The sequence below is a fragment of the Rhipicephalus sanguineus genome, chromosome 9 (genome assembly GCF_013339695.2).
Source record: "Rhipicephalus sanguineus isolate Rsan-2018 chromosome 9, BIME_Rsan_1.4, whole genome shotgun sequence".
Taxonomy (NCBI): Eukaryota; Metazoa; Arthropoda; class Arachnida; order Ixodida; family Ixodidae; genus Rhipicephalus; species Rhipicephalus sanguineus.
In genome coordinates this window covers 37,765,904-37,889,797 of record NC_051184.2, presented here as the reverse complement: position 1 = coordinate 37,889,797, position 123,894 = coordinate 37,765,904, and the positions used below count along the sequence as shown (strand labels likewise).

Genomic DNA, 123,894 nt, shown 5'->3' with positions numbered 1-123,894 from the left:
CTTTTTTCTTTTTTGCCGTGCGATTTTAGGGGGTAGACCTACATTCGAGTCGACTTACAATCGTGTAAATACGGTATACGTTGAGTTTGGGCTGCGTTTGCTCTTGGGGGCAAGGGCGGAGGGTGGGGGGAGCCGGATAAAATATGGGGTTGGGGGGAAGGCTGCCCCTTACTGGCGAAGCCCTTAGTTTATATGCTCCATGTTCATAATATTGTGGCACGGTTCGTCGTATTAGTGCGTAGTGCAGACAGAAAGCAGAGTCGGTAGCTTGCACACCGTCAAAGGCAGTTCAGATAGGGGTGTAAAGAGACCGACTGAAGTGTTACAAGTACTCGGTTTCTTAACAGCCGTGAACTTAAAAACTGGCGAGGTTCAGCGAGAATCGACGAGACGTAATGAGGCATATAACGAGACTTCGCAACACCTAGTGTATAGAGGTTCCCATATAAAGTTTCAAATTTAAAAGAAGTTAAAAAAAGCTAAAAAGCAGGCAGCGTTCATTTCCACACAGCGCGGTCTTTCAAAGGCTCGAGGGGTCAAGGTAATCCGAGTTCAAAGAGCCCGCCGCTGGCTCCGGACAAACAACTCCCGAAGGGCTTGTGACAGCATTACCCGTCAGGCTCGAATCGCGACGCTTCCAACGCTGGAGGCATAGCATGCCGGCGTCTCTCTCCATCCTGTTGACACATCCTCGACTTCCTGCTATTATTATTCTTTTTAGAAGGACGGCGCGTCAGCGATTGTTCTAAAGGGGACAAGACCGGCGTAAAGCCACTCCTTAAGTCGACGTCCAGCGCCGAGCAGTACGCTGCGCCGCTAAAAGCTTGCGCTCGAAAGTCGTCCTTTCCCCTTTTATGTCTACGCCGAGCCGATAGCTAAATCCGTGCAGTGTGCCAGAAGCCCTACAGCTGCGTGAAGTTTCACCACGCGATTACTGAAAATTTGTAGGCATTTGTCAATGACATCAGTACGCTCGCGCGAAAAAAACAAAAAGACTATGACAACAGAGAAAAAGACGCACCTAGCGAAAACTTTCAACTAAATTTATTGTGCCACTGGATATGTTCTTTTATTGAAGCAGTATAGACTGCGCATGCGTGTACATGGAATAAAAAGAAAAAGCAACAGTGACAAGTTAAAATATGCCACCGCCGTGTACACACATGCGTTGTCTAGTCACAAAAATAATAATCATAAAGAAAATAGAAAATGAAAAGTAAAGTCACTATTACAGAAAAGCCCCACAAGCACACCCGATATGCAAAAAAGTTCACGACATGGCTACGTAAAAATAGCATGAACTAGTGTTCTTACTATGCAACTACTAACGTGGTATGATTCAAATACGCATCAGAGTTCAAATATATATCAGATGTATATTTGCAATCAGAGTTCGCAACAGCCAGAACTACAAACAAGAATTACTGATAATTAGGTCTCCGCCTAATGAAACACTGTACGACCGTCTGTTTTGCAGTGCAGTCCCACGATTACGCAAATGCATTGCACCCAGCTGAGTAAGAGCACGTGTCGAAATGGCGCAACACCTATTGTAAGCAGACACTCATTGTCCAATATGCTCAGAATAGTAGCGTGGATTAGTACACCGCAGAATGCGTCGCTGGTGTGAGTTGCATGGGCATCTTGAGGTTGCCCTGTTTCTCAAACAGCTCAACAGCATGTTCAGGCCAACTTCAATGGCCTCCCGCTCAGCCTTAGCTGCAGAAAGCTCAAGTCCATGGATTATACCTAGGGCTCTGTGTTTTCAGAGTTTATTTTTCTTCAAATTAGGAGGGTGTCTCACGGATGGATGGATGGATGGATGGATGGATGAAAGAACTTTATTGAGGTCCAATAGGTCGTGCTAGTTTCCTAGCCCGAAGCGGGCCGCTCCCACGTTGGGACCGAAAGACCTGTCTCACGGAGTTTATTTTTTTAATGAAATTCGGCGTTTATCGGAGTTTATTTCTTGTAAATCTCGAATTCTCCGAAATTCGGTGTTTAATTTTGCATTATCTGTTGTTGCATTGTCTTCTCATTAATTATATTTCCAATGAAAATGCGCTGCATTGTTGCTGATGCACTGGATTGTTGCTGCATTTAGCCGTCTACGGTGTTATACTCACCGTAGACGGCTAAATAGGCAGCTTCGCGAAGACAGCGTCAGAGACAAATATGATGACGGCTACATTTATGGGGGAAGGAAAAGGAGAGGAGGAAGCATCACGTCACGCGATTGAAGCCTGCAGTGTCGGCCCTATACGTGTTCAAAACGTCGGAGCGCGCGGTAGGTTTTAGTACTACCAGTGGCGTTCTATTTTTGAACATCTTCCGTGAGCCGGCCAGTGTGCGCCGAACAAGCGATTCTCGATTAAAAGCTACTGGGCGCCACACCCCCAAGTCTCGGCAAATCTCATTTATTGCGTGATCTAGACGCAAAAGGTCACCTGTCGGGCTATAGTGAACTAGAAGAGATTCTTCTAGTTCACTATATGTTGGGCCGACACTGCTGGCTTCGAAGCGGGTTGGCTTGCCAAGTCAGGCTGCGTGACGTAATGCTCCCCCCTCTCTTTTTCTTTCCTCCATGGCTACATCGCTGCCCAAACAAGATGGCGGCTCAGCGGAATGCCCGGATCTCATCCGGTATGGTCATCTGCCCACAAGCAGAAGCTTTTTTTTAGCGCTTTATGTAGGCCATGGTTAGTTTTTCATAGATTCAAAAACGAAAAAAGTTAAAGAAGTAACAATTCTGATTTTTCTTAGCTTTCTCATGTCGACGCGAGGTGGCGTCATGTCGAAAATACGTTATTCAGACGCATTTCGTTATTCGGGCGACTGGGGCTCGATGCTGTATTCGAAACTGTCAGCGTAGACTGTCTACGATGCTGTCCGGAATTGAAACAGAGCTCATGTTAAAGCGTACGGTATCAGGACTGGTAGCTTACCATGCAGAGATGAACACCGAGTGCTGGCGTGTGAATGAAATTTCTATTTCAGCCGTAAATAATCATAATCAAACATTCAAATGCATAAGGGTAGTCAAGTATACAATCAACATTCACGTTTACTTGTGGCTTCTTCCTTTGTGGTTTCTTGCTACATACCGGGTGGTTGTCTATTTTCCCTTTCTTAACCCTTCCGCCACCTTGCGGGTTTCCGCAGAACTGATTTGCAATTCACGTTTACACTCTAAGGAAAAACAAGCGTTCTTTTACTCCTTTTTGTGAGTACTCAGTTGCCACGTATATGAATGACCCTCTTGAAAGAGTCACATGAACTCTCTTCAGAGGTCAATACACTTTCGTAAGAGGGTCGTGCGGCCCAAAGCAGAGTTAACGTTTCTCTTTAAAGAGAATCGCATACGTGGCAAGTAGGAACTCACTGAATAAAGTAACACGTACATTTTATTTTTTCAAGAGTGTACTCCAAAGAGAAACGCGCAGCTGCGTCTGAAAGCCCTGAACGATCGAATAGCTAGAAGAACCAGGTTCGATAACTTCCTGCGCAGCCTTATTGGCCTCCGATGTAGCACCGTGATCGTGGGTCATCCCGCTTAAAGATAGAGCAACAGCCGCCACTCTATCAACTGCCCGATTTGCAGTTACATACCAATTTGACTCGGAAACCAGCAAAACAGAATTCCACGACCGGAGGACGAAGCAGTTAAATGTCATCGGAGCCACATCTAACGGCGACCAGAAATCACTGAGGGAACAAAGTTGAAGCTGTCTTACACATTGTAAGCGAAAGCTCACTTGCGTCTTAGCAATTTCTCAACTAATAGATTCCTATTGATACTAATAGATTCCTATTGAACTAATAGATTCCTATAATGGCTTCGCGGAGACAAAACAAAAACGAAACAATCAGTATGGAGGTCAGTGAGTCTATACAGCTAGTAACGGAAACTAATGACACTCAGATCAGAAACTATTAGGCACACAAAAAATCTACGCAGTCTAGCCAACCTGCGTGCAAGGAATCTAAACTACCCCACCCGTCATGGAGAGAAGTGGGAGGTTGATAAAACACGGTTAAACTCCGGCAAACAGCGTTTATCTTACACTCTTCCAGCTCTTCTGAATTATTGTGACCTAAAAGGTTTTGACTTATTCAACTGCTCATACCACGACATCCATGAATTATTTGCAATATAATACTTGATCTTTAAATCAATAGTACATTCAGTTACAGATTTTTTCTCTCAGTCCCAAATCAAAAGTCTTAGATATATATTTGCTTTTTTCACTTGCATGTAGATACTTCTAGGGTTGTAATCTCTATAATGTATAATGTTGTAATCTATATAATGTCTTTTTATGCAGTGTATATGTCTTATATTTTTGTTTCTGGATGACAATCGCATTATCATGTTTATCTTTTCGACACAGTGTAATAATTTCGTTTTTCAATCTGTGGTTCGTACATGTATTAAAATCACAACTGCAATGTGTACGCCCTGTTGTGGGGCACTGCCCGTGAGGTGCCATATCGCCATGTTTACCACGGTGCTGCTACCGCTCCGACTTTTTACTTTATATTTATTTTCTGCTTTCTTTTTGTATGGGGCTGTGAACTAGTCAAGCTGTTTAACACAGCTTTTTTTCACAGTCCTTTCTTTCTGTACGACAGAATGGAAAATAAACTTTGACTTTGACTTTGACTTTGACTAACCAGCGTTATATATTTGTATTAGGAGGGTTCCTGGACTGGCCGATAATGCTGGCGCCCGATTTCAACAACGCGCAGCACCGTTTTAGCCGAAGGGTAATTGACTAACGCCCACCAAGCCGTCGTCGCCTCTTCGTAGCAAACGTGGCGGTGTCACAGAGCATTTTCCCGAAAGCCGACCGGTCAAGGGGGCAAGAGAGTTTGTTGAGGCGAGAGGGAATGGTGTGGGGAAGGGCTAATGCAACTTCGGTGTCCACTCCGGGTTGCGCCGGACTTCAAAGTGGACTCCGGGGGCGCAGTCAATCCTCATCAGGTTTGTCGAGCGAAAAACTTGAGCCGACGGCGGCCCAAAGGAAGTAGGCGGCGGCGCATCGGGAAACCAGGCTGCGCAAGGGGAAGTGCGCACGGAGCGGGTGTTCGGTTCGACAAGTTGTTTCGCCACCGTTGCCTAATTGTGCGAAGGTCCCAAGATCGGATAAACGGTGCACGACTCAACCATTATATTGAGAGTGACTGAGAGAGTGTTGCTGTTTTAACACCGGATATAGCTAACATTAGTCGACATTGAACCACACTGGTCAATATGAGCTGACATGAGCCAACATGACCCTACACAGTTAGCCAACAATAGCTGCAGTACTTGTAATACGCGAGAACACGCAGTAGTTGAACTCGGGCGAGAAGTTATCGGACGTCACGACACCCTGTAATAAAAGGTGTTGAGAAAGAGGTCGAGGAAGACGTCGCCATCAAACAAACGTCGCGAGAGGGTCAGCTTTCGCTGTCGACTTTAGAGACTGTAAACCTGACTCAAACGGTGTCAACTTGAGGTCGCAGTTTCGAGTCCGGCCTATGTGGCCCCATGTCGGAGATGGGGGAAATGACAAAAACGAACTGTACTTAGATTCAGGTGTACGTTAGAAAACGTGATAAGCTTGCAAAATAACCCATGCGTCTTTCGCGCGATGAAAGAGGGCCGGCGCGTTTCCTCTTTGCTTAAACAGCGATCGCCAGCAGCCCTCACGTATACTTTCACTCTTACAAACACACAAAAAAAACAAGTACAACGTGTGGGACCATGTTACTGACGTTGACTATATATGAAACATCACGGCGACGGCGAAAGTGCGTCTGGAGTCTCGGCATAATTATCGTCGCAATAAAAAAACGCCCTAAATCAAACGGTATAAGACATACCTGTCACAACCTCCCCAATATACAGTCTTCTGACCTTATACACTAACCTACCTTCCTTTTAAGTTATCAATGTGCGTAGAAATTGGCTATTTAAATCTACTGCTTCGAGTCTGAGGTTCAGGGAATGTATTTCACTGACGTGGAACGCAATATAGCGCGCGAGTACCGACGTTCTTGTGAACGGCGAAAAAAAAAAAATCTTATACCTCCGTGAAATATGGAACGCCGCTACGGAATTTCTCATATGACCCGGAAATGGCATATTGAGGTGCAAGACACTGTGAAAGATACTTAAATAGCACTGCGGCATTGCTTACAATTGTAACGGACCAGAGGGCACGAGATGTAGGCAGCATGCAACTTTCGAGCGGCGGCTCTCTCGAAGGTAGCTATATGCCCAACTATTTCGGACGCATCCAAGTTCTGACAGTGCGGAGTATGGTGGTATTTGTCAATTTACCAGCTGTGTTTTCAGGCTGCGTCCATTCCGGGGTCTGGATTGCACAAACTAGCGGTCAGTGTATAAAGTATCGTTTACTTTCGTTTTACTCCTCCGGTGCAGCACATAACTACCTGATAGAAGGATTGGTTTCCGGTTATCTTTGTTTCTCACTAACCAATAGGACACGTGAACATGAGCTAGCGTCGACAGCTTGTTTGAATGAAATGAGCTCCTGTCATTTGATCAGTCTGCAGTCTCCAGTGACAGCTAAAATAACGCCACGTGTCTTGTAACTGTAGTCCACAGGCTCACAAGGAAGTAACGCTTTGAAGATATCTGTGCCTCTTACTCCATCGACATTCCGGGTAGCCTTCTGTAACCAAAGTTACCGTTACGAAGTAGCATGCATGGCAACACTATTCGCTCGAAAAATGAGAGGAAATCGCCTCAGTCGTACGAAAACTTACAAAATCTACCGCCCGCAGGAATCCGTGCGTTAACGTTTCGCCTGCATCAATTTTTTCTTTGAGCGAATGGTTTCGAAAGGCTTTCTTTGAAGTTTCCGCGAGAGACTTTGTGTCGTGTAGGTCACAGGCATCTGCAAAGTTTTTTTTTTCTTTATTTTTCTAAAACTAATTTCTACGAAGCCGTTACTGTATTCCGCCACGTGTCTTCGCATCGACATAACAGAAGATGCGACAAAACAAACCTCGGCGGTGGCCACATATGTAAGCACCAAAAATTTAACGTGCAATAACGGCGACGCATGACATCAAAGGGAACGTGATATTATTCTTCTAGCCAAAAGGTACAGCGACATCTTGCAGCGCTAGAGAATAGGCCGAAGAATTTATCCACCAGCTCATCCCAGCCTAACAAGGGAAGAGGCAGTAACCCTCAGGAAATTCCAAACAAACACTTACGTTCAAGGTAAATTACTTCACCGTATCTCACCGACTGAGCGCACGTACATCTGTAAGTACAGTGATGTCCCGGAAACTCGATGCCATACGGCATGGGGATGCATACAACAACCTATCAACCATTACAATAACCGAAGAGCAGTGGTAGGCCAAGCTATCGGACCCAGACCTGAAGAATCAGCGAAGCCTGGTTCAACGGCCACGAGAGATGGCGAAGGCCCGCGGCTACCTGGAATAAGGAGGCCGCCCACCTTGGGCGTACTGGGCGCTTGCTCAGAATAAACGTTTATTCTCTCTCTCGCAGAACATAGAACACAATCATAGCTCATTTAGACGTCACTATTTCGCATTGAGTAGTTATCTCTATTTTTTTGGTCATACTACATTCTGTTGCCATAAATCGGTGAGTGTGTTCTAGTGGTCCGAAAACTTAAAAAAAAGAAGAATGCCGGCAGTTTGCTCTAAATCGCGCAAAGCTTGCCACAGCGAAGCACGGACCCGTCTCCGCTCGTACTCCCCGTCGACCGACACGTCTAGCTTCGATATGGGTGGCTTCCTCCTCGGGAGTACGCAGTCAGGCTATGCACTATAGAGCGGAGGTTGCGCGCGATGTCTCTGTCGGTGGGCGTGGCTTAGCTAATGCGCATGCGCGGCTCGACCATATGGTGCGGTATCTGGTCGCTAGACGACGCGATGCTTGCTTTCTCTTCCTTTCTATCTTTTATTCTCTATCTACTTCTTTCTCTCTCTTTCGTTGATATTCTCTCTGTCTCACTTTTTCTTTCTGCATTCCTTTCTCTCTTTCTCATTCTTTAGGTGCTACACTTCACTCTCTCCCATCCCCCTTTCCCTCTCCTCACTCTCACTTCCCTTTCCCACCCCCTCGCTACACTATACTATGCAAGGCTCTGCTATGCTCTGCTAGCGTGCCTGGATAGCCTAGTGGTTAGGACGCTCGCCTTCGAATCGAGGGTACGCAGGTTCGAATCCCACTTTCGGAAGGAACGATTTGCTAAACAGTTTCGCTGCTAACCCCCACCTTCCGATAGCTGCCTGCACCTAACGTGGTTTCGCACTGCCTCCAGGGTCGGATGCATTGCAAGCATTTATATAAATAATGAAAATGCAGCCACCGGGACAAGTGCTGTAAGCCCATATTTTCTTCCTTTTCCTTTAGATGCAAAAACGCTGGGCTAGGTCAGGTCCGGCCATCTTGAAATCATAAACTTGTACGTTATTCAGGTAAATGAAATAAAAGAGAAAAAAACTCCTAAAATATCAAAAAATGCTTTGCTAACACGAACACGAACGCTCAAGGAATGTCCCTACAGGCACCAGTACCGTAATTACAGTCAAGTTCTGAAACCTCGAATATGTTCTGAAGGGCAATCTTTGATTCCTTTACATCTAGCCGTCTACATCTAAGCTACAACTAGAATCGTCTGTTCTTTAGCGATTACTTTGTTCTTGTTCAGGTAAGGTTGCATGCGATCGTCTCCCTCCCTAACCCATGTTCGCTACATTTTACCCTGCTCATCACTTCTATGCCTGTACTATACGAGGGTCCCTTTTCCATGTTCACTTCCTATTTCTACGCTGTATTGATTATACTTCCTGCGAATAATAAGCACACTGCACCCGTGTGCACGTTAAAGAGCCCCAAGCTCGTCAAAATTAAACGAATCCATAATAAGGCGTGTCTCGTAACCACACCGTGGTTTTGGCACGTATTCATTTCAACAACCGTGCCCCTCCTGGTGTCGCCCCTGACATCCACCGAGGACTGATTCGTAAGAAACGCCAGGCTATCACGGCAGTCAAAAAAGGTCGCGGCCGAAGCGAAAGGCGTACCTTAAGAACGCAGAAGTAAGGACGCTTTTTTATTAACGAGACTGTGCCGCTGCTTGCTGCCACCCCCCCCCCTGTCCCCTCCCTTCGGTACTATACACTAAAACATTCTTCTTCCCGAGAGTCGCCAAAATCCTTCCATTCTGTAATGCCTGACAGCCTGGTCTCCCCGGCTCATCGTGTACGTGGGTCGAGGCGTGGGAAGGTAGGCCCGCTGCTGCTCGTTCGGGCGAGAAAAATACGTGGCGTGGTCGGGGGTCGGACTGAAGCAGCGCCTAGCCGGCCGCCCTTCCGCTGGGGTGAACTCGGTGATGAACTCCTCCTGCTCGAAGGAAGAAAAGGAAAAAAAAGACAGGCAGCATGTTATACTCCCGGTAACAAATCAACGCTAAAACCTGCTGCAGACTTAATAATGCAATGATTTATACAATTGGGGACCAGACTTCCTGCAGGACATTATGAGCCACATAATGAGAAACATATTACTCTGGCGTTACCAGTCGATTCCGCTGTTCCTCTCCCCTCGACTGAAGCTTTATGCATCTCTAAAAATAAAAAAATAAAAAAAAATTCACATGGCTCCTTATGCTATCGCCTAAGACGACACGAAGGCCAGAGCCACCTTCTTTTTCTTCAGTCGACGTATTGGTTCTATCCGAGCCTAACGTGGTTTTGCACTGACTCCAGGATATGAGGCGATGTGCACCTCACCTTGCTTTGCACGCCGCCCGTGGTGGGCCAACCGATCACGAAGGAAGTGCAAAACGACCATGTCATGTGATGACGTGATCATGTTACGCCCCGTTATGTACCGTCATGATGACGTCACAAATTTTGACGATCCGTGACGTCATGACGACGTCATATTATGACGTAATCAGGTGATAGTGATTTTTTTGCATCACTCGCGTTGACGCCGCCTCCGCGTGATGCCAACGCTCAATTTTCGAGTCTGATGAGCCATCTTAGGCGTTCGCCTTAATAATTGTTGGGGTTCGACGTCCTAAAGCCAAATGAGAGACGTCGCAGTGGAAGGCTCCTGGGGTTCCTACGTGGGACTAACCAGGTGGCGCGGGGTCTTCACTGCGTGTTCTCTGGACCAGAATAAAGTTAATTCAATAACTACAACAACAACCTGGGGTTCCCTAACGTTCACCTAATTCTAAGCCCACGGGCCTCCAGCGTTTCGCCTCCATCGATATGCGGCCGCCACGGCCGGGATTCGATCCAGCGACCTTCGGGTCAGCAGTTGACCACCATAACCACTACAGCAATGCGGCGAGTTATTTCTGCACCTCACCTGGTGTTGCGCTACCTCCGAGATCGGCCCGACATTCGCCGATCGACTACGTCAATAATGACGTCACATTGTGAGGTCATGCGGTGACGTCATGGTGTGCCGCCACGACGAAGTCACAGGTTCTGCCTATCTGTTACGTCATCATAACGTCGCGTGATGATATCATGATTCGACGTCATCACTCACTCGGAGAAGGTCACATGGGTTTTAGGACGGGGCACACGATAGTCTCGTAAGGACTCGCAAGGTCTCGAGCAGGTCTCGCGGACAGGAACGCCAGCATAGCCACTTGACGCTTTCACGTCCATGTGCAGCACGTACAATGAAGGGTTCCTGACAGCAAAGTAAGGACTCACTGCCTATTGACATTCGTGAAAGATTCTTTAACGTGGGGCCAAATGAGAAAAAAAATTTTAGCACTAATATTAACTAATGCGTTATAATTTTTAATGCGACCATTGCATAACAGGGACTCGACGACACTGTCGACGTTGTGAAAACGCACCGAGCGTGTCTCGACGAGCTGACTTGCACGATGTAAATTCTCAAGGAAACCATTAGCTAGTGTTAGCAAACTATTAGCACATGTCGCCTAGTGTTGTTATTAATAGTAAACGTTGCTTATACGCGGTTATAGCAGCCTCTCGATCTCTGAATCCAACAAATGAGTAGTGTACCCAATGTGTTTTTCGCTCGCGTCGTCCGATCAGTTTAACGCTAACCACGTGATTTTACCCGCCGCAGTGATCTAGTGGTTATGTGCTCTAGTGCTGACTCGAAGGACGCGGGATCGAATCCCTAGCGGAGCAGCCGAATTTGACGGAGGCAAATGCTACAGGCCCGTGTGCTTCGATATAGGTGCACGTTAACGTTCCTCAGGTGGTGGAAATTTCCGAAGCCATCCACTACGGCGTCTCTCATAATCATATCGTGATTTTGGGACATAAAACCCCAATAATTATTATATTAATGACAACTAACAGACAATAATGCCAAGGATAGTATAGGAGATGTTATTTCTAATAATTGGTATATGAGTGTGAAGAAAGTAAAGTGGGCGAAAAGATAACTTGCCGCCGGCAGGGACCGAACCTGCGACCTTAAAAACACGTCCGATGTTCTACCACTGAGGTACGGCGGCGGTCATACCCCCGTCCACTTTATAGGATATATATGTGCATTCAAACCTAGGTGTGTTAGTCAGCGCCGATCGCAGCCATGGCGGCGAGTGTGGAACACGCCGCCGTAGCTCAGTGGTAGAGCATCCGAAGGTCGCAGGTTCGGTCCCTGCCGGCGGCAAGCTACCTTTTCGTCCACTTTACTTTCTTCGCACTTATATACCAATTATTAGAAATAACATCTCCTATGCTATCCTTGGCATTATTGTCTGTTAGTTCTCATTAATATTGTGTCTAAAAAGAAAAGGAGCCCTTAAAAGCCATCTTCTTTCCTTCAACAATTATTATGTGACATATAAGCTGATCTCAAGCAGGAGCAATTAACTAGCGCAAACACTTGAATAGCGAACAAAAAAAAATTTTGCACAATTAGACGAGCGCGCTCTGGTACGCCGTTTCGAGAAAGCTCATAATCATATCGTAGTTTGGGACATTAAACCCCAACAGTTATTATATTATCGAATTGCCGGTTCAGTTTAACGCTAGCCACGCGCTTGTCACGTTTTGTGCTCGGCGTACGCGCTGCACCTCACGTTACTACACCGTAGAACTTTCGCGAACGGTCTCGCGGTGACGCAGTCACGTTCTTCCTGCCTTATCAGCCGCAACATTTAACGCGCCCGCGCAGTTTATTGACGCGGTGAGTCAACAACACGCGCGCGGCACCGGGCGCGGCGCCTCAACGCATGCGCAGAAGCTCAGAGATGAGTCAACGTGCGCGGAGCTTCTTCCCGCACGTGAAGCACGGCGAAGCTCTATCAAAAGACTTCCGTGCAAGCTAGCGCGTCGCCGTTGTGGAAAGTTACGTTCCGAAAGGAAAGGAAGTGAGTACTCGAGACAAGAGCGAAACCTTGATTACAGTCGGGAAGAAAACAAACGGCGCCGCTGCTCGCCAGGCAGCGAGCGATACGAAAGTCCCGCGCGAACTTCCACGTTACACAAGCCGCAGTTAAGAGGCGATGGAGTCACGGGAAATGTGGCCGAGTAGAGATTTGATATGCAAGCGTGTTGTGTTTCAAGAGAGATCATACAAGTGCCCCCCTTGCAAGTGCTGTAAGGGCCCGCTCACGCTAGCGGCACGGCAGCTCGCCGTCTGCCGTTTTCCGTTCTCAGGCTGCCGTGCGCAAGCGATTTCGTTCGCGCACGTTAGCCGTTCTTTGCCGTTGGAAGAATAGGTCCGAGACCCATTTTCGTGCCGTTCTGCGGCTGCCGGAGACCACCGTGGCCAATCAGCGACGGAGGAGCGGTTGCCATGACTACGGCGCGCCGCGTCGTCTGCTTTCGGCTTTCCGCGTCATGTGCGTCTGCCGCGGGACGCTTCGAGCTGCTTGCTTTCTGCTCCCCATTTTTCAAGCTAGAAGTGCGCATGTCGTTCGTATCATTGCCAGGCATGGTTCCAGCAGTCAATAGAGCCTTTTAGTCTGCCCGGCACTAAAAAAAGCGTCGCGTAAAACCAAATAAAGTGTCCCCAAGCTGGCGCCAGGTCAAGTGGCGCCAGCTATGGAGGATAAGAAACAACTAACAAACGCGTAATCCATGTCCTCCGAGCATTCGGACGCGCTCATCTCGACTCGCTAAGCCTACAGCATTGATTATTTGAGCACGGCTCTCAAAAACGGGGCTGAATCGGCACGAATACTTTGCTGTCGAAGCTTAAGGACATGAATCTAAAGCAAATGGAAGCATCAGTTCGGAGCTTACACGCAACAGAGCGCACGGCGGCCACTTGATAGATTCGAGGTGGACGACAACCGCTTTTAGCAGTGCGGCCATGTTTTTCGGAGGCTCGCCGGCGAAGCTTGCCGTGCAAGTAGGACAGCTTTCGCGCGTGCGGCGACGGCGGACGTTCTGCGGCACCGCGCCGTTGCGGCGGGCTTGCCGCTAGCGTGAGCGGGCCCTAAGGGCCCGCTCACGCTAGCGGCACGGCAGCTCGCCGTTTGCCGTTTGACGTTCTCAGGCTGCCGTGCGCAAGCGATTTCGTTCGCGCACGTCAGCCGTTCTTTGCCGTTGGAAGAATAGGTCCGAGACCCATTTCCTTGCCGTTCGCCGTCTGCCGCAGAGCGACGTGGCCAATCAGCGACGGAGGAGCGGTTGCCATGACTACGGCGCCCCGCGTCGTCTGCTTTCGGCTTTCCCCGTCGTCTGCGTCTGCCGCGGGACGCTTCGAGCTGCTTGCTTTTTTTTACTGCTCGTTTTTCACGCTCGAAGTGCGGATGTCGTCCGTGTCGTTGCCAGGCATGCTTCCGGCAGTCAACAGAGCCTTTTAGTCTGTCCAGCATTAAAAAAAGCGTCGCGTACAATCCCCAAGCTGGCGCCAGGTCAAGTGCCAAGTCAAGTGGCGCCAGCTATGGAGGATTAGAAACAACTAACAAACGTGGAATCTATGTCCTCCGAGCATTCAGAAGCGCCCATCTCGACTCGCTAAGCCTACAGCATCGATTATTTGAGTACGGCTCTCAAAAACGGGGCCGAATCGGCACGAATACTTTGCTGTCGAAGCTTAAGGACATGAATATAAAGCAAATGGAAGCATCAGTTCGGAGCTTACACGCTACGGAGCACACTGCGGCCGCTTGATAGATTCGAGGTGGACGACACCCGCTGCTGGCAGTGCGGCCATGTTTTTCGGAGGCTCGCCGCCGAAGTTTGCCGTGCAAGTAGGACAGCTCTCGCGCGTGCGGCGACGGCGGACGTTGTGCGGCACCGCGCCGTTGCGGCGGGCTTGCCGCTAGCGTGAGCGGGCCCTAAAGGGACGTACTATGGAAACAGTCATAGGCATACCCCCCCCCCTCCTAGTGACCTAAGAGGGGGAGAGGGGGTCGCAATGTCTGCCTCATACATTGACTTAGTAAGGGGGGGGGGCGCTGCGATGAACCTTCGCCTCCCCCCTGATAGGGAATCGTGCGCACGCCGATGGTAATAGGCGTGCACAGGGTCCTCCATTAGGGGGGAGGGGGGGCAAGTTTCACCGCAGCACTCCCCCCTCCCGCCTCCTTTGGTCGAGTCCGAAAGAAAACAATAGCTCAGCAACGGATGCGAAAATGAAAATGAAGCCATGGAGTTCTTCTCACACCACAAAGGCCTGCCAGTGGTCCCCAGCTCTCCCGGGGTTTTAAAGGTGGGGAGTAAAAAGTCCTGTGAATGCAACATCAGGGGGTCCTTTGTTCATGGCATCACTTACTGAGAGAATAGCGAGGGATTCCTAGCTGACTTTGAGAATTAATTTCAAATTCCAGGCCAAGTGCTGCGCAATAATGTTTAGCTCGCATGTTCTCGGGAGCCTCGACTAAAGGGCGGCAGCAGGGGCGTAGCCAGAAATTTTTTTCAGGGGGGGTTCAACCTTACTTTATGTATGTTCGTGCGTGCGTTTGTATGTGTGCGTGTATATATACGCAAGCAAAACTGAAAAATTTCGGGGGGGGGGGTTTCAACCCCCCAACCCCCCCCCCCCTTGGCTACGCCCCTGGGCGGCAGCCTTTTCTGACCACGCTCAAATGGCGTTGCAGGCCCCTTTGAAGCAACATCTTGCCCGCCTGCGCCTGACACCCTGGTTAAACAATGCCTCCGCCCCAACACGCCACAAGCACTTACGATAAGAGCCACGAAACTCGGAACAACCTTAACGCCAGCCCCGGCAAAACTGCGCCTTCCCTTAGGCAGACGTGGAGCTCGTCCTACGTTCCTGCCATGCTTCCGTCACATATCCACTTTATTGAAGCCTCCCTTGAATGCACTGGCGGGCAAAGCTGGCCTCGGCGGTTCACGTAGACCAGTTGGCTCCGGTCCACTCAGCGGAAGAGCACCTATACAGGTCTCCATCTTACTTTTAATCAAGTCTTTAGTCTTTGTCTTTTGCGACCACGTTGTAAACCCCAAGACTAAACAAACTAGCTGTACTATAGTGTGCTCTACGTAATAAGGCCTGGCACATATGGTTCAGTGGTCTGAGGAATAGATGGTAGAGGGCGACAGGAACACAATGATAAATAAACAAGGAGTTCGCTCGCTTGTCAACCGGAAGCCACTGAAGATATGCGCGCCGATGCACGCGTGCGCGGAACCTTGATTGAAACCTTGAAAGGAACCTCAACTGTGCCGGGTGAAAACAAGCGTCGCCACTCGCTAAAGCGTGATGGCAGGGTCCCACCAGCTCCCACGTTACGTGCTATAAGGAATAAGTTACACACGTTGGAGTCACCGGAAATACGCACCTATATATACAGGGTATGTCCCTGAAGTAATGATACTGGGTCTGGTAAAAAGAACTTATTGATACGTTCGGTACTATTTAAATTCTTCAAAATAGCTTCCTTGCGCGTCGATACATAAAGTGCAACGCGCTTACCACGCTGCAAAGGCTCCCTAAAGTCACCTGCCATGACCTCTCTCAGAGGCTCTGTGACAGTCCGTTGGTTGGCGGGAACACAATCGCAACGGTGTCGTTTCTGGCTTCTTTCGAGATATGGAAACAGGGACAAGTCTGCCGAGCTCATATGCTCGCTGCATCAGGACTGCATCAGCCCTGATATGAGCCCTGCAGATTTCTTCCTGTTCCCATATCTCGAGAGGAGCCAGAAAGGTCACAGATTCGACGGCGTTTGCGCCATCCAACGGGCTGTCACAGAATTCCTGAGATAGGTCACGGAAGCTGACTTTAAGGGAGCCTTTGCATCTTGAGAATCGCGTTATACCCGGAGTATCGACGTCCAAGGAAACAATTTTCAAGAATTTAAATAACATCTACCGATCGGATCAATAAATTCTTTTTAACAGACCCAGTCTGTCTATTATACGGGCAGACCCTGTATATACGCCGCGTACACACGGAGTATATACAGATCGCACAAACGCACCAATATTACCATCCATAAAAAAGAACAATAATAATATTCCATAGGGTAAGCACAGAACGTACGCTCTCAACAGAAGCCGTACATTTTTGCCATAGTCCCAACAGCCTCCTGCTCTGCGAATAAATACGCATCGGCTACTCACCGCCTTTGATTCCCGCGTAATTCCACCGCCTTCGGTAATCGTGGTCTCGGGCACGTTTCCATGCAGGTGCTATTGCGCAAATATTTGAATTATACGCAGCCTCACGGTGTCATTGGTACTCAGTCTCACCGAACGCATGGCTGAGCAGGTTACTGAGCGTGCTGTGTGCTGCGCTTTCATTTCGTGTTCCTGAAACTCGAGACCTTTGAAAGGACGGCGGGTGATAGCTTACTGCATTGGAATTATTCCCTCAAAAAATAGATTTAGACAGTCTATAGACCGTCTAAACCCATCTTCAGACAGTCTACAGACTGTCTAAATCTATTTTTGTAAGGGTTAGCGCAGATAGCGTAGGCACTCACTTAGACAACGTGTGTAGTTAGCGTTGGAAACGGCAGGCAAGATGTCTCGCATACCTTTTACACCAAAAGAGCGCACAGAACAGAAACAGGCAAGAAACAATGCACGGCGGTTGCGCCCAGCGAAATTGCGCTGTTATGACGTAAAACACGATCGATTTTTTTAGCGAGCTTGTTGCGTACACACGCCTACATTTGAAGCTTTACCATCTCTTTGAAGCCTCTACACACCTACCCCACTTTTAGGTTTATTGTTTGCCTCGCGAAGAATTCAACGCTACTCAAAGGAATGGACGCCACCACAAAAACACGACGAAGAGTACATCCGGAGAAACCGTTGGGATTACGCTCAAGCCCACTTCAACGCATCCAGAGAAAGATCGCCGAACGGAGTCGTTAGTAGCGGACATCTCGTCCGTCAAGGACCACTTATAAAGAAATAAAAAAAACGCGCTAAACGATTTGCTGGGGCTTTCCGAAAGGAGGCGGCTTGTGCTTCACTCACGGGCTTTTGAGCAAGTGCGCACAAAAAACGCACTCCGATGGAACGGTATACAAAGCAATCCTCTCTAACCTGTCCTCCAGTTTTACAGAGAAGACGAGTTCGAATGGAACCGGACCCCAAGAGAAACAACTTTACAGAAGCTTTCTGTCCTTTGTAAAGCGATGTTATAGCCGGGGCTATTGGGCCTCATTTTACAAGAGCTTTCACACGAGCGTGCGCGAAAGGCCGGAAAAAGCTATCCAAGTAAAGAAAGAAAGAAAGAAAGAAAGAAAGAAAGAAAGAAAGAAGAAAGAAAGAAGAAAGAAAGAAAGAAAGAAAGAAAGAAAGAAAGAAAGAAAGAAAGAAAGAAAGAAAGTGGGAGAGAAAATCGCCGCGCGCGAACAGGAGAAGAAAAAAAAAACAACTCACAGGGTCCCTATGATTTCGCCTTCGGCTTAGACGACTCGAAGGCGAAAACAATCTTACTCTCTTTCGTCTCAATGGATGTATATCGTCCCCCGACCCCATCCGAAAGCTTACCGCACCTAACGTGGTTTTGCACTGCCTCCGTGATCGGCACACCTTTGACCAAGCGACAACGTCGTGTGATAACGTCATCATGTGACGCCACGTTACGTGACATCAAGAGACCGTGACGTCACCACGTGATGACGATTTCTTGCATCAGTCGTGTTGACCCCGCCGACGGTCAAATGTCGCGTTTGATGAGGTTTTTAAGGCTCTCTCCTTAATAAGCGTAAGTTTACAGAGAATCGTCGTCTCTTTCACGACGAATGAAAACGTCTGGAAAAGTCTGGCGATCCCTTCCGATGACTTCCCTCTTTTTAAGGCCTCCAATATGGAGGAAGGAATAATAAGGAGAGGCCCTATCGTATTTCAATGCATTGCGAAAAGTGTGGCGGAAGTGACGTCAGATTTATGGGGCAAACAAACCGGTATGGGGCAAACAAAACAGCAGACGCCCCGCGGCGTGCTCTCCGCGGTGGTTAGCTTCTGCGCAGATTTGTAATCCCGGCGTAAACTTAGCGCGCATTGTGAGGTTCGCACGCAGTAAAATGTTGCAAGCAGACGTTTACCAGGCTGTTCGTGCGTGGCAGGCCCGAGCGCTGCGTGCTGAAATTCCTCGTGGAGCGTTTTTGTGCAAGAGTACAGAATACCGGTACGTGCCGTGATCAAAAACGTTCAGCCCCTGCATCATCGTATTCGAACTCACCTAGCAGTGACTTACGCGTTCTGCTGGGCGTTAGGCTTTCCCTTTCTCGTAGCCCGATTTCCCGATCTGTTGCCGGATCAGCGGTTCTTTGTTCGTGTATATGGAGTGAGCGTAGTAGCTATTCGGCGCAACGCCAACCTATAGTTGACGTAACTCCCCGTCGAAAGAGGACATCGCTGTATTGTATACGCGATCGTGCACGTAAAGTCTGTAATTCCAGTACGCACACAACAACAAGCACGCAGCGAGCGCACACCGCATAATACATACATCACGTAGTCCGATAACAACATAAGTTTATTGCCCTTTCGTTGAACGACACAGCCTCTAAAAACGTACGATGCCTTCGGCGCATGTTATGCACGGGGCGTCAGACGCCAAAAACAAAAGTTCACGTGTGTTCTGAGTTGACACAATGAGTAAGAAGCAACATAGCGCACATCCGAGAGCTTCGCATGCAAATACCATGCATTAGTGATCAGCAATGAAGCGAACGTCTACGTACACGTGAAAAGTGACAGCCGGTACTTTCCGCAGTGCACGCGATTTGCACCGGGTATACGCAACCGTACGCAACAGCTGGGCATTGCGTACCTTTCCTAAAGAACACACACAAGGAGCAGCACGCGTGAATCGACTGCGCCGCGGCGCCGCTTGCATGGCGAAAAAAAAGAAGGCTCGAATCGCGCATGCGCTTGCAAACGACACGGCGGAAATCGCGAAATGTTTCGAGGCTCCTTCGCTAGGAGGCGATGCGGGTGTTTGCGATGTGGAGGCTTCACGAATGTGACGTCAGGGCCTCTCCTTATTTTTTCTTCCTCCATGGCCTCCAAGATACAGTGGCTAGTGTATCGAAGACTTCTTTTGAAGCGCCTACATCGCTGCCGACCGCATGAACGCGTAGTGGCGCTAGCCAGAACTATTGCGGGCGGAGAACACGGAGAAGAGCAGAGGTCCATCACTGGATTAATGCAACGCTAGAAGTGATCGCGGCATTGCATCAAAAAAGAGATTACTAATAGGTTTTGATTTTATTTCGCACGCTTTTTCACTGAACGCCAAATAGATCAACGCTCTTAGAACCATAGAGCTTCCCACAATATTTGCTACATTTATTTACAATACTTACTCTGGCGCTGCAATCGTTCAGCCACCATGGGAATGATGGGCAGTACACGGAATTGCCTAATCACCGTGCTTACGGCTTCGAACGCACTTGTGGCTGTGTTTATTGCTGTGTTTTGGCGTTCGTTTCGGATAAAACAATGGACCGTTGTGTACTTTGTGAGCCGATTTGAAAAGGTCAAGGTGGCGAAGTCGAACTGCTGAACGATTGCTGAACTCCTCCTTGCGACAAAGCGGCTGCAGGCCACAAGGAGCCGACAGAACGAAGCTCATACAAATCCATGTACTGCCCGTCATTCCCATCCTCGCTGAAGCGTCATGCGTTGCAGTTCCCTAGGCACTAGCGCCTGATTACCCTCTAGTGTATTATTAGAAAACTCTACGCTTAGAACATTTCTGTACAGTGTGTCTGTCCACTCGTGACGTGGTGCGCCGGTCAAACAATGCGCCGAACGCCACCGCGCTGCAGGAAACGCGCAGGGTACGCTCCACACAGCGCTGTTTTCAAACTGAATAAAAAAAATGAAGGCAGCCTCGCACTAGTAGTGCCAAGTCTGAAGGAAATGCGGAGCTGGGCGGCCATCTTTGTTTCTCTTTATTTTTCTCTTTCTTTCATTTTCTCTCTTCTCTCAATTGTTCTGTCTTTCCTGTCTCTGTCTATTTTGTACCGTTAGCTACACTGGCCTAGCCGAGCCAGTTTCGCGTGCCTCCTCAAGAGCCATGCTGCGCATGCGCGAGGAACAGTGATGTCACGCACCGAAGCCGGCGCCTCCCGCGCACTCCGCCACCGCCGCGCGCGACTCGCCGCCGCTGGTCTGCCCTTTCCAGAGGAGTGACGTCGTAGCCGTGGCAGACGTATTGGCGCCAGCGCGCGCGCAGCTATTCGCCTTCGCTGTGCAGTCGCCGTCTGACACTGCGCTGGAGCCGCTTGATAGCGCTTCTGACTGGCGTTTGCCAGTGTGGTATAGCCATGGAGAAGGAGAGCGCAAACTCAGCTCAACGGCGCAAAAGAGCGGAGAAGCTTAACTCATCGGATCACGAAGTAGTTGCCTGGCAATTGGCGGTTGAGCGTAGGAAGAATGAATAGAAGAAGGCTAAACGTGCTGCAGAGACACGAAAAGCTAAGAATATTCAGCTGAACCTTTGCGAACGCTACGTATATCCTGGCATAGCCGAGCTAAGCCATTGCAACATCTTTTATTTATTATTTGTGTACGTCGATGTCTTTTGGTAGCTTATGGGAACGCGTAACGGCACAACGAGAAACATAACAGCTGCGCTGTATAAATGTAAGAGCGTTGAAATAAGACGCCGTCGCAACAAGAAGGTAGGAAGGAAACAGAAAAAGGAGAAGGCAGGGAGGTTAACCAGAAACACTTCTGGTTGGCACCCTACACTGGGGGATCGGGGAATTAGGGGAATAAAAAGACGAGAAATAGAAAGGAGGGAAGAGACAAAAAAGACAGAGAGAGAAGAGATGCAGTGAATTCACTGCAGCGTGCGGGATTGCACCACAAGTCAGAGGCGTTCGCACAAGCCCGTCGTTCTCAAAAAGCAGAATAGTGCTTTCACTGCCTTTGGGCCGTCGAGAGATGTGGACGGTTCTGTAGTAGCACCTGCATGGAAATTGGCCGATCATCCAGGCGCCGCAGTGCGTTCGACAGTACTTGTCTCTCCGAGGCAAAACGAGCCTCTTGGCTAAGATCGTATGGAGTGCATGTCTGTTCTTATCAGCTTAACATCGCAACAAGAAAGATTACGAAAACCACAAAACATGATAAAGGCGGTCGCAAACTTCTCGCGTTTCGCACATGCGGTTCACTTTGAGACATATCACGTTGTTTGTTACTATAGCAACGCTGTCATCAAAACGTCGGATAGAATGGGCAGAATGGTATGCAAGCTTCCCCCACGTAGGAGCTTGCAGCTCATTCCACTGGCAGCGCCTTTCAATGTCAGTGGCGAGTGAAATGTGGTCATGTGACCCCGCGAAGATCAAGTTCAGGGTTGGAGCCCTGTTTATTGGGTTTTCAATTTTCTAGTATGAATAACTTCGGACTGCGTGCTCCTATCGCTGCCATTCTTGCTGCATTAATCTCTTCACACTCCAGTCTACGCAACCCGCATGTAAAAACACGTGAAACAAAAAGGTCTGAAATAGTGTTGGAGGGTGCCTTTAGGTGGCTACGCTGGCGCTCCCGCGAGATTTTGCGAGACCTTGAGGTCTCGTAAGCTCCCGCAAGACCTCGCTCGATCGATGGCGTCACATAATGAAGTCCTGATTTTACGTCATCAAGAACTAACCGATCGGCAAAAAAGTGTGGAATAATCATCATCACGCCATGATATAAGGTCACATGGTGAAGTCATAACACGACATCCTTGCTCGGTCGAAGGTGGGTGGATGACGGAGGCAGTGCAAAACTACGTGAGATGATGAAAGATTGCAATGCCTGCGATCCCGGAGGCATCGCAAAGCCACGTTAGGTGCAGAACGCTTTCTAGAGAATGGGGGGAAGTGTCAATAGAGTGGACTCAGAAGAAAAGAAGAAGTTGGCTTTCGCCTACCAGTCGTCTTAGGCAAATGCATAAGAGACCGTTAGATTTTTTTTTCTGTTTGATGCGGTAACATGGCATGGTTTTAAGTGCGTGGCACTTTAGGAGCCCGGCTTGTCGTCCGTCCATAGATATGACGTGGCGAGATCACGCTTACAATCAAGTGGTCAATACAGGCCTAAAACAAGGCTAGCAATGCTCAAAACCGGAATAAAATGAACGAACACGGTTTAAAATATTATAATCAACAAAAATAACCAAGAAGTAATCGCAACAATTAACTTAACATCGCTAAAAACGCTTCGAAAACATGCGGCCGACTCCGGCGCCGCGCAAGAGAGGGCGCCGCCGCCTCGCAAAGCAAATGATTGCTCCTCCCACCGGCTTTTCTACGTCGCTACATCTGAAGCAGTGGCGTAGCCGCCGGATGTTTTTTTTTTTTGTTTTTTTTTTGCCATGGCATACGGAGCACAATATGACACTAGACCACAGCTGCTTGCCCTGCCCCCACTTCAGATCAAAGACGTGCTCCCCCCCCCCCCCCCCCCCCCCGGAAAAAATTCTGCCTACGCCCTTGATCTCCAGGGGTAAACAACCCCTGACGGAACTCGCTGCAGACGACACGTATCCCAAGTGTCACCACTGCCATAACAAGCAGGGAGTCGATAAAGCGCAGCAAAAAGTAGAGCGCATGCCGCACACCAAGTTTGCGAACCTCCCTAACAAGATTCTACTTGTGCCGGGGAAACCCTACATGCTTACCGCAACCATTGGCATCATCTATGGTTTGGTAAACGGAGAAGTGAGAACTCTACGAACGGCAATCGCTGGGTGCCCGTGCTACGCGCTTCCTCGGGTTTCACATTAGTGGAGCTGCGTTTAGCGCAGAATTTATAACTACGCAAGTCGCTACACAAAAACGACATTACCGTGATCTATATCCACTGGTATCACAACATCATAAAGGGGAAAAATGGGACTGCCTCGAGGGTGCATCTGTAGCGACTAAACAACTAATACATACAATTAATCTAATCTATATAAGCAACTGGTTCGGAGAAACTAAATCAAACACAGTACGGTAGACTCACATGCAAGAAAAGAGTAGTGGGTGGACGCATTGGGCTCATCATGGCCTTGTTAATCCGTCGTCGCCACAAAGAACACCGAGAAATCATCCTTTTGAGAGCCCAAGATGGCGGCGGTGACGGATGTAAAAATAACATTCTCTATAGTGTCCAATGGGACGGACAGGTGGGCTAGTTGGTAATGCATTATCATAAAGACTCACGGGGTTCCTTAGGCATTCACCTAAGACGACTCGAAGGCGAAAGGCATCTTCTTTTACTTCTTTGTCGATGTATTCATCCTGCTCCGCCACCCTCCGAAAGCTTCGTGCGCCTATCGTGGTTTTGCACTGCCTCTAAGATAGGAGGCACCTCAGCTGGTTTTGCACTGCCTCCGTGATCGGCTCACCTTTGATCAAGCTACGATGTCATGGGATGGCGGCGTCATGTGACGCTGCGTCACGCCAGAATTTGTGACGTCATAATGACGTCCCAAATATAGGCGGTCTCTGACGTCATCGTGACGTCATGTGGTGACGTCGTCCCGTGATGATGATTTCTTGCCTCACCCGTCCCCGACGCCGCAGGACGCGAGACGCCAACGGTCAAATTTCGCGTTTGTTGAGGCATCTAAGCCTTTGGCCTTGATAAGTTGCGCAAGAAACACAGCAGAACGAAGCTGTTTCTTTTTTCTTGGCGTTTTTTGTCTTTCTCGCACTATATATTACCACCATATATTACAGTGCCTAAGGAGACTACCAAAAGAAAAAAAAAGGTGTGCATCTTGCACCAGTGGTGCAAGGCCGGCCTAACATCGGAGATCGTGGCCGAATGAGTTTACTAGCAAGTTCTTAATTAACGATACCTTAAATAGCAACGGTTTAATTAGCAACGGCGTAATTAACGCATCCTTAATTATCGGTGCCTTAATATCTACATTTTTTTTATTATGAAAAGTTGGATGACCACTACCTTAATTACCGATGTTTTATTTAACACGCTTATAATTAGCTTGATCCTATACATTACTTGCCCTACTTAGCCTTACCTTACCTAAGCATGCCTTAATTGGCTTGACTAAGCATATTCCGGCATTGCGAGGTGATGTCATAGCTAGGCAGAGTTTTTGTTCGCGCCACGCGGCGCAACGAAAAGCTTCACAGCTGCGCTGTAAAAAAGAAAATCGCATTCTATAGCGTTCCTTTTGGCGAGAGATATAAATCGACAGCTTATCTGCGTACGGCTGGGCGCTCCCAAATCGCAGGCGGCGGCAGAGGCGGGCGCGGAAGAGGAATTGGCTCTCGCAGTGCACTCGGGAACATCGGCGTCGAAAAGAGTGGCGGCGAAGGTCCGGACCAGGGCGGCATGAAAGGCCGAGAGGGCGCCGGAGTCGTCGGCATCGGGTACAACTCCCCGCGCCAACTGCAAAAAAACAAACGAACACTTCAACACATGGCGCTTCCTAAGAACAACTCATAATACTACTACTGCTACTACTACTACTACTACTACTACTACTACTACTACTACTACTACTACTACTACTAATAATAATAATAATAATAATAATAATAATAATAATAATAAGAAGAAGAAGAAGAAGAAGAAGAAGACGAATGCAGCCAAGCCAGCTATTGCATTGATAATTATTGAAGACAACGTCACAGTTATAACGATGGCGAACAACATTAGCGGATGTAGGGAAACACGTATCATCATTCAGCAAAGACAAGTCACAACTAGCTACTGCAAGTCAGTGCTGGCAGTATGCGAGTGAAAACGGTATAGGCCAGGATAGAAGTGGTCGCCGTTCGTTCGTTCGAAATTTCTTTCGTTGCAAGGATGAGGGGATGAGAGAGAGAGAGAGAATAAACCTCTTTATTTGAGAAGATGAGGAGAGGCGTCCTCAGTCCAGGGGAGCTATTCTCGATGTGTCCACCTAGTGGCCATGTCCATTTCGGCGGAGCGCATTCAGTTAGTGCATAGCCTGTCTGTCATAACCTGTAATAGCCTGCCTGCGTACTCCCGAGGAGGAAGCCGCGCATCTCGAAGCTAGACGTGTCGGTCGACGGGGAGTACGAGCGGCGACGGGTCCGTGCTTCGCTGTGCCAAGCTTTCCGCGACTTTGTGCAAACTGCAATTTTTTTAAAAATTGCAGCTATCGCAGCGAAGCGGCAGCACCGGTTTCAGCCAACCGTCCGCGAATCGGTTTTTAATTGGCGACATCCGCCCCCCTCAGTCGCTTCGTCTCAAGCCCTCTGTACTTTGAGAAACAGAAAGGGAAGCGACGAGCGACGAAGAGCGGAGGAGAGGGGAAGGAGGTGGTGAGTACCTGTAGCTAGAATGACCGCTAGAGCGGTCATTAGGCCCCGGTGTAACACGAGCACTGCGAGTAATACAACTCTGGCCAGGGTCATCATGAGCGATCAAGCAGAGTTGCTCTTTTGCTTTCTTTCTTTTTCGCCTATCCTTCGCGTCTGGAGGAATACGCCTGTTGACAATCCCAATTTACAGGAGAGTTGATAGGCGGGCTAGTTGGTATCGAGTCATTATGGAAACTTGGCAGACTGCACTCCTTCTGTGTCCCGTTGTTTCCATAATGAATCCCAATTTACCCCCAGTGTTGACTTTTGTGAAGACTTGACGCTAGTAATAAACAGTCTGACGCCAAGAAAATGTTCAAGGAAGGGGCCAAAGTTACTACTGCTTAGAGAACGCGTCGTTTTGTTTTTGAATAATGCTTTCCGTGCCTTGCCCGACACCAAACGCATCTCCAAACTTTGTTCACGTTCGCTATAAGAAAGTTCCAGCATACCGAAATACCTTATATATCGAACAGTAGCCTCAGCGCGCAAATTCCGTTCGCTGTAACCGCGTTAGATCGTAGGTGCTCAAGACGTCTGTCAAAAGAACCCCTGGCGGCGGCGTGCAGTTGTGAGCTCGGGCATATCGAAATACACGGTATATCGAATTGGACGACACAAGGGGAAGGGATCAAGTGCTCGTTTATTTGTTAGACACAGCCTAACCAAACCAACGGACAAGAAAGCCAAGGAAAACATAGGGCACTTTACTTGCAGTGTTAAATAGTAGTGTAGTAAGTATGACATAAATGGAAAGGCATTAAAGTGGATGAAAATCAACTAGCCACCGGTAGCGACCGAACCTACAACCTTCGGATAACGCGCTACAATCTCCGGTTTATCGAACTATTCCTTGGCACTCATCGCACACTCATTGTAACCGGGTCGGACTGTATAAGCGTTCAAAAAAAATATATTAGCGCAGCTTCCACGAATTCGCAAGGATGGGTCGCAGCAGAGATGTTAAGCACCTTGCTGGTCCTGGCTTGGCTAGGCTTCTTGCTAGTTTTGGCTAGTTTTGCTAGGTCAAATGATACGTGCATCCACACACGGCTGCACGAAGTGCTCACGTAATCTCTCTCGTAGCTTACGGAACGGTATCGATTAGCTATCACGTAAGAGCACCGAATAAACACGACTTCAAGCTTAATTAGCATAGTCAGTCAAATTAGCTTAATTAAACTATTTAGCATATATGTACATAGTCTAGAGAAACTCGCACTTCTAAGCCCAACCAGGACTTAATTAGCTAATTAATTAAATAGTCATAATTAAGGCTAACCTTATTTAACACTAATTAGTCTTAATCAGGCTTGGATCGGTAAGATTTGCCGAGCTTGACCTCACTAGCCACACTAAGAACTTAACTCGGCCGAATTAGGACTAGCTGGGTGTTGATATAATTAACCTAATTATCTTAGTAAATTAGGCGTTACTATGCTCAACTAAGCTTAATTAGACTTGGCTATAATTACCTTGGCTTAACTAAGCTCATCTAAGCTTGACGTGCCATAGCCAAGCCGGACATGATGATGACCGCTTTCTTTCTACGCCACACGGACAAACCTCGAGCATTAAAGGGACACTAAAGAGAAACAATGAATCGGTTTAGATCGATAAATTGTGCTCTGAAAACTCTAATGTCGTTAATTTCACCATCATAGGTTCATTATTAGAGGAGAAAATCAAGTTCAAAGTTTCATTTTTAAATTTCGCGCCGAAATCTCCCCGCGAGACGTTACGGATTTCAAAGTGTACTTATCGTATTTTGGCACCATTAGCTCAAAAAAATTACCCCAGACTTGGTACGTTAAGCCTATGGCCCTCTCGGAGGACAATGAACTTCATTTTTACCGATTAGGAACTACGTAGTCCCTAGTAGGCGCCGTTAAAACAAGTGACGTCACGGCGAATAGTGCGGAAACTTCAAGGTGGCGTCGCCACGCACATTTTGTTTTTGCACGTTGTCTCGCTTAGTAAGCGTCTTCTCGCAGCAAGCGTGGTATTTTTGGTATCGTGAAAGAGAGAATAAACATTTATTATTATTGAGTTTACAGAAGACCATCGTTGGGTGGGGCCCTCAGTCCAGGGCTCCATTGCCTTGCGCGACCCGGCGAGCCCGCTGGACCAGCTGCTGCTGTTCCTGCCGGCGTAAGCTGAGCAGCGCAGACTCCCAAGAGGAAAGGGTGGGATTTGGGATGGAAGGAACGCCCCGTGGGCCAGGGCATTCCCACGTGGAGTGGTACACTGTTGGTACGGATCCACAGAAAGGGCAGTAGGAGGGGTATAGGGTTGGATGAAAGAGATTTAGCATGTAGAGGCAAGGAAATGAGTTAGTCTGCAGTTGCCGCCAAGCGACGGCATCTGCTCTGTTAAGTGAAGGATGAGGAGGAGGATATGTGTAACGGCTCTGTCGGTAGTACTCCAGCGTCGCGTTGTAGTTTAGTGGTTCTGTCGGTGCGTCGTCTGGGTTGGACAGCTCTTCCGAAAAGAGTACTTTACTAGTATTAGAAAAATCGTTTTGCTCTTTAGTGTCCCTTTGAGTGAGACACACCACCAACCTGTAGGAATGCTGCGCCGGCCGCGCAACAGGCGGCGGCAGCCGCGCCGCTCTTCTCCAGTCGGTGGTCGTGCCAGCGCCGGGCTTCGGGAATCCATCCGAAAGGGAACAGGAGGCGGAGGGGACGCAGGGCACCGGTGACGCCGCTAGATGCGGACCAGCCTGCCGGGCTGCGGGCCGGTTCCACGGCACCAGAAACGCCGATGCTGAGGTGCCCGGGAGGCCGCCTCGCTGCCAGAGCTCGGCGCCGCCGATGGTCGCGGCTTCCTCGACGTCTTCTTCCCTCCGTTCCAGTCGTCGGTCGAGGTGCTGTTCTTCTTCTTCTGCTTCCTCGAAGAACGGCGGCTGCTCGTCCTCCCTGGGGGAGTCAGGCAGCAGGCTAGACGCCGGGCTCGCTGCACGGACCAACACACACAGACACGCGTACAAGGACGCGGCCACACCACGCTATATCAACCCGCGCAACAGGGGCGTAGCCAGAAATATTTTTCGAAAAGGGGGGGGGGGGGGTCAACCATACTTCATGCATGTTCGGGCATTTGTATCTGTGCGTGTATATATAAACAGGCAAAATTGAACATTCTCAGGGAGGGTCCCACCAACAACCCTTCGTCCTTCTTTATTGGGATTCTGTCGCTTTCTTTATGGAAGACTATAGTGGCTGTGGATCCGCTGTAGATTTCTTCCATTATGTTTATGTAGGCTTCGTCGATGCCCTGATTCCGCAGTGTCTGCATGACTGCTGATGTCTCCACCGAATCAAATGCCTTCTCGTAAATATGATGTCTATGTATAGGGGTTGGTTGTATTCCGCGCATTTCTCTGTCACCTGATTGATAGTATGAACATGGTCTATTGTTGAGAAGCCTGTACGAAATCCTGCCGGGTCCTTTGGTTGATTGAACTCGAATGTCGTATTAATTCTGTTAGCAATTACTTTTGTAAATAGCTTGTAGACAACGGACAGTAAGCTGATGGGCCTGTAATTTTTCAAGTCCTTGAAGTCCCCTTTCTTATGGATCAAGATGATGTTGGCATTCTTCCAAGATTCTGGTATCCTCCCCGTCGAGACACTTCGTACACAGGGTGGCCAGTTTTTCTAACATAATCTCTCCACCGTCTTTCAACAGGTCTGATGTTACCTGATCCTCACCAGCGGCTTTGCCTCTTTGCATTCCCTTTAGGGCTTTCTTTACTTCTCCTGTCAATACTGGTGTGATGTCAGATTCCTCTGGGCTATTACTGCTTCTTACGTTATCATCCTGACTGTCTCGGCTGCTGTACAGATCTCTGTAGAACTCTTCCGCTACCTCAACTATTCTATCCATATTGGTTGTGACCTTGCCTTCCTTGTCCCTTAATGCATACATCTGATTTTTGCCTATGCACAGTTTTGTCTTCATAGCTTTGAGGCTTCTTCCGTTCTTTAGAGGAATGGGGAATGGGGGTAGGGGAATGTATGAAAGATCTATTCCCCTCCTAGTGTATTCGTGCGACTCACGAAATGCTCATTCCACATAAGTTAAATCACCTCAACCGCTCAACTCAATCCGAGCCCTTAGACCAGCAGGACACACACGCTCTTATCCCACCGTGTGTCTGCTTCACCTTAAAGGGGTGGTGCCACCAAATTTGAGGCTTGCGCGTTCTTTGCTGTAAGCGTTTCCTATAGCTCCAGGAAACATGATACACGCACCAAGATTCATGTGTTCTCGCTAAATAATTTAATTCGCTAAATAATTTCGAGTACATTGATTAAGGGTTTTTTTTTTCCTGGCCTTGCGTATTTCGGGGGTCGGCTTAATATCGGGGCCGGCCTAGATTAGAGTAAATACGGTAGTATAAAAGCGAAGGGGAAGGGAGCAGATACACGGTGGGATAAGTCGGTGTTTTAGCCCTGCTGATTTACCGTACGGTAAATGCCGCACCGTCGTGGTTGGTACGTAGCTATTTTAGTATGCAAGACCTGTATTAGTTACTCTAATATCATCTCACAACGTTACCACGCGCATCGAGCCTTCCGCGCAGCTCAAACGCTTACGGGTCGTGGTACACTTAACATGGAATAGTAATGCCTTAGCGTAAAACGGTACCCTATATTCACCGGCACTGCTAAACCACCATAAGAGCGCGTGCGTTCTGCCGAAGGAAATTTCCGTTACCCGCATTCAGCCCTTTCAGCCCTGAAGACGTTCACCGAGGTTCAAGAACGCACGTTGTGGCAGAACAGCGCTGAAAACGCGACGAAGAGCACACTCGACACAACGCTGTGTCCTGTGTGCTCGTCGTCCCGTCTTCAGCGCTGTTCTGAAACAATGTTCACGTACCAACTAGCTCACCTAAGAACACTTGTTCAAGAACACAAGTCTTCCAGCGCAAGGTCCTGTTTAAACGCGACAGGTACACATACCACGTAAAAAAAAAGTGAAAAACAAGCGAACAGAAAAATGGTGTCCCTCTGCACCGATTAGTGTAGTTCTAAATCCTGCGCTAAATGCAACTCCATTGCTGTGAAACCTCAGGAAGTACGCAGCACGGGCATCCAGCGATTTCCGTTGCGATGTTGTTAGTCTGTCTATCAATGATCTCTCGCAGAAGTTCGTAACGCCGGCGCCGGAGAAGAGCCGGTGGGAGGAGCAATCCAGCGCTTGATGAGACGGTGGCGCCTTCTCTTGCGCAGCGCGGGTGTCAGCCGCACGTTTACGAAGCGTTTTTTTTTAGCGATTTTAAGTAAATTGTCGCGGTTACTTCTCGGTTATTACTGTTAATTACATTATTTCAGACCTTCTTCGTTTATTTTAACCCGGTTTTGAGCATTATTAGGCTTGTTTTAAGTCTGTATAGACCACTTGATGCTGAACGTGATCACGCCACACAAGATCTATATGGATCGACGACAAACCGGGCCCCTAAAGTGCTACGCACTTCGAAAAAAAAAGAAAGAAAGAAAGACCCTCCAGTGTCTCCCGTCGCAACTCGTACAAGAAGTACACCGTACACTACCTACAGCAACATTGAAGTAACGAGACGGTGTTTTGTGAAGGGCGCCAAAGCGAGGACCACCGCCAACTCACAGTGACAAGTGAATTTGGCGTCGACGCGAGAGGCTATAAGAGAAGGCGACGCGTAAGTACCTTTACCGCACGTCCTTTGAGTGTCGTGCGTTTGTACGTACGTACGTCCGCGGGTTTGTGCCTGCGCGTTCCTGTGAGGGTGTAAGAAGAAACAGAGGGGAGATTGGGCTGGGAGTTGAACCTAATTTGAGAACAAAGCTCGCCGGAGACGTGATCTCACCGAAGGTGTGACGGAATCGAAAGAGAAAAGTAATCAGGGACAATAACGAGTCGAATAGGACGAAATCAAACGAAGAAAAGCGTGAAGAGGAAAGAACAGGACGGCCGCACTCCTTGCCCGTCTTAATTTGCGGCCGGGCCTCTTGTCTGCGCGACTCAATTATAAAGTAAAGAAACAATAATTTCGTTACCGTTTCCATTCGTCGAGGCCCGTTCGTTGGTTTTTTTCTTCGTGCAGCCGTACTTCTCCGTGTTCGCTTAAGGTGATTAATCCCCCCCCCCTTCCCCCCCCCCTCACCCACTCGCTCTTTCTCTCTCTCCCGACTCTCTCCAACCTTATTCCAGTCGAGAAAGAGTGGAAGTTTGGTTCTGTACGTTGTAGCCCCTGTCTGAGTAGTAACAAACAGCCCCGCGCATGCGCACGCAAAAGTGAAAAAACAAAAACGTGACGTCATCTTCAAAAAAAGAGAGAGAGAGAGAGAGAGTGAAAAAGTGATTGTCTGTACACCGTCCTTTCCTGCTGGCATGGCTGTCGAAACGGGAACGGATCTAATTTATCCCTCAGACAAGGGAAAAAAATAACAAAAACAAGCTGGAAGCCGGGGGCAGAAAACCAGCAGCGACCGCTTGTTGCTGCTGCAACGGTCTCCGCGGTTGGAAGAAGAAAAGGTGGGCGACTGGTTATGTTATGCGCGCGCTATCTCCATCTCTGGAAGCGTTGATTAGTTTATCCGTTTTTCTTATCTCTCCCTTTTTCTTTCAATCTCTCCTTCTTTCTCTTCCTTAAAACTATTCCCAAACTTCTCGCGTCTCCCCTCGCTTCCTCCCAGCCCCTCCTTATTACTTAGGAACCCCACTTTGTTCCCGATTTACCTTAATTGTCTTCTCTAGCTTATTTCCCATTTTTTCCCCGTTTTTCCGTTGACATTCTTTCCAGATCCTCTTCTCTCGGTCGCACGCATTGTTGTTCTATTTTTTCTTTCTTCGTGGGCGACTGGTTATGTTATGCGCGCGCTATCTCCATCTCTGGAAGCGTTGATTAGTTTATCCGTTTTTCTTATCTCTCCCTTTTTCTTTCAATCTCTCCTTCTTTCTCTTCCTTAAAACTATTCCCAAACTTCTCGCGTCTCCCCTCGCTTCCTCCCAGCCCCTCCTTATTACTTAGGAACCCCACTTTGTTCCCGATTTACCTTAATTGTCTTCTCTAGCTTATTTCCCATTTTTTCCCCGTTTTTCCGTTGACATTCTTTCCAGATCCTCTTCTCTCGGTCGCACGCATTGTTGTTCTATTTTTTCTTCGTAATCCACGTATTCGCTTAATTCTTTTGGGCCGAACGTCCATCTTAGTTATGATATGACGTCATATCTCTCTAAGCGCTGTATCTACGCGCACGTCTCCATCTCGTAGCTTTTTATCCGCCCTCCCTTCCCTCCCTACCACCAACCACGTTACCTCAGCTCACGTTTTTTTTTTCTGTTTCGAGTTTCCGCATTCCTCTTTGCGGGCTTCCCTGTTGGTTCCATTTAGACCCTTTTCTTTATTTCCTTTTCCTCATTTTCCTTTGCCTTACTTTCTATTTTTTCCCTTCCGTATTCCCTCAACTTCCGACATCCCCGGAATTAAACAAGAAAACGCTTCCTCTCTCACTCTTTCTTTCAGCTTCCCATGTTCTGCTACACAGGCCACAAGAAAGAACGAAGAAAGAAAGAAAGAAAGAAAGAAAGAAAGAAAGAAAGAAAGAAAGAAAGAAAGAAAGAAAGAAAGAAAGAAAGAAAGAAAGAAAGAAAGAAAGAAAGAAAGAAAGAAAGAAAGAAAGAAAGAAAGAAAACAAACAGCAGGCGTATGCGTTTTCACCAGGAACTTTCGTTGAAGCAGGGAGGGACAAACCCAAAAGTAAGGAAAAGAAACGACAGCTTGGCTGTGCGGAGCGTACTTCTGCACCAGCAGGATCCAGCCATTGGCTCTAATTTTATTGTTTTTTTTTCTTTTACTCTCGCCGCGGTTCCTCTCTTCCCCAACGTCCTCCGACGTCACCCCTACACGCATGCCGCCGCCGCGGCAGGCGCATGCGCGGTAGTGTCACGCGTTGTCTTACGCGCCGTTAGAGGGACATCTGTACGCGTACGCCCACATTACACCGCGACTCTCCAGGAAGAACCCGCGCAACCGTGAAACGTAGCCGGTAGGTTGGTCGGTCCGCCGACGCCGCCACCTCCCTGCCTAATTAAAAGCGCCCCCTCTTCCCCCAGAGTATACCGCCTCCCTCATACATCTACAGCTCTTATAACTTACGGAGGCCGCAAGGAGCCACGGCTTCTTCTGGAGTGCGCGCGTAGGACAGGGGCATTTAGGCTTTCGACAGTGCGTATATATGTAATACCTTTTTTTTTCCCTTTTAGGTAACTTTTTAGCATTCTTTCGGCGGATGTTTAGAGATCTCGGCGGTTACCCACTTTGTGGTTTGCGGTCTCCCTCAAGAGAGAGCTTTTTTGTAGTTTGCGGTGTCTCGTGCTGCTTAAAGGCGTACAACGCGGAAGCGTTTTTAATTCCTCCGCATAATTTATGCGCGGCTTCTAGTTTCTTTATTTGATAGATTTTTTTTTCGTCTTACGGTGGATGGATGGGAAGCGCGCGCGAAATGTTAGGCCCCATAGCTGCGTGCTCGCGTGCGAACGTCTCCCTCGCTGTGATTCGAGAGCCTCGTTGTCGACCTTTTTCTTAAGAGGAAAACTGCAGCGATAACTTTCGGTGATGCTGTCGCCACCACGCGGTGGGATTTGGCGTGACCTTGCGGCGATTGTGTCGAAGAAGTGTACGCGTCTAACGTTGTACTCATGTCCCAGTGCGAATCAACGTAGCAAGCTGACACGTCGGCATGTTTCTATTCACGTAATGCAAGCATGAGAGAATCAGCGAACTGTGTAAAATGTATATGCAAGTAAATGCTGTTATTTGTTGAACGCCGTTAGATGGCAGGTGCAAGACCTACGCGCTAGAGTTACTGTATATGCTACCTTTAGGTAGCAGAGTAGCGCATCTGTCTTATAAACGCCGCTAGCAACCATGCATTGCGGAGAAGCTGACGCTCGGGTGAATTTTTGTATTTTTCGACGCCGCCGCTGCAGCGAACTAAATTAACACTAGACATCGACAGACAATGTTTATCGCCGGTCTTCGACACGCCATACATGCTAATTGGCGACACGGTAGGCATGTCACCTGCACAAACGTGTGCGACTTCACCGCACAGCTGTGGTTGCTAGCCAGACCTACGCGCAACACCTAAAGGTAGCATATACAGTAACTCTACTACGCACTAGTCTCACGTGCCATATTATATATATATATATATATATATATATATATATATATATTGCCACGTACATGCAATAAGAAAGACGACGACAACACAAATGGGCATACGCTGCGTGCAGAAGATAGAAAGGAAGAAAGAAGAGCTCGCTGCGCGCGGTATTAAAAAACTCCGATCCCCCTTGTGGGTATGAGCCAAGATCTAGGCGACAAGACAAGACAAGACCTGCTGTTCTTCTCTTGATCTGTGTGTTACGACCTCTCTCTTGACGTCGCGACACTGGTGGAGGTGCTGGGTCCTGCAATCTGATGCAGGAAAGCCTGATTCGGACCCGTACGCCCAGTCCGGAGACTCAACCTCTCGTCACGACTCCAGTGCACCGATTCAGCCGGCGCCTACTAGGCCTAAGTCCGGAGTTCTCGGCTGTCCCTCCTCTTACCAGCATGGCAGCGCCTACAACGTCGCCGGATCTCTTTCCATCCCAGGTGACACTTGAGCATCCTCGCGTTCCCGAAGTTTTCCGCGGGGAAGCGTATGAGGATGTCGAGGACTGGCTCGAACAGTTCGAACGGGTAGCTGTGCTCAATCGCTGGAGCGAACAACAAAAGCTTGGCCGTGCCTATTTCGCGCTGGAGAATAGCGCTCGTACATGGTACGAAAACAGGGAGGCCACTTTCCAAACTTGGGACAATTTCCGCCAGAAGCTGCTCGAAACATTCCTGAGCTCGGACCGGCGGGATCCCGCACAGCAACTGATTGAAGCCCGCGTGCAAAAACCTAACGAAACCGTAGCGATGTTCGCAGAGGATATGGCCCGCCTGTTCCGCCGGGCTGACCCTGACATGCCTGAGTCGAAGAAGGTGCGTCATCTGATGCGGGGAGTAAAGGAGCCACTTTTCGCGGGCCTCGTACGAAATCCACCAACAACAGTAGACGAATTCATAAAAGAGGCTACTGTCATCGAGCGGGCACTGCAACAACGATGCCGCCACTACGACCGCCTGCCCAGCCACACGCCAGTAAGCGCTGCGGCTCAGAACGCTGCCGTTTGCGAAAGTTCCCTACGACAGATGATCAGGGAGATACTGCGTGAGGAACTTCGGGCCCTTGGCGTTCCTTCCACCGAGCCACCAGTCGCTTCTGTTGCCGAAATCGTGCGCCAGGAGTTGAGGCAAGCGTTCACATCACCCGCAACATGTCCGGAGCCACGTCCGAGTTATGCTGATGTGATTCGCCGGCCTTCGCCCACACCTGAGGCAGCGCCCTTCCAGACACGGTCCGCTGCCGTGCCTTGGTGGCAACGGGATTCTGTGAGACGACCACCAGTTCGCAGAACCGACTTGTGGCGAACGGCCGACCGTCGACCCCTTTGCTTCCACTGCGGGGAACCAGGCCACATTCTCCGCTACTGCCACCATCGAGATTCTGGGTTTGGCAACTTTTCTCACCCTGCATCTTTTGGCATTGAAGACCATCGGGCCAACGACGGTGATCGCCTGCCGACCAGCCAAGTAACTTCACCACGTCGTCGCTGGCAATCTCCGTCACCTGTGCGTCAGACTTCCCCGAACCGCCAGAGCTACGCAGACGTCGCCAGAGGCCGTTCCCCTAGCCCACACCGGGGAAACTAACTGCTGCGACCTCCGGGGGCAAGGTTGCCAATCGTCGAGACGCCGAAAAGTCCCCCCTACCGCCGAAAGAAGACGATATGACGACGACGACAACGACGAATACTAATGCCGACGAAGTCGTACGGGCCGATCTCAGTATGCTCATAGACGGACATCATGTGACAGCACTGGTTGACACAGGCGCTGACTTCTCGATTATGCGGCAAGAGCTCGCCAACCGCCTTCGTAAGGTCAAGACACCGAGGACAGGGCCGCACATAAGAAGTGCTGAGGGTCACCTAATGACTCCCACAGGTAAATGCACCGCTCGGCTCCTCATCGGTAATTCTAGCTTCGTCGCCTCTTTTGTCATTTTGCAAGAGTGTTGTAGAGAGCTCATTTTGGGCATGGATTTTCTACAAGATCACGGCGCCGTCATCAACATCCCAGAACGTATGGTGACGTTTTCAGCACATCCATATGTCGACTCCACCATTGACGAAACACACGGGCGTTTGCGAGTAGCCGACGATGTAACGCTCCCGCCGAGATCCTGCTGCCTTGTGTCGGTGTCATGTGAAAGGCAATGCCATAAGGATGTGATAGCAGAGCAAATAGTTACGCTGCTGCTTACGCAAGGCATTTCCATCGCGAGAGGCGTCTTGGCACTGACTGATGGGCAGGCAGAAGTGCTCCTCACGAACTTCAGCAACGAGCGCCGTCACATCCCGAAGGGCACCGCAATTGCTTACTACGACGACATAGACCAAGCAAGGCATTGTTTCGCCTTGCAACCGGATGACGCGACTGACCCTGCCTCGACTCCTTTATCTGTCGACGTCTCCTCTACGCTGTCGCCATCAGATAGGAAACGCCTATTGGAATTGGTACACCAGTTCCACGATTGCTTTTCGTCTACGTCAAAGGTCAAGCAAACACCATTGACCAAGCATCGAATAATTACTGAAGATGACACGCGACCAATCCGACAAAATCCCTACCGTGTGGCTCCGAAAGAACGCGAGGAGATTCAAAAACAAGTACAGAAGATGCTCGAGGATGACGTCATATAGCCTTCGAAAAGTCCTTGGGCATCCCCTGTGGTTTTGGTAAAAAAGAAAGACGGCACCTTGCGCTTCTGCATAGATTACCGCAAGTTAAACCAAGTCACGAAGAAAGACGTCTATCCGCTGCCACGCATAGACGATTCGCTTGATCGGCTGCGGCATGCGCGCTACTTTTCATCCATGGACCTGTGAAGCGGCTATTGGCAGATAGAGGTCGACGAGAGAGATCGTGAAAAAACTGCCTTTGTGACACCCGATGGTCTTTACGAATTTAAGGTGCTTCCATTCGGGTTATGCTCAGCGCCAGCCACTTTTCAGCGTCTAATGGACACCGTGCTGTCAGGCCTGAAGTGGCAAACATGCTTGGTCTATCTAGACGACGTTATTGTATTTTCGGCAACGTTCGAGGAACACCTAAGCCGGCTATGCGCTGTTCTCCAAGCTATACGCTCGGCTGGCCTGACGTTAAAGCCGGAAAAATGCCACTTCGGCTTCAGTGAACTCAGCTTCCTAGGCCACGTCGTCAGTCACGAGGGTGTTCGACCTGACCCGGACAAAACAGACGCTGTGGCAAAGTTTCCTGCACCACAAGACAAAAAAGCAGTGAGGCGCTTCTTAGGGCTGTGCGCCTATTACCGCCGATTCATCGCGGACTTTTCATCTATTGCAGCGCCATTGACACGACTCACACGAGAGGACGTTCCCTTCCTTTGGGCCGAAAAGGAGCAAATGGTATTTAACGAACTACGTCAACGCTTGCAAACACCACCAGTTCTTGCGCACTTCGACCAGGAAGCCCCTACAGCACTCCACACCGACGCCAGCAATGTGGGTCTGGGTGCCGTGCTCGTGCAGTGGCAAGACGGCTCTGAAAAATAATAGCGTACGCCAGCAGAACTCTCTCTCGCACGGAGGAGAACTACTCGACAACCGAGAAGGAGTGCCTCGCCGTGGTGTGGGCGGTAATTAAATTTCGTCCATATTTGTACGGCCGCTCGTTCACGGTCGTCAGCGATCACCATTCTCTTTGCTGGCTTACTAACCTGAAAAACCCATCTGGCCGTTTGGCGCGCTGGAGTCTGAGGCTTCAAGAGTTTGACATGACCATTATTTATAAATCCGGGAAGGAGCATACTGACGCCGATTGTCTCTCGCGGTCGCCTGTCGAGCCTGCCGCTATTGATGACGAAAGCATGGACGCTGCATTCTTGGGAGTCGTCAACACGGCCACCATTGCACAAGAGCAGCGCGGCGAGCCAGAGCTATTACCGCTCATCGATTTCTTAGAAGGACGATGCAATGACGCGCCGCGAGTATTTGCCAGAGGACTGCCGTCTTTTTGCTTGCGGAACAATGTTCTGTACAAGAAAAACTTTTCTCCCACCGGCAGCGCGTACTTGCTCGTCGTGCCTGAATCACTTAGAAAAGAAATTCTGAACGCGTGCCATGATGAAGCCACTTCTGGTCACCTAGGCTACACCCGGACATTCTGCCGACTGCGAAGCAAGTACTATTGGCCAAAGCTACCTGCTGCCGTTAAACATCACGTGCAGACTTGTGCCGACTGCCAAAGACGCAATGCGCCCCCTGGCAAGCCAGCCGGTCTCTTGCATCCAGTCGAAGCACCAGCAAAGCCATTCGCCCAAATTGGAATGGATTTCATAGGCCCATTCCCAACTTCTACTGCGGGGAACAGATGGATTATCGTCGCCACCGATTACCTGTCCCGCTACGCGGAGACTAAAGCTATGCAGCGGGGCACAGCAGCAGAAGCGGCTCAATTCTTCATAGAAAACGTCGCCCTTCGGCACGGCGCCCCAACAGTTGTGATCACAGACGGAGGAACTGCCTTCACCGCAGAGCTTTTGGAGTCGGTTCTCAGGCTCAGCGGTACGGCTCACCGTAGAACAACTGCGTACCATCCCCAAACAAACGGACTAACGGAGCGCCTTAATAAGACCCTCACAGACATGCTCTGCATGTACGTCGACACTGAACATAAAAACTGGGATCAGATATTGCCTTACGTGACCTTCGCTTATAATACCTCTCGACAAGAAACTACTGGCATGACACCGTTCAGTTTGATCCATGGTCGCGAAGTCACGACAACGTTGGACGCTATGCTGCCGCACGAGTGTGACGACATTCATACAGACGCCGAAGAATTTACTCAGCGCGCCGAGGAAGCCAGACAGCTTGCCCGCGTACGCATCTGTCATCAACAACATCAAGATGCGAAACGGTATGACCTACGACACAAATTCGTTAGCTACACACCAGGAGACAAAGTATGGGTCTGGATACCAATACGTCGACGCGGACTTTGTGAAAAACTGCTAAGACGATACTTTGGGCCATACAGAGTCACCCGACGCTTGAACGACGTCAACTACGAGGTCGTTCCCGTCAGTGATTGCAGCTCCAGTCGCCGGAAACATTCACCCGAAGTCGTTCACGTCGTGCGGATGAAACCGTACCTATCCAGCTAACTCTCGTGTATTGTGTGGGTTCCACTGCATATGTGTGTGCTTTGCTAAGTAGAGCGCCTAGGTTGCGCATCGGGACGATGCCTCTTTCGGAGGGAGGCAAATGCCACGTGCATGCAATAAGAAAGACGACGACAACACAAATGGGCATACGCTGCGTGCAGAAGATAGAAAGGAAGAAAGAAGAAGAGCTCGCTGCGCGCGGTATTAAAAAAACTCCGACCTGCTGTTCTTCTCTTGATCTGTGCGTTACGACCTCTCTCTTGACGTCGCGACAATATATATATATATATATATATATATATATAGTACTTTGTGTATGAGGATCGATGGGTCCGGTACGATAGATGAGTGAGAAGAAGGACTCACGTACGAAATGTAGTTTTATTAACCACCACCCACCAGCCGAAACGTTAATAAAACTACATTTCGTACGTGAGTCCTTCCCTTCTTCTCACTCACTTATATATATATATATATATATATATATATATATATATATATATATATATATATATATATATATATATATATATATATATATATATATATATATATATATATATATACATTACGTTTTAGGCCAATGACACTACATGGTCAATGCGTTGTCCACTTCGTCACGTCATCGTCATCTCGGCAGATGCGCATGACGCGAGCGAGGATGTCAACGCTGGTATCTTCATTATTCTCAAAACGAAATTTGAAGGCGCCTCTATGTATGTACAACCGGCTGCGTGCATTTTTCGCGCCCGAATCGAAAACATTCGATGAAAAATTCGGCGCTCACCGGTTTGAGACTCTGACGACAACTCCATAACGAGCACTTCGTCCTCCACCGGCGGCGCATCGACGACAAAATCCGGGTCCGGCACGCACTCCGCTTCCGACATGGTGGGCTCCTGCTGCTGAGACGACGGCGACGCCACATCTCCGGACAGTGACTCCTCGCTATAGTAGAGAATAGAGAGACGTGTAACTGGATACCCCAGGCCTTGGTTTCGCCGGGTTTGCCTGAGCTCACCGTAGATGTTTTAAAATATGGGTCTGTCCTCCGTAAACCAACACGCGAGACAATAACGTTCTTTTAGATGCGAAGCATCTTATGGCGGAGTTCAAACCGGTGGTGTGCGACGTGACCACCCTTACTGCGCATGCGCAAACCCTCTCTATACACTTCCTCTCCACTCCCCCTCTCCACTTCCCTCTCCCATTTCCCCTCTTCTTTTCCCCTCTGAAACGGGGGCTCGACATGCCGAAACGCTGCTTCGCATCACCTCATGGTTCCCTTTAGCGGGAGATGGTGTGATTTTTTCTTTCTTTATTGGTTTCCATTGTAAGCGTCGTTACAGAATGGCAGCGGCTAAGATAAAAGCTAGCTGCTACAGGCAGCTTGAGAAGCTCTTAGCTCCCGGGGCTATATGGCGGCAGCAGGTAGCGGAGATGGCATAGGTGACGTGATTGAGTTTTAAAATTCGGGTCCACAAGACACCAACGCAAAGAGCTTTCAGGGTGGTTACCTATTGTTACCCCCCCTTATGTAATGCCCCATGGGGGGCCCTTAAGGGTGAATAAATGATGATGATGATGATTAAGAATAGGAGCAGAAAATGAAAAAGAAATCGAAGCCGCAAACCTTTGAGCCTGGCGAGCAGCATCCTGGCAATACCTTCGCACATCGGCCAGCACACCTGCGGGAAAATGACGTCAGTATATTTGTACCACTACTGTTTTCATTATCCCAACTCTAGACATCACTATGCTTTTCTTTTTATACGAACCCAAATACCGCTTCTCAGCGCCCTGTTTACTTACTACGCTCCTAGGAGGCAAGTCACGTGACTTGTCTCCCGAGAGCAGGAAAGTCACGTGACGTCACGCACAGGTGTTCACTGTCTAATTGCGAAGGGCGCCGGCGGCAACGCTCTTGACTTATAGGGGCCTGACTGCAGCCCTAAGACCTTTCTCACTGTGAGGAGAGTACGTCTGTCCTGTCCTGTCCTGTCCTGTCCTGTCTTGTCTTGTCCTGTCGCGTCCGTCCGTCCGTCCGTCCGTCCGTCCGTCCGCCTGTGTGCCGCGCTCCTCGCTACATACGTCACACCTAGCGCTCAGCACTCTGCCCGATATATCGCACGAACGCCCTTCACAAGCGGGATGCGCTTCCAGAAACCCACTTCAGGCGGGGGCATTCTCTCACTGCACCCAGAGCGGGCCCCGTGCAACCGGCGAGCAATCAGCGCCGCATGCACATATAGGGATACGTGGCGCTGCGGGATGCGTACGGGTGGACGCACAATTTGCGGGGAAATGCAATCACCGCGACGCGTTGCGAAATGCAAATTAAGCCGAGGGGGCACGCACGCACGCGTATGCGGGACACGTAGCGAGTCCTTAGATGGCTAGCGCAATTGTCAGTGCGAAGGTAAAGACTGCAAGTATTACACACGGCAGCTTCTTCTTTTTCCTTTGTTTTTTTTACCGACGATTGTCGCGGATTATTTTAAATCAATTGGGTATTTAAGGCACGAAATATTCGATTTTTTTAGTGGCAGCTTTAAACGAGCATTCTGGACTTAATCTCAGCACCCTAATGAGAACACGGATTACAGAAACGACGCGGACAAGCGCACTCCATCTGCGTCAGTCGTTGCTATCACTTACTTCAGTTTATTGTTATTTATATTCTGTTTTCTATGTAACCGCTCCCATCACTACTGCATTTGGTCCTGACGGTATTTTAAATAAGTAATTAAATAAATAAATGTTCCTATGCCACTCAAAAATTGTTACAATATAATAAAACATGCGCCAGTTAGCTCTTAAGGGGGCCCTTACGTAAGAGACCCTTACCATGCTGCACTGAAAATTTTGAGTTCCAAGGAATTTTTTTTTCTCCTAGGTTAAATAGTGGACAAGTTTCAAAAACTTAGACTGCTCGTTGGCCACGTTTTCAGGAGGCCAGCTTCGCCAGCACAGCGAACATTCTCTCCATTTATCTCGGCTGGCATTCGGAAGCGCTGCGTACTAACCGCAGCATTAGTCTTCCACATAGTAAGTGACCTTTATTGCGACAGCAATTGTATGGACACTCCAAGCGTAATTTTCCCGTCGGCGTCGCCGTGAGGTTCTGTATAAAGTACAAGGGCGATAACATCCCCTCGCGCCTCGTGTTCTATGTGCGAGTGAAAGCGCGCGAGGGCCCCCGACCGATCGCGGCTGAAGCTGAAAGGAAACGCGCCGGCCGTCGTCTTCCGTAGCGAGAAAAGCCTTGGAGAACGTGCTATGTGGCCCCGGCAGCAACAGCCTGCATTGAGCTGCCGGCCGCGGTCGCGCGCGCCTCGTCTCGACAAGGATCAGCAGACGATTCATACCTTTGTATGTGCTGCGTTCTCACCGATCAGTTTGCGTTGAACGATAGGCAGGGCAAAAGTCGCGTCACTCGCAACAGCGGCCGCGTTTTTACGCCGGCTTTTTTTATAGTTACGCCAGGTCGGATGCTAAAGGCGCTAGGTGCTGGTTATACTTCATATAAGATTCCATTGTTGCTATCGCACTCACCTCGGGTTAATTTTAATTTGTACTCCTGCTCATTTCGCATCAATGTACCTTTTACAGTCACGAGAATTTCGGTATCGCTCGTGTTCACGACGCCACCACATGGCGGATTTTAGAGCGAAAGCTCTACTACGTTACATGTGCCCAAGGTCATTCATCGCGCCGTAATGACCTTGAACCACTGGAGCTCGAGCTGCCGGAGCGCACGTGCGGGAGGCGTGACATCATGTCCCGTGATGTGCTGCGGAGAGGCGTCGCAGCTACCCTCCCTAGGAGCCTCACCACTGCGGTACCACGTGACCGAGCGAAGGTTTAACGGCTGCTTCGCCGGCGCTCGGTCGCTCATTGCTCAGTCTTGCCACCGATAGCGTGCCGACTGGGCCGCCTCTGCGTGCACTTCAGCGCAAGCGACAGGCTGAATCCAATCCTCCAGTAAATATAGCTAGACGGCATGCCTGCGAAATCTCACGCAAAAAACTAAGTTCCTACAGAAGCCCCGGAGCAAAAGGAGGCCATATTAGCACGCCATAGAAAAGCTTACCAAGAGCGCTAAGATCGAAGCTACTGCAGCCGCCGCCATCCTTCCGCAACAGGAACAACAACAAGGAGAAGAAGAAGCCCAGCTTTAATGAAACGCTGTGTGCGTAGTCATTGCAAAACCATCCCAAACATACTTCTCGCTCGTGATAACTAGGCTTAGGAGAGTTAAACCACAGTCATATCTTTTTTTTTCTAACGATAAGCCTTGTAAGGCTTTCGCTTTAAAAATGGCCGGTCGCGCTAACTCTCGGAAGGAATCGAGTTCTAGCCGCCGCAAAAGACAACGGGGAGTATGTAGCTTGTTGGAGGGGCGTTAATAGCCGTCCACCACGACGCCCCCTCGGGGGCAACGCGTTCCGCCGATGAAAAATGCAATGCAGCGTGAACAACAGAACGCGACACCTTACAGTGGGCACACACACGCACAGCACACACACACACACACACACACACGCGCGCGCACACACACACACACACACACACACACGCACGCACACACAAACGCGCGCGCGCGCACGCATACTCGGTGGCGATGCCACCAAAAGCCCAGCTCACTCCGCCTTCCTTGATGCCCAGACCGAATAACGACCGTTCTTGTAAATCTTTCACGGGCCAACGGTGGGAACGCGCACGCACCGCGTGTCTGGTCTGTGCGCGCGTGCAACGCGTTGAGCTCTTAACGCGGCGCGCGCCACGCTCGTTAGGTGGAACAAACGGGCCGGACGCGCTAACGGCGACGCGATGGGGCGGAGGGTCCGGCCGCTAAAACCTTTTGTTGTATAAGCCGGTGTAAGCTGTGAACGCGCGGCTATGTATGCATGATGTGGAGGTATGGAGAGGAGGGCGAGCGATCCGGGGGCAGAAAAAATACGGGCAGACTAGTACATCGAAACTGCTCGACCAAATGAAATTTTGTTCAGCCGTGAACAAAAAAAAAAAAAACTTTTAGAGGGCACGTGCGCGGGAGCTTACTGACACAGTCGGGCACGTGCTGGCAACGTCGTGTTTTATAAAAGAACGGTCACAACCTCGATGTCGCGTTGCCTACATACTATGGGTAATGTGCAAATAAGTTGTTGATGTAGAGCTGTCGCAAGCTTTGTTGTTGTTGTTTGCCATAGCAAACACTCACAGTGGGAGATAATACAAAGAGTAGGTATTCATAAATCAAAACGATATTTATATTCGCTGAATTCCAACAGCAGTGCGTGTAGTTAATTATGTGAAACTGTTGCATGACAAAATGTTGACTAAAATGTTGCAGGTTAAAGGACCGCAAAGAGCCAGGTAAATGAGCAATCACAAATTCAACGTTATAAAACTGGAGGAAAAAATGAATAACTGCAAGCGGTACTACCGCTTCGGCGGCGGGGAAGAAAAATGAAATTCTGTGGTTTTACGTGCCAAGACCAGGATATATGATAATGATTCACGTGGTACTGCGGGTACACCTTATTAATTTTCACCACGTGGATTTCCTTAGCGCGTATCTAAATCTAAGCACATCTGTGTTCTCGCGTTACCCCACCACCGAAATGCGGCAGCCGTGGCCGGGAGTCGAACCCGCGTCCTCGAACTCAGCTACGCAGCGCCGTACCTGCTAAGCCAAGGCAACAGGTAACTTGCGTGATGCCACTTTCAGGTTTAAAGTGACTTACTTCAGGGCACGCAGTCCCGGTCTTCAAGTTCTGTCTTCTGCTTATTTCCGGCTTCAAGTTCCGGTCTCTTCGATTCGCTTCCGATCAATAGAGAGTTTTAGTTTAGCGCGCGCAAACCTGTACGTACGCAACGGCCTGCGCGCTGCGTACGTTAGAGTTGAGGCTGTCTCCTACATTTTTAGTTTACCGTACGCAACAACCGAAACGTGGACTGCGTCTAGGCGTCAGCACCTTCGTCTCGGCGTGTTTTTCTGCACCATCTAGTGGCTAAGAAATAAAAGTCACAGTTTCGCCGCAACGGCGAAGCAATGATTGCGATAGCAATAAATTGTAATGTAACGCGGAGAACGGAAAGCAGCTCGAAATTGCCAGCGCGTCGCTCGAGCCCAAAGGACGCACGAAAAGAACGCACACAGGACGAGCGCGAACTAATGCGTCACAGCTCGACACTTGAAGCGCACTGCTCAAACATAAAGCAGGACGCACGAAACAAACGAACAGGTACACACAAGACGAGCGCGAACTAATTGTCACAGTTGTTACTTATTTCTGTTTGAACAGCGCGCTCCTTTCGCAAACGCGGCCGCTGCAGCGAGCGAAGCGAAGCACCCCACCGGCCGCCCCTTCTTTCCTCGAGATAGGCGCACGAAAGCGACGACGCCCTGTAGAGCGAACAGCAACGGCGTTCGCAGGGGCGGGGCGACGATCTTTAAAGCGCGCAACAAGCGCGCACGTCGCGCCATCTATGTGGTCACTAAGAAAGCATGCTGAATTACATGGTGTATATAAATAGCTCGCCGTTAGCACGCTGAGAGACGGTGCTGTCGTGGCTTAACGTCTAACGCGGCGTGCTGCAAAGCGAGAGGTCGCCCGTTCGATTCCGCGCGTCGGAAAGAATTTCTTAATTATTTTTCTTTGTGGCCTTTCTATATATATACATACTTATACATATACGGTGAATGACGGGGACGGACATTTTCCAGCCGAGACTGTCCATATAATTGCTATCGCAATAAAACTACAATAGCCGATCATAGGTGACACAAGTCAAGGCACGAGACAAGGCAAGATTTTACGATGGCACAAATTTTGTTGAGGTGATCTGTGGTGAACGGTGACGGTTGGTACGACTTCTACGAGGCGAGCAGCAGCGAGGGAGGAAAAATGCCTTCCAGCATCCTTTCGAATCAACGCCTTTTGGCAACTCTTTCATGGGAAGAGATAGACGATTTGATGCTCACAAACCAAGAGCGGTGGCTTTTGAAGGGCGAATGCAGTCTCGACGACATCGAACATCTCCTACATCTTTGCAGCGATCACTGTCCACTGTACTGGGTCCGCCGAACGGATTCAAGCTACTCACGTAGACAAGGAGCTCCAAATCGAGGGCAATTCCGAAATGGACGCGGGATTTATTCGCTGCCATGACCGCCGTGCCGCTTGTGCTGCTGTCGGACGCAGCCATTTTGCTTGCTCTCGACCGGTCGAGATCTCGCGAGAGAAGCGCCCGTAAGGTACGCAACGACCGTAGCGGGCGCAACGTAAGCGCCGAGATGTAGCGTGCGCATCTCTTGCGCGCGCAAAACGCACGCATCTCTCTTAGGTTCAGCGCATGCGCAGTCTTGGTCTCTCTCACCCGTTGCGTGCGCAAGGCCGTTACGCGCGTTAAACTAAGTCCTCTCTAATACTTCCTTGCGTCAACGAGTCACTTCCGTTAATGTACTGGCCTCAAGAGACAACTTCGGTCAAATATGAACGTCGGCATCGCGGGACACCGTACCACCATACAGAAAATTGATGGAAAATCTCAAAGAATACATCTTTTTTACTTGTATGTGATAAAAGCTGTGCGTTATTCTCCAACTTGTTCAAGAGCTGAGGAATAGAAGGCGGTACATTTGTGCATCATCTACCCCCCCCCCCCCGCCCCCCATCATATCGTTACGCGAATAACGCAATACTTGTAGCAAAATGGCGCTGAAAAACATATCAATACTAAGCGCACTACGGTTTAACAGCGCGATACTATCGCCTCTACCGTCCACAAATTTGTTAATTTCCACAGTGCAATGCAGAGAAAACTGAGTGGGTTTTACATGTCAGAGATTTCATCGATGTTAATTTGTACTGGTGTCTCAAAGAACGCGTGCGAGCTTTTGTATAAACGAGTCGAACGTCGTCTAATTCGATTCGGCCTTCGTATCGAATACGGTCGCCATTCGTAAATACACGAGTGCTTTAAATCATCAGCCATGCGCAGACGAGCAAAATAACCCCAGGCCAAAAGCTGGAGGAGAGGCCTTTCTGGATCCCGTTTTAACTCTCTTGGGGACGACGATTGCAAGGAGAGTTGCAAGGTACCCACTTCGCCATAAATCACCATAATCTTGCAAAGTAGGGAAGTACTCGATGTGCCATTATTCGTCATTCTGCGGAGAAGCAAGCATATATGTAAGGAAATGTGCATTTTGGTGATGGTGTGGCTGACGACGATGAAGAATTGTGGCTGCGCCCTTTCTAATGGGTTGGAAGCTTTAAACCAACAGCTCCTATATACAGGGTGTTTTTTTTTTTTTAGGGGGGGGGGCAATACTGATTTTTTATAAATAACCTATGACAGTAATGCACCCGTTGCTTTCGCAAACGAACTCCGCCTCGAGGCGGAAATACTTTGCCGCAGTTGAAATGACATCGTTGCGACTAATTAAGAAGATCTCGTTAACTAACTTTTTAATTATTGACTTGAGGGCAGGTGTTTATTTTAGAAAGTTGTAGTGCGTGCCAATTTATGGCATACCTATTTCTTAGAAATCACAAAAGCCCCGCTACGGTGGTGTAGTGGTTATGGCGCTCGACTGCTGACCCGAAGGTCGCGGGATCGAATCCCGGCCGCGGCGGCTACATTTTTGATGGAGGCGAAAATGTTTCAGGCTCGTGTACTTACATTTAGGTGCACGTTAAAGAACCCCAGGTGGTCGAAATTTACGGAGCCCTCCACTACGGCGTCTCTCATAATCATATCGTGGTTTTGGGACGTTAAACCCCAGATATTATTATATTATTAAATCACAAAAGTTCAAGGGCGAAATCGAAACTGATCGCGAAAGGCGCGCACGAAGCTCTACCATTCTGCTACGTCAGACCGGAACTACCCGTCACATAGGAGTGACGAAATTTGAATGAAGGCGCGCCGCGGCCGTATGTCTTCGTGAAAAGCTGCAAGTCATTTCACTTGTGTCCGCTCGTCGCCTTACTTTTGCGCGTAGTGTTTGGTGCTTATCCGTTTCTTTCGAAGTGTGCACAAGAAAACCGCGATATCAATCTTTTCTTTGCTTATAGGAAGCAAAAAAATTGGCCGCGTATCTGCGTGCTTCGCTGCAAATGTCGTGTAAAGACGATAGAAGAGGCGCTGTGTGAGATATGGACGCCATCTGGCAATACGTCGGGAAACATGAGTGCTGTGTTGCGTGCTGGTAGTCCCGGCGCAGCAGCAGGCGAAGACCGGCGGTGACCAACGCGACCGGCGGGGACGCCAGCCAGCCCGAAAACGCGGTTTGGCGCGAAGCGCTGAAGCAGAGAAACGTCCGCACTCAACGAGTACTCTCCACACACTCTTTCATTTACACGTCGTCTGGGTAAAACAGGAACGCCAGAGCGGCGCCCACAACCGGCAGCCTGAAGGCCGCCCACAACGCTGCTTTTTCATTTTTTAAATATTTTTTTTCACCTTCTTGGCCTTCTCAAAACTAAAGTTTTTACACACCAACCCATGGCATTAGTACAGTGCAATACAGAACCGAAACCGAAACACAACCATGAGCCAATCATCATGAGCCAACCATGAGCCAAACACAACCAATCATCGATAATGTTTAACCAACTAGCCCACTGCCAAGTTTTTCTCAAGTACAACCATGAGCTCGTGCGAAGGGCACGGAGGAAGGCAAATTTCAGCGCAGTCGCATTTTCAGCTTTGTTGAAACAGCGCTCACTAGACGGCGACGAAGTAAAAGAAGGCAAAGGACAGGCAGCGCCTGTCCTGTGCCTTCTTTTACTTCGTCGTCGTCTAGTGAGCGCTGTTTCAACAAAGATGAACGCATACCAACTCGCTCAAGCTTCCATTCTTATGCATTTTCAGCGCAGCTTAAGAAACTAGGGTCCTTAAAATTACGTATGTATGCATTTTCTATTAAAGGAACACGCCACCTAATACTTACCTAGTGATGTTGCACCTCAGATATGCATGATATTTACTTTTTGATCGACAACGTTCACAAGTATGAACAGCCGTACCAGTTCAAGGCGGCTGGCCCTTGGGCAAGTGGTTCAACTTTGGCCGAGTGGCTGAATCGAGGGACGTGCCGACAAACAGAAAGACAGACAGACAGAAAGACAGACCAAAATTTCTGCGTTTAAGTTCCCCAAGAAAGACTATCGTCTTTAATATCGTCTTTAATATCGTCTTTAAAACTCAGGGGTAGCCACTGCGGCGCTTCTTCTTGCAGACAGGCGAACAGTTTTTCGCGCTTCTTTATAGGTTAAGAAAACAACGGATAGGCACCACCCATCGCAGGCAAACATTAAGCTGTCTACTCGCGTATTTTAGAATGCTTTCTGATTTTTCTGACCAAATTCTGCTTCGGCGCCCCATCACTCAAATTTCGTCACTTCTCTGTCACGAGTCGTTCCGGTGTTCCGCCGCGCTTTGTACGCGCCGGGCTCGATCAGTTTCGATTTCGCCCTTGAAATTCAGTGATGAATATCTCAAACTACGTGAAACTTTTGCGATTTCTAAAAAAATGGGTACGCCAGAAATTATCATGCCCTACAACTTCCTAATATTGCCACGTGCGTTTCTTATTATCACTTTTGCTGTATTCGGTTTTCGCCCACAAAGACTGTCAGCAACGCTCAGCGCAAACCGCGCCTCATTGTTCGAGATGCTTCGCGATTATTGTAGATCGTTTTGTTAAGATTGCGCGCAAGACGCGAACACTCGAGCTTATTCTAGAACTTGCGCGACAACCAGCGATAACGCTGGAATATTCGACGGCGCATGTATAAACGCCGACGCGCTTCATCGCTTGTCAGTTGATCGACGGTCGACGCTCTGTCCACCGCTATCAGTGTATTGCTGTAGCTTGACTTTCAGTTTCCCGGCCACAAGTTCGGCCAAATAAAGAGTTTCATCTCTGACGTGCTGACTGTTGCCTTCGTCGACGTCACGACCACGTGACAATATAAGCAACTGCACTCAAGTCAATAACTAGAAAGTTAATTAACGAGTTTTTGTTAATTATTTGCGTCAACGTCATTTTAGCTGCGGGAACGTATTTCCGCCTCGACGTAGAGTTCATGTGCGAAACGGACAGGAGCCCGACTGTCATAGAATTTTTATTACAAATCTGTATTGCCTAAAAAAAAAACACCCTGTATATAGCTGACGCAAAACAGGAGGATATAGATAGCACAGCGCACTACATAACGCTCAAGGGGCCAGACATTTTCTGGCTAAGCCAATGCTGATTCGTGCTCACCGAAACTAAAGGAGTTCTGTGTATAAGAAAAGCCGAATAGCGGCGGTTTTCGCCGATGGGTATTGTCGTGCGTGTGCGAAGCACTAGCTGCTCACGCGCTGGCAACACTATAAGCCAACCTTAAGCCAACCATAACCAACAGTTAGCCAACGCTAGTAAACATTAGGCAACAGTTAGCAAGCATTATCCAGAGCTAGATGGTCGACATTAGCCATCGATGGTATGTGTTCAGGCGGGCCTCTGTGCATAGCGCAGCTTTATAATGGAGTTTATTTTCAACATTAAATAGTTTCCAATTTAATATCGGCTCGCACAGGGCAGATTGCATTGGCTATCATTGGGAGAGGCATTCGTAATGCAGTGGGCATCAGCCGGGCTGATGATGGTCAGGATGAGTTTATGTTTCATCGTGACTACGGTCTTATAAGATAGCCTTGACGTCCTATTTCACTTCACTAGCTCATTTTCTTTCTATTATAGCCCTGAAATCGTTTTTAGACGAATCCGAAAACTACTGCGGAAAGCCCAGCTTGCTTCCCATAAAATACTATGCCGTGAGCAAACTACTTATTCTTTTTCCGAATGTTCCGGTTATTACTGCTTCTTAGAGACGACTCTGTATCTGGTGCTCGAGATGTAATTAGAGTTTTGTATTGTTCCCTTAGTTGTATGTAATAGGCAAAGACGACTTTTGCTTATAAAAAAACTACTCTGAAATTATCTCATTCAATTCTGATTCTTATTCGATTTGGCCATAAGAAAAAAATCGTTACTCGCGCGTCGCAGTTAAATACCGTTCCCCTAGTTATACATACAGCATTTTGAATGGAGAAATGGTCGGTTCTGAGTCATAAGCAGTTTATTCGAATGTTTGTTTACCTCAACAAAATAGTCATGAGAAACTTGACCCCAGACCGTACTGGTAACAAATCCTGGCGAGGTGCTTATCCTTGCCGGCCTTTCCGCGCAAAACATCTTGAAGGACTCGTATGTCCTTGACTGTGCTTATTACAGTGTTTGCCCACTTACCGTCACGACGTGACTGTAGAATTACGCAGTACCGCTTGTGACAGTTAGTCAACACGCATCAGTGTATACATAAATGCAGAAATAGCATGAAACAGAGCATAGAAAACAGTGTTGTGAATGCGTAAGGTTGGCCCATATACCATGGAACGTCGCCCACAGGACAGTCATGCGGAATTGTTTCTTGTTTTCTTGTTTGTTTTTTTTTCTTTTTGGTCAGAAAGCGAGGACAAGGCGAGCGAAGAAGGCAATTTGTGAACGCAACTTGAGAAAGCCTGCGGAAAGAGCTTCGGGGTAAAAAAATATATGACGTCGTACATAAGGAGCTTCCCAAAGTCCGCGCCTTCAAGGCGTGCTCGGCCGAAGCCAGCGTCTTCGATATCTAACAGGCCCTCTAAATAAAATAGAAAGGAAAAGAAAAGAAAACGCGAGCTTGCATTTCAGCGCACCGTGCCGCGACAAAATATATAGTGGGGGTAGAACCCGGCTGGCAATAAGCATCCGTCTCGAAGGGCTGTATCGACGATTAGCGAAGACGGGGAAGGCTAATATATATGTATCTATATAGATGCACACCCGAACCGTTGCACTGCCTGAGAAGGTAAGGAGAACGAGAGAGAGACGGGGAGGGTAGGGGGAAGTATAGGAGTGTTCGGTGGCGCCGCCTATGTTATAAGGGAAGGTCGATTTCCTCGGCGCACGCCAATTAGATGGCCGTTTAATAGAAGGCGCGCGGCGCCGCGAGCGAGAGAACTCGTTTCTTATCGCGTTACGGAGGACCCTTGCGATGCAGTTTCCTGGCCGAAGAAGGGCTATTCTACCCTTCCGTGTATGTCCGCGTTTGTTAGATTTAGCGACCAATAAAGAAGGACCGCACGCTATTTCGCCGAGACGTGCCACATAAGAGAGAGAGAGAGAGAGAGTGAGTGTGTGTGTGTGTGTGTGTGTGTGTGTGTGTGTGTGTGTGTGTGTGTGTGTGTGTGTGTGTGTGTGTGTGTGTGTGTGTGTGTGTGTGTGTGTGTGTGTGTGTGTGTGTGTGTGTGTGTGTGTGTGTGTGTGTGTGTGTGTGTGTGTTTACACGAACAAGGAGGACAGAGAGCTGAGGCACGCCTGCCTCTCCAGGATAGGCTATAGCCTGGCTGCGTGTTCTGACATTACTCAAGACGTGCGCATGTACAGCTATTCGGAATTAATTATGTAGCGTCGTTAAAGCCGCCAATGAGTTGTAAATAACGTCTTATAAGCCAACTGATTGGTTGCTGGGAGTATGGCGAAGGTAATGTTTCGTGGGATATTACGAAGACGTACAGCAACGTCTGCACGCTGCTCTGCGGTCGCTGTATACACTAGAGCTTTTCCAGAGAATCGTACTTTGTACGTGGACTTCACACCAATAATGACGCAGAGCCTAACCGAATGAATCTAACAGACAAATAGCCCAAGGAAATCATAAGGGACATTATTGATTGGTGTCACTAACTGTAGTGTGGTAATTATGACGTAAACTGAAATGAAATAAAGTAAACGAAAAAAATCACCCTTTCGTCGGTGGGATGCGAATCCACGACCTTCGAATTACGCGACCGATGCTCTACCGATTGAGCTACGATGGAAGGCGCTTCCCCGCCCGCTTCGTTAGGTATCTCTCTATGTGTAATACCTGGAAGTGTTAGATAGCGCCGCTCGTATCCAGGCGGCGAGTGTGGAACACTTCTTGCCAGAGGCCAAAAAGAGTACCCCGTTTCGTAAAGAAAGCGGAAATGACGTGCTTTATTATGGAAAAAGGCTTTCAGTTCATTATTACTGTAAAGGTTGGCTATTTCAAAGAAAGCCGGCTATTCTAAAAACCCTAACGGTAGCTCAGCCATACGACTGGTTGTAACAAACTCTGACGAACTATAGATAAAGGCAAGGCGACAATGAAGATAAATCTGTGAAACACGAGTGATTTTAACAATCTATGCCGAAATAGAATAATGCGAGGCGACAATGAAGGTAACCAAGTTAGAAAACGACCCGCGCTGTCAATGTACACTACTCAAGATATTCACACTACTTACGTATACGATAAAGCGACATATGCAACGCGAATTTGTGCAGTTAACCTTGGTGTTAACATTACGCATTGCTTTTATGGGGACAGCGTACGGCTCTCCCCTAGCGGGTACTTAGTACTCAGAATCGTCCCCATTCTTTTTGAACGATGCACGCGAATTCTCGCGAACTTTGTTGCAATGCCAAAGCTGCACATCTACACGACGTTCAACTACCTGAGTTTTGAGAATACGCTCGAGAACCCTGCAGCGCGTGCGTAATCACACGAGCGGTAACTATTATGGTCGACAGCGGCAGATACTTTTAATAAAACAGGATTTCTTGGCGACAAATGAAAGAGAAGAATGAGGTACGGCATCATCTTTAGTTAACTTCATTCGACTTGATGGCAAACGCTAGCAAACATTAGAGGTATTTAGTTTGTCCATACACTTTTCACGTTTCCGTGTTACCGGAATACCGGATGCGCGTGCGCGAGCCTTCAAGGAACTTGGACTTGCTTTCGCGGAACGTAAACTACTCGCCGGATACGCTTGCAGCCTTCTCTCGCAAATTCACGTCGTTCGTGGATACTCGCGAGATTACCTTCACGGAGATTTCAGCCGCCGAGTGTATACATCATAAACTCCTCTAATAGATAAAATGGACTAGATAAAAGAGGTGCGAGCGCCCATTGCGACCACGTTGTTCGAACCGAGTTACCGTAACCGTAAACGCTAGAGGCCGGATAGATGGCGCCATCTGGCGAGGCAGAGATGAACCAGGCAAGCACAAAATTGTTAGTGCAGAAACAGGGTGCACTGTTCTTCTTTGCTGGTGCAAATTCGTTGCAGCGGCGCAGTTCCGAATGACTCGTCTTTTGGATCTTCCTTCCCTCGAAAACCCTAGGCGAAAACAAGCGCGTCTATAATTCTGGTTGCAAGAAGCATCACGAGATATCGACACAATCGTCCGCCAATCCGGTATTCTGCATACCCCTCTGCATATACCGAAATACCGTACACGCTAAAAACCTATATTACGATTTCTTTTTGCGCCAGTGATTGAATCTTATCTAAATTAAATATTGTTTATATGCAGTTATCATCATTTAGTGGTCTGCGCAAACGTTTACGTATATGTATGGGGAGCTAAAACTTTGCTAAAGCATGCGTTCCGGTAACACGGTAGCGTTAAAAAGTATACGGAAAAGCCGAAAACCCCTATTAACGAGCCGGCAATAACCCATGCTGCTATTGTTCGAGCAAATGTGGTACGCTTCCCACAGGCAGGTTACTGAGCTAAAACTTTTTATTTAATTACCACTCTCATCACTCTCTTTTTAATTAGCGCTCTCAACGCCAAGCGGTTCTTGAATTTCACCGCGCATGTCATCCTGCTGACTCGGATGCTTTTGGAAGAGATAGAAACAACTTTTACGGGCTATAACGCTCTTCGCAAGTAAGCTTTTCATCGACGCAAAGCTACGTCCTAGAAGTAAAAAAAAAAACTACAAGAGTTGGTAAACAACTCAAGGAGAGGAATGATATTGAAAGCATGTTAGTGTCGTAACCGCGGTTAACCAAAAATACCAAACATTTATCTATGGTTAACCAAATTCAGCCAGCACATGCAAATACTAGCCGTCATTAGCCAACGCTAGAAGACGTGAGCAAGCATAAAGTCAATTTGTATGTGATTTTTTGATACAGCGAATTACTATGCCTAAGGGCAGGCCTTATAAAAATAGCCATGACTAGCGAGTGCTAATAGTGCTAGCAGTTGTATGCGAGGAAATGCGGTAGCTGAAGTCACGTGGTTTTGTGTGACGCTCCGTTAGAGAGCACTGCCTTCGTAGATTGGACCATATTTCTCGATCTGAATTCGTCATTCCCGCTGCAACATGGGCGGAAGAAGTCAAGAAAGATATCGTCTTTAAAAAAAACGCGCGCGCCCACACACACACACACACACACGCACACACACACACACACACACGCACACACACGCACACACACACACACACACACACACACACACACACACACACACACACACACACACACACACACACGCGCGCGCGCGCCCTTATTTCTTTATTTTGATGTCATCGGGTTTCAACCACAAAAACTGCTAGCACCGCTCGGCGCAGGCCGCTCAGCAATGTTTGGGAAGCTCCGCGATCGCTTTAGATCGGTTAAGATTACGCCCAGGACGCGACTATAGTCAAGCTTATTCGAGAGCTCGAGCGAGCACCTGCGATAACGACGGAAGGTTCAATCACTGATGTATAAAAAGACGACGCGTTCCGCGATGATCACATTATCGACGACCGACGTCTGTGCTTGTCACTTTCTCTACCCTTTAGGCTTTGCTTCTTTTAATGGGCGCAAGTTCGCCCAATAAAGAGTTCCACCTTCACCGGCAGTGTTTTTCTTTCTTCACCGTCACAACCACGCGACAATATACACATACGCAAACATACACACGCAAATAAAACAAGAACTATATGCGGCACTTACTCTTGCCCGAGAACTGCTGCCGGCGCTTGGAGTCCAGCGCGTTGTGCAGCTGCGATAGACTCTGCGCCAGGATCCGCTGCTCTCGCTTCTCCTGCGTCGGAGCGTTTCAAACGTTAAGCCTTACATTGAGTCGAAATCCACTCGCTATACTCAAGTTTTTAAAAGGACACTAAAGAGAAAAACTATTTTAACAGCGAAGCTGTCAAAGCCAGCAGTAAGACGTCCGTTAACAAAACATCCCTGCTGCGCCGTTGCTAAAAGTAGTCAAACCGCCGCCGAGCCGTCGCCATAGCAACCGAAGTTTTTAAAAGGACACTAAAGAGAAAAACTATTTTAACAGCGAAGCTGTCAAAGCCAGCAGTAAGACGTCCGTTAACAAAACATCCCTGCTGCGCCGTTGCTAAAAGTAGTCAAACCGCCGCCGAGCCGTCGCCATAGCAACCGAAGTTTTTAAAAGGACACTAAAGAGAAAAAAACCCGCATTTCCCCGAAGGGGAGTATGAGGAAGTGCGAAGCACAGGGTGATGCTATGAGGGGGCACGCGCGACTAAACTGCAGAGCCGAGCGAAGGAGACGGCAGCGAGAGAGCACGCGCCAGCCGACCCACGGAGGTCTGGCCGTTTTGAAGTGCAAAGCAATTTTACTGATGATGATGATCTGTCTTCCGAACTCGTTCCAAAGAACCCGCAACGCGTTCAACTTGTTGGCGGCGTTGCGCACGCCCGAGATGGGGCTCAGGTTGTTGTCGAACCACAGTCGATCGCACACCGCGCAGCTATATCCGAAGCTGCGGTCCAGGAAGTCTCGCTTGAAGCGCGCGTCCGGCCGATCGAATTCGAGGGCCCGCGCTCGCTCACGCATCGCGCGTCCCCGCGCCAGATCGGCTTCGGGGTGCTCGGCTCGCTTCGCACGCTTTCGTTCGGCGTGTCGCCGCCGGCCTTCATCACCACAGGCAATGCGCTGGGCGCGCGCAGCCACTGAGCGGAGGGCGGAGCGCGCGCAGTCACGTGGGGCGTGACGTCGCTGCGCCGTTGCTACAGACGCTCCTCCCCGCTCCTCGCGCCGTTGCTATGGGACGGCGGATTCAGGGTCGCTTATAAAGTGCATTCGCACTTAAAACTATTTTAACAGCGAAGCTGTTACAGCTGGCATTAAGACGTCCGTTAAAGGGGTCATGAAGCACCCCTTGGGCTGATTGAAAAAACACATCCTGCGGAAAGCTGACACGGCTATGAACTGCTCTGCCAAATATTACAGTCGTGCGCGCCGCGTAATGGCCACAAGCGGAGCGCGAAGTTGCCGTTTCCCCAGGCACCCTCTTTTCAAACAGAGGCCGGTTCTCACTCTCGTCGGTGGGCGGGGCGTCTGTCCGCTGTACGTCGCAAGAGACATAGCATGCTTATTGGCCGATAGCCGACGTAAATCGAAAGCGGCGTTCGGATCAGATGCGCTTCTTGCCGCGGGGTGCCGCCACTTGCCGGCGCCGCACTCCTCAGTACACGGTAGCCGCACTCGCGCAAGCGAATCACAGCGGGAGAGCGATCGCGTTTCATGACGCGCGCTGGCGTAACTTCTTTCCCCCATGCCATCCCTCCCTGTCTAGCTTCCAGTGCGCTCGTCGGCACGAGAAAAGAGAGAAAGCGCTGGGAGCGTGCGCCAAACCCCCGTAACTCCGCTGATTCTTGACGGATTCGAGAAATTTTTGCGGCAATCGATTCGGGAAGCAGTACACTCCGATACTGAGGCCATTAGATCATTACTTGGAAAAGTGGTTCATGACCCCTTTAACAAAAAATCCCTGCTGAGCCGCTGCTAAAAATAGTCATGCCGCCGCCGAGCCGAGGAACAGCCGCCGCCGAGCCGTCGCCATAGCAACCGCCACAATTTCTTACACCGCGACTCAGGGACAGCGATTTCAACGCATCCAGAGTGGCAAGCTTTGCGCGTATTCCGGATCCGCCCGTCGCCGTCTCTTGGCTGCCGCTTCTTCGGCCAAGCACACTGGATCCAATCGCATCCGGCGTTGTGATCCCCGGGCTGCAGCACGACGAGCTGAGGATCAAACCAGCTGCGCTGTGCCAAGCTTTGCGCAACGTAGTGCAAACTTCACGCATTTTCTTCTTGTATTAGTAAATTAGTTTTTCACAATATCAAAATAACCAAGCTTGACGCACGAATACGCTTGGTAAGCGAGAAAACGCGAAAAAAGAAAACGAGGGTGGCGACTCCACCTTGAAGTATACCTTACCAATCGCCGTGACGTCATAAATTTTGACGGCGCCCACTAGGGCCTACGTAGTTCATAATCGGTAAATATGAAGCACACTGTCCTCTGACGGGGCCAGAGACTTAGCATACCATGTTTGAAAAAATTTCATTGAACCAATATGGCCGAAATACGAATAAAACATATCGAAATGCGTGACGTCACGTGCGGATATTTCGGCGCGAATTATAAAAATGCAACGTTCACCTTCATTTTTTCTTCAATTAACGAGCCTATGACGGTCAAACTAACGAGAATAGAGTTTTGTGACTATAATTTATCATTTTAATCTGGTTCATGGTTTCACTTTAGTACCCCTTTAAGCGTTAAACACCGAAAAAATTTTGTTAAACAAACCCTTCTACCGCGTTACAGCACAAAGTGGAATGCTTACGTCGTTGTCCGTCTTCAACTGGCGGCGGTCGGGGGAACCGCTGCCACTCCTGATAACGTCAGCGGTCCGAGCGGCGGTCGGAGTAGTGAACTGGCTAGCGTTGCGCCGAAAGGAAGCCCGGGCCGCGGGAGCAGCCGACGGTGGTGCCCGCACCGGGGCTGCGCGCTCTTCCGGCGAAACACTTCGGCGTGACCTGCGCAGCCGCAGAACGATCGCCAGTGACCCGTTATACCGGAGGCCACTGGCAGGTTGTGCAAGAAATATTCTCGCCCATGTCTTAACCGTAAGCTTTGCTATCATAACCCATATATGTCTTCATTGTTGATACACGCCGCACATTTGATATTCTGCCATCGTCAGAGCGTTCCCGTTCCCAGAACTAACGCAGTTACCCATTCATTGTGACTTCTGGCTAAGACTGCTAGAGAATAGAACCAGATTCCTGGGCCTATGAAGAGCATCCGTGACCCCCTATATTTTAAACATGTCCTGATAGCTAATTAATAAGCTAGACTTTAACCATTGTGTAATTTTATCTCTCTGTTGTATTCTGTGAGTTATATGTTTGCTGCTAAGAGTAGTGTAGTAGTATAGAGTAGTATTTACTGCTAAACTAAGACTATTCTAAGGATTGGTTTCGGTGCCGCCATGAGGAGCTGTTAACATTGCAGTTTTATCTCTTTAACAACTAAACGAACAGTGCTACGGTAGATGCATGCGAATGAGAACGGCTGGGTTGGTGCATTCGACGTTTCATGACCTTGTTAACATTGCGAAACGATATCCTAAAAAAAGTAAGCAAACATTCGCTTAACAGCTCAAGATGACGGCGTCCATGTGTGGAAAGTGATACCGTCTTATAGGTGATTTTACAGGACTGCATAGACTACATGAAAACGATGATGGCGTTATATAACCGCTGATAACAAACATCAGTCAGCATTAGCGACCTTTAGCCATTTGAAGCCAACGGTGGCTAGCACAGAGCAAGATTATTCGTAATCTAGCCAATGCACACAAACAATAGTGAGTGCTAACAAGTGCTGGTAGCAATTCCAGTAAATACGGTACTAAAAGTCCCGTGACTCAGTGTCACGCCCTGTCAGACTGCACTGCCTTCGAGATCGGCGCCCACAGAAATCGGAAATTGTCGTAAGCGTAACACAGTGCAGGCGGAAGAGCGCTAGGAAGGCGTTGCCCGCCGTTATAAAGATTCCGGAGGCGACATCAAGCCCTGGCTTAAGTGTGTGGTAATGGCACGGGACGTCGGCGTGCGGTGCCACTACCAGACTTTGGGTTCACTTTGTGTATCACGCGCTAACGAAGCGGATCTTGGAGGCCACGTAGAAAGACGCGCGCGGTTGAGATCGGCTCCGCCAGGTGCCGCAACGATCCAAGCTCAGAGTCTTTCAATGAACTCAATATTTATTTTCACTAATTAACCTGACAGTTAAGTGGTCCTTATCTTAAGTAAAGTTATGCTCCGATATCATATGTATCCAATATTACCCTTAGCTTAAACCAGAACCATGTGTTTTCCTTTCATTACTATTCTGAAAACCGGAAGTAAGTGCTCGACTGGCTGTGCTCGGACGAGAAACAAGGCTGTCACTCCGGTCTCGTGCCACCAAAAAGGCGCGTTCGTGCAGCCTTGTGCATGTGTGACCGTGGCACAGTGGTTAGAGCATCCGTCACCTATCGTCACGAACCGAGAGGTCGTGGGTTTGACTCCCGTTTACGGAACTTTTTTCTTCAAGTTTTCTTTTTCTTTGCCATCAGATCGTGCGGATTTCGCTGACGTATTTCCGTTACGGAAATACGTCATGAAAGTCTTGGGGGACCCCGGCATAAAACACTTTCGTGTTAAAGAAATTTTGTGGCTTACGTGACAGAAGTACGATATGATTACGAAGCACGCCGTAGCGGGGGACTAGGGGTTAATTTTGACCACCTGGGGTCCTTCAACGCCACCCTAAATCTAAGCGCCTGGTGCGCTCTCGCACATCACTCCCATTGAAATGCGGCCGCTCTGGCCGGGATTCTAACCCGAGCATTCATGCTCGTGGCTTCGATCCTCGTCCACGGCGATACTGATCTCTACTGTTAGAACGAATATCGTATATAACGAACGAACCTATGGTTGAGATGCTACTTCGTTATAGCGAGGTTTAACTGTATAAATTAAGGGGGGACGCGGCTTTCGTATCGCGAAAAATGGCAAAAAAATCGATTTTTTGAAAATCACATTTTCAGTTTCTGTAGCCCTTTTTATATCCGATTCCAAAATATCTTTACCGAAAACCGCGTAGAAGTGCTATAAAAAAATTGTTGCGCCTGCCGAGGTGGCGAAAATTATTGGGGAAATCGCAAAAAAACACTGATTTTCAAAAAATCATAGCTTCGCAATGACGCCACCGGGCGCCGATATCTTGGGCTCATCGGAAAGCGCATTTATCCGTCTTCAAATTCCCCGCCGTAGCTGGCTCCTCCCTTCGAAAACAAGCGCACAAAAAGCAAATGTTCGAAGGTCGTTTCGAGCCCTCCGATTGGCCGCGTCCGCCATGTTGCCCCAGCGCGCCTCGCCATTGGTCCGATGCTCGCTCCGGCCGGGAGATCGTCGTCTGCAGCTCGTGCGTCTCGAGCTCACGGCTGTCGAAAGTCGCGCTACTTCGTTGCGTGTTCGCAATCGCTCTGTGTTCACGGCTCGACGATAACTTTGAACAAGAACTACGTTTTAGTTTGGAGCTACTAGCGGAAGCTCGGTGGGATTACGATGGCGCGCCGCACTCGTAGCGAACATCGCAAACGCGCGTCTCGGACCGACTTTCTAGCGTTGACTCGTCGGATCCGTGGTTGGAGGTTCTGCTTATGCGCACTTCGGACGTCGTGACGAAGATGATCGCAGGACGACTCTTTGTACTCGCGACCACGCATTACGTACTTTGAAACATCGGGCACCGCGGCCGGCGCGTCTACTGCTCGGAGTCGTCACTAGGCCTAACTCCGCTCACGGCGTCGGCATGCGAGACGAACCTCGAACTTTGCGGGCAAGAGCAACGCGTTAGCGGACTCGCGGCAGTGTGCTTCTTCGCAAGGAACGAAGCGCTCCCCCCGCCGGCTTCTCGGTACAGCGGATGGTCATTTTACGCATCGGCAGCGGACCCCACGGCCAAGCTCGTCGCGCAGCGGGCGCGCGTCGGCGTCCCGCAATGCGAGGCCAAACACGTTGCGCGCCTATTTTTCGTCGCCGCACCTAGGCATATTGCGCATCGTCACCGAATGCCGCCACCCAGCACATCGCGTGCCGACTTCCCGGACTATGCGGCCGAGCACTTAGAGGTGAAATAAAGCACTGGTGATGCAATTTAGGCGCGCTTGGGGCCGTGCGTGGTACCGCCGTAAGCGCTCATGAATCATCTGAAAAAATAAAAGCCTCGCAGAAAACCGTGTCCGCGACCGGGTGAATGATGAAGCGCATCGCAGGCGAGGTTTACAAATTAGCTTGACGAGTGAAACAGGGAGATGAATTCATATCTGCCCAGTTCGCGTCTTGATAAACTGCTAAGGAATTCCTATTCCACCATAACTGCCTGTTATTTAGGAAGAAGTGATAGGCTGCCATGATGAGAGCCGCTTTTAGTATCCTATAAAAATGATTCAATGATCAATTGCAATCAAGACTGTTAATTATGTTAATGAGAGCATGAATACAAGAAGGCTGGCAAATCATCATAGTACATGACCTACTTGAATTACAATATCTTGTTTTTTGTCATGTCTATTACACCACTTCATAACTTCGTTTAAAATTCATGCTACATGTTCTTTGTATATCAGAAAAGGATTTTAAGAAAAAAGAAAGAAAACAAAGGCACAACCGATGAAAGGCCACATGTGCAGGAGGTCCAACCTTATAAAACACCTTAAAGATCACAATCTTCTTGTGTTTTAGAGAAGCAAGGCACCTCAAACTAAGGACAGGGCACTCAAGAAAGTGCACATTACGAAGGACTCAAAAGATTACGACCCCAGTGCCTTTTGATGAAGTAATATCGTTGGTACAACTTTAAAAGCCGTTTTCTCAAAACGACTTTTCTTGCTTCCTGCTTCGCTTGTTCCGCTGATTTCTCACTGACCGCTGGGTCTATTTCAGTTCCGTTTTTTGTTCTATATTCCTTGAAGCACAGTTCAGGGCGTGACATTCTTGCTTTTTCAGTATGGCGTTTTGATAATTAGCTATTTGACGAGTTGCACAAAGCCTCGATGCCTGTTACGCAGTCACCTCATGAAAAATGAAAACTAAAAAAAATTTTGTTGCAAATAAAAAAATCTAAGAATGTCACGCCCGCAATCAGACATCTTAGAATGCATAGCACTTTGAATGAGTTTCCTATCACATTTTTTAAGCGAGTCAGACTCGGAACAAGAGCAGAAGGTGAAATATATTGTAAATCAAAAAGTTGTAAAGATATATTCATGAAATTTCTACAGTAGCATTAAAGCAACATTTCAAATAAGTGTGCCAATTTTCATCAAAATCCATGAAGAAATAAGAAAGTTGGTAACGAAAGCCACGTCCCCCCTTAAGGCGAAAGCCTTAGACGCCTCATCAAACGCGAAAATAGACTGGCGTCCCGCGTCGGCTGCGTCAACACAAGTGATGCAAAAAATCATCATCACGTGATAACGTCACCACATGACGTCATCACGACGTCAGATATCGTCAAAATTTGTTACGTCACATGACGTGACGCGATGACGTCATCGCATGAAATCGTCGCTTGGTCAACGGTGGCCCGATCACGGAGGCAGTGCAAAACCAGGTGAGGTGCCTCCGATCCTGGAGGCAGTGGAAAACCACGTTAGGTGCAGAAAGCTGTCGGAGGGTGGCGGGGCAAGGAACGATACATCGAATGAGATGAAAAAAAAGATGGCTTTCCCCTTCCAGTCGTCTTGGGTGAGTGCATGAGGGACCCTGTAAGTTTTCAAGGAAAGTTACCTTCGGCGGGGCCTCCGGCGGCGTTCCCTGCGGCTCCGGTCGGAGGAAGAAGAGGAGGACGGAGAAGAAGACTTGATGCGGCGTCTCGGCAGGCTGCCCTTCCTCCTCCGCCGCCGCTCCTGCTGGTCTCCGCTGTCGCGACGCTCGCGGCTGTTTCCTCCCTTTTGCCGCGATCGCACGGGAGACGAAAAGCGCTCTCGGCCACTGGCTTGGTCGTCGCGCTTCTTCTCGCACACTAGGCTGAGCAGGTCCTGCTCCAGGCGCCGGCTCAGCGGCACCAGAGCGGCAGCTTCTGCGTGTACCGAGAAGTACCAGCTTAACAAGGTGTGGGTTCGAGCCAGTTGGTACTCCGTGATCAACACTTCCTGAGCAATATTTTCTTAGACAACGGACGAAACAGACACGGACTGCGTCCGTCTGTGTCAATTTCGTCCGTTGTCTAAGAAAATATTGCGCAAGAAGTGCTGATGATCGAGAAGTACAGAGACCACAGGCTTAAAACCCGTTGCAGTGGTCTAGTGGCTAAGCTGCGCGACGGCCGACACGAAGGTCGCGGTATCGAATCCCGGCCGCGGCGGCCGCATTTTCGATGGAGGCGAGAATGCTTGAGGCCCGTGTACTCAGATTTAGGTGCACGTTAAAGAAACCCACGTGATCGAAATTTTCGGAGCCTTCCACTACGGCGTCCATCGTAAACATTCGTGGTTTTGGGGCGTGAAACACCAACAATTATTATTACCACCGGCTTAAAGCGACACTAAAGGTAAAAGCGCTTTCTATATTATTAGTAAATTCCTTCTGTGAAAAGTTCAAAATCACCACGCTCGCCACGAGAAAACGCTTGGGACGCGAGAAAAAGCGCAAGAAAGAAAATGCGGGTGGCGACGCCGCCTTGATATTACGGCACGAAACGCCGTGACGTCCCAGATTTTCACAGCGTCTGCTAGGGCCCACGTAGTTCCTAATAAGTAAAAATGAATAACATTGACCTCTGAGGGCGCCATAGACTTAACGCACCAAGTTTCAGGAAATTTCGTTGAGCCAATGTCGCCAAAGTACGGCAAACACAGTTTGAAATTCATGACGTCACACGTGGAGCTTTCGGCGGGATATTTAAAAATGGAACTGACGTTGATTTTCTCCTCTATTAATAAACTTATGATGGTGAAAGTAACGACAGTAAAGCTCTCAGAGTACACTTGATCAGTCTAAACTGATTCTTTGCTTCACCCTAGTTTTCCCTTAAATGTCCAGCTTAAATTATCAGTCAATCGATCGATCGATCGATCAATCAATCAATCAATCAATCAATCAATCAATCAATCAATCAATCAATCAATCAATCAATCAATCAATCAATCAAGCTATAGCACTGCCAAAAAGTGGGCTAGTTAACATAATATTACCTGGGGTTTTACGTCCAAAAACCACGACAGGATTATGAGGGACGCCGTAGTGGAGGGCTGCGGAAATTTCGACCATTAGGTGTCCTTTAGCGTGCACTGACATCGCACATTACACAGGCCTCTATCATTCCTCCTTCATCTAAATGCGACCCCGGGATCGAACCCGCGACCCTCGGGTCAGCAGCCGAGCACCGTAACCGCTACACTACCGCGGCGGACAAGTGGGCTATAGTTGCTACGGTTCATAGCCACTAGGACGACACGGCACGCGAAATAATGGAAGCCCTCTTCATTAAGAACGCTGCGTCAGCTGTCCTTCAGTTGCATTATCACGAAGCGAAATCAGTTTCTTGGATGCGGTGTGGTCGGGCCCGTAGCCAGGAATTTTTTTCGGGGGGGGGGGGGGGGGGCACTTGCTGAAAACCTTGACTGTTTGAGAAAAACACCTATTTTCATTATTTATTTTCGGTAAAACACCATGTATCATAAAAATTTCGCCCCCCCCCCCCCGCCCCCCTGGCTACGGGCCTGGTGTGGTGATTGCGCCTCTGCAGGTATTTACTGATGCTGTGTAGTCATTCTTACGTACTACCTTTGCGCATAGTTGCGAGATGTTAAATATTGTTTACTCGACCATTTTGTTCATTTCTCTTAGTGTCTTTAGAGCGGAAGCTGTTATGAGAACACAACAGCAGCCGATTTCTATGGCCTAGTTGTCTGCCGCCGCCTCCTGTGTCCGTACCAGCTATCGCGCACAGTGAGTGAGTGAGAGAGAGAGAGGTTTCTATTTGTACCCAAGCACCCTGTGTGGCAACCGAGTATTCTACCACAGAGCCACGCCGGTGCTTGAAGCTCCTTTGCAAGAGGATCCTATACAGGCGTCATGCCAGACAATGAATCACGTTAACAGATGTAATACAGCATGTAGCATCTTCATAGGCTTACCGTTTCTCGTGGCCCGAAGCGATTCCCGCTGGTTTTTGAAGCTACGGTCAGTGGGTCTCTGCAGCGAGTACAAGAATGCAGTATGTGTTAACATTTGTTATGCGCAATGACAGGCTCTCGAACTACAGAAAAGAAAAGAGAAGGAAAAGAACGAGGCGCATTCCCCAGTTAATCGTTGGTGGCAACAAAATACTATCGGAATCTAAATATCTAGAAATACAGGACCGTTCCTTCTACGCATACAGTATTGCGATAAGCGCTACAGCAACAAGTGAGGTTTTGTGATGGATTTATTAAAATCGTCATTCAGCAAGCGGTTCCATCGTACATACAAGCTGCGGCGTTTACGGTTTGTTTACTTCTTCTTTTTTATTATGAGTTTTTGCGCTTTAAGAAAAATTATGCAGTTGCATTCAACGGAAAAGCTGTAGAAAGTGCGGAGCACTGATTCGCCTACCCTTCAGCGCCGCTCGCGTTCACGGGCAAGCGCGCGCTGGCGTTCTAAACGTGTAGCCTGCTCAGCGTCCATGACGGGAAAGGGAATCTTAATTTGTGATGCAGCGGTTCACACTCTCACTTCCCTTTCCCATCCTCTTGCTATACTTTACTATACACGGCTACGCTATGCTTTACCCACCTCATTTCCCTCATCCACACCCTCACATCACTCCCCCTCGCCCACACTTACATTTGCCATCCTTGTTATACTATACTAAACATGGCAACGCTATATCATGTTGGCTACGCTATGTTTTACCCCCTCCCTTGCTCCTTTCCTTCCTCCTCACACCACTCCTAACCCTCACTTCCCTTTCCCGTCCAGGCTAGCACAATGCTATAGATGGTTATGCTATAGATGGCTATGTATACACGGTTTTGCCTGCGTGACGCATACATGACTATGCTATGCTTTGCCCTCCTCATTTCCCTCCTCCTTACATTCATTTCCTTTTCCCGCACTCTTACTATACCATACTAGACATGGCTATGCTATACATGGTTTCGCCTGCGTGAGGCCATACATGGCTATGCTATGCTTTACCCTCTCCCTTCCTCTTTTCCATCCTCCTCACCCTCACATCACTCCTCATGCCCACTTCGCTTTCCCGCCCCCTTGCTATACATGGCTATGCTGTACATGGCTTTCCTGCGTGACGCCAAGTGGTGACATAGAATGGCAGCATACGATCACAGCATACTCTCTTCCTCCTTCCCCCTTACTTCCTCCTTTCCCTCCTCCTCACCCTCAAGTCGCTCCTCCTCACTTTCCTTTCCCGCCCCTCTGCTATACATGGCTATGATATACATGGTTATGCCTGCGTTACGCCAAGCGTCATGAGACGACGACGACGACAGCACACGACAGCCCGAGCCCCTAAAGCGTTCCGCACTAAAATACACCACATATATAAGCACTATGTATAAGCCTATAAAGTGGTAAACTGTTGCTCTTGACACTTTCGTTTACCTGACTGGGAAACAGAATGTCGACTATTAAAGGAGAAAATGGACACCAAGACTTCCTTTTCTTGAGTTTCGCGTCGAAACTTCAGTGCTCATACGTCGTGGTGACGTAACCGACCTTCTTGCATCTATCTCAACTCGGTGAAACAAAAGTTACCGAAACTCCATCATTTCAGCCATTGGTTCTCGTGGTGTAAAACCATAGCATCGAAACCATCACGAAGGATGAGGTGGTAAGAATGTGCTCAGCTAAACAAAAACAAGCAACCTTTCCGTGTTACAGAAAAAAAAGAAGAAAAAAGAAGAAGCGCTGCCCTGTTCTCGAACAAATGGCGCTGTCTTAAGAAACGCAGCTAGTTGCGTGAGAACATGATCTTTGTAATAGAGAAGAAAATGTTCAGTTCTTGTTTCACGATGCACCAGCAAGACGTGAAGGCAAGTTAGGCTTACATCTAGTCTACTACATAGTTAATAATAATAATAATAATAATAATAATAATAATAATAATAATAATAATAATAATAATAATAATAATAATAATAATAATAATAATAATAATTTGAGAGGCGTTACGTGCCAGAACCACGATATGATTAAGAGGCACGTCGTATGGTGGAGGGCTCCGGAAGTTTAGACCATCCAGCGTTCTTTACCTTGCACTAACATCGCGCAGTTCATTGGCCTCTAGCACTTCGCCTCCATCAAGATGCGATCGCTGCGGCCAGGATCGAAACCGCGATTTTCGGGTCAGCAGCCGAGTAACACACAAGGGATGTTCACTACACCATTCAACAGGCCCGAATGGGTACCGCATGTGTGGGGCGAATAGTTTATCCTATAGCGCATGACATAGGATGTGGTAGCATTTTGTCCATGTGTAGTTTTCTTTGCTTCTTCCCATTCAAATGGAAGCGCATGCTGCATTAATCTCGGTAGAAGTTTGCGTTCACACCTCGCTGTCATCCCGTACTCTATCAAGTTCGCCCAGGCCTGCGACCACGGGAGATTTAGGTCCGAGCTAGTTAGTTGTCTGTCTTGTTTACAAAAAGAAGAAAAGAAAATCACAGCCCCTCCACTACTGCAAGGATGGTTGGTAGCCAGCGTGACGAGCGGCTGCGGCTGCATGTTCCGCGGTAACGACTTCACGTCGTTTTCGCGCCCACTTGCGCTTCTGTGCGCGTTGGCGCTCCTTCATTTGCCACTCTTCTTCCTCCGAGCGGACGACACGCGTCCGTCACATAGCTAGTCCAAAGGGATACCGCTGATGCAGATACTTTACGTCGCGAGACAAATGAGCAAATCGATTTGTGGCAAGTGCCACCGCCGAGTATCGCGACACTTGTGAAAGAAGTGGCAAGAGGGCGAGGGGAACCTGTGGCGAGTAGCACCCAAAATTGTTGTTCTACGCGTTGTTTTGCGGGATACCGCTGATGCAGATGCTTTACGTCACGAGACAAAGGAGCACGTCGATTTGTGGGAAGTGCCGCCGTCAAGTATCGCGACACTCGTGAAAGAAGTGGCAAGAGGGCGAGGGGAACCTGTGGCGAGTAGCACCCAATATTGTTAGACGCGTTATTTTGCGGGATACCGCTGATGCAGATGCTTTACGTCACGAGAAAAAGGAGCACGTCGATTTGTGGCATGTGCCACCGCCGAGCATCGCGACAATCGTGAAAGAAGTGGCAAGAGAGCGAGGGAAACCTGTGCCGAGTAGCACCCAAAATTGTTGCTATACGCGTTGTTTTGCGGGATACCGCTGATGCAGATGCTTTACGTCACGAGACAAAGGAGCACATCGATTTGTGGCAAGTGCCGCCGCTGAGTATCGCGATACTCGTGAAAGAAGTGGCGAGAGGGCGAGGGGAAGCTGTGGCGAGTAGCACCCCATACTGTTGTTATACGCGTTGTTTTGCGGACGCGATCCGCCGGAACCTAACCTAGACAGCTTCGCTCTTTAAAAAAAAAGCCAACTAAGAATACGCGTTTTGCTTTAGGGTGAACCGCACGTGTCGTATTGCGATTCGCGGCTTCGAGCACTTCGATCTAGCCAGGGCGTCTTCAACGCTTTTGAAAAACACCCGGAGGTGTCCTTTTCGAGTCGCTGAATGCCAAGCATATGGTTACATTTTCTATATAGCAAGTCTAGCATTCACGTTTTCTTGGCGGCACGTGCCGCTTCGGGCGATTCGGGCGCAGCCAAGCCGGATCCTATTTCGAGAACGCCAGACTGGTGCTCGTTTTCAGTTCGAATAATCTCTTTGATCCAGTCCCAAAGAGGCCTTGGCTTCGCATCTCCCTTCAATTGATGATATTGTTAATAATCATATATAGCTTATTTTACGTAACCAGGAATAACACAAACGTACGGTTGCTGTAACGACTTGTACAACAAAATAAATTTTAATATACGGCTGCGAGATTATGCAAGCAACAACACGAGATAGAGGCATACATGTCGGAAACAGAAAAATGCGCTGTCAGTGATCCTTTAAACGGGACTACTAAACACTCTTAAACGATCCTGAAGGCGTTGAAATATGTAGTATAGACTCTAAGAAAAAGAAAAGAGTCTTTTGACGCTTTCTCGTGAGTCCTGGCTTTCCACGTATATGACTCTCTTTAAACAGACACGTCAACTATCTTTGTAGACAATTATACTGTCGTCGGAGTCGTGTAACCCCCAAGAGAGTTAACACGTCTCTTTAAACAGAGTCATATACGTGACAAGTTAGGACTCACCGAAAGGAGTCATACATACTCTTTTTTTTTCTTAGAGTGTACCATAGTGAACGAACGCGTAAAGACATGTTTTAGTATTTAGGAAGGTTCACGTTAACACCGATAAAGGTGTTAAAATGCGTTTATACACGGCGTCAAAACGTGTCACGAAATGCGTATACGCTGTGAGACGCGAAAGGGGTCACACCGCGTCACTGAAATCAACCGCATTCTGGTCTTCCTTCCCGGGCTTATTGACTTAAAGGTGTACTGACACCAGTTTTCGAAGGTGAGTTCACTCAGCCTTACAGATCTCGTGTATGCCGAGAGGGCTCAGAGCAGGTGTGAAGCTCAGTAAGCCCTTATAAGAGATTTTATTTTGACATCGAAGTCGATTTTCGAATGGCGTACCTATTGACATCGACACTGTCGCGACGTCCGGCTACAGTGTCAATTCTCGTGAATTCAAGCACCAGTATGGTTATGGCTGTGATGACGTCATAGTTATAGCTGTGATGACGTCAGGTACCAAAACATTCAAAGTGACCGCTTGGGCGTCACCAAAACACTCAAGATGGCGGCTCGGGCGTCACCAACGGAGCGGAGCTGCCGTGGACGCGTCACGACATCTTGCGCGAGCACGTGACGAGAAGTTCGTGCCGTGTTGTGACGTCAGGATAGAACAGGAGCCGAAACTGGGTTTTAAAACATACTGTACTTACTTTTTCATGGTGCATTCACGCTTACCAAGCCACTTGAGGGCTTGACCCTTCATTCGACGCAAAAAAAAGGCTGAAAATTTTCCTGTCCCTTTGACGGAGCCCGCAGCGCCTTATCAATCTGCCCCGCGTTGGCAATCCAGTCCTGCATGCCTCGCAAGAAGATAAAGGCGGAGAAAGAGAAAGGGGGCGAAAGTGTTCTTGAAGGATGATGATGAGGCCGCAGATAAGAGACAGACCAGACACCCTCCTGTCGGCCCCACCTATAATAGATTCTCCCCTTTCAGCTCCTCATTTTTCCTGCTATCAACGCTCGCAGGCAGTCATCACAGACGCGCGCAAGCACGAACGCACGCACACGCGCACGCCAGACGTACGCGACGATTTGTTTGCGTCACACTGGTGTGTTGTTTATCGCACAGAGTTTCATCCTCGTTGTTTTGTACTCTCTAAAGTGACCTGCATGTAATAAATCTCATTTTATGCTTATTTTCTTATACCTCGATTGCACTGTAAAGATTGTGTCAATTATAACACTGAGAACGTGCCATCTTGGTGGGATTTTCGGGTTCACAGGGAGCAGGCGCCTTGTGAGGTTTTCCTTTTTTTTTTACCTTTTCGCCGGTATACCCTAGGGAACTGTACTTTTTGAAATAAACTACAACTAATACTACATTAGAGGAAAATCTCGCGCTAGTCCCTCTGGGAGCTGCATGGCGCTTCAGCCAGTATGGAAATGATGGGTAGTTGGTGCAGTTGCCGAAGCTTCGTTCTTTCGGCTGCGTGTGGTTTTTCGACTTTTAACAATTGTTAATTATTAAAAAAAGTTCTACACTCCCACTTTACCACCTCGACCCTTTTAGTCCCACCAATTCGAATCAGCTCACAAAGTTCACAACGAGTCATTCTTTTATCGGAAATAAAAGCCAACGCACAGCGACAAACGAAGCCGCAAGCGCGTTCGAAGCCGCAAGCACGAAGACTAGGTGAACCCACGTATACATACCCATCATTCCCACGGTGGTGGAGCGATGGCAGCGCCAGAGTTCCCTCTAGCAAATATTGCAGGAAGCTCTGTATTGTTGGAAACTCCATGGTTTATCGGACACAAATCAGATGTCATTGAGTCGCTCTCTCTCTCTCTCTCCTTCCCTCTATCTCCTCCTTTGTGGCGAGTTCTAAGTGCTGAAACTACGCACCCCGGTACGGCGTACCACAGGCGCGGTGTGTACGACTAGCCTTCTAATTACATATACGCCCTGTTCAGCTTCTACGTCATATGAAACGCGTGTTATCGAGTGCGTTTTCGAGCTCTACACTTCATCGTTAAGACAACGATAAGATATTGTTAAGCATACAACGATTGCACGGAACTTCTAAGGCTTGCAATCAGTCATCCCTACCCTGTGCGATTGAATAATGGAATTGTTTGCCTGAGTCGATGAACGAGATCCAAATCAATTTCGTAAGATGTTGACTAAACATATATGCTAACATCTCTACCCCTCTTACCATTCCTTACTGGTGTATTTTTATGTATTGGTTTATTTAAGTTAAACTTGCAGCGTCAAGGCTATTCAATCACTTATGTTACCCTCAAGTGACTGATGTTGAATGATGCCACTCGAATCGATGTTCAATGAATTGTTTAAGGTATCATTTTTTTTTCTTGAACTCGTATGACTGATGTACGACAACCCTTTTCGAACATTGTCCCCGCTCCCTTATATAATACCCTGAAGCGCTTTAAGAACAATAAATTATGATGATGAAATGTAGCTAAGTGAAAGAGGCAATAGGAACAAAGACTCGTTTTCTTCCCGCCCCGGCATTTAACGGAGTGAGGCAGCGGAGAAGTAGCACACATATATTACCTTATTAAATATCAGAAGTGCGGATCACCAGCATTTGCCAGCGATGGCATTTGCGACCTAATAACCGGTAGGATTCACATACTTCCTTCAACGTAATTGATATCGTATAAAGCGAGCGCGCGCGCTCGTGTGTGTGCGTGTGTGTGTGTGCGTGTGTGTGTGTGTGCGCGTGTGTGCGCGCGTGTGTGTGCGTGCGTGCGTGCGTGCGTGTGTGCATGCGTGCGTGCATCCGCACACTCATACACACACAGCTACCTTTCCAGAGAAAGCCCATCGCATGAAAAAGAGAGAGAAAAAAAACCTATACTACAATGCGACGAAAGCAGTCAAGGCCTCCTGCCCTTACGATCGACAGTTCTTCAGCGCTTGCGGCAGTGTCGGGAATACCGCCGACGGTGGAAAATGCCGGCGCGCAGTGCGATAAAAGAAACGGGAAGAAAAAAAAGATAAAGAAATAAAAAAAAAACGAGTTCAAACACAATACACTTTTGCAGAGGAGCAGAGAGAGACGGAGTTAGCGAGAGCGTGTGTGTGAGCGTACGGTTGTGCGCCCGAATACGAAGTCAGACTGCAAAGAGGAAACAGCCCCCCGCCCCCCGTGCGCGGCTGTCATTTCCGGTTACGTGCTTGCCATCGGCAAGCGCGGGTACGCTTCGTCACGTGACTTCCAAAGGGAGCGCAACGAAGGCACGTGCACAACAATACTGTCCCAGCCAACACGGAACACAGCGTCGGCCCACACGCTTGTACAGAATGATTTCATCTTGAGCCGATTTTCACGCACCACGCCGCCCCTACCATCCACATTACTATGCGCCATCACCTTCCTTGGAGGCAGCACCTTTCAAGACAATCATTCTACGATTGGTCTCAGAGCGGTCGTTTACAGAGTTCGATTTCCCGCGTTCCATCATTTATTTATTTAACTGTTTTACCCTCAATCGCACAAAGCTTTACAGAGGGGAGCGGGGTACATAAAATAACAAAGTAACATCAAGTTAATAACCAGAACAATATATATGAAGATACGGTGTTAGGCTAATACAACTGAATGCAAATGCAGGTACGTTGCGAAATACCCAGCAAACAATATAAAAATATATACAATATACACTTTACGCGTCATCAAGTAAGTAATTGTGTAAGGTGAAACAAAACAAGTTATGATGTGAAATGGAAACGACGTCGGAGGGAAGGTGGTTCCAGTCTTCCATCAATCGTCGATTCTTATTCTGGGATCATTCATTCATTCATTCATTCATTCATTCATTCATTCATTCATTCATTCATTCATTCATTCTTTCATTCTTCAAGTGCTTCTGATGCGGAGAACTCCCCCTTCCTTAATTCCCTTATCGTCCATCTCCCTTTCTCGATTCTCCTTAATTCTGCTAGAGCAACAGCTCAGATTAACCAACGCACGCAAATTAGTATAAACGACGAGCGACTGCTCTTGTGTGCGAGTTAAATTGAGCCTCTTTCGTAATTAAGTAGGCGAACACACGCCGGCTAATCACTCCGTTTTTCAATAACGATCTTTCCCTCTCCCTCTTTTCCTATGAGATAGTTCCGCTCCACTAACATTCTGAGGTACTCGACCCCTTTTCCATGCTTCATTTCCTTCATTCCGATTCCTTTCTCCCTTTAATTTCCTTTCTGTCTTTGGTCTTGCAGTCACCTTTCTTCCTTCCCTTGCCTTTTCATTTATTTCTCACTACATTCGTTTCCTCTCCTTTCACAGAAGTTCTTATAACACACGTATTTCAGTGGCGGCGTCTTACACGAAGTATCCGGCGCCGGCGAGCGTACAGAAATGCGGCCCTCGACGTTGCGCCATTTACATGCGCATTTGTGTGCGCCGTTTTCCCAACAACTGATGCTCTCTCGATCGTGGGCCTGTTGGCGATCAGCCGTTTCTGATGCGAAAATCTGATCTTTTAGCGAGGTTACTTGTCAGTGCACGCTGCCACATTTCATTGTTGCCTGGATATGAACGCATGATAGTTGTTGTTGCCTGGAGCGACTGAAGTGTCGCGCTGCTGAGTACGTGGATGAAGGTTCAATTCCCGGCATGGAGGAAGGAAAAAGTTAGGAGGGAGCATTGCACAATGGGAACGACAGACAGACAGACAGACAGACAGACAGACAGACAGACAGACAGACAGACAGACAGACAGACAGACAGACAGACAGACAGACAGAGATAGATAGATAGATAGATAGATAGATAGATAGATAGATAGATAGATAGATAGATAGATAGATAGATAGATAGATAGATAGATAGATAGATAGATAGATAGATAGATAGATAGATAGATAGATAGATAGATAGATAGATAGATAGATAGATAGATAGATAGATAGATAGATAGATAGATAGATAGATAGATAGATAGATAGATAGATAGATAGATAGATAGATAGATAGATAGATAGATAGATAGTGCTGAATATTTTCTTTATTTTGCTTTCTGCCTTTGCTTTTGCAGTCCCCTTTCTTCCTCAATTTTTTATTCGTTTCTCACTACATACGTTTTCTCTTTTTTCATTCATTCCCTTCCCCATTCCTTTTTTCACTTTTCTTCGGTCCCATTTTCTTTCTCGCTTGCTTACTCGATTTCAACAACCGGTATAACAAATTACACGCAAAAACAAGGACACTCCTCGTGGCGCATCGCGAAGTGGAAGGACTCGGGTGCATTAGTGTGAGCAGATCTCCCAGATGGCATTTCCATCCGTGGCACGGTTATTCCAAACACGTCAACCCCAAGCCGCTTCTCTTTCTTCGGCAAGTTTTCACTTCGAGTTTTCCAAATCGTTGTTTTTCGTACGCCGAACTGCTTCACTTCACCGATGTTAGGAAATATATAGCTCCCGCACGGCGCGGTTTGTAAAAGAGACACGGGCAAAATATATGTATATATATAAACAATCGTTTCACTGAGCTGCGAAAAACTGTCATGCTTTTTCGGAAGAGAACTGTTAGAGGCCAAAACAAATGGCCGACACTTTAAGCTATCCGTTGTGTCGAGGCAACAGCAACGATAGGAACCGCAGTTGCTCAACTTGTCGGCTAAATATAATTCCGTGGGAGCGCCGCGATTTCTATACTTCACGTTAAGCTGAAACCCTTCAATAGACATCAAAGAGAAAAATGATTTTTTCTCGTACTAGTAAGTTACTCTTCCACAATACCAAAATCACTACGCTTACCGCGAGAAGGCACTTCGACCACGAGAAAAAGCGCAAAAAGAAAATGCGTGTGGCGACGCCAACCTGACGTTCCCACACCAATCACCGTGACGTCATAGATCTTGACGGCCTGGGCTAGGGCCTACGTAGTACCAAATCGCTGTCACCAGATCGGTGAAAATGAAGTAAATGGTCCTCTGAGGGGGCAGAGACTTAACATACCAAATTTCAGGAAATTTCGTAGAGTGAATGTCGCCAAAATACGAAATATGCACTTTAAAATCCGCGACGTCACGCGCGGTCATTTCGGCGCGAAATTTAAAAATGACATATTGAACTAACTTTTCTCCTCTAGTAATAAACCTACGATGGTGAACTTAGCGTACAATTATCAGAGTACAATTAATCAATCTAAACAGATTCATTGTTTCACTTTAGTGTCCCTTTCAAAGGCTTCCGGCTTAAATGGAAACTGACACCAATTTTCGAAGGTGAGTTTGCTCTACCATACAAATCTCCTGTATACAGAGAAGGCTTTGTGCAAGTCTGGAATTGAGTAAAGACTTACAAGACATCTTATTTTGACATTATTTACGTCCATTTTCGTATGGCGTACCTACTGGCGCACGGCGTACCCACTGCGCCACGTGACAGTAGGTATACTGGCGTACCTAGTGGCACATGGTTCACTCACGCTTACCAATGCATTTTTCAGGCTCTTGAGGGCTTGGTCTTTCATTCGATGAAAAAAAAAAAGAAAAACGGCAACTGGAAATTTCTTAAGCGTCTCGTCGCACGGCCCCTTGAGCGAAGCACGGCAGGCGAAATGAAGTGATACAAGAACCCGCGTGTGATACGTCACAAATGGCGTCATTTTTGACACAATCATGTGACGTCATCATGACATCATATATCTTCAAAATTTATGATGCCACAACCAGGCCCATAGCCAGAAATTTTTCTCGGGGGGGGGGGGGGGGGCACTTGCTGAAAACCTTGACTTTTTGAGAAAAACACCAAATTTTATTATTTATTTTTAGTAAAAACACATGCTTCACCAAAATTTGGAGGGGGGGCGGACCCCTAGGGCACCCCCCCCCCCCCACTGGCTACGGGCCTGGCCACAACGAACAACGACGCCATCAGTTGTGCTGCTGCTATTAGGAGCTAGCACTATACAGCTGACATTCTGGGCTTTCCCGTTTACGTATACAAAACCTGGTATCGGCCGATACATACTATCGCGATGGAAAGAAACGCGAACAGTGCGGCATCCACGCGCCCTGCTGTTACGCATTTCTGTTCGAGCGGTTGTAGTCCGGATGGTAACAAAAGACCACAAGAGTCATCCATGATACAATCAAGGACCACTCAAGCGTCTCTATAATTGCCACCAAGGTCGGAGCGTGATGATAACAGCGCGCCGCGCTGTTCGCGTTTCTTTCCATCCCCCTCTGTAAGGAGGAGGAGGAAAGAAAGGCAGGAAGGTCAACCAGACGCGCGTCCGGTCTGCTACCCTACGCCGGGAGAAGTGGGTTAAGCGATGAAAAGATAGAGATATAGAAAGAAAGGAACATACAAAAACGATACACGTGAGCTTAAACTACAGGGATGGGTCCTATATTACAGGACGCAGGATCTGCAGGCCTATCACGTTCCACTGTAGACCGTCCAGTCACAGTGCCTACTGAAGGCTTGCAAGTACTGGACATACAACATCCAGTACCTCTTGTACGGACTGAGCGTACGGTGATTTCAGCCTGCCGACGAATGCGCGAAGTGTGTCTAATAATGACTGAATCACTATTAGACACACTGTACGTGTCAGCCAAAACTACAACAACATGGTTCTGACTCATGAGGCATGCCTCTAGAGGGGTACTTCGCATGGTTCCTTACCACCCGATGGCTAAGATGTACACCAAATGCACCGTACACGAACGCTTTCGCATTTCACCGCGTCACTGGAGCGAAAGCCTCTGCCTGGATCGAAACCGCTACCCGGTGCTAGAGAGTTACTGTTATCGCTATGTTTTAGTTACTGTTCCTGTTACGTAGCGCTCAGCAGCGCAGTGCTATAAAGTACACTTCAGGAACCGAACGTCGAACTCAGTATCATATTTTAATAATGAACATGTGCAACAACGCCATATTGCACATTTACCTATAGCACTATACCCAAGCGAAGGCGAACCTGAAATGGGAGTCACTAGAAAAGCACAGGAAAAAACTTTGAAACTTTTTCATAATATTTTTCGCTCAAAAATTAGCATTGATTGGCAACAGTATATGCTTGAACCTCATTACGTGTCCGCACCGGGCGATCATTTCCATAAAGTGCGTGAAATGTTTTGCAATACAGAATCCTTCGGAATGTCGTTTTTCCCCAAGAACAATATGGGAGTGGAATAGATTACCTGCTGCCATTGTTAATGAAATATCAAACGATACGGTTTATGCCTTGTTGACTTAGTGTTTTATTAGTTCCCATTATGCCATACTCTACATATTAGCTGTGAATGTAATTTATTTATAACTGTGCCTACTTTTTGTTTCATATTGTTTGTGTGTGATGTTGTATAAACCCGCTTACATGTATTCACCCCCTCACTGTAATGTCTCTGATGGCGCTGTGAGTATTGTGTAAATAAATGAAGTAAGTTTGAGATCCTATTTTTGCCAACTCATCCTCGGCAACGCTCAACAAACATTCGGCGAAGAGCTTGCAAATCAGTGGCACTTGTGAAAAATAAGAAGGAACGCTCACCGTCAGTCTTGCCACAGCCACTTGGCGAGCAGCAATATCGCAGCTCTGCAAAAAAAGAGGAGAGAAATTCTAATGCAACAAGCGCACCGAAACTTTCTGGAAAAGCCGATAGTATTTCGTTGTTCGCTAGCTGTAATCTGTGGAGCATTCCTCTCGCGAGAATTGATCGCAGTTGGTGACTGCCTGGTGCCCTTTGATAAACATCTACATCAGAATGCAGAGTGATCACCGCGCCATAGAGATGGAATTATGCAAATACGTCATTCTGGCTGCCATATTGTCGTACAGCTATCAGAGTGAAAAGCTGTGTTTTATCTTGATCATTTGATTGTTGGGGTTCTCCGTCCAAAAACCACGATACGACAATGAGGGACGCCGTAGTGGAGGGCTCCGGAAATTTCCACCACCTGTGTTTCTTTGCCGCGCACCTAAATCTAAACACACGGGCCTCAAGCGTTTCGCCTTCACCTAAATGCGGCCGGGATTCTATCCTGCGACCTTCGGATCAGCAGGTCAGCACCATGACAACTGGACCACCATGGCGGGAACTCTTAATAAGCGCAGTTGATGCTTCTAAACGTACAACAAAATGGCGTACGCGACGTCACGTGAACATGCTTGCACTGACGTCACTGTGGCCGCCATTTGGTTATACAGCCAGCACAGTGCGAAGGCTGCGTTTGATCTCCATCTCTCTATATTGCCGCGCGCGCTTCTTTTGTCATTTTTATGTAACTATCCATTACACGCGTAGCCGCCGCCTTGCGCAAGCCGCGTGCTAATGTCTGGGAACCTTCCAGATTATCGTAGAATCTTCTTATAAGCTTGAGTGCGCAAACGCGATCAGTTGAGATAACTCTCGAACTAACGCGGCCACCAGCGATAAGGCTCGAATGTTCGATGCTGCCTGTATAAATGCCGACGCGCCTTACCGCAGGGCAGATTATCGACGGCCGACGCCCAGTTCGCCGCTATCAGTGTAGTACAGCGTGTATTGCTGTAGTTGAGTTTTCATTTCCCGGCCACAAGTTCGGCCAAATAAAGAGTTTCGTCTTAAACGCGCCGCCTATTGCCTTCGTCGACGTCACGGCCACGTGACACTATCTCCATCAGCACGCACGCTGGAAGCTTCGAATCGTAGAACAAAATGGCGTGCGTCGACGTCGCATGAGCATAATTCTATACAATGTTATTTTACAGAGCTAAGCGGTAGCGAAGACGCTGTCGTGGCATCTTGTAGACTTTAGCCAGGAAACAAAAAAAGCTAATATTGCGGCAACTTATCGCAGCTTGAGCAAAAAAAAAAAAATGCACGCGTAGCGCACTTGATAACTCGATAGCATTCTTGTGCTTTTTAGGCAACTTATCTGCCGTCGTCTGTCGGTCTCCTTTTCTGGCTAGCCGAAAACCTGACACCGCGCAAGAAAGCCACGTTCAGTGCAAAGTATGCACTCGAAGTTAGCGAGTGTTTCCATATGAGCTACTACTCTACAGCCGCACTAGTTGCTGACTCTGTTCTATATATACGCAAACTACTGCGCAGTAAAACAGCAAACGGCACTTGAACACGCCGAGTTAAAAAATACAGGTTATCAAGAGTACAATTCCTTTCAGTAAAAAAAACCTCAATATATTTTTTTTTGGGGTTTATGGTTGGAAGGGCCTGCTTTGTCGATCTCACAAGTAAAGCACGGTTTTGTGGTTATATTCTCCGGCGATCACATTCGGCGATACCTTAACTTTGGCAAGATTTCGTGAGATTAACGCAGGGCGCATCGGCTTCTACGAGCAAACTGTACGTGCTACGTACAGGCTAGTAGGGTGCAGAATGAGTCTGTCGCTGGTGTCGTGAAATCTTGCGATAGTGAGAGCATTGCCAAAAATGATCGCTCGACGATTGCACTGTATTCAGAGGATCGACCCACCGCAGTGGTCAGTGTGTCTATCATGCAGCCAGTGTCACTGTAGGCGTGCGCTGGGTTCCTTAATGGGGGAAGGGGGAAGTAAAGTGGGTGAAGTTTCACCTCAGCCCCTCCCACCTCTTCCCTTACCCAGGCCCGTAGCCAGCAATTTCGAAATATTTTCGGGGGGGGGGGGGGGGGGGCAGGGGGCACTTGCTGAAAACCTTGACTACGGTACGGTACGGAGAACTTCATTTAAAGATCCGGAGAAGTGCCACCCCTTAGGGTGAAACCTTGACTATTAAAAAAAAAAACCTATTTTCATTATTTTTCGTAAAAAGACGTACTTCACCAAAATCTCGTGCGGTGGGGGGGGGGGGGGGCTAGGGCACCCCCCGCCTGGCTACGGGCCTGCCCTAACCCCTCCCACTGCGACTCTTACGATCTGAACGCAATGCAAAGATGAGCTATTGGAACCCCTTCCGTCTGTGCGCGCGCCCATGAGTGTCACATCGAAGTGAGCCGACCCCGGGAAAAGATATGAAACCGGGGCCAGTTAAGATCGACACCCATCGAGGAGCTTCATTATATCGCAGTCAAACTGGAACGTTACAACAAAGGCCGTTCACACTGAAAGATTTCCGGTTCGCGGCGAGGTCGGCGACACGAAAATGCCCTCATCTCACCGGGCGACTCGAGAAAGGTTTTTGTCGCCGGCCCAAGAGCGTCGCCTTTTGCAAGCATTCCCTCCCTTTCCCTCGTAATGCCGCGTTCTGATTGGCTTACGACAAGCGATGCTTTTTTATTTATTTATTTTTTCGCGAAGAAAATCGCCGTCGGGTCGATCGGCGAGACGGGGGCTTTATTTCTGTCGCGAGACATCGTGCGACGTGTCGACAATCTCGTCGCGGACCGGAAATCTGTCAGTGTGAACCGGGCAGCGTTCCAGCGCTGTCGTGGTCGTATATACACGGTGATTTATTTAGAACTGACCTATTTTATTATGCTTTACTTTGTTTAAAAATGATTCGACTTTAATGCGGTTTGCTACGAAAGATTCACAGGAAGGACGAAGATTTAATGACCGGCACTGTTTTTTTATGTACCATGCAGAAGAAAAGAATACATAAGAAATAACGAAAACCACCACATTCCGCGATATACCATACAATGAGGGACTGAGTACTGTTGAGGAACAGTTTGACGTTTCGGATGGGCGTTTCAACATCTGCTATAGGTTAAGCGATTATACTATAAACCTGTATAACCTTTACAAACCTTTACTGTCACGTTCGGCATGCGGCATTGCAGACAGACTTTTTAGACGTTTTATAGACGCAAGCCATCCCTCCTTGTATAGCATTTCGCGCTGTTTTCGTTATTTCTTAGTTATTCGCGTTTCTTTGCATTGGACATCAAAAAACGGGACAGTCTATTAAATTTTCATCCTTCCTGAATGTTTTGCCGCAAACCGCATTAAAATCAGATGCTTTTTAACAAAACTGCAACCCAACGAAACAAGTCCGTTATAGAAGAGTCACTATGTATAATGGTTCAATCGCGGATCGTCTCGTGTTCGCCACCAACGCGACAACGTCGGGGAATACACCATCGCGACTCCGTAAACGCCGCTGCCTTGCTTTCGTGTCAGCGTGCATAAAATCGCGGCCATGATGGGATGTTAGCTGTTGCTATAGCAACAACGCGTCACATCGAGGGGTACGGACATAGCGTTCGTTGGGTACGATATACACTAATTTTTGTCGATGAACATGGGTACCTAAGAGTATAGTGTATGACGCATGCGCAGTGGCGACAAACGCTAACGCAAAGCTTTGCGTACCCTGTTTTAAAACTGCCTATAGTTTTAGAATAAGGTTTGTAACGCAAGCGTTCGTACGATACACTACACGTGGGTACACAACAAGAGGATACCTTATGACGCATGCGCAGTGGCGACAAACACTAACCCAAAGCTCTGCGTATTCTATTCTAAACTAGCGTATTGCAAAACATAATGCGCAGCGTGACGCGGCGCATTATGTTACGCGCAGTGTGACGCAGCGTGACGCAGCGTCACGCGGTGGCGATGCGACCGTTCTGCTCACCTTGGTAGCTGAACCGGCAGCACGAAGGATGGAAATACCAACATCCATGGAAGCGAAATTAAGTGCGTGCGACTCGGCGCGCGTTCAGAGAGGCAATGAGACGCGCGACTTTACGCGCGCGTTGCCAGCAGCCGGAGCTGAAGCCTGACGCTGAAAGCATTGGAACGCTGCATACGTGGAGGCTGCGTGCGACAGCAAAAAGGCGGATGCCGTGAGACGCGCCTGCTCCGCGGAGGACTTTTGAAGCTAAGCTAGGGTGCTTTAAGCTGGGCTTGTTGGTATACATACAGATAGCTTGCACGTGACGTCATGGACGCAGCTTGTGAACGTTCTGACACTCCACGATGGAGGCTTTGATGACAAACAAGTTGCGATCAATCTGCTTCAATCTGAAAACGACGTGGGAGGAACGCCTCTGTGCACTAATAACGAAAGAACCTGTATGAGATCTTCTGATAACATTATTGTGACATCGCAAACGTCGCATCCCCACATGCTGGTGCTCCAACACGCCGGTTTCATTGACTTCAGTGCAAGTCATCTATTGATCTGTTGTACAGCCGTCATCTACATGAAAGGGAACACACGAGCGCATGTCGCATTGCCTCGTACCGCACATGTGGCGCGCCGAAGTGGCGGAATCTCAAAACAAAAGGAGAGAGCGGTGTCTAGTGCCCACACTCCCGTCACAAATGTGTCTGTCGTTATTTCACGCTTTTTTTTTAAATGCGAAGCATTTCTTAGCGAACTTTTGGCACTTTGAGCGTTTCTGTCTGTCTACCTATCTTTCTATCTAGCCGTCTACGTCTGGATGCTCTCATGAACCCCTCCTTAACTTCGTGTAGGCCATAATTGACGTGGAAGAGTAGGAGGACTTGACGAATATGACTGTCGGGTCATGCCATGAATAAAGTCTTTTAGCAAGTTACGGAAATACGGTACGCAAATACGGTAAGGCAGTACGGTAGCGTTCCTCCTTTCCCGCTGGTTGTGCTTTGGCCGCTCAACGACCGGGAAAGGAGGAGCGGTACCGTACTGCCTTACCATATTTGCGTACCGTATTTCCGTAACTTGCTAAAAGACTCTATTAACGTGAAAATCTTGTCGCGTACGTCGTCAAACCCTTTCCTCCAGACAGGTGTGGTATACCCGTTTACCATGGGCCGCGGTGTACGGGTATGTGCCACAGGTGATTGACAGTTTGTATCTACCCAGGAACGGCGAGAACAGACATTGGTCATTTAAATGCGAGAGCGTTAAGAAAAACCGACAGCTGCAGCGTAAACCTGACGAATGGAATGAATAAAATTAGGATCCCAGCAAGACTCGAACCCAAGCATTCTGCGTGGCTGTCACGCATTCTACCACAGAGCCACGCCAGGTCTATAAACTGGTTTGGAAAAACAGCCTATGAAGGTGTAATGTCGGGGCAACGTCCATTGTGGTTGTGCTGCTGGCTATCTAATTTTACAAGAAAGCAAGAACCACTACATATGTAAGTACTCCTACGATACAGGCGTCATATCAGATTAACGTCTGTGGTTCCACTGTTGGCTCCGCTATTTTAGCAGGCTAATAAACATTACACTTGTATTTCTTATGATTCAGCAAGCTATATTGAAGCATTGCTCGACCCAGGAGGAAGGAATATATTAACGAAAGTTACGTATGATATTCACATGATTGCACCGTAAAGTGCACTTAATTTCGATAATATTGACATATGTACTCTAACGTGACGACGTCGCACCATAAGTTACCCTCTAAACCCCAGTGTTGTCGACGTGCCTGGTAAGCTCACGATGTGCACACAGCTACTACACTTACAAAAACACGCCGATCCACCTCGTAAGGCTTGGGCTCAAAGCCATAAAATACAGCGTAAAAGTACTGCTTCTGCTTCGCAAAAAAGCGATTCCCACAACGCGCGGGACCTGCCAAATTTTTTGATATCCAACTATCCGGTGGGACATTTCAGCGAACAAGCACTGTTTTCGATAAGGGTTGTTGCTATCGCAGCTTCGGACTGTTGCTATCACAACAACATAGAGTGGCAAAAAGAAGTAAAACTGCAAGAAGGGCTTCTTGACCGGGCTGTTCCTGCATTGTTGTTTTAAAGTGTGCTCATGGCGGCTTCGTGTTTCAGAAGGGGGGGGGGGGGGGGGGGCGTTATTTATCGCGAGCTGTGGTTTTTCATAAATTGCTGTTTTTTCACAATAAAACTCTAGTTGGAAGTCAGCGCTCGTCTTCGTTGGTCTCTGCGCTGTAATCACATTTGAAATGGAATGCCAACGAGCCCGTACTCAAATTTCGCAAAAAGGAGTGCGGGCAGTAGAAGGAGTGGCATCGCTCTCTCCTTTTATTTGATTATTGTGAACAAGGTTTCTCGGTGCCGAAACGTCAATACGTTTTTATTCGCTTGTGGTTGGCGTCCTCGTCTTTTTTTTCCCTTTTATTTACACAGCGCCGGGTCACATGAGCGGTACAAGGTTATCTGCCCCGCGCTCGCGTGTTTCCTTTCATAAGGAAGACGGCTGTGCATTTTGGTAGATATTGAATAACCTCCTCAGAGAGAAACTGAGAGAATTCTTACTAAGACCGGCCGAGGAAGCAATATCGTACTGCGCGTGTCGACCTGCAACGATTGCAAACCGTATTTTGCGCGTACCACCATATTGAAGACGTACAAGAACCGCCTCACGCGACCTTTGAGACCCACGCGAATGATCGAAAAGACAGCAGTTCCGTCAGCATCTCATCTGTTGATCTGACAGATAAGGAGCTTCATTACCTTGGCTAACAGATATAGACTAATTTTTAGACAAACCGGGTGCAAAATTGCGTAAAGTATGCATGTTATGTGTATTTTCGGGTAAACCATTCGTTCATAGTCTGCGCTCGTGTTTGTTTGTCACCTTACTTCTTTGTCCTGTCTTTGCGCAGTTCAGCCAGACTTTTAAAATAAAATTTCGGTAGTGATTTAGCGGCAAGTGCGAGAGAAATGTGTGAGTATTACATTTAATTATTAACTTATGGGGTTTGACGAGAGAGAGAGAAAAATAGATGAAAAGGAAGAGGCAGGGAGGTTAACCTGGTGCGAGTGACCGGTTTGCTACCCTGCACAGGGGTGGGGATATAGGGGTCGGAAAGAGGACAGAGAGAGAGTGAGATAAAAGAAAAACAAAACAGAAATGCACACATGCACACACATGCAGGACGTCCTATCACAGCCGTTCTGATAGACCGGTTGAACACAGAAAGCGCATCAGCGCCTGCACAGCCTTCTTCTGTGACGTTAAGTCCTGTCGGTGGCGCAGGATTCTTTCTTCCGAAAGAGTGCGGTCGTTCAATTTGTCAAGCGCGTTGCAAAGCGACTGTCTCTGCGAACAGTACTGTGGACAGTCGCACAGAATATGCTTAATTGTTTCATCACTTCCGCAGTGGTCACAAGCTGCGGTGTCGGCCATTCCTATGCGGAACGCGTACGGATAGGTAAATGCGACACCCAACCATAACCTTCACAGAAGGGTAGCGTCACCTCGGCGAAGTCCTGCGGGAATACCAGCACAAACCACGATATGATTATGAGGCAAGCCGTAGTTGGGGGCTCCGGGTTAATTTTGACAACGTGGGGTTCTTTAACGCGTGCCTGAATCTATATTTATATTCTATACTCCCGTTTCATAGATAAGGTGAAACGCTCTGAAAGCTATTCAAGTATTTCGGTCAGCAGAATCTGTAAGTTCGCGCGTAGGGTTGCCACCTGGCCGGTTTTTTTTGGATAGCGGGCCGGTTACCGGTCCGCACCGGCCGCTATTGAGCCGTTTATTTTTTGTCGACCCAATATCGCGATTATTTATTTTTTTTTGGGGGGGGGAGGGGGCGGGGGGGGGCGTTTTATAAGCGTCAGTTCAATAACTATGATGATAAATATTTATTGTCAGTCACCAATAACTCTTACGCTATTTGGCAACCACTTTCTAGAATCCCTTCAAGTGCAGTGATCACTAGAATAGAGCACATTATAGCGCGTGTATGGCACATGAATTTCCGACATTTTTTGTGGCATATGCACTCTATACATTTTGACGTGCGTTTGTGTCTATAATGCCACTGGTCTGTTGGATTCAGACGAAAGAAGAGCTTTTTATGGCCGAAGTATTGCGGTTCCTTTTCAGTGCAGCAGATTCAGAGCAATAAGCGAAGCGTCATTTCAATCATGGGGGATCTTTATGCCAGCAATTCGACTAGTTGGTTAGCTTAGTGTGCTGCTTTTGTTTGTGCATTAGGTTTACTTGGCTCAAGGAAAGCAATGTTATAATAAATGGCACTGCATGCCGAAGACTTGACATAGCGTCTATTGTTCAACATTAGTTTAGTCTTTTGTTAACCCCTCCCTGTCGAAGGGCCGTTTTTTTTTTTTTCGGAAAATGGTGGCAACCTTATTCGCGCGTCTTGCGCTTGGATTTCGTCGTCGTAAACGTGGCCTCCGCGATTGGCTCCGGCTGCGCACCTCCAGAACAAATCGCGGAGGCCACAATAAGAAAACAGAGACGCTAAGCGATCGAGAATAACCTATTGAGAACCACATAAATAAAGGGGTTTATTTCTAAGGCACAAAGCGCTTTCATTTATCACTCAGTCTAAAAACGAAAAAAAAAAAAAAAGAGGCAGCTACGTGCTAGTGGTGCAAAGACTGAGAAAACTACGGAGCTGGTGCCCTTCCCCTCCTTCTTTCCCTCCTCCTCAACTTCACTTCCCTTTCCCACCTCCTTACTGTACTATATACTATGAATATGCTCTGCGTTCTTTTCCTCTTTATCTGTTTCTTTCTATCTCTTTCTTTCTCGCTTTCTCACTATTTCTTTCTTTCTCTGTGTTTCTTTCTCTTTCCCTCTCTTTCTTTCTCTCGGTCTTTTTATCGTTCTCTCGCCCATAGCAACGCAATCATATGGTTCCCATAAACGCTTGTTCTGACAGCGTGCCTCGATAGCCGATCCGGTAATGAAAAAAAAAAAGTTTTGATAGCCTAGTGGTTATGACGATCGCCTTCGGACCGCGGGTTCCCGGGTTAGAATACCGTCGCGCCAAGAAATTTTATTTTGTTTGATTTATTTCTTCTCCTCTCGACTACTTTGCTCCTCCACCTTTCCTTCCTCTAACGCGTTGCTAGGCGACGCATGATGACGTCATCGCTCGGCGATGGAAGGCGCAATGTCCGCGAACGCCGCCGGACCTAGCTCAAGCCTAAATAGCTTTGCTTTAAATATTATATATATATATATATATATATATATATATATATATATATATATATATATATATATATATATATATATATATATATATATATATATATTGTAGCGAAGCTTTGGAACTCTGAAGTGGGTCGTCCTCTCCAGCTCCTTCTAGTGGGTTGCCCTCTTCGGAGAGAAGGCAGCTCGTGCAGAGTCGGCCCCGCCTTGACTGTCGCTGTCGTCCATTTTCGCCGAGTGTCCGCCAATAAACATCTTTATAATTTGGTGGAGAGCGCTGTGCCCTTCAAACAACTACGGTCAGCATTCAATGCCCTTGGAGCTGCGATCCCGTGCCGTGCCCTCTACCATGACTCAAGATGCCGCCCAGCAAACGCCTCCCCCTGCACCGACATCCTGTCACGGTGTCCCCCGTATCCGCGACCCTCCTGTTTTCACCGGCGCGGATGGCACCGACGTCGAGGACTGGCTCGCGATTTACGAGCGTGTCAGCGTACCCAATAAATGGGACGAGGCCGGAAAACTAAGCAACCTGGTTTTCTACCTCGCGGGTGTCGCAAGCCTATGGTACAACAACCACGCTTCCGATTTCACTACGTGGTCCGCTTTCAAGACCGCCATCGTCGACGTGTTTGGCCGCCCTGCCGTTCGTAAGCTGCAAGCTGAACAGCGTTTACGTGAACGAGCCCAGCAGTCCGGCGAGTCTTTCACGAGTTACATTGAAGACGTCCTGGACTTGTGCAAGAAAGCCAATGCGACAATGCCTGAGTCTGACAAGATCCGGAACGTCATGAAAGGCATCGAAGACGATGCCTTCACCCTGTTGCTCGCGAAAAACCCTAGCACTGTGGCTGAGGTCATCACACTGTGTCAAAGCTACGAGGAGCTGCGCCGGCAGCGGCTGATGACGCGTCGACCTCCATCACGCGACGCCGATCTCGCTGGCATGTCGGCCATTTCGGACCACTCCGTCTTGCTCGCCGAAATCAAGTCCTTCGTGCGCGAGGAGATTGCCCGCCAGTTCTCTCTACTGGCCTTCGCTCACCCGCAGCCTGTTGAACAGCCGTCGAGCACACTGCTGCCTCCCCTACGCCGGGCTATTGAGCAGGAAATCGCAGAGGTCATGCCGGAATACCACCAGCCCCCTCGGGTGACTGTGCCGCTCAGTTACGCGCAAGTTGTCGCCAGGCCGCCTCCAACGATTCCTGTGGTTCCCCCACATACTTACGCCGGAGCCGTCGCCAGGCCTCAGGCCTTCGAATAGAGTGTGCCGGCTGCGTACGCCGACGTCATCCATACGCCGCGACTGCAGCCCACCATGCAGTCATATCAGCAGCCACCCCGTCCCTCGCGTCCTGCGACATGGATGGGACCTCCCGGCAAGCTGATGGCGCACTTCAGACAACCGCCCCATCTGCTTTGCGTGCGGTTGCGCCGGTCACGTCGCCCGCTATTGCAATCGCATGCAGGCGCCTCGATTCGGATCGACCGTCACCAGCCAGTCCAGCCGCCCATATTACGAGCCGCCGCCGCCTATGTCACCGACGTCACGCCCGTCTCCATCTACCCGCCGTTCGCCGTCCCCAAGACGCCGCTCACTGTCACCGATGCGGCCCCGTCCGGTCGCGCGCGACGAGGAAAACTAGTCGTCGCAGTCTAAGAGGCAAGGGCTGCGACGCTATCGAACTGCCAAAGCCCTCAGCAAAGCCCATCGAACGTAGAAGACGTGTTTGTAGATGGCATGCGCACATTGGCCCTTGTGGACACTGGAGCTGCCGTATCCGTTATGGACGCTAAATTTAGCCGACTACTACGAAAAGTGACGACGCCGCTTTCCGGGCTCTCCCTCCGTACAGCCAGCGCCCAAAGTATTCACCCGACAGCGGTGTGTACCGCCCGTGTCATCATTCAGGACGCTCTGTACGCCGTCGAATTCATCATAATTTCTTCATGCTCTCACGACGTCATCCTGGGTTGGGATTTTCTCGCTCGCCACGACGCCGTAATTCGTTGCGCACCAGCCGAAATAGAGCTCTCACCATTCTCCAATTTGACGCCGGCGAATAGTCCATCGGCTGCGACCAAGGTACTCGTCAAAGACGACACCACAGTTCCTGCAAGCTCGTCAACGGCTGTGTCCGTCTATTGCACCAGTCTCTCCGACACCGTTGCACTCCTTTCTCCCTCTGACCGCATTTTTACCAGGAAAGGTTTGCTGGTGCCATTTGCGACCGTGCAAGTCACTCAGGGCTACACCGATATTTTCGTTACGAACCCGTCCCCGAACATTGTTACGTTGGTGCGAGGGGAATGTCTCGGCAGAGCGGAAGCCCTTGAAGACGCACAAGTTATGGACGCACCGGGTGACACGCACTGTGCCAGCTCCCGTACGCTCAGTGCCGTTTCCACATCCGACTCGTCACCCGCTGACGTATTTGCTTCCTCCATTGCCGACAACCTTACTTCGGTCCAGCGTTCCCAGCTTCTGTGCCTGTTGGAAGAATTTCGTTCTTCGTTCTATGTCGCGCAAACTTCCCTCGGCCGCACGTCTGCTGTCACGCATCGCATTGACACTGGCGCCCAACCACCACTGCGGCAACGTCCCTATCGCGTATCTCCTGCAGAGCGTCGTGTAACTAACGAGCAAGTCGAAGACATGCTTCGCCGCGATGTTATTCGACCCTCAAACAGCCCATGGGCGTCTCCTGTCGTTCTCGTTGCGAAGAAGGACGGCTCTGTGCGGTTCTGCGTGGACTACCGACGACTCAATAAGATCACCCGTAAGGACGCTTATCCCCTCCCTCGAATAGACGACGCCATTGACAGCCTGCAAGGAGCAGAATTCCTTTCATCGCTCGATTTGCGCTCAGGGTACTGGCAAGTCCCCATGACTGACGACGCTCGACCGAAGAAAGCGTTTGTCACACCCGACGGCTTGTACGAATTTAACGTCATGCCGTTTGGGCTGTGCAATGCGCCCGCGACCTTTGAGCGCATGATGGACACCGTTCTGCGCAACTAGAAATGGCACACGTGCCTGTGCTACCTCGACGACGTCGTAGTTTTCGCCCCGGACTTCTCCACGCATCTTCAACGCCTGCGGCTTGTTTTGACGCGTTTGAGCGACGCCGGGTTACAACTGAACCTAAAGAAGTGCCGATTTGCAGCACGGCAGCTGACAATACTAGGCTACGTCGTATCCAAGGACGGAATTCTCCCCGATCCAGCCAAGCTTCGGGCCGTGACAGAGTTCCCTAAACCTACGTCCGTCAAAGAACTGCGCAGTTTCGTAGGACTATGCTCCTACTTTCGGCGCTTCATACAAAACTTCGCGACCATCATATCGCCGCTGACGAAGCTCCTTGGCAGCAACGGGCCCCTCAATACGTGGTCGTCAGAGTGCGACGCCGCTTTCGCGAAGCTCCGTCGTTTGTTGACGTCTCCTCCGATACTACGCCACTACGACCCTGCCGCCCCTACAGAGGTACACACGGACGCCAGCGGTGTGGGCCTCGGCGCTGTCCTTGCACAGCGCAAACCTGGGTTTCCGGAATATGTCGTTGCATATGCAAGTCGCACGCTTACTAAAGCCGAGACCAATTACACCGTCACGGAGAAAGAATGCCTGGCAATCATCTGGGCCCTTACGAAGTTCCGGCCTTATTTGTATGGTCGCCCATTTGATGTCGTCACCGATCATCATGCGCTGTGCTGGTTGTTGTCATTGAAAGATCCCTCAGGCCGTCTCGCCCGTTGGGCACTTCGCCTGCAAGACTACGACATCCGCGTACTGTACCGCAACTGACGCCAGCATGCTGACGCCGACGCCCTGTCGCGCTCTCCATTGCCTGACGACAGTGCCCACAGCTCAGTGTCTCCCCTTGCCGTTTCTTCCATCGACATTCACACCTTCGCTACCGAACAGCGCAAGGATCGATGGATTGCCTCACTGATAGACTTGCTGACTGATCCGTCGGCAACACCACCCACTCGCGCGTTGCGTCGTCAAGCCCACGATTTCGCCGTTCGCGACGACCTCCTCCACCGACGCAACTACAGCGGCGACGGCAGCCAGTGGCTACTAGTAATACCCCGAAGTCTGCGTTCTGACATATGCGAGTCGTTCCACTCTGATCCGCAGTGTGCGCATTCTGGAGTATCGAAAACTTACCACCGCATCCGCCAACGGTACTTTTGGCGAGGGATGTACCGCTACGTGCAGAAGTTCGTTTGCTCCTGCATCGATTGTCAGCGCCGCAAGACATCAACGCACCTGTCGCCGGCAGGTCTGCAACCTCTACCTTGCCCTGACCGGCCGTTTGGGCGCGTTGGCATCGATTTGTACGGGCCACTTCCTCTGACGTCCGCTGGTAACCGCTGGGCCATCGTCGCTGTAGACTACCTCACGCGATACGCTGAAACTGCCGCCCTCCCTGCGGCTACAGCGCGCGATGTGGCCTCCTTCCTGCTCCACCGATTCATGTTACGTCACGGTCCATCTCAGGAGCTGCTCAGTGATCGAGGCCGTGTCTTCTTGTCAGAAGTCGTCGAAGCCATTCTAAAAGAGTGCAACGTTGTTCACCGCAAAACTACTGCTTACCACCCACAGACGAATGGCCTCACCGCACGCTTTAACCGTACGCTCGGCGACATGCTCTCCATGCACGTCGCCGCCGATCGCACCAATTGGGATGCCGTTCTGCCCTTCGTGACCTACGCCTACAATACCGCCACTCAGAGCACCACTGGTTTTTCTCCCTTTTTATTACTGTATGGCAGGCACCCCTCGCACACAATCGACACAATCCTTCCATACAAGCCGGATCGGTCTGATTGTGCGCCGATTTCTGCTACCGCCCGACTTGCTGAAGAGTGTCGCGAACTTGCCAAGACCTTCACTACGCATGACCAAGAGCGGCAGAGGAGTATTAGCGGTGACAGAATCACTTCTGAGCCGACGTTCCTCCCTGTAGTGCTCGTATGGCTCTCGATTCCTACTACTGCACCTGGCCTCTCTTCAAAACTACTGCCCAAATACGAAGGCCCCTACCGTGTCGTTGAACGCACATCCCCTGTAAACTACCTGATCGAACCCATCGATCCATCCTCGGACATGCGCCGTCGAGGGCGCGACATTGTAAACGTGAAGCGCCTCAAGGCCTACCATGGCCCGCTCATTGTGACAAGTTGTTAGGTCGCCAGGCGGCTCCCTTTTCGTGCCCGGAGTAATTGTAGCGAAGCTTTGGAACTCTGAAGTGGGCCGTCCTCTCCAGCTCCTTCTAGTGGGTTGCCCTCTTCGGAGAGAAGGCAGCTCGTGCAGAGTCGGCCCCGCCTTGACTGTCGCTGTCGTCCATCTTCGCCGAGTGTCCGCCAATAAACATCTTTATAATATATATATATATATATATATATATATATATATATATATATATATATATATATATATATATATATATATATATCTATATATATATATATATATATATATATATTACGGGTGGTAAAATCACTGAACTATTTCTTGGCGCGAACGCATCCACTGCAATAAGTCTCGCTAGCTTCCATTGTGTTACATCTGATGTATGAAACGGAGCATAAGTAAGCGGGTGTTCCAGCATGCCGCCCTCATTGAAATGCACCCGCCGTGAATTCCCATTCACGGCGGGTGCATTTCGATGAGGGAATCCCCTGGAATCCGGAACTCGAACCCACCGTACACTGACGACGGGTTCGATTTCCGGATTCCAGGGGAGGAGAGAGCAGAGCCTCTCCCCACATTACACGGGCAAGATAACACTCTAAAACAGCTGTTTCCGATACATATGGCGCTGGGTACCTGTTGCTTGCGGGATTCAACCAATCCCATGAAGGCAGCTGGACGACGTCGCGAACGCTGCCTGCCAGGTGGTGCCATGCCCCACCTGCAGCCCTTCGGTGAACGTCTCTAGTCTGGGCCCCTGCCGCGTCACCAGACCACGCAAAGGGCGCCGGCCACCCACCTGCAATGCATTGATTCAGGGTTGATTTTTGCCACTGGCTCCCCACGCGTCTTAGCTGCAGGATAGTTCGAGGACTGTGAGAAAGAGAGAGGGAGAATTGCTTAAATGGAATGCTGGAGATGTTAGCCTTGCTATTCGCCTGACATGCTACTACAGGTGATGGGTGATGGTTATGATATATATACACTGATAAACACAGAACAGTACATAATGACACATACACACAGATTACACTGTGTAAAAAGTTTGAGACAGTGAGAGAGATCGCAATAGACAATGCCGATTAACAGGACACGGAAAAATATTGGGTTAAGCTCATCCGCGACATTAATTTTGTCCTCCAGGGCTTTACATCTAGGTACACCGGTGTCCTAGCATTTAGCCCCCATAGAAATGTGGCCGCCCTCGCCCGCAATAGAACCCCCGTCATTAACAATCGCAGCGCTACACCTTGGGCGCTGTAACGTATATCGCGGCGGGTAGTTTCCGAATAGAACAGGAGAAGCGAATCGCGTACATAGACGGCGGTTGAACACCGTGAGTGAAGGGATTATTAAATGTCTATTCACGTGTTACTGCCATCCTAGGGGTGCGTTAATTGTCAATTAAAACGACCGTGCGATGTATCTCGTACGTGATCATATCCGTGCGCAGGGTTATCGCAGCACCCCCCACCCTCCCTCCCTCGGTTGGACGAGTCCAAAAGACATGCTTCATTATGGATAGGGAAAAAAATGAAACGATAGCGTGCTTCTAACAATGGCCTGTCTTTGGTCCCTGGCTTTCCGGGAGCAAAGATGGGAAGAAAACAGTTCTTCGAATGCGACATCAGGGACCGTCGGCCGCCATTATCGCCAAAAGACTGCCTGGCAATAACACCGCTCTTTAAAAAAATCAAGGTACAGGTCAGACTGAGTAAACATAGGGACAGATTTTACGGCCCCCCTTAGGTGATTAGCCCCCCCCCCCCCCCCCCCCCCCCCTCTATGCACATGTATGTGATGGTCTGAAACTCGCACGGCGTGCCGCACCACACGGCTTCGCTGATCGCCCACTTCCACAGAGGTGAATGGCAATGTTTTTTTTGTTTTTTTTTTAACAGCGAAGCTGTTTAAGCTAAAGTCCCTAGATTTTTCCCTGTTCTTTAGTTTAAGCTAGCCATAATTTGTGCGGCCTATCAGAATACTATCATCATCATGAACGGGTGTGTGCCACAAAAATGGGGCATATCCCACTATAAGCACCGCTGGTTCACTAAGAGAGAGAGAGAGAAAGCTATAGAAAGAAAGAGAGAGAGAAAACTAGAGAGAAATAATGGGAATAAAGACACAAGAAGACAGGAAGACAGAGAAAGATATAGAAAGAGAAATGAAGAAAGAAAAACACAGAAAGAGATGAGAAAGAGATAGAAAAAAAAATAGAACAATCAAGAGAAAAATGAGAAAGAGACAAATAGAAAAAAAAAGCAGAGATAGAGAAAGGGTCGCCCTATGAGAGGTGCGAACGCTTGGTTCTGGAGTTTGGACATCGGTGCCGTGACATAACCCAGCTAAAGCCCAGCAACAGCCTAGAAGCAACCAGATTACACTTCAGAATCGTCCAGTATCGCTGCTTAAAGCCTTGCGCAACCTTGTGCAAGCTTCGCCATTTTTTTTCGTCCGCTCTCATTCCATTTATTTACCTCACGATTACCAAATTTCAAACTCCAAGAGAGAGAGAGAGAGAGAAACACAACTTCGTTAAAGTAAGGCTGCTTGATTGCTGATTAATGCAAGGAATCACGCCCGGACTCCTAAACTTTACCTGGCTTCCTCGCTTAATTGTTGACATAAAGCAACAGCCGCAAGGCTCGCAGTTTTTGAATAAATAAGAGACAGAAAGATAGCTGACTGAACTGTGCAGAGGAAAGTCCTAGAGTAAAAAGGAAACAATAATTGTTGAGGTTTTAAGTACTAAAACCACGATATGATTATGAGGGACGCCGTAGTGGAGGGTTCCGAAAATTTCGACCTAACCAAGGTCGTGTCTCTAACGTGAACCTAACTCTAAGTACACGCGCCTCTAGCATTTCGACTCCATCAAAATGCGGCCGCCGCGGCAGGCAGGAATTCTATCCCGTGACCTTCGGATCAGCAGACCAGCACAGGAATTAAAGGCGTAACGTACACCAAAAGTTAGGTAAACCAACTTTTTTTTTTATGTATATTCTGCCGGACCCCATTAAGAGAGAGAAGAGAGGCAAACGATAAATCAACAGCAAGAAGGTTTACCAGGGCCGAGCCTCCTAGCCGGCTGTCTACGTTCTCTGCGCTAGCGAATGGGAAAGGGAAGGGAGAATTAAAAGTTCAGTCTTTTCTAGCGCTGCTCCGCCATAGACGTTCGAAAGTCTGGCAGCCATCAGATATCGCAGCAGCCTTCTCTGCTATGTACGAAACCGTGGTTCCGAGGTGTTCTAGCTAGAATAGGGTTTTGATGCGCCAATCACACTCCCATCAAAATGCGGCGGCGAGTACCGAGACCAAACCATCGACTTCGATCGTGCTCAGCTTCTGGGCATTGTACTCTCATACTATGAAGTTACTAATAAAGATTTGATTGATTGATTGATTGATTGATTGATTGATTGATTGATTGATTGATTGATTGATTGATTGATTGATTGATTGATTGATTGATTGATTGCAGCTCGCAGTGCCACGACGGCACAAGCGAGGTGAATCGGGCCACCACCAAATAAGTCTAAGGAAACGTTTCACCTACGCGGCTGCCTGCACTTCGTACGACAGATTGGATACAGAATGAAACCACGGGGAAGACTGCGCAAGAATTTGAGCATTCAACAACTCATTCCGATTTCAAGTGGACACGTAGCGTCACCTGTCGACCGAGAAACGAACTCTATCAACAAGTCTGAAGCTTTTGTAGGAAAAGTGGATTACATCACGAACGCATTTTTGCGATGGGATCGCGTTCTTTTAGACAGACAGCATCTTTAAGCAACGCGGAGAACAGCAGCAGACTCAGTGATGGCACGCACCACATCGAATGTGACAAGAACATGCAACAGAAAACAAAAGCCTCCGAGATCACCGTTTCTGCCGCTGAGCACAATCTCTGAAACCACCAACACGTCTGGTATTTTCGTCTTTCGACGGCAGATGACGGAACGGGTCACATTGGTTGATGAATCGCTTGCTAGTTTAGGAAATAACTATGTAAAACCATGCCAACAGAAAACTGGTTCAATTTACTGTGGTGTGTCTTTTTTACTATTTCTTTTTTCTGCTCAGAACCAGACACACCGGTATGAAATAGTTTATCAAACTTTTTTAAAAACATCGACTCGCGTGTCGTCGATTTGACAGGTTGAACAGTTTCTTTAATTTGGAAAGTGCGGAGATCACTGTGCTAATTTAAATCTTACGCTTTTCATGCATACGTGTACCACGCGCGAATATATGCCTGAAACAAGCGTTCATCTGGCGTTCTCGCTGGATGGGCATGAATTAACTAACCTACCAAAAAGCTCGTCGATGGGCACGCTTTATCATGAGCAGACGCTCAATTTCAGCACTGAAAATGATACACAATAACAGTAAACTGTCATCGTATAAGACGATACACTTTACCGCAAAATTACCATGTTTCATTCCAAGCTGCTGTCAATGCAAGCAATCTAGTGAACTCATGCTAAGATTGCTTTAATTCAGTGTTTATATTACGTCAGACTCTGGTAGTAAACGCAACGCACATTTAGTAAACGCAACTCCAGTTGTTACTACTTTAGGGATCGCCATCGCAATACATTCGGCGGTTGTTAATTTATATCACTTAAACCTCCAAGATAAATAAACATTAGCGAAACGACGCGTACCTTAAGAGTTCACCCGCAGCCGTCGATCTTTGCGACTTAACACGACTAAACGCTGCCGGTAGTGTCACCAACAATACGAGCCAGTTAATAATGAAGTGCACGTTAACGCTGCGTATTCAGAGCTATCGGCAAGCCTTCATTTCGTCCGTACTTTCTCATTGAACAAGTGAAACACATTCGCACAGCTACCACCACGCTCATCTCTCCGTACCAAGTTAGTTTTGGTTAATACAATGCTCGCGTTGAAAAGAATGCATCGTAGTTAGCTTACCTTTCGCAAGGGTGCCTTGAAGTTCACTTTTGTGGCATTCTGGTGCACTACAGAACAGCTGTCAGAAACCACACGTTCACTCACAAAGTAGTTTCACGAACTGCCTGCCGTCTGCTAGGTAAATCGCCGCCTTTCAAGCCAACGCGCGCCATAACTTGAATCCGCAAAAAAGTAAAATACACTAACACTAACAAAAACAAACTTTAAACTTTGGCACCTATATAGGTAATGAAAACGTTTACAATCACCGCACTACAATGTTTAAGGTTAGCATTTTAGTTGCCTCGACGCATCAGTTTTAAGTTGCACTCATTAGACTCGGGCGGCATTAAACGCGGGCAACCATGTGTTTGTGCCGCGCGGGTTTTTCAAACGTGCGAAAATAAAATTCAATGCTTCGTTCCCTTGTAAATGAACGTTGCGCACAGGGGCGTAGCCATAAGCGTGCGCAGGGTTCCCCTTCAGGGAGGGCGAAGGTTCGTCGCAGCGCCCCCCTCCCTATTATGTCAATGTGTGCGGCTGCCTTTGCGCCCCTCTTCTCGCTCCCCCCTACAATGTATAGGGCTGACTTTGCGCCCCTCCTTCTCGCCCCCTTGCCCCCCCCCCCTTCCGCACGCCTAGGGGCGTAGCCAAGGGGGGAGGGGGGTTGGGGGGGTTCAAACCCCCCCGAAATTTTTCAGTTTTGCTTGTGTATATATACACGCACACATACAAATGCACGCACGAACATACATAAAGTATGGTTGAACCCCTCCCGAAAAAAATTTCTGGCTACGCCCCTGGTTGCGCATTATTGCGAAAAATTGTTAATAATTTTGCTGCGTTACCAATATAATGACGGCTCGTTTGCCGTTTTATTTGACCGTAAATGCAATATATGAATCCCGTTCTCTTCACGCTATTCAACGCTTGACAGAATTATAGCACGGATATGTGGTTACCTTCGTAAAGAATAGCAAGAAGCTACAGTCCGTCACGTTCTATGAGGCGCTTAATGGCAGTGGACAATCATTGGCAGCGGCGAGCTAAAACAAAAGGCATGCAACGATTCATTTTCAATGCGAAATTGATAGACCAGTGGCTCCCATAGCAAACAAACCCTAAGTACCATAAGTAGTAAGCCATCGCGTGTCAGTGTCTATCACGTAATTACAGTTTTTCCATTCCACTTTATCAAGTGCTACTGCTTTCATCTTCCAGACTGGCATGATAATGCACATTCCTGCAAGAAACTGTATCAGCTACTGATGGCAACTACCGAAGAATTAAGTCCATGACAATGTCATCAATTCTGGCCAATAAATCTATAACATTTATATCTTTCTAAGCCCATCCGATGAACAATCAACCAAGAAAGCTGAAGGTTTGCGACAAAGTGTTTTGCGTGTGTTCCAAGTCACAGTGTTAGAAAAGAAATCCGATTTATGCTAAAGTCAAGAAACTGAGAATCAGGAGCACAGTGTGCTTGTATTCTTCCCTTATTTTCCAAGTGTTCATGCATAAACAGCTAGAAGCTTTTGTAAAGGTGCACCGCATGCATTATTACATGGCTGTGGCTTGCATTATGCGGGTACATATGCCTATGTACTTACCTCGGCTCTTGATGCTGTTATGACATCAGTAAAACGTCCACTGTCGCAAATTTGCATGGGTATGTACGTACAGTCGCGCCCAATATAAGCTGCTACATGCTGCCCATGTTCAAAGCAGTGCCAACACAGCACGGTGGCGCTGACATAGAAAACGATCAGTGACATAAACACTGTTTCAACTACTGGCATTTGCAAAACCAATTTCACGTTTGCTGGTGTTACAGTGCAGGCTTGGCCACCGTGTTGCAGCCACGGCCACCGTGTTGCGAATTACACTGAGCGCCACTGTACATCTGACGTACGGTACAACATAGCCAGCAAGTACCTTTTCGTCTCAAAACGAGGACAGCTGTCGTACATGTAGTGGGTTCCGCTCCTTTGATCACAAATGACCGACATGCAGTGAAGAAAAAAGAACGGAAAATTTTTTTCTTTATTTTTACAGGAATTTCACCTGGCATACTTCTTTTGTCCAAACAAGCTGCGAAACAGTTCCGTCCTGGAAAGGTAAGCAAAACAGCAATCAGTGTTAAACAAGTGCAGTGATTGTAGCCATGTCAGCGTACAGTATGAAACTCAGCGTCATTCATCTTTCAAAGCATCTTTACAAAACAAAGCCTGCCATTAATACGTAAGCTGCATCATTTTTCATATGGAATACTCAATGAAACTATAAACTGCATGTTGTTTTTGAGACATTGTACACTAACAAAGCAAGGCACGTCAAGAAGCAGATGACAATTAAACTGAGTGCTTTCCCTGATACTAGTGACTGTAGAATCACAGATAGATGTAGCTAGGGGATCAACTAGAGGGGCTGGCAGCAAGTGCTTCCTGTTACTTCACTTCATTCTTCCATAAGTGAAAGCCCATATAATGCAGCCATTGACAGCATTTCATTGACGAGTCACTCGACAAAACTTTGTTTAGCCATTAACAATTACTAATGCATCGTACTCTTCCTTTCATTTTTTTTTTTCCTGGAAAATCATCTGTGAGCAGGATGGCTCTGAAAAAAAAAACAGCAGTTTAATTTCCTTACCTGGCCTCTTCAGGGTATGTAGATCTGTCTAGTGGTGCCATGAAGTTGGTAAGCTTTGGAATGACATCATACCTGGAATATGAGGAATAGTAGGAATAAGAGGAATAGTAACAGTAATATAAAATAGCATCTTCATGCTTTAAACGACAGCATGGTGCAGGAATGTTTATACCCATAACTTGCGCAAGGACACTGGTAGCCTCAGTAACCATTCCAATTCTCTATGCATTTACTGTGACATGAATGGGTTCTCACAATGGACACAACTACCTCCGCAATAACACTGTTTTGCTATGCCTATATAGCCTACATCTGTTACTTCTCTTTTGCTGCAAATAGCCTCCAAAATAACATCCACTGAACATTTGGACGCTGACAATTTGGAGATGCTCAGTAACTCTGGCTGCTTCTGTAAACGTCTTGAGCTCGATCAGAGCAACAAATTATGAGATATGTAAAATATAGATCGGTGATATCACGGGTAGCTGGCAAAAGCTTTGCTTCCAGGCCGTGTCATTGCCATATTAAAAGTCCAGGTCTGGAGGATTTCTACTTGACTAAAAAAGAAAAACAAACAATCGCAGTAAGTGAACTCACGGAATGCGTGTTTGTGCAGAGTTTGTCTCAAAGTATGTTGCACAAAACTTTGCCTCATGCTGCAGTTCAATGCGCACAGCATACCTGAAGGTCCGTGCTTAAATTGATTAAAAGAAATGAGAAGCAGATTAGCTTTTCCTGTTATCACTTGCAGAGCTCAGCAGTGACCAACCATCAATGATGGTTCACGTAATGAAAGTGCTTTTATATCACTTGCCACATGCTTGCACAACACGTAAACACGTAAACCATGACACGATGACTATACAAAAAAAATGGCGAGAGTGCAAAATATGACAAAATGTCATTTCAAATAATATGCAATCATTAAGAGAATTATAAATAATGAGCTTCTAATGAGCTCACAGTGATGAACAGTCGCTCTGAACACTGTAACATACATACCATTTAGTTATTTTTTTTGTTTTGTCGGTTAAACTGAAATCAGATTTCTAAAATTTGAAAAAAAAATGAAACACTCGTAGCATAAGCTTCTAACTGATAAGTTAGCGACTCAACTGTATCCACTGTTACACCGAGAATACCACAGCAGGATAAGTTGGTTTGCAATTAGTGATCAGGCACCGATCAAGAGACGCAGTGCAAAAGTTGGAGGAAGTGAAAGAGCAGATGCAGTTCGCCGTTCGTCGGCTGACTTTCATTTCACCTGTCCCTCACAAAGTGCTCGACTAATATGTTCACAAATAGTACAGAGTTTGCAAAGTTGCTCACCGAATCTTGCGACCCTTGGTGGCCCGTGTGTCCACTCTTCGCTTTGCCTTCTTCCGGAGCTTTTCTATCTCCAGCCACTGCCTGTGCCACCAAAGTAATCGGTCATCGGTGCAACTTATCATTCCTCCACCCACACTGTGCACTCGTACATAGTTTATCAGCGGCAAAAAAGTACTGTTTGTTAAAGGTGAATATGAAGATGCAGCAGGCGCACCTCCGAGTGAGTACAGTCGAACCTGAAAGTGTCGCGAACTCGAAAGTGTCACAAAGAGTGGTTGTTATATCAGTAGTTCGTTGTATATGGACTCGCCCTTAAACTCGCCCTTAGCGGCCAAGCGGTCTCATTTTTTTTTTTTTTCATTTTTTTTCTTCGCACTTTTATTAAAGTGCCAACAACCCCACCCTGTGACAAGTTAAGCCTTTTCGTGTCGTGAAGCGACGCCCGCTGCGTGCTCACAAGTAAATTAACTGCCTCTGCAATGAACTGACACCGTTTCACTGAAGCGCGGTACCGCCCCGTGGAGCCGATCATCCCTGGCTAGTTGCCTGCAGTGTGTCGCCTCCTCGGCTCACGCCGTCACTACCGGGTCGCTTCCTGTATAATACCGTATGTGCCCGTTTGTGCGTTCTTCGTGTTTTCCTCACTCCGGACCGTGCAGAAGTGCGGCGAGTAGCCTGTTCGTTCAACGCGGCGAAGACAAGCATTTTGAAAGCCCCGTGCACTCTACGTCTCCGTGATGCTCTCGAGGTCCGGCATGGAGATGCGCTGTGCACTTGGGTTGTTGCCTAATCAAACACATAGTATCAGTTCGCTCTCATTGCATCGATGTTTCTCAGTGCCGGCGCCACTCAACAACAGCGAGCTACTTTCGTTTCTACAAAGCGATGCACACTTTAAAACGGTCTCGCATGACGCGGCGACGGCGAACTTGCGAACGGCAGCATGGCGCGCTCGTACCACCGTCAATCTGCACAGTGTACGCCACACGCACAGCCGAGCAGATATCTGCAGATAACTGTGATAAGGCTGTCAGCTATAGGTCATAATTGCACGTTCATCGACGGCCGCCACCTCGCCTTCGCTCTTTCCTGATGCTTATCCGCGAAGGCATCGCCGCAATCGCGTGGAAGCCATAATCACTGATCCACCGGTCTCTGCCGTTACCGAAAAGACGGACGACCTTTTGCGGCTAATTGCAGCGTCAACGAGTTTAGGGACGCAGTGAACTTTTATGCGATGAAAAGTTATCGTGTTTATCACTTTTTGCATTTATGCCTTCATGCGTTCCAAGGCATTATTTGATTCATCGTAGGCGGTCGCAGCTGCAGAGAACGGCGTCAGAAAAGGTGACCGTGCGAAAGCTGACCGTAAGGCTTCATGCTGACTCCTATTTTCTTTTTCCTCACTGCCATTCTGTCACTAATGAAACGCCTGGAAAGTGAGCGACCGCTCGCAGCATCCGAAATCTGCGTGCGGTGCTCACCGATCTAGGATACATTCGTCGCGAGTAAACTGGAGTGGGGTACGCGCGAGAGCGCTCCCGTCTCATGCTTTACAAGGCCTGTTTTAACTTCTTTTTCCCCTTCGTATGCACCGTATCTTTACCGCGACCGTGTCTGAAGTGTTCGTTGTAAAAGTAGGAGGCTTTGAAAAATGTTCACTATGTGTGAACGCAGTTTCAATGGTTAGCAGAGGAAAATCGTAAGCGCACCCAAATGTGGTCGTTATAACCGAGAGATCATTATATCTGGGATTGTTGTAAGTGGGTTCAAATGTATGTGAACTAGCGTTAGATGATTACTGTTGCTGATTGGCAATGTGCATTCGAGTCTCAAACACCAGCCAACAAGCGAATAATTATTGTTCCCTGTATGTTGCCACACGATACGTTTCCCACGAGGTCACATGAAGAAATGTCGCTATCACCATGCACTGTTGCCATAAAAATGAGGCAACGTTGCATCCAAATGTTCCCTAAACGTGGCTAATGTCTCCTTTCGCAAGCATTCCCACAGCATTCAAAAGCTAAGTCAATGCAACATTCTTGCATAGAGCATGGAAGTTGTTACGACATTCAGGCAACTTTTGAGTAACTTGCTACATATAGCAACACTGATGCGACGTTTTTGCAATGATACTTGAAAGTCTCTCACGACAAATTGTTTGTAAGCGTCGGCATACCATTGCTGAACATTGCTAAATGTTGCGAGACATTTAACATACACAAGACTGAGGAAAAGTTGTGTCAAGAATTCTTGTTACTGGAGATGTTGTTGGGAGACGATCACAACACTTATGAAAAACCGTGTCCCCTGGTGATGCGCATAAAACAATAGTAATAATTTATTTCCCATCCATTCAACTAAGGCTTGATGGAAGGTGTGAGACTAAAAGCAAGGGATGCTTGACTAAGGTCTAGCACCTTTTACAGCAGGCAGCAGCAGGGAACATTGTATACATTATCAATGATATTGACGAGGAAAAAAATTAACAAAGAAAAAAAAAGCAGTTGTATTCAGAACGAGAACAATGAGTGAAATGCAGTTCTATGCACTTCATTTTTCGGCATATAGATTATACAAATCTATGAGGAAATAAAACGTAAAAAAACGTACAACACATTCGTAAGCATTTAGCACAATATAAAGGTAGAACAACAAGTGACGATATTTGAAGATGAAACATGTGACTATTTATCTGAATATGAAGCACGAATAAGTATTAAATATCTTGCCTGTGTCAAATAAATCAAACATTGATTCTACAAACATGAATATAAAAGATGACTACAACACAGATTACCTGCTGAGGGCGATGGGGTTGTCAATGTTGACGGTTTTCCTCTCAATGACTTCCCGAAGAAGATGATGATAGAAGTCGTCGTCGTCAAAAATCTCATCGTCCAGTTCTCCAATGCCAGGCTTCTCCTCCTGCTGAAAGTATCGTTACAGAGCGCCGCGTTTCTGTCTGTTGCAATAACTGCTGTCAGACTCTCACCTCATCATTTGTTGCGTCTTCAGCACCAAGGATTTTGTACGATGACCGTTTGGTTTGTGTCCTGCGAAGCAGCCGTTCTTCGTCCATGAGAATCTGGAATATTGATATTAAGTGCGTCACGGAAACCTACTTACTAATACTGATGGCAAGCTCAAAACACAGTTAAATGCAGTATGTATGGCAGTCCGCAGCAAAAAAAAAGCTTATGTGAAAAAAAAATGCAGCAAGGAATTTACACAGTCCTTTCGAAAAAAGTGTGAAAAGCACGAGAACTTAACATATGCTCTTTTGAAATGTTCACCAAACAGGTAGACTTAATATTCAAAAGGAATAGAAGTACAGCGATATTTCCAGAAGTTACTTGGAGTAGTTCTTGAAAAGTGCACCAGAAGTTTGAGGAACATGGAAACATACAGTTTAGACTACCATAGATTGTATCGGTTTGCACAGCTGAGTGCTATGCTCCGTGAATGGCAGTGCAAAAAAATTATAAGCTCCAAACATAAAAAAAACCTGTAATTTTACAGACTCTTCAAGTGCTCTGAGGATCCTCAGTATGCAGTCTCAGTATGAAACCATTATTGGCAGTATTCTGCATTAAACTTTCCTTTTAATCTAACCACATGTGTAAAGCTCTCAGGGACACTGCTACATTTTGAAAAATGCTTCTCGCCTTAACACAGAATCATAAGGGCTAGTTGTGGATGTTTTGTTTAGAGTTGAATTAACTGAAGTCCACCGTTCTACAGTTTAATGAAGAAGAACTAAATTTTGCCTGAATGAGTGCCACACAGTTGCTAACCGCCTTAAACAAAGAGTATTGTCAGAAATGCGACAAAGAGAATGTGATGTTTAAAGTTGCACGTATGGTACATAAGTGGAACTATAGTTGGCGATGTAAGAAATTGGTATCTAGGCTCCACACATAAAACTGCTTTGCAGTTGCCCCTTAGTGCGTCTACACTCCTAAAAGACTTGGCGTTCTTGGAACACCAACGCAAAAACAGATATTACCACATATCACAGAAATGAGAGTGTGTTGGCGTGATCACACAAGTCATTTGCTACTGCATTGTTGGACAGTCAGCTGCTATAGCAGGGGTCTCAAACTTACCTCAGCTAGCAGGCCGCAATCACAAAATTTTGTTCCGCAAGGGCCCACATAGTGAGGAAGGTTGAAGCGGGGGGGAGGGCATGGTTTGAACAAGATGTCAGCTAATGTTGCCATTTAAAAAGCCTTTCCCATATCTCATGTATGGGGGTCATTTCTGAAGGGAATTTGGCGTCAGGATTCAGGAAACCTATCGATACCAATCTCCAGAATGGCTAAAATCTGGACACCAATTCTGAAGTATACAGTTTCTGCTCCACAGTTATGTTTCTACAACTGGTGACCGCATGGAGAACCGCACGGGAAAAATGCTCGAAATCAGTCACGTCTGTGTAGCTTACCCGAACGAATTGTTATTAGGCGAGAAAATAATGCAAGTACCATTAATCAGTCTGAGAACTTTTTTCTAGTTAAGCACAGAATAACTGTTAAAGTTTTAAATACGCTGGCCTAAACATGCCTTTGCCTTTGCTCGCAAAGTTTCTTGCTGGTGCAGGCGGCTGTGTGTTGTGCGTTGAAAGCTCACGGATTACTTATTAAAGGGACACTAAAGGCAAATAACAATTTATGTCAGAGTGAAAGCCCAATGTATGACAACTTCTAAAACGGCAATATTATCAACAGCAGTGCCCTACTTACCAAGAAATTAAGCTAAATGTATCACATCATGATCGCCACGAGTGGGACATTTTCAAAGTGATCCCGATGACGTATGGAAGTCGGCCTACCATAAATCTCTAGTAATCAAACTAGCAGCAGTAAAAAAAGAACACTCCGAGCATCAAAAGACGTAATAAAATGCTGTTTGTTCGTTTCCTCTTGATTCATGGAAAACAAAACCTCCGTGCGTTGCCATGGGGAACGGCGCGCGTGGTTCAAAGGTTCCGTTTTCGCCGAACTGCGCCTCGCCCGTCTCAGTGGTAGTTTCGGGATCGCGTACTGCCGTGCGTGTTTTGCGCGCTCGTGAAAGTCGCTCTGACAGAAAGTTCGACAAAATGCCGCATGCATGTGATATTGCCGGATGCCCGAATGGTGCACAACACCAGTGCTGCAGCAAGGAAACCGGTGTGTCTTTTCACTGGGTGCCGCAGAATGAACCCTTACGCTCGAAGTGGCTTAGTGTCATGCCATTGCGCCAGTGTGCTAAACAGTCAAAACCTCTGTGTGCGTGCTCGCTGCACTTTCGTACTGAGGATTACGAGACCAACCGCAACTTGGTGAAGGCTTTGAATGTGCCCATCCAAGCAAGTCTGCCGCAGCGCCGTTGTTGCTACTGTGGGTCCCGCTACTTCCGCTCGGCTGCTACTAGTGTCGGCGGTCGCGCAGTAAAAGCGGGCAACGTTGGGCACGGCAGCAGTGACGTATGAAAGTTGTATTTTCAGGCGGGAGATTTGAAGCGCGCTAACGCGTTGCGGACCACTAAAAACGTGATTTTATTTCAAAATAAGCACTTCCTTGGCACAAAAGCAGCACTACGAGGTTTCTGGACCGCTATTTCAACAATCAACGTCGACTTAATATTTGCCTTTAGTGTCCCTTTAAGAAAAAAAAATATGGGCCGAAGACCGGGCTGGGTCGCTGGCGAAAGGTCCGCAGGCCACGTGTTTGAGACCCCTGCGCTATAGAGTAACTTGAAAGAACTCTTGTGAGGGGTGCACTCACGTGCTCAATTTGCTTTACAGGGGACTCTTCAAGTGAAGCGAAACTGCGGCCAACTTTTCCCGATAGCAGTTTCGTCCTTTCGTGCCACTTCTGGATGGTGGCGTTCCTGCACGAAAAGCAAATGCAGTTTTCTGTGGATGCTGTTTTCCATGGAACGGCACGGAAATTTGACACTAGCGGCGAAATTGGAGGGTGTGATTGCTCAGGTGGAGGCACTTGCTTGGATGTTTACAGAAAGCTTCATTAAACAGGACTTCAAGAACAGGAAAATGTGTTCTAATTAACAGCAGTTCCATTTACTGAGGAAGACGTGCAAAGCTGAATAACTACCTTTCATACACCCTGTTAACACTGCATAAAGAAACAGCACATAAATGTATCAGCTAGGCACTTTGTCCCCTGGGATGGGGAACGACTGATCGTAATTTGATTGACCGAGGCTGGTTTCTGCTAAGAGGTGGTACACCTTTAAACTTTATTGCTCTGACACTTGCTATTAAAGATGGCTTTGTGGATACAACACAAAAGCATATAACTGAGACTGTCCCTCTACTGAAAAATTAGATCTTTGTTCTGTGGTGTCACTTTACTTACAGTCGCAAGTATATTTGTCGTTCTGATCAGCATAAGGATTTTTTTCCAGTATCGAAATACAAAACAAACCAATTAACCCTTTCACTGCTGGTTTTTTTCTTTTGGCCCTGCTGCACACTCCGTCGTGCCAGCTTTTTTTTTTCTCTTCACGTTACAAAGAAATTTTTTGTTGGCAATGCAGTAGGATGCTGTTACAGACATGTGAACATTTCTATAGCACATTACCTCATCAGAATAAAAGTAGAAACCATTACAAGCAATGAACTAATTAACGAAATAATAATATTTTGATAAATCATTACCTAATAATTGAGAGTCGCTGAGACACTAATCATTCATTTTATTCGGAGTCCAAATTAGCCCAAGACCAGCTGAATTTCTCCTTCTGTCAAAGAGCGTGCACACATGGCATGCTGACTCGCCATGGCTGTGCTGCTAGATGCTGGCAAAGACAGGCGAGCCGGTGCTGATGTGCAAGCATGCGCTACCTCTGTTGTAAAAAATTTCACTAATAGTTATATTTGTTAATATGTTCTCTCCGTAAATGGCAGGACACACCCGCATTATTTTTTTTAGAAGAGTTGTCTCACAAGTGGCAGGGAACGATTTAAAGAGGCAAAACAAGCATACCCGGGATTGGCAGGGCTTGCGCGCATGTCGTCGCCAGAGTTATCTCGGGAGTGGATGTAAAAGGGTTAAGAACCCGTCGTTACATCTAAGCAGCAATTGCACTTACTTAAGTGAGCGAATTTTGTTTACTGAGATTCTAGTGCATCCTGAATAGGCTGTCTAGCAGTTTTTCCCCCATAACAGCTTTCTTACCAAAAAGTGACCCTTAGTGAACAAACCTGTAAGGCTCAAATTTCTTCCAGAATTCCGCAGCTGATCCTACGCACACGTCCGTTCTGCGCCGCTTTGTGGGAATTTCTTCACATCTGTCAGAACAATGGCAAAGCTTAGTCAACACGCGATCAACTTGCGCTTCTTACGATCACAAGCTTCTGCTGAATAGAATCTCAATTACTATGCTTGCGCAAACATAGCTAGTTCTCTTTTTGTGCGTGAGCATGTACCTGTGTATCGTAATCAGTTTGAATAACATAGCAAAATATGCACAATATTAATGAGAACTACCAGACAATAATGCCAAGGAAAGTATAGGGGTGTTATTTCTAGTAATTAGGATATAAATGGGAAAAAAGTAAAGTGGACGAAAAGATAACTTGCCACCGGCAGGGATCGAACCTGTGACCTTCGAATAACGCGTCCGATGCTCTACCACTGAGCTACGGCGGCGTAATTACTAGAAATAACACCCCCTATATTTTCTTTGGCATTATTGTCTGTTAGTTCTCATTATAACGAAGAAAAAAACGAGCCCTTAAAAGTCACCTTCTTTCCTTCATTCATAGCAAATTATGCATTTAGTGTAGCAAAAAAATGTTTTAATTTAATAAGGGTAGGTTAGGTTTGGATATAAGCAAATTATGCGGTTAGTTTAGCAAAAAAAAGTTCTAAATTTAATACGGTTAGGTTAGGTTTGGATAGTTTAGGTTAGGTTATGATGCAATAGCCAGCAGCTGGTATCAGATTTCCAAAGGACTGCAAAGAAACAGTGAACTTACTCGGAGTCGAGTTCACCTTCGGAACTTTTTCCCTCACAACCAGCACTGGACAAGAGGCTTCGAATCTCAGGATGTGAATCAATCAGCTCCTCCCGAAGTGCGAGGAGCTGGCGCATCACCATCTCAACGCTGCTTTTGGCTGTGTTGAAAAAGAAAAAGCAGAAAAAGAAAATCTGTTTGTACTCCACCAAAATTCAGGGGAAAGCATGAAATGTGTATTTCACTGAACCGGAATTGTTAGCACGCATGTTTTTGACTGGTGTCTGCTGCAAAATAACAGCCCCTCCTCTTCATAAATCTGTGCACTATGACAACAGAGTCAGCCCTGAGACTATGACAATGCAGCCCTGACAAAGTCAGGGCTGCAGTCGCAAGTGCTCTGCATGCCATGTCATGCAACATGCTTGGAGACTTTTACATTCATAGGATATCTTCCCTCAAAAGGACACTATGTCATTGCAAAGATCAGAGTGACCACATGGGTAACAGCTTATAGTCAGTTGCCCCTCAAAGGTACAGGTTCAATCTACAGGGTGTTTCCAAAAAATGTGTCCAAAATCCTCAAAAATCTGGAAAATGTGACATTTGCTCACTGCATTCACAATTGCTTTTACTTTAGCAGCAGGCATCTTAGGACGGTTAAATACATCATTTGGGATATTAAGAAGGTTAAATTGATGAACTTCTTAATTAGTGGAGTCAAGCGGTTATGCCAAATGGGAGAATTGAAGTTCATGCGAAGAACTCATCGCAGCTTTGAGATATAGAAAAAGTGGCCTCTAGTAATTATTGTGGCGTAATGAAATTCAACCAAAACCGATGCACTGATGAGTGCAACAAGCAGACGACCAGAATGATGTCACTGTTCAAAAAAACGATTACAGAGGTGTAGTCCTTCTGCGTTTGTTACCGCATGTGCACCATACGTGCTATAATTGCAACCGCGGCCCACACACCCACACAACGAGGCCGGTTGATGGTTGATATAACGACGCTCACTCATTATGGACACCTCAGATGAATATGGCGGCTGCGCTCTTCCTCCATTTGGGTTTTGACGCGGAATTTGGGTGAATTTCATTGCTTTGCAATTATCACTAACAACCTCTCTTTCGAAATCTCAAAGATACAATGGGGTCCTTGCATGAAGGACTTCAATTGTGCCATTGACATAACTGCCTAACTCCACTTATTAAAAAGTTAATTAATTTAACTGTATAATTAGGTTCACAAATCACGTCTTTAGCCATCTTAAGATGCCTGTGCCTACAGAAGAAGTAATTGTGGAGGCAGTGGGCAAATATCGCATTTTCCTAATTTTTGAGGATTTTCGGACACACATTTTTAAACACCCTGTATAATGATGCCTTTGATACAGACTTTTGTTTTTACCCAGTAAGGAAAGAACTTACATTGCATTATGGTAACTTTACTTCAAATTCACAATGGAACAACGATGGTTTACACGGAATTGCAAATTTTTCCATCGAACACAGTAGCCTCAAGAAGCACGTTCTCGCAATTTGTTCCACAGACACAAGCAATGCACTGAATTTGTTGAGATTAAATAAACATCTCACAATAACATGTGTGAGATAATAAGTGGCGCTGAAAGTGTGGTAGGCCATGATGTGAAGCACATGCACAAGTAGAAGGCACACACAAAACTTGTACACATTATCAGCTAAAGATTAAGCACACACCTAACTGTACTCGGTGGTTAACCATTGAAAGCATTCCTAAACATGCCATGCATGTATGTGCAGCAGTGCCATCTAGGAATAGCTTTTTAAACCAACGAGATACTTAAACCGGCAAATCACCTACCGTGCCCAAATGGCTTCCATTCTTGTGCCCTCGGGTTTGCTAGCCGTAGCACCAAATAAGCCATATGTTTTCCCTTTATTCTACAGCTTTTTTTTTTCTTGCGCATTCAGTATTCGACTCAAACTTTAAGCTAAATGATTGAAGGACACTATTTACACTTTGTGTAAGCAAAGACGAACCGAATCCAGTGTGCAAGTGTAAGAGGGCGTAGTTACCATGACCAATGAGGTTGCCGTTATTCTCATCTTTCTGGAGAGCAGCCGCCCGGAAGAGGGCGTACTTATTGTGCTTTGGAAGCTGGTTGGCCAGCACAACCAGCTTCTGCAAGTGGACCCTTATCTCTAGGGCAGTGTCCAGGATTTCTGCATATAGAGAGAGCACAACAAACGTCTGTCACTCTAGGCAAAAACTAACTTTTTTTATTAACCCCTTAACTGGAGACTACGGCGTAATGTATATTCACTGCCAACTTGACCATGCCATACGGGGCATGTCAATAAAAACACAGCTCTCCCACCTCTATCGAATACATGATTCAAGTGACAAGTGCTATTTTCCAAGCAGAACACACACTACCCTCTCTCAAATGGTGGGGATGCACCTGTTTTCCAGATGGCATCGTTTTACTTCTATAATAAGCAAAATGGGGAGCCCATAGTATGGAGTGCAGCCACGCAGGAGCAGCTATCTGAACAAAGGAACAGTTGAAATAAGCCAAACTTCTGAATGTGCAACGCATGAAATGAGCCAAACTTCTGAACATGGACTTCAAGTAGAGATGAAGAGTTCTATCATACAGCGGCCTTGGTCATTGCTCGAGCACAGAAGATTAGAAGAACATGAAAGAGCCAGTCAAATTGAGATTCTGAATTTAAGAGCTGCATAACACAATGAAGTAATTGTGATTACTTTTTCCACATCTGAACTTTAAAAAAAAACATGCAATTTTCTTGTTGAATACAAAATCACGAACAAAAAAAGTCTCCCCAAGGTGTGGTCATGCTTGAGTAAATAATCCCGAAATAAAGCATGAAAAAAACAAAGAGACCACAGGGAGGAATTAATAACAAAGGACGATACACTGCCATCCATCTCACTCATTTGTTGTCATTTTTTATCATTTTATTGCATAACGCACCTTTACGATCTTGCCAGACTTTCCCTGTTAACTGAGTAAATAATTTCCCAGTTAAGGGGTTAAAGGTTGCAAAGTGATTTTATGGGTATGAGGACGTTCATACTTTCCTGAATTTAGGAAGATCAGATTATAAGAATAGAGAATGGTGCATCTTGAATACATTAAGGAAGAATATCAGACATTACACTGCATCTCCCTTTAGCTACCTGACTTACGGTATATCCCATTCAGACACTAGAAGCTCTATCGTGCATGGAATAGTTGTATGTAAAAGAAACAAAAAAAAAACAGCAAAATTAATAGCTAAAATGCACGCAAGAAATCTCAAAGATTATCTCATCAGATCTCGCTCAAAGAGCGAATAATAAGTTTCTGACCAATAATTCGAACATGCCCAATTACTCAAACAGCTCTACGGAACTGCCAATGGACCCGTAACTTTGATCTCTTACGACGACCAAAATTTGACAAAAGTCAGCACATCGTGCCATAAAGTCAGACTCCACTTTCATGACCACATGGTAATTTGGCGATGTAGTCAAATAGAAACAGCAATATTTCCCTTTTGATAAGTTTCCAGCAATGCTCTAAAACCACAACTACTAAGCTAATCTATCTATAGCAGCTGCAGAACATGCCCGAGGCTTAGAACAAGGTAAGCCAAACCACTAAGTTGTAAAAGCTGCATTGGCATGATTTGTCTTGGAATTTTGATTCTGCACACCCATATTAATGTATTTGATAAGCGGCGACATGAACAAAAAGTTTCACATGGCATCAACCGTACCTTTGATATCTATGCCTGACAAAAGTGACAAAGGCAACAGTAGACAATGACTGTGGCTAAGAGGTATGCAATCGTTCGGCGATCACAGACCGGTCTACATTCCCATTCCATGAATGAAGTTATGATGCATCATTGAGATAAAGGCAACAAGTTTGTAGTGACCCATTCCACTCAGTTTGATGCCACCCTTATGCACCACTAACGGCCTACTGATCCTGTCGGTAACATGGGTGGAGCATTGCTCTGACCACTCGAAAAGTGCAAAAAGAGTTAAAAGAAATAGCCCAAGGAAATACCACAACACTGTGGCCACAGACTGAAGTGCAAGTGCACGCAGCAAGACGTCGATAAACTTGGGCCATATTCCCAGACAGCCACTGCCCCTTTCCAAATATTTTGTGGGATGACCGCAGCATTGCCAGCAATATAATAAGATAAGGCAGCATGCTTGGCACTGTGCTAAGATTGTCTTCGCTCGTTATATACTAATGAACCTTGTGCTAAGTTATGCAAAACTTATACTATCACCAAAAGCAACGATCTGGGAATACCACACATATTAGGATAAACTCACATGCTTGCTAGCAATTCTGGTAATCTGCACTTGAAATTATTCCGAGAGAGAAAAAGAAAGCTCTTTAATGAAAAACAGAGAATCCTGTCGGCGTATATAAAGGCACCTACATGCTACTCTTTATAGCGATTGAGGACAGAAAGGCCCCAGGAGGAGGAGGAGGGCAGGAAAGGAGAAGCGGAAAGAAAAGATGATATGATTGCAGTATGTACATGTCACAACGTAAATTATTCTGACTTAACTGATGGTCCCCTTTGAGTTTGAACTATCAGTTGGCTACTGTATGTGCAAGGAGTTTACTGATGTAAAAGGAGTTCGGAGACAGATATTTGTTCCGTTTTCACAAAGCATGTCAAAACTCACGTAATTGGGAATGGACTGCCTTTCCCTTCTCGATTTCAGACGCAACGTCTACAGCTGAGAAATTGTCCATCTCTGCCACTTCTGAGCTGAAAAAAAGGGAAAGTTAGGATCTACCATTAGAAGTGTCTCTAAAACGCTTGCAGAATTTTTCTTCTCACCAATACATCCTAAAGGACCCCTTAACCGGGTTACGGCACTCTAAATGAGCAAGCGTGGTGTGCAGATTGGTTGGTGGTGATTGTGTCTGACATGTCTGCATGGCACAAGACTGAAAATTAGAACAGAAGGCTGTGCGCTACTCTTGCGAGGGAGACGTGCTTGGAGAGAGAGTGTGCTACTTTGGTACATTTCTATATAAAGAAAGAAAATATGTGATAACAAGCGAATTCACGAGCATACAATGTAAAATAATGTACCAGAACATAAAATACACATTACACGTGAGATAAAGAATGAAAATAAAAAGATGTGATAGAAAAGACAAAATAAGTGCTGCTAAGCATCATTCTTAGTCCACACCACATGCGGATTGGTCGAACTAGGCTCACTAAGCTATCGTGCGGCGCAACGCACACTCAAGTAGTGCACATCCAAATAGGGTAGAAGTTCAGGGGAGAATGGAAGCTTGAGGCGACAAGGAATCCTCGGAAGGTGGGGCGTCGCTAGAGCGATCTCATCTTCTTCAAGGATGTAACTGCTTACCTTAGCGCTTGCAAAGGGCCAACCACATCTAAGCTGAACGCCTCATTAGTATTTAAACAGGTAAAATCAGAATGCTTACAGTATCTCACGAGGGAAATGCCGGTTATATGACGTCTAACAACGGTGTCCATAAAAAACAATAATTTTCTGAATTATCTATCAAACATCAGCTTATATGAGGCATTGAATACCAATAAGGTGTCCACCTTAGATACAGACGACCCTGTACATACACTGCATGTACAGTGGTCAACTCTCATGTCTATAACGCCGGAGCGTCGTGCTCGGAACTGCATGAGCAACATCTACAGCTTGAAACGGGCCACATCAGAGCATGCGCAGTGTCACTGATGCGCTCGCCATGTAATTTCCGTCCTTGTTATCGCCGCGGCCGCGACAACTGATTTCACCGTCAGAAGCGCTGTCAACCGTATAGCGCCTAAAAAAAAGAGAGAGTGCAATCACCGGATCGGCGTGTTTTATACTGCGCACTTATTCTCGGTTCGCAGTATCATATCATACCGACAATGTGCCGGACAATGGATAGACTTATAAGTGGACGCAAATCTGCTGCTGGGACAATGTGACCGCGAACGGCAAATCAACACGCAGCATAGCTTTCATCGTGCGCTGACAACGGTTCGCTTCGCTTCGCTTCGTTTCCTTTTTTTTCTTTTTTTTGTGATAAACTGTTGACAGCGCTTGCAACGGCCAAAGCAGTTGTTGCATTCGCGGTGATAACCAACGATCGAAAATGCAAGGTAGGCGCATCAGTGGGGCTGCGCATGCTCAGAGGTGCCCCATTTTCAACTGTAGATGTCGCTCGTGCAGTTCGGAGCACGACGCTCCGTCGTTAGCTGACCACTGTACATGTGCTAAGGTAGGCAGTTGAAGCTTAGCAGAAGACAAGAGTGCTTGTCGAAATATTGGCTCCAGTGACTTTTCCTCAGGTAGTGCACAGAAATATTTATAAATTGAAAAGAAATTAAAGCTTCTCTACGGATCAGTCTGTCAGCTGGCTCTTCGCAGGGAGTTTTTTACAATGATTGGGCCCAATGTAATAGACGGCTGGGATTGTAGTGAGGTCACTTTGTACTGAGATCACGGGTCTTGCATCAACTAAGCGACGCAAGACCTGTGACACCACCACCAACCACACTGTTTGCTGGTCCAATGTCAACTGGCATGCCAGCCAGATCTCTTTTAGAGCCTCTGTGGCCTCTGGCCGTCTAGGTAAGCCTCCCTTCGCTAAATGTTCCGCCTCGTTTACTACCATGACTCTGAAGTCAGTTGCAAACGAATGGGTCGGCCACAAAATAATCCCGAAATTGCCAGTTCGAATTTTGGTTCAGAGGTACTTTAATTGCGAAATGAGCAATTATATATGCCTCATAGCCTCTCGATTACATATACAGATTACGTTCTTTTCTGTGTCTAATGCTTCTATTGTACACCAGCTGGAGAACAAAAAACGCAAGGAAAGTACACAAGAACGCGAGAGCTTAGGGCCTCCAGCGCTTGTGGGCTGCAGTACTAACACTCTCCATGATCAATGACCAGACCCACACAATCTCTTCAGCCACCCCTGCATTACATTCTTTGGTGTCACGCACACTTACTGACACATTCGAGCCACAAAAACGCTAGACACCGCCCTTAAACAAAACATCGCAGTAATAATAATTGAACTGTTCTTTCTGACGAGTTTATAAATGATTTTTCCGATAATAATCTCCGCGAGTTCGTGAACAAGACTGCCGATCGTTTGTACCCGTCTACGCACACCGTAGTTCGCGAACGGATCATGAGGTGTTCAAAAGTTTCCAGGCCCTTGTACCATGTAATCCTATGGCATGGCGGCCTGGGAACTTTTGAGCTAGTAATTTACGCTAAAAGAATAAACCAGTGAAAAAGACGAAGAACAAAGGAGAAAAGTGGCACACACAACGACTTCCAGTCGATGTTTATGTCATCATGTACCAAATGACCCAGACTTCAACGTAACTGCTAGTATTTTCTCCGTTAGTGTTTGCTTTACTTTCTGCACATATTTCTAACAAACCGAAGGGCTGCCAAAGCATAGTAACGGTAACGGATGTTACTAGCGCCGAAAGCTGCACAAATTCTACGATCGCGAACAAACAACAGCACTGATACCATCTTTTTATACCGTGTCGACTCGCTATCAGTCAAATTTCCGAAATGTCAAGAACTAAAGTCGTCAAAACACTGCAAGGAGGCTGCACGATACATTACACGTTGTCAATGCAGAGCGCTTTTACCTTCGCGAGTATTGTGACCGAGAGCCAAGCGCTATGTTCAGCAAATTGTTTAGACTGTTCAGCAGCAACATACTATTTGTTTCTGCAAAAACAGACACAGATTTCGAGAGAACGCCATTCACTTACGCCTCTAAGTTGCTCCAATTTGTTGTGATGCTGTCACACACGGCAAATAGGGCAAATACTACGCGCCGCCATTTTAAAATGCAGAGCGATTTGGCTTGGCTAGGCTTGCATTGTTGGGCGAAAACGACTTTTTTTTTTTTTTTGAACATGGTAGCCAACAACGTTTTTAGGTTGTAGCTACTAGCTAGCCATGACGCAAACGCATTTAAAGGCCAACTCCGGCGATTTTTCGAGGTCGATGGATATCAATGAAATTCGCTGGGTACGTTCCTTTGCACGTTTCCGTCATTTATGCCAAATTACAGGCTTGAGACATGCGCAGATTGTTTGCAAATGAATTTTAAAGATTTTCTGCAAACGCCCTCCTGGCTTCCCACAATTATTGGCAACATTGCGTCTGTGACGTCAGTATTGGGAAGGCGGCGGAAGTGACGCAGCCGAGGGCACCGCTAACTTCGGCGCTTCGGCCGCTACAGCGAGCGTCTGCTGTGCACAAGGCGACAGACAGCGTTGGTTTGGCCGGCGCTTCACTTGTCGTCCCGGCTGTCACAGTTTTCATACTCCGCGCCGGCGTGACCGGCATGCCTTGCACGACTTCCGCTTCGTTCGTAACAACGTCTACGTCATACGGAGACAGTACACACGGTTGGGTTTCGGTTTCGGTGTTGCGCTTTTTTGCTTATTTAAAATTATTCTCCAATTTGCCGAGTATTTCTGCTATCGGGCCCGTAACAGGAGCGTCTCAGGAACATAAAAGCACCATTACTTTGACATGGCCAAAGCCGGAGTTGGCCTTTAATGTACTTCCGCAAGAGCATTCAGTAGCAGGATCAGGCGCTCCCCATAAATCAGTTCCAGCCAAAAAGGCAAAAAAAAAAAAAAAAAGCTGGGAAGAAATCTCTCGCAAGGCCTTACCGGACAAAGTGTAACCAACGTTTGCCAACCTTTTATCTCAAAAACATGCTTCGGTGCTCGCTTACAGATCAAGTTATTTTGATTTGTTAGTCACTAACAATAGCCTAGGACTTAATAATTCAAGTGCTATCTATATAAACGAACATCTTTGTCCTACACTAAAGAGGCTTCTCAGTATGGCTATCAGGCGTAAGAAAGATTGCCAGTGGAGATCCGTCTGGACCCACAAAGGAAAGATTTTTGCCAGGCAGTCAGATACTTCTAACGCAATAGCCATCACTTGTGAAGACGACCTCACTAAGATACAATCGGTGTAGTCCGAACTCTTTTTTTTTGTGTGTGTGTGTGTGTGTGTGTGTGTGTGTGTGTCTGTGTGTGTGTGTGTACAGTTCCATCTTTCAAAATTCACTATCACGATTTTGCATTGCCCCATGAAATTCTTCCGTATTCTGCTGCGCACAGTTCTGCTTTGCATATTAACGCACGCTCTGCCCTTAAGTATGATAAGATTGCTTATTTCCTAGACCAATTTTCTTTTCGCTATAGGCACCCGTCACTGACCAGAGGGCGCGATGGAGCTCTTATCGAACGCCTGAGTGTTGAGGGCACCAGCCGCCAGGGATACCAAGAAAATGAAACGCTTGCTGGACACATCGACGCGCTCAAGTGTCTCCCTTCTGGGCGCCTCTTTCAACGAACGCTTCCTACGTGCGTTCGTAATCACCTCAAGGATGTTGCCACCGCCTTCAATGCAGCACAAACGCGTTTAGAACGCGCTCTTTTCAGGCTGTGCCAAGGCAGCAGAAACGCTACAAACGCGTTTCAAACTCACTGCATTGAGGCGATGGCAAGTCACGTTCAAGTCAAGGAGCGTTTCTGAACATAGAGGATGCGGAGGATAGACACTCGATTTTGCTGCGTCCACTCGCTAGGCTGTGTTTTCTGGCGCTACCATCGTATCTCGGAAACTGCATTGCAGGGTGCCTATGGTATTTTTATGCTTACGGAAACATGGTACTATGACGGCTGTGCGATGCTCCGTCTTAATGGATACAAAAAATTGGCCGCGTATCTGCGTGCTTCGCTGCAAATGTCGTCTAAAGACGATAGAAGAGGCGCTGCGTGAGATATGAACGCCATCTGGCAATACGTCGGGAAACGTGAATGCTGTGTTGCGGCCTGGTAGTCCCGGCGCAGCAGCAGGCGAAGACCGGCGGTAACGCGACCGGCGGGGACGCCAGCCAGCCCGAACACGAGGTTTGGCGCGAAGCGCCGAAGCAGAAGAAACGTCCGCACTCAACGCGTACTCTCCACACACTCTTTTATATTCACGTCGCCTGGGTAAAGCAGGAATGCCAGAGCGGCGCCCCATGGCATTCGTACAGTGCAATACTGAACCAAAACCGAAACACAACAATGAGCTCGTGCAGAGGGCACGGAAGAAGCCAAGTTTCGGCGCAGTCGCATTTTCAGCGCAGCTTAAGAAACTAGAGTCTCTAGAATTACGTACCTGTGTATTTTATATTAAAGGAACACATCACCTAATACTTACCTAGTGATGTTGCGCCTCAGATATGCGTAATGTTTGCTTTTTGCTAAACAATGTACACAAGTATGAACCTAGTCAGCCGTTCACGATGGCTGGCCCTTGGGCAAGTGGTTCAACTTTGGCCGAGTGGCTGACTATCGTCTTTAAAATTTCTTCATCAATCGCAGTAATCGCAGGGGTGGTGGTGTCGCTATTTACGCGGAAGCTTCTAGAGATTATGATGCAATATCAGATTATACTTGCAGTACCAATGATTACGAGATACTTACACTAAAGCAAAACTCCGACGTTGTGGCTGTTGTGTATCGCCCCCCAAATGGGAATTCTGGACAGTTTATGAACTTTTTTGAGAAATTTTTGCATTTCGTATCAACTAATAATCTCAAACTAGTTTGCGGTGGAGATTTTAACATTAATATTCTTGAAACCAACTCCTACGTCCAAGATTTCAACAACACTATATGTTCAGTAGGGTTTAAGAATATAATCACTATACGCCGACACGCATCACCGAAAACACTTCATCGACACTAGACTTATTCATTACTAACGCGGAAACTACAGTATTGAGTGCAGGAACTATAGGCACCGTGCAGTCGAGTTCTCACGTGTGAGTGTGACTGCAGCGCCAGAACGCACAACCTAGCGGATAAAGAAGGCAACGTTGAGACGGCCCAGGGACAAAATAAAACGCGATGCGCGTCTCTCCGCCTCTGCATGAGTGTGCAGACTGTGGCCGGGCCAGAAGTGGGGACGCGAGCGAGCGTCTGTTTTCTGCCTGCCCCTAGCGGCCAATATCAGCCAACTTGAGACGGCCCACAGCGAGCGACGCAGCTCCCTCTGGTCAGTGGACGGTGCCTATAGCATCAGCTATAAGTGACCACTGCCCAATTTTCATATTTTTCTTAACAACCAAAACTCATAAAAATACACCATCTCCCGCTAAAGGGGACCATGAGGCGATGCGAAGCCGGAGCACTTGCACGATCGCGTTCCGTTGGCGTTCGTTGGGCATGCTACCGACCTCGCGTCGTGGAACGCGAAGAGGGACGCTACGCGCGTCGTATCTTCCATCTAGCCTGGCCGTTAATTCTCACAGGGCGAGCGGGGAACGCGGTCGACAGGCGGGCGAGAGGGGGGCAGCGTAGGAGAGGAGAGAGAAGGGGAGGGGACGCGCATGCGCTCGAGCTAATCGCGGCGTTGCGCAGGAGAGAATTTCGGCATGTCTAGCCCGCGTTTCAGAGGAAGAGTGGAAAGGGGGAGGGGAGAGGGGTATGGGAGAGAGTTAGGGGAGAGGGGAAGTGGAGAGTGTGAGTGGAGAGGAGGTGTGTGGAGAGGGTATGCGCATGCGCAGTAAGGGTGGTCACGCCGCACACCACCACCACCACCACCGGATTGAGCTCCGCCTTAAGATACTTCGCATCTAATACTCGAAGGACGTAATCACGATGCAGTACGTATCGGACGAGGCTTTACTTTTATTTAAACGCGATATTAGTGCTCAGGATTGGTCTTTTATATGCAAAATTAAGAATGTGCACGTTGCATACTCGACGTTTATTGAAAAATTTTCCCAAATTTATGCCATACACTTTCCATTCAGATCATTTAAACCATCAAAAAAGAATAAGAAAAACCTTGGGTCACGCCAGCTCACAAGAAAGCTATTAATAAAAAAATAAATTCTTTCACACCTTCTACAGGATAGAGCGGGGATGGATATAATATACGTAATCTAATAATGAGTACTAATCATGGTGCGCATGAAAGCATCAGACTACGTACAACAAAGTGAACGACTCCATTATTCAGCTTCCAGGCTCTTCCGCTAACACAAAAAGTACTAGAACACTTGCAACAAAAACGAATAACCAGGGGTAGCGTGGCCAGAATGGGGAGGTGTGGAAAGCGAGCCGTGTTTCCGTTGCACAAAGGTGCCGCGTTGCGCGATCCCTCCGCCAGGTCGAGATATAGCGCGACAGTCGGAGGCGCTGCCTGCTAGCATGTGGGAGACGGCAGTGTACACTCTAAGAAAAATTCGAGTATTTGGGGAGTATTCCTGCCACACAACTATAATCGTCATCCATCTCGCGTACTTTCCTCGCGTTATCGCCGCGGTCGCGGCACTTCCCGGTCCCGAACGACGCGCGCGTTATCAGCGTGACATAGCATTCTTGATAGGAAAGTGACGAGATCTGGGTTTTCAAGAAAGGAAACTCGAGCAAGCCAGATGACGATTATTGTTGTGTGGCAAGAATATTCCCCAAATACTCCATTTTTTCTTTGAGTGTACACTCTAAGACAAAATCGAGTATTTGGGGAGTATTTCTGCCACACAACAATAATCGTCATTTGGCTTGCTCGCGTTTCCTTTCTTGAAAACCCAGCTCTCGTCACTTTCCTGTCAAGAATGCTATGTCACGCTGATAACGCGCGCGCCGTTCGTGACCGGGAAGTGCCGCGACCGCGGTGATAACGCGAGGAAAGCATGCGAGGTGGATGACGATTGTTGTTTTGTGGCAGAAACACTCCCAAAATACTCGATTTTGTCTTAGAGTGTAAGCCGCTTGTGACG

General features: G+C 47.7%; 2 protein-coding genes across 3 annotated transcripts; both read right to left on the bottom strand.

Annotated features, from left to right (window-relative positions):
• Positions 1-9,093: 9,093 nt before the first annotated feature.
• LOC119405010 (serine/arginine repetitive matrix protein 1-like) lies at positions 9,094-99,228 on the bottom strand. Its single transcript, XM_037671756.2, has 12 exons — positions 99,104-99,228; positions 94,796-94,958; positions 79,696-79,740; positions 66,958-67,015; positions 64,607-64,898; positions 59,608-59,800; positions 56,948-57,038; positions 41,712-41,766; positions 40,866-41,026; positions 28,304-28,697; positions 24,621-24,801; positions 9,094-9,403 (listed from the first exon to the last, which is right to left on the bottom strand). The coding sequence occupies exons 2-12, from the start codon at positions 94,871-94,873 to the stop codon at positions 9,182-9,184; spliced, it is 1,770 nt and encodes a 589-aa protein (XP_037527684.1). The 5' UTR covers positions 94,874-94,958; positions 99,104-99,228; the 3' UTR covers positions 9,094-9,181.
• A 1,883-nt stretch (positions 99,229-101,111) lies between these two features.
• Positions 101,112-118,921, bottom strand: LOC119405009 (protein AATF). Of its 2 annotated transcripts, none has more exons than XM_049418838.1 (11): positions 118,856-118,921; positions 115,746-115,826; positions 113,099-113,245; positions 111,057-111,195; positions 110,280-110,366; positions 108,838-108,943; positions 106,065-106,157; positions 105,870-106,000; positions 103,067-103,147; positions 101,738-101,809; positions 101,112-101,194 (listed from the first exon to the last, which is right to left on the bottom strand). In XM_049418838.1, the coding sequence occupies exons 2-11, from the start codon at positions 115,813-115,815 to the stop codon at positions 101,146-101,148; spliced, it is 975 nt and encodes a 324-aa protein (XP_049274795.1). In that variant the 5' UTR covers positions 115,816-115,826; positions 118,856-118,921; the 3' UTR covers positions 101,112-101,145. The 2 variants fall into 2 exon arrangements, with proteins under 2 accessions (XP_049274795.1, XP_037527683.1); XM_037671755.2 differs by lacking the exon at positions 118,856-118,921 and adding an exon at positions 118,730-118,822 and having other exon boundaries at positions 115,746-115,831.
• Between the last annotated feature and the right edge of the window lie 4,973 nt (positions 118,922-123,894).

Coding starts and splice junctions, on each gene's coding strand:
- LOC119405010 (XM_037671756.2), bottom strand. CDS start 94,873: ATGGCACCACCTGGCAGGCAGCGTTCGCGACGTCGTCCAGCTGCCTTC. Junction 41,767..56,947: donor GCAGCAGTTCTCGGGCAAGA/GTAAGTGCCGCA, acceptor ATTTTCCCGCAG/GTGTGCTGGCCGATGTGCGA. Junction 28,698..40,865: donor GTCGTCAGAGTCTCAAACCG/GTGAGCGCCGAA, acceptor TGGTCCGTGCAG/CGAGCCCGGCGTCTAGCCTG.
- LOC119405009 (XM_037671755.2), bottom strand. CDS start 118,800: ATGTTGCTGCTGAACAGTCTAAACAATTTGCTGAACATAGCGCTTGGC. Junction 113,246..115,745: donor GGCAGTCCATTCCCAATTAC/GTGAGTTTTGAC, acceptor CTCTATATGCAG/AAATCCTGGACACTGCCCTA. Junction 108,944..110,279: donor AAGAAATTTGAGCCTTACAG/GTTTGTTCACTA, acceptor CTTTTCGTGCAG/GAACGCCACCATCCAGAAGT.